The 144,179-nt window shown below is 36.5% G+C and overlaps 2 protein-coding genes across 12 annotated transcripts; one reads left to right on the top strand and one right to left on the bottom strand.

The window, feature by feature from the left end:
• The first annotated feature begins 24,607 nt into the window (after nucleotides 1-24,607).
• On the top strand, nucleotides 24,608-46,600 carry LOC129280679 (lactadherin-like). The gene is made up of 7 exons (XM_064112317.1): nucleotides 24,608-24,760; nucleotides 25,134-25,307; nucleotides 32,611-32,930; nucleotides 33,344-33,521; nucleotides 39,164-39,387; nucleotides 42,117-42,266; nucleotides 44,229-46,600. Exons 1-7 carry the CDS (start codon nucleotides 24,691-24,693, stop codon nucleotides 44,382-44,384), a joined length of 1,272 nt encoding a protein of 423 aa, XP_063968387.1. The 5' UTR covers nucleotides 24,608-24,690; the 3' UTR covers nucleotides 44,385-46,600.
• On the bottom strand, nucleotides 45,657-127,940 carry LOC129280146 (protein 4.1-like). 11 transcript variants are annotated; one of them, XM_064112306.1, is made up of 21 exons: nucleotides 127,664-127,940; nucleotides 116,023-116,093; nucleotides 115,104-115,265; nucleotides 113,463-113,567; nucleotides 109,439-109,481; nucleotides 88,753-88,828; nucleotides 85,431-85,655; nucleotides 84,758-84,845; nucleotides 81,684-81,836; nucleotides 80,925-81,022; nucleotides 79,830-80,002; nucleotides 78,528-78,670; nucleotides 72,653-72,733; nucleotides 69,850-70,002; nucleotides 68,994-69,038; nucleotides 67,972-68,085; nucleotides 63,189-63,635; nucleotides 61,429-61,713; nucleotides 60,542-60,622; nucleotides 56,077-56,103; nucleotides 45,657-49,241 (listed from the first exon to the last, which is right to left on the bottom strand). In XM_064112306.1, exons 2-21 carry the CDS (start codon nucleotides 116,077-116,079, stop codon nucleotides 49,101-49,103), a joined length of 2,697 nt encoding a protein of 898 aa, XP_063968376.1. In that variant the 5' UTR covers nucleotides 116,080-116,093; nucleotides 127,664-127,940; the 3' UTR covers nucleotides 45,657-49,100. The 11 variants fall into 11 exon arrangements, with proteins under 11 accessions (XP_063968376.1, XP_063968377.1, XP_063968382.1 ...); XM_064112307.1 differs by lacking the exon at nucleotides 72,653-72,733; XM_064112312.1 differs by lacking the exons at nucleotides 63,189-63,635; nucleotides 67,972-68,085 and having other exon boundaries at nucleotides 72,683-72,733.
• Between the last annotated feature and the right edge of the window lie 16,239 nt (nucleotides 127,941-144,179).

The following is a 144,179-nucleotide window of genomic DNA, read 5'->3' as shown; positions in this document are numbered from 1 at the left end:
GTATATATATATAGTCAATGATGTAAAAGCTAGTAAAATAATGTTCAACGAATCCATCGTCCAAACTTATTGAATTATTTAGCAATAAAATGATGATATGAGCTATGTCCTATTTATTGGCTTCCATTCGGTATGTTCCTGACACAGCGAATGTATTGTGTCTGGTTTGGCACACGTGTGAGCCGGGTAATACAAGGGGCGGATGTTAGGATAATTCTGTTAAGGAGAAGCTCAATGATTGAGCAGAGGAGATAGCGTGACTAAAGCCAACATACCACAAAACTACGTCATATCGAGATCTATCCGGACTTTGTCTAATCCAGACAAAGCCCTGGCCCTGGACACACTTTTTGACATCACATTATGTACATCCATGATAAAGTGGCTAGAAATGCTGCTGGTTTTCTTCTGCTTCTTCATTTCTGCCATGTTGTAAAACTGTCTAGTACCCTTTTGAGCCCCGACCACATTTTCTAGTTAGCAGCCGCAGTATATCTTCTCCATTTAGGCTACATCAATCGCCAAGGAATAAAGATAAATTGCCTGTTGGTCCACCTTATATCCACAAAATCTCCACCCATTTCGACGAGTTTTCTAAATTTTATTTCAATATCATATCCATATTTCCAATAACTTATTTTAAATTTTTAGGCCATTATTGTAATCAAGGTTGTGTTTTTTAATAAAAATAATGTTTTCAACCATTGTGATCTTACAACATGCTATCTGGTGATTCTGAAATCTGAGTAAACGAATCTGATCAGTAGCCCATTGGTGAAATCAAGAGTCAGGAAAATTAAACTAATTAGGATATTTATTTAGAAGTAGGCCTAGATAAAAAATGGTGGCCAGACGATTGAAAGACAGAGGCACTACACTGTAAAAACATATTGGGTAAAAATTTACCCAGCACGAGGGTAATTATGTGTGAAAGCAATTTGGGGCACTATTTTACCCAATGCGGGAAGCATACTGTCCAGTAATGTTAAAAATAGGCAGCAATTACTTTAGAATGGGCAACATTTTAATCACACTGGATATCAATAAAAATGCCCAAAATAAATACACAATGTTGGTTGGACACATAATTACCCTCATGGACCACTTTTTTTACCCAATATTTCTAATATCTGACCAATATAAATCATGGAAATTTTATTAATATGTAAATTTATGAGTTGATGTACTTGGCATTTTTCCAAATTGCACCCCCAAAAAATCTGATATAATCTTCAATATTCTTGATATTGAAAAATGTATAATTGACTAACATGATTACCTCTTAACATGCAAATTATGCTTAGCTGACACGTTCGTTTTTCGGCAACCAACCTAACCATGCTAAGACATATCTAAACCTTATATGCACTATAACCCCTTGAACACTTTCATGTGATGCGTTAACATATTAAGGACCCCATATATTTGGTGGATATTCAAATATAGCCTATTCAGAAGCCCTTTTAGGGTTGGTGGGAAATTGCGAAGGCGGTTTAGATCATATCTTAATTGATAGTCCGTTGCACTTCCAAGATTCGATTGCCAAATATAGTCCACTCACATACCTAGAAAATGGATGTTCGTTTGATTTTAAACTTGGCAAGAAATCTATTGATCTGTTTCAGTCATGCGAAACCATAGCTTGGTACTTACAGGATTTAAGAGGATCATCGTTGAAGAATACAACCATGTTTTTAAAACCATTCTATCATCGTAGTGTCCTTCTGTTGATTTTTAGAAAGAGTGTGATTTCATTTAAAAAGTAATTACTTTTCTTGAAGAAGATTAGTTTCAGAAAGATGTTTTGAAACGGGTGATATTGTGAAGTTTTTCACATGCAACGCAAAACACTTTAAGAAACATAGAAAATGTATTTCCAAATGCCCTTTATGACAAAGAATGACAGAAAGACAGAGAGAAAGAAAGAATGAATGAAATGGAGAAAGAAAGACAAAAAAGAAAGAAAGAAATTGAGAAATTGAGAAAGAAAGACAGAAAGAAAGAAAGAAAGAAAGAAATGGAGAAAGAGAGGGAGAATCGCGTACCATCTAATCCTCACATAGTTATGATTGTCATGAGGGTTGATGCAGAAGTATCTTTTGTTGTAAAAAGCACACAACATAGTGAACAACACAAATGGCCTCCCTAGGTTGCTATGTTACGGAGTACATACAGAAATACATAATTTAATGAAGATCATAAACCGTCTAGCGGTGATAAACTACAAATGCTAAATAAGAAATCTAGTCTTTTTAGTCTAAATAAATATTTTTTTTTCCAAAACAGAGTGTAGAAAGTAAAGGGGTTTTCTACAATTATCCTGCTACATCCAATATTTGGCACGAACCCAGGTCAATAACCTACTTTTACCATCTTTGCCCCGAATATCATGGAATATCATGTAAAATAACTTTTCCAAGCGGTTTTCAGCACAACTATCACGTGAGGAAACATACCTAACATTGCATCCAGCAGGCGAGAATTGAAAGGTAGGGTGGCACATGGGAATAAGCTCCTTTTTTGTTTTAACGTTCTGTATTGTTACTACCTGGTATGGTTGCGAACCCTTTGATGACAATATTATTGTCCCCTTTTTGCCCCCCTCCCCAGAAGTGAGGATGTAATTTATTTCATATTCCCAGTGATGTATATGCACAATATATTTATATTATTATAAAAAATTAATCTATTTAATTTCTCATTTTCGTTTTATTGTTTTTTTTTATTGACTTTTTTCAGAAGGGAAGTTGGGGAGCCATGTATTATGAATCCTAGATCCTCTCATGGCATTTTAAGTGCTGTTAAAAGGTGTCAGGGGCACCGTCTTACTTATGATTATATTTAACAACTCTGAAAGCTCAACATACATTCTTTTTAATGTCATATTTCTACCATACATTTTGTCTATTCATTATATTATTCGCTTGAAACCAACATAGTACTTCTGGCTATTCGATTTCTTCAAGCTCACTTTCTCAATATTATATCCCTAAGTGGACGAGAGTCATTAAAAGAAAAAAACACCCCAAACCAACACGTCACTTAATGCACTTTGATTCATCGTACTTTCTAGACGAAAACCGTTTTGTTTTGTCATCCAAAGATTTTGCAAAACAAGGGGGTTTAGACATGGGAATAAGACAAATTGTTTCATGTTCTTAGATGTGAATCACTTGGTAGTATATCCTTCCTACGTTTCCGCATCTTCACAATAGAAATACATCTGGTGATAACGATGCTATTGTTCTTTTAAAGGAAAGGTAAGCACTTCGTTAAAACATTATTGGTTAAATAGAGTGAGAATTAAAAGAACTTGCTATAGTTGGATGATTCAGCTTGGTTTAAATAGGCAGACACTATGCACACAATGTGAATATTATCGTATATATATGTGTATATATATATATATATATATACACACATGTGTGTATATATGTATGTGTGATGGTGTGTGTGGGGTGTATGTGTGTGAGTGGGTGTGTGAGGGTGAGTGTGTGTGTGTGTGTGTATAAGGGCGCGGGTGCGTGTGCGCGTGTGTGTGTATTCATATATATATGTGTATATATATATATATATATATGTATATAATATATATCAAATTTAAACAGCGATATACAATTTCTAACAGTTGCTTTTAGCATTTTTTAATATTTTGTAAAACATTTCTTTAAACTTCCTTGACAACATTCTAGTTTGTATAAAATATATTCATGTTTTTTATTTTGTTTTGCTACGTTCATAATTTATATCTTGTGTTACATATAAAGAAGAATTGTAAGAGAAATTATATTAATTCACTAAGTTATTTTTTCTCAAAGGATATTTATTGCCTATGATTGAGGAATATTCCAAATGTCTCAGTTAAATTTTGCTAGGTACGCATATTTAATGAGGCAGAGCAATGTCTGGTATTTTTTAATGTACAATGATCTTGGAAGACAATACAGACTGCTAGCGAGGAAAGGGACAATAGGATTAGCTATGTTGTTTACATTGCTCATTTCACTGAGGTCATTCAAGAGTCTTCGAGAACAAGTAGAATTGGACTATTCAAGAAAGAACCAGAATGATCTTTTTAAAGACAATACTAGAAGCTTCCAGTATAGTGTGAAATTATATATAAAGCTGGCAGTTTCTTCGATCAGATCAGAACTCAGAGTTTCAAGGTAGACTTCATGTCAGAGCACAGTTTATCTCCACCAGGAATACAACATTAACTTCTGTAGAATTATTTGCACACTATCAATGAACTGTTTGCAATTATTTTGAGAAAGGAATTCTCATTTCTCATCATGATCATCAACCTGTTCTAGAAAACATTCTTCAACCCATGGATTGTTAAAACCGTTTATCATCATCAACTTCGTGTTCACAGACATTTCAACTCATTACAGTGACTCTGATTATCCATCGCATTTTAACATCAATTTCATCTTCGCTAGCACAGGGACCTATCCACGGAGGGGTGCTGAGCATTTTCACAGCACCCCCAGTAAAAATAGATAATTGTCCGTGGCCAGGTCCATGCGCTAGCATTATGGATTTTGGTCTTAGGATTCTTCGGCAGCCAATTTTGATATCATTTGGATTATCATAATTTTGGCTTAACCTGAACTGTCTCTTCGTCTTCGTAAGATAACTTTTTATTTTGTTTACCTTGTGCTTTATTTTATGTTAATAAAACAAAGGAGGAAAATAATCTTTTTTTTATTTGTTCGATATTTGTTTAAAACCGTAGCACTTGAAAGCGCGTCACAACCTATATTATGAATTCCAGTCAAAGAAAAACATATGGGCTGGGGCTATCAGACGAGTTTGAAAGGAATCATAGCCAGGTGTATCGTCATTAATATATTTATGAATGTCATAGATAGGGGTTACCTGTACACGTCATATGCTAAGCCATTGATTTTAATACGTTCTCCAATCTCAAGTCTTGACTTCCAGTCAGTCGTCACAATGTCAAGTGATCTCAGACAATATCTCTACTACTATGCTCTGGGCAATACGTATCGACAGACATTGGCCATAACATTTTCTTCATCTGTCATTGTGGATGTGTTCTCCAGGTAGCCTACGGGTCTTCTGCTTGAGGATACGCCTTGGTGAACGGTGAAAGGCCGCTCATTTCCTGATAGGACTGGCTGTGGTTGTTCTTTATTTCCACTTCAGGGTTTGGTTGCGCCCCTGAGTCTATTTCGACTTTGAAGTCTGATCCATGTTGATAATGGATGGAATATTTTGAAGTCTGTAGGTCTTCATGAAATTCAAGTACATGTATATACAGTGATATTCAAGTATATAACATTTCAGTATATAGTATTAAAGTAAATAATATTCAAGTATATAATATTTAAGCCTGGAGGACTTCGTAATATTCCAGTATTCAATATTCATTATAAACCAACCCATTTACAATCAGGCTAATTTAGGCATTTATTTGTTCATTTTCTGTAATCCTTATAGCTATTACTTATTGTTATTATGGCTATTGATATTGTCATGATTATATTAGAATTAATTGAATGGTCAATTTTGCATTCACGGCGGATTTAGATTTACTACGCTTTGACCCGATTGGGGTGCGATCTTTTCGAGCACACTTGCCATGCTTACTACAATGAAGGTCCCTATGGTTTAAAAGCGAGTGGTCAATGGTTCCTCTTCATTTTTGTACGTATTTATAAAGAATTCTTTCTCTAGAGGTCTCCAAATTTAGATGGAAATTACATGACTTTGAATGAATTGCATCATTACTTGTACTTTTATACTATTGATTTAAAAGATTTCGAGCATCGTCGGTATGTCACACACTGTAAAAAAAATTGGGTAAAATTTTAACCAGCACGAGGGTTATTATGTGTCCAACCAATTTTTGACAGTATTTTACCCGATGCGGAAAATATATTGTCCAGTAAGATTAAAACTAAGCAGGAACTACTTTAGAATGGGCAAAATTTTCATCACACTGGATAAACAAAAATGACCAAAAGAAATGCCAAATGTTGGTAAGACAATTACCCTCATGGAGAATTTTTACCCAACATTTTTTTAGAGTGCACCTGAGTGATTAATTAATTCTTTTAGTTCTATAAGCTCCATAATATATCAGAACATAGGCATATTGGGAGATACTTTTTTTTTAATCCTTCTACATAAACCTGAATGGGAGATAATTGCATATTTGGTAGTACTCCATAAGGCATGTGAGAAAATGCTTTTGAGATCACCCTCCGTTAAAAGCTAAACCGAATAAAAACATAAGGTGTATTAAAGCACATAACCCTAGCTGTGCCGGAGCTGTCCTTCGAACCATTCTAGTCATGCCAGAGCATCCCTTTCCCTTCTCCCTTTTTATCCTTCCAAAGAGGTATTTTACATATGTTTTCCAATGTCATCATGTTATTTTTATTCATGCATGTTTTTCGGGTAGGGTCCACGAGGCCGAGTTTGTCAACGTCAAATGATTTTTCGCTTACCCTTTTTTTAATGTAACTGAAATATACAGTTTAGAATGCGCCATAGACATGTCAACCACGTACAAGTCAACTATGCACCTTCGGGATATGTTTTGAAACCGATAATATGGTGTACAAGAACATTTTCTCTATTTGCAAAAGCTTCGTTTTTAGTTTCTACTTGCTGTGATTTCTGCGGTTTGAATTCAAGATTTCAGAAATTTATCATTTTCAAACTTTCCTCTTGAGATCCATAATTTCGTCGAATCTTGAGCATTACTCACATCCTCGCCGTGAATCCCAAGGTTCAAGCTGGTTTATTATATTATCTGTCAAGAGGAAGAGGAATTAAATGATGGGACCTTTGAGATGATCTTTATCATTCTGGACATTAAAAAAATGAGTCCCTTAACCCATACCTTGCTTCTGCTTCTTCTGTGACGAAACTGTATCAGAATTCTCCATACACGAGAAACTAAGGCTATAAAGGAATAAACCTAAGGTTTGTTGGTGTGTTTGAAATTAAAACAATAATGTGGTTCTGTATAGATTCGCCAGACTTTATACAGCTGGATCTTCAATATGTCACACTTGACCAATTCGTAACTGTTTCTATGATTAAAAAAAAATGATACAACTCGTTTTCTTGATATCATCATGCAGGTAAATATTGCTTTACACGTTTAGAAAATTAGGTTCCGGTTTGCATCTTTACCACTGTTATACCTCAGTTACATTTTCCCTACGGCGAGTCGAAAACAGCCGTTTTAATACTTTTTTTACCTGCTACATATAGGTGGTTTGAATAAAAATGAATAAAACGGCTGTTTTCATCTCGCCGTAGAGGAAATGTGACTGAGGTTTTAATCTTAGGAGCACCGGTTACAACTGTGCATATATCTGGTCTTAAAAGTGCACAGTTGTACAAAGTAGAAGTTCTATCTTTGCGGCATTTGGGTTTTACCTTTAAAGGTAAAAAAGGGGATTGTGGTCATAACAAGACGAGACATAATGAATATATTAATTAAACATCGTATCATACTCATAATTTAATCAGATAATACAATGATACGATTTACTTAAAGATCATTTGATCTGGCTGCACATGAAATAAAGTTTGTGATAACTTTGATTGATTATTAATGAAATTTGATTTTAGTTTAAGTATCTACTTACTTCGGTTTCACATGAATCACGGCCTTTCACCGGTTTCTTGGTAAGATTTTTCTTTCGTAAAACTATGAGTCATAAGTACGTCTAGACTTTCCGAGCATAAAGGGCAATGCATTAAAAATATTGTTTACAATTGCTTTTCTTTAATCATGCAGATGATTACAAGAGAAATAAGGCCCAATCTGCATAGGAATATTATGGGTTTTTTCTATAGTAATTAACTCAATTCAACATGTTCAAGGGGCTGCCTACCTTATGGGGATAATGCACATGCACCATAGTGGGTCATGTAATACTAGAGTCATGTACGGTTGTTAGTCTTGATACATTTCGCTTTTGACACAACATTAGCAAGATGCTATACATTACGATTGCCATTTTTTTTATTAGGAAAAGGCATTCCTTAGTGGAATACTGTTATCATTCAGTGTTTTCTGGGTTTTTTGGTCTCTGGTTGACATAAATGTTGTTAAGTGTGAAGTTTTTATATATGTTTATATCCTAATGGATATATATTATAAGACTGCATGAGCAAAATGTTGCATGTATGGGCAAGGAACCAGGAACATGTGATGTAAAGGATATTTTGCTTTCAAATGTAACCGGGGCATATGGCCTGCAAATTTGATAAAATAGCGCGTGTCGCATTTTTTCCGTTTAAGATACACGTACACACGACCGAATCCCGCCACGCCTCTTGAAATGGTTCATGGCTTTAGAGTACTGTTTTCAGAACTACCCGACTATTCCAAAACACAGGGATAACAATAACGAAAATTTTACGTTACAGAAAAATTCTCACATTTATTCAGGGGACGACGACCACCTAAATTGCAATGTGTCATCTGTGATGATGTGATTATTTAAACGATATGATGATCATTGAACGATTTAATAGGCAGAGAAAGGGACTGTCGTTATTCATCTTAGCAATCAATTGTGTGAAAGAATTATTTGATGGGTGACCTCATTATGAAGTCATCTTTCCTGTAAAAAAAATACAAGCCCAATGCCATATCATAGGTCAGCTCTAGTTCCGCCCCCTTACCTTGATATACTCCTTCTTGGGCGGATTATTAAACATTTACAGGTGTACGGGAGGTGCTATAGATAACATTTCTTTTAATTGAAAGCAGAAATGTTACCCCTCCCGACTGACTCTTTCAATATTTCTTCAGACGAAGCTGAAACCACAGTCTGACAGTCTTCAGCAGTGCTCAATACGATGATTTCACATGCTCAATATATACTTTATATTTCTTGCAATATCACTTTTTTGGGGGGTGGTTCTCGATGAGTTAATTATGCTAGGGAGAAGTTATTTACTGAATCATTCAAACTAAATTGCAATAATGGCATGAAATGGTGATTCACCATGTCCAAGGCTGATTCAAACCACGTTTTAAATTGAAGCAGGAAAGATTGAAATATTCCATATTTTATATCAATAAAACTAACGTACAACGAAAATGTGACGTCAGCGGTTCCCTCATTTGCAAATTACCCGAGTGGTGCATTATTTTATATTTTTTTAGGAAAGCTTCTTTAATAATACAACTTTCCTCAGTTTCGACTTGGCGAAAATGTTGGCCATATACTGGGTTTTCGGCTCTTTATGACAAACAACATTTTATTCGAGGAGATGAACCTGTCAATCAGTGTCAGTTCGAAAAAAAGGTATTTGAATCATACTACCCAAATAAACTGAATTCCATGTCACGGGCAAGCTGGGAGCCGGTAGTTCTAAGTGGAATATGAACCATAATACCGCTCATTTGGATGAGGATTATGATACATGACATACATTTCCGTTGCCATTGTTTTGACATACTGAGCGAATGTCGCCTAGCATGCCTGGAGTGTAATCAGATACCATTTGCTCATCCGGGGAAAGGCGGGAAGGGGAATGGATGGGCTCAATCTCACCTTCTATGTTGAATTTCAAAAATGGTATGTGCATGGTCAAAATTAAGCCCATTAATGTTTTGCACGGTTGTAATAAATTTGAACTTGAGATCGTTATTAACTTGGTTAATGTTTATCATCATGATCAATGAAGACTTCTTGAGAGAGCGGGCCATGGTCCCCACCCCGATCATTTACACTCTAAAAGATAGTTTACCCAATATTGGGTAAAATGAGAATATGGATGTTTATTGGGTAAAAAGATACCAAACATCTTTTTAAATTCTCAGCAATGTTGCGTTGAAATTTATCTTTCAAACATGCATTTTGCCCAATATTTGGGGGGAAAATTACCCAGTAAACATGCATGTTCCCTTTTTACCCAATATTGGGTAAATTTTTACTCCCTGTTTTTTAGAATGTAGTGTAGGGGATAAATGCTCCGTGTCAGTGTTGATAAGCACATCTTATTTTGTTAATTGTTTTAACACCACCTCTCCTTCTTTACTGGCAATCCATGTGTCCTAACTGTACACACGATTCTGCTTATATTGTGAAGGGTACACTTGTTCGAATGTGCAATGGGTTAATAATAATGTCTGGTGTGTGCGTTTATGTGTCCTCTAACAAATATGAAATCATGCGATATTAAAAAATGCAAAATAAAGACAACAGCTATGAAATATATTCTAGAGTGACTTTTAGCACGAATGTCTTTAAAATTCTTCATGTAAAAAAGTCCATCGTTTTTCTTTCTTCCTATAACCCAGGATAATGCCTGACACTCCACATCTGAAGAATTTGCAGGCTTAAGGCGACCGCACACCTTACGACTGGTCTGCGACCCGATTTTGGAACAAATCGCATTTTGCTCATTTTCTGAAGATGTGAATGGAACATATCATTTTATTTGAGGTTAAAATTAATTGAAATAAAAATATTATAACCATTTTAAAAGATTGCAAGCCCTTATTATGGAGTATAGACCAAATTAGTTTCAAATCCTTGCCAATCGTACGACTGCTATGACGTCATTACGACTAGATATTACATTCGCTTTTATTCTTAGAAGGATGATAGCATAGTCACAAATTTGATCATATGTATTCGTACGATGATTTAGAACATTACAGAGTAAGATATTCCAAGTCTTAATATTAGCATCAAATTCTACTACATTTTATTCTGAAATCGGGTCGCAGACCAGTCGTAAGGTGTGCGGTCGCCATTAGACATGGGTGTTAAGACTGATGTCGAGACCTTCAATGTAATACCCCATTTTAGCTTCTTCTTTCTTCTTTCTTATTTCATTAATAGATATATGGGTTGGGAGTTGCCATCCTCCTTTCCTCAAAGGTGTCATCTTAAGGAAAATAGATCCTGTATACGCTTAGATAAGTTCCCTTATAGGCGTACATGTTGCAGAAGGATCTGGAGAGGTCATACTACAAGTCATGATCTTTTCCTTTTTATTGGGTTAAAGAGATTCTCCTTGATCGGACTGATTCAGGGAATCCAGGGTACCTGAAGAGCATTTAATGAAACAGCGAGTCAATGCGTTTTCCACTGGCTATTTGTTACAAGCTACTGAAATAATTATATCTGATTGGCGGAGAGCAAATTTGTTAGTGAAAATAACCGACATGATTCTTCATGAAAGACCCCCCAAATGAGATCATCAAGGCCAATAAGGCTATCTATCGCTTGGAGGCTACGGTCCGCAGTCCGGACAATTAGCATGCAGACGTTGGTCTGTTGGTCGCTCCGGCATGGCACCATTGCTATCACGATTTTATACAATTAAACATACTTTTCGGGGTAAATTTGTTATTTAGTCGAAAGAACACGGGGTGAGGCAATCAAATTTCATGTTTTATTATTTTGATTCAAACTAAAACTGAAACCAACATTTTCGATTTTACAATAGCAATCATGAAGAAGTTTATCAATATTACAGAATGGGGTCCCGTCTTTCAAAGAGTTACGATTGATCCAATCGAACACAACTGTGGAAAGCCAGCAAAGTCAACATATAGAATGCATGTTTATTTTTTGTTAATTCTAGATATGAATGTAAATCCACAAATTCATTGATTTATTGACAATTTGGTGTGATCTCCTCTGTTTACAAAGGACATTTGCAAATTTACTGTAGAAAAATTATGACAGTGATGGATTTCTATACAGTTACGATTGATTGGATCAATCGTAACTCTTTGTAAGACGGAGCCCAGAACTTAAATTGAAGTTCCGACAAACAAACCAAAGTGAGGAGTCTGTGGACATATACTATACATGAATAGTGAACAATACATGAACAATATTTGCCATGTTTGCAGTGTTGTTTTGCTTCTAAGGCATGTACTTGAGAATCGTGGTCCGGTAAGAAAAAGTTTTGTGATTGGTCTTGGGCCTGAATTCTACAATTGATTGCATCTGGGTTATTGCGTATGATCAATCGCAAAATAGGCCCCACGATCAATTGCTAATCCTTACGTCACGGCCCCCTGAGCATGACTTGACAAGATACATTATACATGTTATGAATTGGGCTAGGTCCCAGGGGAACGACGAACATCAGTCAAAAGATAAAAAGTGAAGATCGATACCTTCTGAGGTTTTACTACGAATCTTTGCTCACTTTACCACATCTCTGCCACCATAATACGTGCATGCACGGTCTATCGTGTCTATATGGAAACAGAAAGTTTCTGGGAGTTCTTTGGTTTGAGGTGCTGGAGTCTGCGACATGTAGGAAGCCACAGGTAATGATAGTTGCTGCTTGATCGGTACAGTGTAATGAGCCTCATCCTGCTCCTTTTAACTAATCCAACATCTCCAGGGTAGACACAGACTACACACCTTACCCACAGTCCTCAATGGTCAGAAGACTAACTAGGATCCAATAAACCACAACTATGGAAAGCCAGCAACGTCAACATCTAAAATTACATGTTTGCTCAAAATATTATCTAGATATGATGTTTATTTATATATTCATAGTTTTCTTAAAATTCAGTGTACTCTTCTGTGATTACATAGGACATTTGTACAAAATTATGATGTTGATGGATTTCCATATACTTGAGGTTGATCGAATCAATCATAACTCTTTGTACCCGGACGGAGACCAGACCTACCAAATCTATTTCCCCAACGGTGGTGTGTTGTGGCCTAGGTGAGTAGTCTCCTCTGGCTTTGAAACAGAGTGTCGTGGGTTCTAATTCAATATATCGGTAAATGCCCCCGCTTAACGCGATCAGAAATTCACTCAATATGATTGAACTTAATATCGTGCAGAAACCAATATGCATACATATAATGAACAAATTTAGACCTTTGAACCAACTCGCATAATGAGCTGTGACATTTGACCTGCGGACTCCGAATTCGAACTTAGCCTGTATATTGGTGTTATCTACCTTTTTTTCAAACATTATATTGAAGGAACGAAATGGAATAAAAACGGACCCATAAGATTCATAACAAAACCCTCTTCAAAAAGTGTTGGTCGCAAAAATCATTTTTATTATAACCCCTCGATGTCAGGGACGCAAAATATTTTTTCATTTCATATTTATTCTCCACGGGGAGGGGTCTATGAAAATCTCGTAATTGGTGAATGATATTTCAAATGCCTTGATCCCCCTATACCTCCAGTGCCAATAAATCTCATTATCGTGTCTAACCTAATAACATGAATAAGAAGCTGGTCTAATTATGATCTGCAGGTATATCCGACTTTTATTTCTTATATCGAAGCCTGACCCAGATATTCATGGTTGTGTTTTTACATCTGAGCAAGTAGTTACTGGTAACAGCTCCATCTTGCCTGTTGATGCAATAGAATCGAAGCCCTATCGCAAATCAACAGCCGAATACGTTGCCATGGAAACCATAGTTGAGTTAGAAACAGGACAGTAAAAACTCGGCGTTGTCATGGCGCTGAAATCCAGCGGTTCAAGGATTTGAGGCATACTTCCTTTTGCAGCTGCTCTTCAAATGCCTTCCTTCCAAAGGTATCTTGGTTGAAAAATGAAAAAAAAAATTGTTCCCAAGAGGAGATAATCACGATGAACGGGGATGATTGCTTACCTTTTTCATCCTTTTTTAATGTTTCCATTATCAGCCGATTCATAACAGTCATTTATCGAGAGACTGCGATCGTTATCATAGAAATCCACCATATACATACTCTGGGGATTATAGTTTGGACATTTCTAGCGGGGGGGGCTTCGAGTTAAAGTCTATAATGCTTCGTGATAAGAGTCTCCCTTCCTGTAAACTAAATTTATGCATGCATGAACGGAAAAACTCTAATTGTTTTTTATTTCAACAAATAAAAAAAAATATATAAAGGCACCGATTGTATTCATTATTCTACTTGAAAGATTTAAAGAAGCCCTCCCAGAAGCCTCCCTCATGATCAATAATGATTCGTGATCAAGAAGAGCCGCCCCTTCTGTTAATAAACATTAATGCAAATGTGCATGAACGAAACAATAAAAGTGTTTCTTTTATTATCTATTCCAACAAATAAAAACAAGAAAATAAAGGCAACGATATTGTTCTGTATTCTAGTTGAGGGTTTGAAAGAAGCCCTCCTAGCAGAATCCCCCTCCCTCACGCTCTTCTAGCACTATCCTTGGTCTTAAGACTTTGAAAAATTAGTTTAAATGAGCCTTAATGACATTTCGAAGATAAGATCACAATATCTCAGTATTGAGCGGGAGGAAGAGGCGTTGAGTTACACGTATATAATGAACGAAGGTAAGAAAGAAACTGTGGAAAGGCCAATACTGTTGACAGATGTGTCGACGACAATGCTGAACTCGGTCTTGAGTACGCAATTTCAAGATTAAAGGAACAAAATCGATGCACTTTATTTTTTGCATGAAACAAAATCCAAATAAGCTATGTATCACAGCCATTTTTATCGACAGGAAATTGTCCCACATTGTGCTGCGCTCGATCCAGGTGAGGCGAAGGGATAGGATTACTTTTTTGAACATGTTGAAGGGACAGGATTGATTCAATAGATGCATGAAGCACCTTTAAAAGCAACTGGAGCTAAAGGCAATGTGTAGTGCGCCACCAAATATACATGTAGATAAATTGGTGCTTTATAAATGCGATACATACTATTAGTATCTCCTGCATTTAGATTAAATCATGTAGATGAAAGCAGAATACATTCAATCCCCTTAATGAATTGAATATAACACTATCATGTAATTACATACACTTTTAAAATGTTGGGCAACATACTGTCCACACAACAATCGATTAAAAATTTATCCAACTATTTTTCAACCAATACTGTGTAGTTTTCACCCAAAGCACACATTGGTTTAAAACTACCTAGAATTTCATAAAGTTTTAATCAATTGTTGTGTGGACAGTATGTTGCCCAACATTTTGTAGAGTGTATGGTAAAATATAATAATAAAACTCAAATACAAACAGCTACATCCAACTAGTAAAATAATCAATATCAGGTCCTTCTTCCTTAACTTTATGTGACACAAAATATTCTGCGACGACAATGAAAGCACCTCGAAATACAAAAAAAATAATAATTTCGTAGAAGATAATTTAGGCCCGTCATTTTACAATGATAACAAGGACTTCTGCGAGCCATACATTTCTGCCTTTATGTTTTGAGGAGGAGAATATCATTGTATCAATTTATACAGTTTATTCCATTCTTCACGTCAATGTTTCTATGATATTTTTATTATCCAAATCCTGTGTTTACAAACAACGTTTTGTTTATATACACACTGTTGATTAGCTGAGCACAAATTTGTTTCGACAAAGGCATGAATGCGTTGAGTGATGTATCCTGTTTCGGATGACCGTTCCATACCGCAATATCATAGGCACCTGTCAGATTTCTTTATCAACTTTTGACTTCTTTGTCTCAATATTGACCAATCAATCAGTCAGGTTTAAAGAGGCTTTCCACGACAAAATCAAATTATAAAAACTGTAAGCATATAAGAATGACAGTGACGATTCAATCGAAATTTGATTAAACAAATTACAAAGTAGGAGTATTTTTTATGGATGAGTAGTTTAAAAAGGAAAAAAAAAACGATTAGGTCGTGTACCTATAAAAATAATACTACAGACTAACCAGCCAGGTTATTTTTATTGTAAACTTTTATATTCAAGAACAATACCTTTCTGCCCTCAAACAAAAATAAACTAGTTTTCCTTCCCAAAAACGTAGGACGTAATTTAAAACAATGGCTTTGCTGCTCGAAGAATATGTACCAAACATGTTTAAAATGATTGATGATGATGGTGATGATTTATTAGGCTTGGACCATACAGAAAAAAAAGAAATGTATAAGCTCTAGGAGGAAGGGGTTATGACAAATGCAAAAAAAATGCCACTCTATTTTTTTCTTTTTCTTTTTCTTTTTACCCCGAAGCACATTGTTTCGATATTACGAAATAGCCAGATAGCAGAGAGGGCGAGAAAATTTACGCTCTCTTTTCTTTTTTTGCGTCGCAGCTGTCAATTCCTCAACAAAATTTTATATCATATGCCTGCTCCATTACAGACAGTGTTTCTGTTCAAATTGATTTTTTTTTAAATAATCCTCCATTAACCATCGTTTTATACCATTATAGCATTGTACGAGTGAGAGCAAGATAATAACGTGAATGACTGACATGAAGGTGAACAGGATTTGAAAGAAAGAAATATAGACAGAATGATGACAAACAGAATGGGAAAATAAGGTATTGTGTGTGGGGAGCGAGTGTGTGCGTGCGTGTGTGGTTAAGGGAGTGGGTGTGTTTGGGTGTGTGCGAGAGAGAGATAGACAGAGAAAGGGACAAATATGAAAGCGATGGAGATATGAAACAAGACTTAGTGGGGAGGCAGAGAGAAATACAAGACGCCTAAAAGTAGAGAAATGAATGAATAATGAGGAATGGGGGAGAGAGAAAAAGAACAGAAGACAAGAGGATTATGGGAGAAGAAATGAAGGAGGGTGTACTTCATTTCCATAGGTGGTATGCACACTTACAAATACGTGAAGAGCCCAGACAACTATAAGATCATTATCATCAAAATTGTGGTGCTCTTTGGTCAGCTCATATATGCTGTATATTTGTTTTTATGTTGAATATATTTGCCCCTCAAAACATAATGAGTTCATCTTAATATCACATGAGCTATATAGCACAGGTCCTGAGTTGTAAGGGTATGTATTTTATTTATTTCTTCTTTTTTTATGTGTGTAATTACATACAAATAAGGTTATTGAACCCATTTAATTGTCTTTGATTTTAATATAGCAGAACAAGATTGTCGGGTTTCATATAAAGGTCTCTTCGGGTGTTAATGTTATCCACCTCCTCCCACCCCCCCCCCCCCCCTTGCCGACAACTTCGTAGAAATATATTATGCATTGACCGATTTGTCAACTATCAACTTTTAAGTCTGATAATTTGATTTAAAAACAAAACATGAGATGGCGCTTGAGAAGCACCTGCAATCAAATTACATTGAATGATCATGTTGAGAGTATAGGAACATGAATGATCAAAACTAAATCTCTTTTATATGGCCTACTATAGGTGGTCTGCATGTAAAGACACAAATGTGTACACGGGTAAATTCACCCACACGCACACACACACACAAACCCCTCGATTGTTTTTTGTTTCGTTTTGCTTGTTCCCCTATTTGATAATATCATTATAATTTAGGGACTTTTTTTCATACATACTCAACAAAAAAGTAAGTCCCCATTAAACAAACATCAATATCTTTTTAACCAAGGGAGTTTAAAGATCTTATTACATGTACGTGTATGCAATTTTATATCCCACCCTCTGAGTGAAATAATACTATTTTTATGAATATTTTGGGGGGATTTAGCTCCTTCAACATAAAAAAGTAACCGTCCTTAAAAAAGATGAAAAATATCTTTTTTTTCATTCAAAATTTACAATGGATAAACATCGGATATGATGTAAAATGTACTCTTCTAGCAATATTCATGTGTTTTATGTTCAATTTCCAATATTATACATGTTTAAATTGGCAAAAAAAAGGACCTTCGACTGAGGTTTTATTCCAAAAGGAGCTAAATCCACAAATATTGATCATGAATGCGAGATTTTTAAAAACATGATTTAATTAATCTAAGATGATAGAACTATCATATATATCAAAATAAAACAGCTGTTGATCAAGGAATGTGGTGAATTAAAAAAGAATGATTTTATACAAAAAAACACTAAAAGTGGATTTAACTCCTTATAGAATAAAACTCTTCATATGCAGTAAGCTTCTTGTTAATTTCATCAAGGCATATAAGGAGTTGGTTAGCAGTGAGGTGGCTGAAGTAGATATGAAAAAAGTAGATCAACCGTGACAAAAGTGAATTTTATTCTTTCAATTTAGTGACCGAGGGTAGCTAGCATGGTGATATCACTTGAATTTTTAATATCAATCAGGTTTCCCCCACTTATAATTCTGTGTTTGGTTGCCATGGTAACACCGGACTCAGTTTAGAGGTATTTTGTTGTTGTCAGTCCAAATTTGTTATGGCATTAAAAAGGTGGAAGGAAAGGAAACAAGTTCAAAGAGAGATTTCTCCATCACAACAACAGGCTACATCGAACGACAAAAACGAATAATCTGAGTGAAATCTGGAATGGAGGTAATAATCTTTGTTTTCATGATTTCATTTGAGCTCGTTGACGTTTGGGATGAATCTGAATATATGGGAAAAGGGGGCAGCAAGATTTGTAGAAAAGAATTTTGATTATACTCACAATGGTATTGACAATATTAAGCGATTGGAATGGCAGGTTTTAGAAGAAAAATAAAGTAATTAGTTCATTGCATGTATTATGTATGACTGCATCCCCGAAAATGCTCCATTACGTTTATGTAATACATTTCATATAGTTTTTGATAGGAATCCAATGAATACAAGATTTGCCAATTCGCTTGACGTTGCTATACCCAAACCGAACATTGAGTTTTTAAAGAATAGTTTAAGATATGCAGGAGGAAATGTATGGAATGGTTTAAATTCGGAACTCCAATATGCAAATTCAATTCATATTTTTAAAAGGAAATACAAGAAAACACACTTCTCTTAACACTCTCTTAATACCTTTGTCACTCAGTCTTTTTTTCTGTCTATATATCTGAATCTAAATTGTTTTATGCGTTTTTTCTGTATTTTGTTATATCTCTTATTATGTCAACAGGACCATGTTGGAAAACAGCGTATATATTATCCGGACATATCTATCCTGTATAAAGATTATTAAAAAAAAGAATATATATTTATATCAATAAAATTTATATTCTTCCACAGACATTCACTTGAATGCAAAAAAAAATTGCGGGGATACGCAACTATAATATTTCCTATAATTATGATGCAGTGAATTGCTCGATTTTTTTTAAAATAACAATTTCTTAATTGTTGTTTAACGCAATAGATACATGTCCATTGCGTTGTTGGCTCACTTTTCGATTGATTGAATTTATTTTTACCGTATCTCATCCAGTCCCCCTTCTCTCTCTCTCTCTCTCTCTCTCTCTCCCTCTCTCTCTTATTTCGTCCATATCCATCTCTGTTTCTATCTCTCTGACTCTCTCTCTAACTATATTTCTCATACACAAAAACAAACACTCACACACACTTTGCCATTATATTTTCTTGATTTTAAGTTTCAATGTTTCCTTTTCATCTTTTTTAACACTATGAGTCTTATTCATATCTGTCTAAAACTATTGGTTTTCTATTATCTTGCAGAAATACTCCCGAAAACGCCATTTCTTCATCTCCCATATTTTTCTACAAACAGGTAAATTCATTCAGAATACAACTGAACTAATAGATATCACTGAAGATCAAATGTTTATTACATTTATATATAATTGACAGTATACATATAATTATGATACAGAGAGTGTATTTAATTAAAGGAACCTATTTTGTGCAGTGACCAGTAGCTTGGCGTTAAATACATTGTTAATTTCTGTATTTACCTTTGCATTATGACGATGAAAGAGCTAGATTCCATAATGAAACAAACTGTAATATTATTTTAAATGTACAATTCCCTACTCCATTAACAATTAATTACTAAAACTCGGGCTGGGAGTAATTATTTTTTTCAAAGAAATTCCGGTAAACAGAAACCACGACAGACCTAACAAATAAAATCTATTCAACTGTGACTTCGTATAGGCCTACTATATAGATATCCATGAGTAGCAAATTTAGAACTATACTGTTATTAACTTTCGCAACCTATACTTCTAAGAAGAGTAATTTTACGCTACGAGTATAATACAGTATCAAAAGTTTCGTTCCAAAGGATCTATATAGATCCACATTATACGGAGGTAGGGGGATGTTGTCAGCTTTTTTTATTTTTTTATATAGTACATTTAGGGTTTCAAATGTGCCATGTTCCCTTTATCCACTTAGCTTCTTTTGATTTACTTGATGGGACGATTGTTTTTAATATATTAATATTTTTATTCTAACAATTTCATTTCAGTATTTTAAAAGATATTTTCATAGTTTTGATGTGCATGGATTTCTCCCTTTAGAATGGAACCTTTGTTATATGTCTTTAACACACGTTTAAACAACAGACATGTAACAGTCATGATTAATATTAATACTGATAGCAATGTACGTTTCACGTTTATTCCGAAGGTCATTTATTTAGATTTGTAAGGGAAAATGTGAGAATTTTGTTCTTTTATGGAAACGGAGATTATTTTTGTATGTTTCAATTCCAAACTGATCCATTATGAATTGGTGAAATTTAATCAATTTAATCACTATTTTGCATTGATAGTATTGATGTCGGCTATTTTAATTTAAAAAAGACCCCTTAATTGCCGCAGTGGATAGCTCATTTTGGAATGAAACTGTTTCCGATTTTAATTTTAGTTTCTTTTGGAATTAAATCCAACTATATAACAATTATTTTTGTCAATCTTGCTTTTTTTAAAGCTATTCTGGCAGCATTGATTACATGCGGTATAATATGTTCAACATGTTCCAGCGTGGCTTTGATTTCATGTCCAACACTGACTTTGGGAGATGGGGAAGAAGTTCAGTTCATTCCAGATGTTATACAAACCAGCGATTTATCTGGAAAATTACACCGGCTCCTCACAGTACCAGAAGATACTCATGGGGTGTACTGTGTCATACCTTGTGAGTTCCTGTCCTTTCCATGTGGACTAGTTATTAATCTTTGTAATGTGGCAGATATTTTCTAAGCCAGTAAAACTGCACTCTTTGAAGGTGATATTGATGACATATTTTGTTTAGAAAACGGATTTAATTTCATGTTAAATACTGCTCCACATCACTGCGATAACGATGCCAGGAAATTGGAATTTCGGAAATTTTGTTTTATTTTTTTCCAATTATAATCAGGTAGTTGTACAAGTGTTTCATATGGTTTTCATGAATGCAAAATAATCGAAAATCAGATATATGCAACAAGTTCACATCGATGAGTTTAATCAGTAAATCATTTAGCTTTCTATCTCAAATAAAGCCAAATCAATGAAACATATACATGAATATCTCTTAACAATAATCAGAATGACTAAAATACACTTTCATATTGATGAAATCCGTTTACAAGGCTTGTGTTCATTAAAATCATATGTGAGCCCATCTAAGGTGATCTGCTCTCATACAGTAAAGCCGTGATTGGTTGATATTCACTTAGTCCACAATCAGTTGGTCTACTATTCAGATGGTCTAATATAACATGGTTAAACCCTTATCATGCAGTCTACACTCTATAAAAGGGTTTACCCAATATTGGGTAAAATGGGAACACGTATGTTTGTTGGGTAAAAAGATAACAAATATTTTGTAAATTTTACGCAATGTTGCGTTGAAGTTTACCCTTCAAACATGCATTTTGCCCGATATTGAGGGACAAGATTACCCAGTAAACATGCATGTTCCCTTTCTACCCAATATTGGGTAAATTTTTACTATCTGTTTTTAGAGTGTATGTATTATAATACTCTCTTGTTCTAATATTCATATTTTTTCCCTAATGCCCATATATAGCCTGCTTTCCGTTTCGTCTTCTCATTGTCAAATGAGAATTTGGTTCATTAACAGTTCGACTAATCATATATAATATACCAAGTGGTTTTAAACCTAATCAATATTGAACATAATGTGTATATAGCCTGACTTGAGATTAGACTGATAAATTGGCTAAATAGCAATTGGGCCAAATGGTTAGTAGACGAACTGTTTGTATATGATTAGGCCTGATGGGATGAAGCAATGTAGACGAAGTGGGTGTAGAAAAGTGGCAAAAGAAATGATCAGATGATTGAGTGAAGTCATTTGTGTTTGTTCATGCGATTATTCAGTGTTTAGTTTCATCAGGGAGCTTTCGCATCCCAGACACACGGCGCCTTTAGGAACATAGAAAACGTATTATCAAGTGCCCTTTATAACAAGCAGCCTTTTTCAAGAGTTGGTGAATCAGAGCAGTAGTTTCGTCCTTGACTCTTTGCAATTTTTTCGTCAGCTCCGAAACCTACGACAAAACTGCTGTTCTGGTTCGTAAATTTTCGACAAAAACCTCCCAGCTGTTCATTGTCATATGACGGGTATTTTCAATGCATTTGCTGTTTTCTTGAGCCCGTCCCCGTCCCAGTTGCGAAAAATCCTTAGTGCGTTCGTAACGCTTCAAACTCGTTTTTCGCATTATAGCATGCCACTCGAATCCTTGTCTTCACGGAGGGAAGTGTACGGAGGCTGGGAGCGGATTTAAGTGTACCTGTTCAGATGGCTACCGTGGTGACAGATGTGAGAAGGATAAGGATGTTAAGGGAAAACGAAAACATTTAATGAGGATAAAGGAAAAGTATGAGAAGGATAAGGGGGAAATGTGAGGAGGGTAGGGAGGAAGGTGAGGGGGTAAGGGGAAATCTAAGAAGGATAAGGAAGAATGAAAAGGGAGAAATTTGACCAGGGTAAGAGAGAAATACGAGGACGTTAAGGGTACATGAGACGGCTTTAAAGCAAATCGAACCAATAGCGCCATCTCGAGTCCTCAACTACTCATACCTGGCCAGTTTCCTGACCCATAATGCTATTGTAGTCTAGTAATATAGACCCTCTTGAATGATAACATGCTAATTAACTACTCAATACACTTATACCGCAATAATCAGTTACCTAGTAGCAAAACGGTTACTTTTCCTTTCAAAACATTTTAGTTTCTCTATACAAATACAATTATAGGTCAATTTATTCTCTGTAGTATTAGTATATATCTGAAAACGTATACTTTAATACTATATATTCATAACACACAGTCAATGAGAGACCACACACAGTTCACTCCCCCCTTTAACCCTAATAAAACTCATAAGATTCAGCCCCCCGCCCCTCGACATTTTTCGGAACAAATCCGCCGCACAAATTTTTTTTGACCGCGTCGCTCGCTGACTTTTTACTTTCAAGTCTCGCGCAACTTTTGAGATAAAAATTGCGACCCCCGAGTACGCGGTTCCGAAATTACACAGCATTCCGTAAGTGCATGCATACCAAAAATTGCTCAAAAACGTGAATTGGTGTACAAATACAATGCAAATAGTGTTTTGGCCATAATTTAAAATGTATCATTATTCTTACTTTTACTGAATAAAATCAATTAATTTCATCTTGTTTATGGTAAAAAAAAAAGTCCCCGACAATTTTCATTGAAAAAAACAATATAAAAAATCTAAAAACACAGAAATACATTTAGAAATAAAAAAAAACAATAAAATACTAAAAAACTAAACGTAATGTTGATTTTTTAAGTACATTTGATCAGATTCCTATAATGAGTCTGTGAACCAAAAATTAGCATTTTAAGGGCATTACTTAGTTAATTAGAGTAAACTTTTGATTTTACGCATAAATTAGCATAATTAATTAGCAATTAGATTTTACGCAAAATTAAATCTTATTGTTTTGTAAAGTATTCCATGGGTAACGCGCGTGCAATTTTTGTCGCGATCGCGCGATCGACGGCCGAAATAATAAAAGGGCTGAATGAGCCCCCCCCCCCCCCCCGTTCGTCGAAATAGCCCAGTCTATTATAGGGTTCAGGAAGAACTGACAAGAGTACGATAAAAGTTGAGGAGCGAAAGCGAGAGACATCAACGGTGAGAGGCATGAAGAACGATGGAAAATGTTAAGGCTATTAAGGGAGAAGTGTGAAAATGGTACTCCAAAGGATAAGAAAATGATTTAATATTAATAATAATATTTGAAATTTATATAGCGCATAATAGTCAAAAGACTCTCTATGCGCTTTACAAAATATATTTAATTACTAAATTATACACGAAACCTTATCTGAATTATACAATAAACCTTAACCTTAATCCTGAAATACTTAATACAAATTAGAACAAATTAAATCAATACATTAAAGTTACATCACTAATGAAATAAAAACTTACAATATTTAACAACATAATATATTGAACATTACAAATATTATTTATGGTGTAGGTCGTGAAAAACTATCTACTACTATAGAGTACATCTATAAGGGTTCCCTATTCTCTGGAATTATGCAGTTTCATACTTGAACTCTGCCGTTAAAGTTCAAACTTTTTTCTTGCCATGGATGAATAATACAAATAAAAACAATTATAGCAAATCAATTAAATACCGTATACTGAAGGCTGTCTCGTTTGATATAATAAACGTGAAATACTCCGGATTTCTGAAAAAAAAAGTAAAACTTGATCCGCTTTGATTGCTCTGGTTGAAAAACGGTGCATTATGTATTACAGATATGTTCATCCGCGCCATTAAATTTCATGAGGGACTTGCCATGGATGAATAATACAAATAAAAACAATTATAGCAAATCAATTAAATACCGTATACTGAAGGCTGTCTCGTTTGATATAATAAACGTGAAATACTCCGGATTTCTGAATTAAAAAAATGTAAAACTTGATCCGCTTTGATTGCTCTGGTTGAAAAACGGTGCATTATGTATTACAGATATGTTCATCCGCGCCATTAAATTTCATGAGGGACGTTTCAGTGAAAGACTCCTGGCTTTTGTAACCAACTCAAATCCAACAAAATACATGCGCATTCACCAAGAAAATTGGACCAGCAACTCATTTCATCTTGCGTGTCAATATCTCGGTTTTGGAGGTATGTATGCCATTAACCTTGCAAAACCACCAATAAAAAATGTTCTCTACATACTAATGAAGCAAATTGTTGGTCTCGGTTGGTTTCGTCTGAGTATTGTATACGGTGACACGACATTTGCTCGTGCGACAGTTGCTCCGGACTTTATTTCTTCTCAGATGTATCGTTCAGGTTGCAATACTGTTTTATGTTGGGTTTAGGATGAGGTTCAGGATTTCGTTCCGCTGTAGGTAATCTCATAAATAATTGTTAGATAATGGTGAGATAATGCCTAACAATATTTGACTCATGATTGTTACATGAAGCCGGTCTGTAAGTTAGGTTCGTCTATCAGGTCTATATCATTAACAAGCATTATATTTCACCGACCTAGGTGTGTATGCTATCGTCGGGGGAGAGGAAAACGGAACTTCTTTCCTCGAAGGCGTGACTGACACTGCATCAGTGGTGTGTCCTCCCGATGCTACTGATATCTCCGACTGCTGGCAATCCGGAGGGCCAACACATGGCAGAGTGGAAGAAAGTGTGGCAGTTGTATGCTGTCCCGGTGAGCTCTTCATTTCCATCTTAATTATTTAGTCCCTAAGGAGATAGTAAAGTTTACTTCACAAATTTTTGAAAATGCCAATATAATGATTCTTCCTTGATGAGACTACTTTTAGATTTTCGTCCATTTTCCCCTAAGTAACACCATGTATGCATGCGGGATTGAATGAGAAACTATGATATGATGTCTTTGTAGAGGGTAGCTCGGAGAACGATGTAGTTCACTCCCAGTACCTTTTCTTTTTCTTCTTTTTTCTCACATACGTGAACTGTCTGTGCGGTACCCCGTTCCGTCTGTAGAATCTTCATGACACTCCTTAAAACTGCTCGTTCTGATTGATAGGACGAGGCTGTCTTCTATATAGAATTCACGTAATATTCCATAGAATGTCAATGGCTACGAATGTTGACTGGAAAAGACGAATGTCCATGTCACGAATGACGTCTAATATATCCGGGGACATCCCGATAGACCGCGGGTCCGATAGACCGCGGGTCCGATAGTCCGCAGTGTGTGTAAAATTATGATCAGATATATCAAATGTCATCGAGAGGTCCAAAGGTCGAATGATACAAGGCCATGGGGTTCTATCAGGTGCGGATCCATGGGGGGGGGGCCGAGTGGGAACTGCCTCACCCCCCAACCCCCAGCTCAAAAAAAGAGGGGGGGAAAAGGGAGAGAATAAAAAAGAAAGAGGAAGATGGGAAAAGAAGAGAATAGAAAAGGGAGTAAGAAGGAGAAAGGAAGAGAGCAAAAAGGGGAAAGGAAAGAAAAAGAAAATGGGAGAAGAAAAGGGGAAAGAAGAGAAAAAAGAGAGGAGGGAAAAGAGAGAGAAGAAAAGAAAGGAGAAAGGGAGAGAAGAAAAGAAAGGAGAAAGGAAAAGGAGGAAAAAGAAAAAAAAAGAGGAAGGAAGAGAAGAATATTTAAATAGATGAAGATGGGAAGAAAGATAAGAAAAAAAAGAGAGAGGAAGAGGGGAAAAGAAGAGAAGAAAGAGAGAGAGAGAGGAAGGGGGAGGGAGAGAAGAAGAAAAAAGATTAAAAGAAAAAAATGGGGGAAAGGAAAGAAAAAGAAAAAGGGAGAAGTAAAGGGGGAAAGATAAAAAAGTGGAAGAGGGAAAAGAAAGAAAAGAAAAGAACGGAGTAAGGAAAAGGGGGAAAAGAAGAAGAAAAGAAGAAGAAAAAAAGAGGAAGGAAGAGAATAATATTTAGAGAGAGAGGAAGATGGGAAAAGAGAAGAAAAAAAGAGTAAGGGGGAGAAAGAGAAGAAAAACGAGAAAAGAGAGAGGAAGAAGGAAAGAAAAGACAGAAAAAAGAGAAGAAAAGGGGGAAAGAAAAGATGGGGAAAAGGAGAAGAAAAGGGGGAAAGGAAGACAAGAAATGAGAGAAGAAAAGGGGAAAATAAAGAGAAGAAAAAGAGAGAGAGAGGAGGAAAAGAAGAGAAGAAGAAAAGAGGAGAGAAAGAGGGGGAAAGAAAGAGAAAGGAAGGAGGGGAATGAGGATATATAAGAGAAAGAACAAAAGAAAGAAAAGGAGATGGGAAACGGAAGAGGGATGTTGACCTGGACGTCGATTTGATGGCGCCTAAATGACGTTCGAACTATGGGGCGCCGAGCTGATGTTTGAACTGGGAGGGGGGGGCGCCAAATGATGTTCGAATTAGGGGAGCGCTAATTTGAATTTTGACCATAATGCGACAAATACATGTTTCAGAGAGGGGGAGGGAGGGCAAAGTTATATTTCACATGGGGGTGCCAAGTTTATGTTCAACCGAGGGCGCCAAATTGACCTTGAACTTTATAGGGGGCTTCATGCAAATTCATTTTCGACTGGGGGCGCAACATTGATCGTATTGCCTGTTTAAAGTGAAATATATGTCCTGCCCAAAAAACTTAAATTAATGCGGCTAAATTAAAATATCCCGTTTTTACGATAACAGACAAAAACAATGTTTTCGAGTTTAAAGTCTGTTTAGCGAGATAGATACCCTGTTGAGGGTCACAAAAAAGGGTTATTATCAAATTCAGCTCGCGCTACGCGCTCGCAATATTTGATTAATGAGGTATGCATCCTCTGCATCAATCCCACATGTAAGTGTTAGTGTTTTTCAAGTCAACATATATAGGCCGATCCAGGGGGCAAAGATTTTGCCCCCCCCCCCCCCCCCATGGTGGCGCAAAAAAGGGGTAAGAAACAGAAGAAAAAAAAGAAGAGAAAAAGGACAAGCATTTAGAATAGGAATTATACCTTAGTCCTTCTTAAGTCAGTATATAAAAAAATTGAGCTCGAGCTTCGCGCTGGCATAAATAAATTGTTTAGTTATACACGCATCCCGACCTTACAGTTTTTTTATGCGAACGAGAAGCACAAGCTGAAAATATTTGATATTCTAACCTGACAACTGAAAATGTATTTTTCATTTCATCATTATAAAAGTTTTCAGCTAGCGCTTCGCGGTCGCATTCATTTCTTAATAGATATGCATCGTGTTCATCATAACAACTACTAACATAGGCGGATCAAGGCGGCCCGAGGGCAACCCCCCCCCCCCCTATTGACAGAGCAAATAAAATGGGGAAAACGGGGAAATAAAAAAGGGGGAAAGAAAGGAGAAAAAAAGAAGACGAAACATAAAAGGAGGAAGACGAGTGAATGAAATAAGGTAAGGAGAAGACTTGGAAAACAATTTTTGAAAATATTTAATGTCACTATATTAATGTTTCGCTCGCGCATCGCGCTCGCATTGCCTGTTCGATGAGATACATATTATATCTTGCTCAATATGCTGATATGTAGTTCAAAATATCAAGTTTTGATATCAATATACAAAACATAATTCAGCTCGGACATCGATCTTTCATTATTTTGTTTTATTTACCAATTTATGTTTTTAATTTATTTTTTTTTTGCTCTGGAAAATGTCCGTTTTATAGTTATTTGTATTTCATATAAGATTCTCTAAATATACCTTTTCAGGTGTCTCGATTGTAAAAAAAAAAAATAAATGCCTATGAACTAGCGCTGTGCACTCGCATTTCGATTGGTGAGTTATGTATACCTATTTATTAATTCTATAACAATTAAACTACTTAAATCCCCCCTTTAAAAAATTCCAGATCGCGATTTGCGCTCGCATTATTTGCTAAAAATATATCAACCAATGAATCCTATTCATGATTACAAAAATACTTAAAATATCAGGTTTTCAGGCCTCATGCACTGTCAACAAATTTCACAAACTCATTAGGCTTAACAGATTAATAAATATGAAATAAAATTTGTATGAATTCATAAAAACTAAATTGTCAATTTTTTCAGAAATAAATATTGACAAGTTTTAGGAAAAGAAATAGAAGATAGTCATCATTCTTATATGATGACAAAATGTCCTTAGGCCTAAAATGTCTCGATCCTAGGTCAATTTAATAATAAAATATCAGCTCGCGCTTCGCGCTCGCATTATTTATATAGTGCTATCAAATTTCCCTATATACACAGTGCTGTAAACAGTGCTTAAATTGACCCTTTTCACATCGGAATTTCAAATATTATTTTCAGTTCGGGCTCTGCGCTCGCATTATTGATTTTTATGATGAAAATTGAAATGTATTCAGATTGCCAGGATTCTGTCTAACTCTAAAACACGCGCACGCATGTTTTTTGAGATACAAAGCTTGATCTTATTCAAAACGTGCTAAAATTATCCAGTTTCGGATCAGAATATCAAAAATTTTCTGCTCGCGCTTTGCGCTTGCATTATTATTGAAGGAAGATACCAAAAATTACCCATGCTTTTTCATAATTGACAAACATGAATCAAATGTCCCATTGGGGGATTTGAAATCTCATCTTTTTAGGTTGGAATATCAAAAATGTTCAGCTCGCACTTCGCGCTCGCATTATTTAATCGTTGAAATATGTATCGTCTTAATGGCTTACTGCAAAACATCCTTAACAGGTCCCTTTTCGACCAGGCCAGAACGAATATTTAACATTTCTGCTCGCGCTTCGCGCTCGTGGTAATTATCTAGTTACATACGCGTCCTGTTCAGGTTCACAAACATTGCCCAAAATGTTCAATGTTCAGGACAAAATACATGAAATTTCATTTTTAGATTACATAGGGCTTAAGAGATTATTACACATTTATGTTGCTTATAAAGTAAAGCTAGGAAATGACTGTTAGAACATGGGCGTTTTGCCCACCCCCCCCCCCCCCCAAAAAAAAAGAGAGAATCAAGACTAAGCAAAATAGAGAGAAAAGGAAAGGGATTAGGATGAAATATAATATTATTTTCCAAATATTATGTCAAAATCTATCACAACCTTGTATTTTTGTAATAAAAATGTCATAATATTTGCTTGCTCGCTTCGCTCACTGACAACTTCTTATTAATTTTATGCGATACACCATATCGAGCCCCCTCGAAATTGTTGGCTCATTACGGCACTGGGACAACCCCTTCAAAGAAACCAAAAAAAAATCAACTTTGAGCGGCCGATCGGGGAAAATATGGGTGAAAAAATGACCCCTCCCCCTATTGGCGGAAGCTGGGTCCGCCCCTGACTTAGGCTTTCAGGATATAATACATGAAAAATATATTTTAAAAAATCAGATCGCGCTTCGCGTTCTCATTATTTATTTAGGCCTTGTGAGATACCTCAATGTGTTTTTAAGAATGAAATCTCAGATTTTCTTTAACGTCTACCCCCCTCCCACTTCATTTTTTTTTTTTTAACTTGGTGCCGTCGCCACCCCCCACCCCCGTGCACCCATGCTGAATAAATACGCCGCTGATGAGGAGAATTTGTCGATTGCTTCGAGATTGCATTATTCCCAAGAGGTTATTTAGTATTCTAAAACAAAAATACAGAAACTACAGCTCCCGTTCACACAATATTCTAGTAGGGCCTACTCTGGTTACAAATTGAACCCCCCCAAAAAAAAAAAAAATAATAAATAAATAAAAAAATTGCTCGTGCTTCGCGCTCCCATTTATATTACATTATATAATCATGGATTTTTTTTTTCAAGAACAGATGAAAAAGTGGTCTTTGTTTTTTTTTTAATGTGATTATAAGATAATTCAAAATCCATTTAATGCACTTAAGTTAGCCTGACCGGGAGGGAGTGGGCGCCATTTTTCGAAAAGTACACATGGGCGCCAAAAAAGGTCGAATATCCCCCCCCCCCTCCCTCCCCACGAAATCCTGGATCCGCGCCTGGGTTCTATAACAATAACCCAATTAGGGCAATCACCCCCTGACAACTACTTCAAGGAAAATATTATCCCCATATTTTTACCGCCGGGGACTGTTACCCCCCCCCCCCCGGAAATTTACCCTCCAGACAATTACCCCGGATAATTACCCCTAGTACGGAGCCTTGAAAATGCCATCAACGTGACATGGCGTGGTACTTTATCTTGCCATGTCTTAATTAATCATTGGCGGCGGAAGAAAAAAAAATTAGGGGGGTCCACCTGAAATTTTGGGATGGACACAGGTAAAAATTTTGACAAGCAAACCAACCAAAATTTATAGGAGGGACCACCAAAAAATTTTGACAAGAAAAAAAAGGTTATCAACCAAAATTAGGGGGGGGACAAAAATATTTTAGTGGGGGTCCACCTCAATTTAGGGGGGACACGTAGAAAACAAATTGACAACCAAAAAAAGGGTTCTCAACTAAAAATCTAGGGGGGACCGTCCCCCATCTCAAATTTATGGGGGAAAGGTCCCCCCCCCCCCCCCCCGCTTCCACCGCCTATGTAATTAATACGCTTATTATTTCGACATAGCTATATATTCTATCTTGTCAAGTCGATATGTCCACATGGCGAGATATGAAGTGTACAAGTCCCGATATATCGCCATGTTGACATGTAACTTATTTAAGTCGACTTGGCAAGATAAAATATCTCGCCATGTTGACATATAACTTTTTATAAGTGGACTGACTTGGCAGGATAACGTATCGCGCCATGTGGACTTAATAAGCTTATTTAGTCGACAAGGCAAGGTAAAGTATCTCGCCATGTCGTCAAGTCGATGGCATTTTAGAGGCTCCGTATAGCGTCTAGAGGGTAAATTTCCGGGGGGGGTAACAATCCCTGACGATAAAAATATGGGGATAATATTTTCCTTGAAGTAGATGTCAGGGGGCGATTGTCCGTTGGGTCATCGTTATAGAACCCCATGGACTCGTATAATTGGCCTTTTGACCTCTTGATGACATTGGATCTCACTATATCCTGATAATAATTTTACACACACCGCGGACTATCGGACCCGCGGTCTATCGGACCCGCGGACTATCGGACCCGCGGTCTATCGGACCCGCGGTCTATCGGACCCGCGGACTATCGGACCCGCGGTCTGTCGGATCCGCGGTCTATCGGACCCGCGGTCTATCGGGCTGTAACCATATATCCGCATAGATTTTAAAGATAAATTCCAGTTGTGGGAACGATCTCAAAATGACTTTTTACAGAATGTAATATGATGATCACCAAAGTGTCTGTTTTAATGAATAAAAAATATGTGCCAAAGGATTCTGGAAGAAATTGTGTAATTGCTGAGAAATAAGCAAAATAAGCGCGGATTCGGTCACTTCCGTCGGGTCTTTATTCCAGCAATAATAATACACTGTCCCACGTGTGCCTATCTGTGTTGGCGATGTTCAGTGTGATCGTTTTTTAGCTAGATATTATGATTTCACAAAGTTCAGTTTATGTAACTGTACCAGATCTAGATCCACGATGATATATCAATACTTTACCTTGGTTTTACAGACTTTCTCACGAAATCAGTGTTTTACTGCAACTACGTTCATTTAGCTTTAAAACATGGAGAGGTCTTTTTGAGTACGTATTTATCAGGCATTCAAAGAGTTAAAAATGGTTTTATATCCCGTCTGAAAGGAGTATAGGCCTTCATCAGGGAACGCCGTGGAGTGCACCATGCGTGCACAATAGACTGTATGACAGTTCCAGGTTATAGATGTACCTATTTAATTAAAACGAGCTATTATTTCTCTCCCACATCAATGTAGCTTGATGTTGAATATCTAAATTTTATGAATTGAGTACTGCGATGTCAGCTATAGGCAATTCCGTCAGAATGTTAGTGTCTGCGTGTAGATGTTGGCACCAATCTGCACATTCTCATATTAGGTGCTCAGTTGGGATTTCATTCTGCTCCAGGCCATGGTGAATCTTATTAACCGTTTACTCTTTCTTTGATCCACAATAATTATTTGCAGATCCACATTAAAACGTTCATCCTTTGCTTCACAATAACAGTTTCCCGTTGCAATCCGCCTGGTAACCCTCTTGGACTGGAGAGTGGCGCAGTCCCCGACTCGGCAATTACCGCATCCAGTTGCTTTAGCCGCCGTGCCTGCAGCCACGATGCCCGTCTGAATGGAGAATCGGCCTGGCTTCCCGCCGGAAATGACGACTCATACCAATGGCTTGAAATTAAGTTTGAATCGATCTTCATCATCACCGCCATCGTTACACAAGGAAAGCCAAAAAGTACAAGACATGTGACGTCATTCACTTTAGCATCAAGTCGGGACAGTATCCACTGGGACTATTATAGGAACAACAATGATATTCAGGTATTCAAAAATATCATTGGCGAATGATTTTTTTTTTTACGGTTGAAAAAGATTGAACATAATGATGCCACGATATTCAAATAATAGGCCTAACGATTGTTGCTGCCCCCCCCCCCCCAAAAAAAAATGCAACAAGATTCTTGGAAGAAACATTTCACAAAATAAAGATTGTCACACTGGTTTGTTTTTGTATGCATGATGGTGGGGTTGACTTCTACTTTTTGGGTCTCCTTTCTTTCGTATTTCAACTTCTTCGGTTTTCAAATCGAAAAGCCAATGAAATCCAAAGCCATAATTTATTTAAATAGCTCCCACATACGAAATGTTTTATTAAAAAAAATGTCTGTTGAATCGTATCGGGAATATAGAAAGCAGACATCTCATATACATCAGTGATCTGTGTTTGTTTCCAGGCGTTTGCTGGGAATTACGATTCGGACAGCCCCGTGACCCACGTCTTCGAGATACCATTATTGGCGCGCTTGGTTCGCGTCCAACCCAGGACAGCATCCATTTACTTGACGAACAAGGTCATGATGGGGGCTCTCCGGGTAGAACTCCTAGGATTTGGACCTCTCTCAAACACAACAGGTATATACACAGGTCAATCTGACCAAGTCTGGACATGAATAATGCATGCTTTACATATTCTGGGGCCCGTTGCAGAGAGAGTTACGATCAAACACTACTCCAAAAATCAATTGCAACTTGACTTACGACCAATGGAATGCACGTATTTGGGATAGGATACGGATGAGATTGTGTGGAGGATCGCGATCGCAGACGCTTGATTTTCTGAGTTGCCTTTAAACCAACTATTTCTGCAACAAGCCCTAGGCCCGGGGGGGGGGCACTCAAATTATTTTTTTGATGGGGGTGTGCCTCACGAAACTCTGAAATGGGGGTCTAAGGAACTGACTAAAAGGGTAAATTAGGGGGTCTTGAGAACTAAATATTCCAAATATATACCAAGCGGTGTGAAAAACAGGGTCTACGCAACGGGATCGCGGCACTGCAAATACGTTGCACCATAGTGCTGTGCATGCACTCGCCATGCATAGACCGGCTACTAGTTAATATCATGTAGGGAGTTGCGAAGCCGTACGTGCATCTCTTGCATGCGGTGCTCGCGCTGGACAATTTCGGGAGGGCTGGGGAACTGAGATGTCTCGTAAAACCCTCATTCAATAGAGAACAAGACCGCTGAAAGACCTTTGAAAGACCATGAATTCTGGTAGATCTATCAGAGGTTTCTCAGTGAACCTACGATGGTCTTTGAGGCCTTATACGAGTCCTGACCAATCTTTCAGTGATCTTCGTGGTCTTCATGGGCTCCAAAACTTTTTGAAACGGGTCAAAACAGGAATTACAACGGTCATACAGGAAAATTGTCCTTCAGTGCGGGCTTCAGTGGTCTTTCGATGAACTTTCAAAGGTCTTAATAGTCTTTCAATGATATTTCGGCAGTCTCTCAAAATATTTGCGGAGATCACTGTAAGACTCATGAGAGATCATTGAAAGACCAGGCAAAGTCCATGGAAAGAATTCTGAAAGATCACTTGTTGCATAAAAGATCTCTCAAAGACCATTTCTTGAAGTATTTGGTACAACTTGGACGGCCGGGGATGTAAACCATAACCTCCCATTCATAAGACCACCGGGTCCCAAGGCATACCCGGTCTAAAATAAAAAGAAGTTGATATATATGCATATTTACTTTGTTGGTCTACTTTTCAAATAATCTCAAACCAAATTTACTAAATCCATTTGGTCTCATACATTTGATATAATTGCAATTTGGTCTACATAAGTTCCCACTTGGATCAATACCCAACCTTAGTATGTTGTTAAGTCTAATGCCCAGTTGGTCTCGGCTATGGCTACTTATTATATTGCACTTTGTCCAATGAACCTTTTGTTCATTGTGGAAGCGCCGTGGTGTAGCGGTTCTGACTCTCGCCTTGTAATCAGAGGGTCGTGTGTTCGAATCCCACCATGGCCTAGCGTCCTGTGGCAAGGCGTCAATCCACAATTTGCCACTCTCCACCCAGGTGTTAAATGGGTACCCGGTAGGATGCGAAAGCCTATGTAGTATGCCTAGCAATTGAGTCTTGGAACTCTTGTTGGAATGCTCCCCAGGGAGTGGAGAAGGTGCATACATTGTATGCGGGCATGCAAGGATCCGATGACCGGGGTAATAATATATCTGTAAAGCGCTTAGAGACGTCGTTCTGATGTGTTAAGCGCTATATAAATGCGGAATATTATTATTATTATTATTCATAAAGTGTGCATCCAATCGTATAGACTAACATAAATCAAGTGAATAATAGATGCAATGGGTATCCCTAAACTAGAAATTATACAAATTGGTTAATGGGCGAAATGGCATTTACATGAAATAATTAAAGGACAAGTCCACCCCAAAAAGTTGTTGATTTGAATAAAAAGAGAAAAATCCAACAAGCATAACACTGAAAATTTGATCAAAATCGGATGTAAAATAAGAAAGTTATGACATTTTGAAATTTCGCTAAATTTCACAAAACAGTTTTATGCACATTCTGGTCGGTATGCAAATGAGGAGACTGATGACGCCACCCACTCACTATTTCTTTTGTATATTCTAATTTTCTCCTCATTGTCATGTTAAACAAAATTTATTCCTCCCTGATTATGTAAAATCGGCATTATTTAATACTATATGGTTCAGTAAAGTTGGTCCTCATTGTCAAATCTGTAAAAACTCCTAGGATTTGGACCTCTCTCAAACACAACAGGTATATACACAGGTCAATCTGACCAAGTCTGGACATGAATAATGCATGCTTTACATATTCTGGGGCCCGTTGCAGAGAGAGTTACGATCAAACACTACTCCAAAAATCAATTGCAACTTGACTTACGACCAATGGAATGCACGTATTTGGGATAGGATACGGATGAGATTGTGTGGAGGATCGCGATCGCAGACGCTTGATTTTCTGAGTTGCCTTTAAACCAACTATTTCTGCAACAAGCCCTAGGCCCGGGGGGGGGGGGGGCACTCAAATTATTTTTTTGATGGGGGTGTGCCTCACGAAACTCTGAAATGGGGGTCTAAGGAACTGACTAAAAGGGTAAATTAGGGGGTCTTGAGAACTAAATATTCCAAATATATACCAAGCGGTGTGAAAAACAGGGTCTACGCAACGGGATCGCGGCACTGCAAATACGTTGCACCATAGTGCTGTGCATGCACTCGCCATGCATAGACCGGCTACTAGTTAATATCATGTAGGGAGTTGCGAAGCCGTACGTGCATCTCTTGCATGCGGTGCTCGCGCTGGACAATTTCGGGAGGGCTGGGGAACTGAGATGTCTCGTAAAACCCTCATTCAATAGAGAACAAGACCGCTGAAAGACCTTTGAAAGACCATGAATTCTGGTAGATCTATCAGAGGTTTCTCAGTGAACCTACGATGGTCTTTGAGGCCTTATACGAGTCCTGACCAATCTTTCAGTGATCTTCGTGGTCTTCATGGGCTCCAAAACTTTTTGAAACGGGTCAAAACAGGAATTACAACGGTCATACAGGAAAATTGTCCTTCAGTGCGGGCTTCAGTGGTCTTTCGATGAACTTTCAAAGGTCTTAATAGTCTTTCAATGATATTTCGGCAGTCTCTCAAAATATTTGCGGAGATCACTGTAAGACTCATGAGAGATCATTGAAAGACCAGGCAAAGTCCATGGAAAGAATTCTGAAAGATCACTTGTTGCATAAAAGATCTCTCAAAGACCATTGAAAGATCTATATATAGGACTAGTCTAAGACCAGTAAGACAAGAAATATCCATCAGTCTTTCAGAGTTCTTTGAGGGGTCTTTCTGAGCCATTCCATCACAGAGATGACAAATTTCAGTGATCTTGAAGACCGCTGTAAGACCTCACCAATTTTAAGTCTTTCAGTGGCCTTTCAATGCCCGGGGGGGGGGGGGCAGTCAAATATATTGCTGTACACACGCGTGACCAAGAAATTTTCAAACACCACCGAAACGAGTTTTTCTCTGTGTGCAAAATAACCCCCTAAACAAGTTTTTCGCGGGATTTATTTACACATTTTGGCCCCTAAAGAAGATGTCGCCAAAATATGACCTCGGGGAAAAAGCTTGGGGAAAACATACCCTAAACACGTTTGGCTAGTCTTAAAAAAAGCTTTGGGGAAAAAAACATACTCTAAATACGTTTGACCCCGCGATTGACCATTGACCAGTCTTTCAAAACCACCCTTTTTCTTGAAAATTGGTGTTTTTTATACCGTTAACGAGTCCACGCGCGGACCGCATCCAAAACACCCCTTTAAACGCGTTTTTTTGGTCACGCGTGTGTACAGTAATATATTTGACTGCCCCCCCCCCCCCCCCGGGTTTCAATGGTCTCCGGTCTGTGGAATGGGGGCCTTATGGGGGTCTTGCGAGCGGGGCTAGGCGGCTTCTGAACCGAACTTTTGTCATTCGGAGTATCTGGAGAACTGAAAATTAGGTCTGAAAAAGGGGGTCATCAAAGCGGCACGTCCCCGTACCACCAATATATGTGAGTGCCTCCCCCCCCCCCCCGGGGGCCCTAGGTCCAAGAAATAGCCTGGGAAGGTTGCTTCTGCTTAGAGGATTATTTGACTTAAGGAAGGTCGAATTTGGCAGACCTAACTGGAAGTCCGATCGAAATTGCATTCCTTTTTCGGCGTGAATTGACAATGAACATAAGTAGGCTTTATGCATGGTCCATAAAGGTAAAATTGTCATATTTCGTAAACGTTAGTTCATAAATGAAATGAAATAAAATTGGAAAACATTGTTATCTCGTCACACAACCCTTAAAGATGGTCCAAGTTCTATAGAATAGGCCTACATGGTCAGGTAAAAAGTAAGTCTTAATCTTGATGGATTATCGTTGGTGTTCACTTTGCTGTAAAGGATGGGCTAAACAAAGCAAGGATTAATCAAAATTATGAAGTTATGTCGACATTGATCGCATGACGCATGACTTAGATAAGAACTGTGTCCCTGGAACAGCAAAGTGATATGTGCTGGAATTCAAAATGAAATCAACAATATTCCTTCTTAAACGGGAATGTTTCTGTACGAGAGACAACCAAGGCACAAAAGCATTTGAAGATAACCTACGTCTTTAAAAAGTGTATATAGTGTTGAAGATACCCTTTTGGATGAAAGTATGACATCTGCTCTTTTGTTTGGCCATTCATGGCATCAATATTTTTTTTCTTTCTTTTAATCCTGGATAAATGCGCGTGTAGCCAGAAACTATTCAAGCCAAGGCCAGTTAAAAAAAACCCGAACCCCCAGGACTGACTGCGCGAGATCAAGGACTGACTGTGCACAACCAAGGACTGCCTACCAGAGACTAAGGACTGACTGCCTGAGACCTAAGACTGACTGTCTAAGACCAGGGACTGAGTGCCTGAGACCAGAGATTGATTGCTCAAGATCGAGAAAAGACTGGCACTGCCCAAGACCGAGGAATGACTACCAATTAGACCAAGGATTGCGACTAAGAACCGACTGCCCGAGAACTGACTGACCAAGACCAAGGACTACATGCCCCAGACCAAGGGCTGACTGGCTGAAACCAAAGACTGACTGTCCGACATAACGGAAAGACTGCCCGAGACAGAGGACTGACTGTCCGAGACCAATGACTGAATGTCCGAGACCAAGGACTGACTGCCCAAGAACAAGAATTGACTGTCCAAGACCAAGGACTGACTGCCCTAGACCAAGGATCGACTGTCCAAGACCAAGGACTGACAGAGACCAAAGACTGATTGCCTGATGTGAACGATTTCAGACCTCTGACACCAAGGCGAGGTTTGAAAAGTAAAGCACTAGAAAATCTTCATCATCACCGACCCCCTATTTTACCCTTTTAGTCAGTTCCTTAGACCCCCAATCACAATCCCCGGCCTCATCTGGCGTCCTAGGACAAGGCCACTATAACGATGCTCGAGGTCAAGACCATTCTCAAGGAGCATAACACCAATTGTGGAACCAGGCTGGTCACAATAGATACGCACCCCCTCCACTCTGTGAGAGCTGCTCATTGAACATACATAGCTTAATCTGATAAAATCATTGTCTTTGTCCCCTGTATTTTCAAATATGCTATTTGCATCCCTATTTTTCAAAATTCTGGTTCTGCCATGTCAATAACCTTGTCCCCTTAATCCAACATTATAGCATCCATGAATATCAAAGGTCAACTTGGTTGCAGAATTCTCAGAGGAGATGGTCTGGGTGTGGAAGATGGCCGGGTCCCCGATTCCAGTATGACTGCCTCCTATGTGTCTAAGCCAGGCGCAGAAGCTCATCGTGGAAGATTAAATCATATGGCAACAAACACTAGCTTAGGAGCATGGATGCCTGATGAAACGAAAATCGGGAAAGTAAATACATGGATTAAGGTAATAATAATATAATAATGTTGATAATGAATATTGATTTAATTGCCCAGTGTAGACGATTCAGTTATAAAACTGATCTACCAGCGGACCCTGCATAACATGTCATCATCACCCTTCATGGTCTAAATGTGGAGCGCCAAGCTGGAAGGAGGAGGGTTCCATTTCTTGAAGTATTTGGTACAACTTGGACGGCCGGGGATGTAAACCATAACCTCCCATTCATAAGACCACCGGGTCCCAAGGCATACCCGGTCTAAAATAAAAAGAAGTTGATATATATGCATATTTACTTTGTTGGTCTACTTTTCAAATAATCTCAAACCAAATTTACTAAATCCATTTGGTCTCATACATTTGATATAATTGCAATTTGGTCTACATAAGTTCCCACTTGGATCAATACCCAACCTTAGTATGTTGTTAAGTCTAATGCCCAGTTGGTCTCGGCTATGGCTACTTATTATATTGCACTTTGTCCAATGAACCTTTTGTTCATTGTGGAAGCGCCGTGGTGTAGCGGTTCTGACTCTCGCCTTGTAATCAGAGGGTCGTGTGTTCGAATCCCACCATGGCCTAGCGTCCTGTGGCAAGGCGTCAATCCACAATTTGCCACTCTCCACCCAGGTGTTAAATGGGTACCCGGTAGGATGCGAAAGCCTATGTAGTATGCCTAGCAATTGAGTCTTGGAACTCTTGTTGGAATGCTCCCCAGGGAGTGGAGAAGGTGCATACATTGTATGCGGGCATGCAAGGATCCGATGACCGGGGTAATAATATATCTGTAAAGCGCTTAGAGACGTCGTTCTGATGTGTTAAGCGCTATATAAATGCGGAATATTATTATTATTATTATTCATAAAGTGTGCATCCAATCGTATAGACTAACATAAATCAAGTGAATAATAGATGCAATGGGTATCCCTAAACTAGAAATTATACAAATTGGTTAATGGGCGAAATGGCATTTACATGAAATAATTAAAGGACAAGTCCACCCCAAAAAGTTGTTGATTTGAATAAAAAGAGAAAAATCCAACAAGCATAACACTGAAAATTTGATCAAAATCGGATGTAAAATAAGAAAGTTATGACATTTTGAAATTTCGCTAAATTTCACAAAACAGTTTTATGCACATTCTGGTCGGTATGCAAATGAGGAGACTGATGACGCCACCCACTCACTATTTCTTTTGTATATTCTAATTTTCTCCTCATTGTCATGTTAAACAAAATTTATTCCTCCCTGATTATGTAAAATCGGCATTATTTAATACTATATGGTTCAGTAAAGTTGGTCCTCATTGTCAAATCTGTAAAAAATGAAATATTGTATAATTCAAACAATAAAGAACAAAATGAATAATGAGTGATGGACATCATCGACTGTCTCATTTGCATGTCACTGAGTTGTGCATATAATTGCCTTGTGAAAAATAAGCGATAATTTAAAATGCTATAACTTTCTTATTTTACATCCGATTTCGATGAAATTTTCAGCATTGTGCTAGTTTGATTTTTCTCTGTTTAATCAAACCAACATTTTTCTGGGGTGGACTTGACCTTCAACAAATTGGTTGTAGACAAACTAGAGTTAGACCATGTGAGACGATACCAGGGGCCCGTGCATAAAACTTTTTACCTGAGAAAACTCAGGTTGTTTTTACCGGAGTTTTTGCCGTGTTAAAGTCCGCATACATTCGTAATTCCGAAGCTTCGTTATTCCGAAGGTTCGGATATTCCGAAGGTTCGTTATTCTGAAGGTTCGTATTTCCGAAGGTTCGTAATTCCGAAGATTCGTTAGTCCGAAAACGAAATGAGGTTCGTAATTCCGAAGGTTCGTTAGTCCGAAAACGAAGTGAGGTTCGTAATTCCGAAGGTTCGTTAATCCGAAAAAGAAATGAGGTTCGTAATTCCGAAGGTTCGTTAGTCCGAAAACTAAATGATTAACTAACCTTATTTCGCTTTCGGACTAACGAACCTTCGGAACAACGAACCTTATTTCGCTTTCGGATTAACGAACCTTCGGAACAACGAACCTTATTTCGTTTCCGGATTAACGAATCTTCGGAACATCGAACCTTATTTCGTTTTCGGATTATCGAACCTTCGGAATAACGCCACAAATGTTCGGATTAACGAACCCTTTTACGTTTTCGGATTAACGAACATCAAGGTATGGGCTATTTACGTGTTTCGGAATTACGAATCTTCGGAATAACGAATCTTCGGAATAAAGAACCTTCGGAATTACGAAGTGTAACCGTTAAAGTCAATGGCAGAAATCAGACTAACCTTAGTTTTCAGTTTTTACCAGAGTTTTCTCAGGTAAAAAGTTTTATGCAACAGGCCCCAGAAGGTCGACAGTCTAAGGCCTAATAAAATAAAGCCTAACATTTGATCACGGGACTTATTTTAACGATTGTTCATACACAATACCCAATGCAATCCAGGGGCGGATCTAGGATTTTCGAAAGAAAGGGGCACATTTTCCCGGAGGAAAATTTGACACGCAAAAATAAAGGTCCTCACTTACAAAATGGAGGGGCATACTTACATTAAAATGTTTTATTATGGCTCTCAAAAGGAAGGGGGAACAGGCCGAATGTGCCCTCCTGGATCCACCACTGATACAATCAGTCGTAGAAATCAGCCCTTGATCAATTGCTGGGCTACAGGGCCTAGGGGTACACCAAGTGGCAATTAATGTGCTAGCTGATCTTACATTTCAGGTTGATATTGGAGAAGTAATGCTAGTGACTGGCGTTGTCACGCAGGGTCAGGCTCAACTGGATCATTTTGTCATATCTTATGACATCTCCTACTCACTGGACAATGTAAAATGGTTTTACCCATCGGAGGAAGAATGTGGCTGCTCTAAGGTTGGTTGAATTTTAATGAGGGTCCACGAGGCCGAGCATTACGTACATTCGTCCACATCAAAGTATTTTCCTCTAATCAGACTGATCGTCAATGTAAAATGAAATATACACTCTAGAAAACACCGTACTCATTCAAACCACGTTAAAGTCAACTATGCGAATGATTATTCGGGCGTGTTTTGGCACCAAAAGTAAGGTTTATAAAGTTAGGCTATAATAATTTTGATGTAGAAAAATTGAATCCTCAGCCTTGTGGACCCTGGGCCTTGGTAGGAGACCCACTGAGAATTTCACCTGTAACTCGGATGATTTGAATGAGAAAGCTCATTATGGAGGTTTGAATGTTAATTCAGCAGTGCTGAAGCGGCAGGAACAAAGGGGAACGATCGCGACAGCTTGATTTTTGTCTCACCTGCATAGCAGAGTGAGACTATAGGCGCCGCTTTTCCGACGGCGACGGCGGCGGCGACGGCGGCGGCGACGGCGACGGCGGCGGCGGCGTCAACACCAAATCTTAACCTGAGGTTAAGTTTTTGAAATGACAGCATAACTTAGAAAGTATATGGACCTAGTTCATGAAACTTGGCCATAAGGTTAATCAAGTATTACTGAACATCCTGCCTGAGTTTCATGTCACATGACCAAGGTCAAAGGTCATTTAGGGTCAATGAACTTAGACCATGTTGGGGGAATCAACATCAAAATCTTAACCTAAGGTTAAGTTTTTGAAATGTCATCATAACTTAGAAAATATATGGACCTAGTTCATGAAACTTATACATAAGATTAATCAAGTATCACTGAACATCCTGCATGAGTTTCACGTCACATGACCAAGGTCAAAGGTCATTTAGGGTCAATGAACTTTGCGAATTGGGGGTATCTGTTGATTTACCATCATAACTTTGAAAGTTTATGGATCTGATTCATGAAACTTGGACATAATAGTTATAAAGTATTACTGAACATCCTGTGCAAGTTTCAGGTCACATGATCAAGGTCAAAGGTCATTTAGGGTCAATGAACTTTGGCCAAATTGGGGTATTTGTTGAATTACAGCCATAAATTTGAAAGTGTGTTGGTCTAGTTCATAAAACTTGGACATAATAGTAATCAAGTATCACTGAACATCCTGTGCGAGTTTCAGGTCACATGATCAAGGTCAAAGGTCATGTAAGGTCAACGAACTTTGGCCACGTTGGGGGTATTTGTTGAATTGCCATCATATCTCTATAAGTGTATTGGTCTAGTTCATAAAACGTGGAAATAAGAGTAACCAAGTATCACTGAACATCTTGTGCGAGTTATAGTAGTTTTCAAAATCAGCACTGCTGCTATATTGAATCGCGTGATGCAGGTGAGACGGCCAGAGGCATTCCACTTGTTTAAAAAGTTACATCGATCTTTCTATTTTTACTTTTATTTGAATCAGATATATATGTTTTATCCTGACATGCAATAACGACGGCTGGGCTTCATTCACCTTTAAACTTTTCATTTGGCTGTCACAAATCTCAGTATATAAGTTTATGTTTACACTTTTAGACTACATCATAAGCTTCAGTCTCTGAAACAATTGGTTGTTCTGAACTATGTTGGCTACTGAGGATGAAAGTAAAACATCAGACATTTTTTTTTAATCCCATGAAAGACGGTTGGTTATTCGTGTCCTATCATTTAGACCTGTCCAACATGGTTATGGTCTTTACAAACCATTTCATTTCTGGGGACCGCTTCATAAACTGTTGTTACTTTGCCATTATGGCAACTACCATGGAAACCTTGATTATGATTGACTTCTGAGCCCTGTTACCATGGTAGTTGCCATAATGGCAAAGTTACAATAGTTGCAAGTCCTTTATGAAATGGGCCCCTAATTTTCTTACTCATTTGCGTTACATAATACTACCGTTCCCCTTCGTTCTCCCTTTCACACTTGTACTTTTATGGTATCAATTACAGCCTTATAATGGTAATTATGATAACATCACTCTGTCAACCACGCTCTTTCAACGACCATTCAAAGCTCGCTACGTAAGGTTTCATCCATTCCAATATCACACGGCCATGGCAATGAGGATTGAGGTCCTGGGGATGTCGGAACACGAAAGCGATTAATTCATACAGTATAAGTGACAGAACGTAATTGTAAAGAATCGCCTGGCGGCCGTTTCATAAAGCTGTTCATAGTTAAAAGCAACATTAAAAACGACTGGTGATCCTTTCTTACTTGCTAAACCATCGCCAATTATAACATTTACCACAAGAAAGGTTCACCAGTTGTTCTCACGAACAGCTTTATGAAACACCCACCTGGGGTCCGCTTCATAAAGGACTTGCAACTGTTGTAACTTTGGCATTATGGCAACCACTGTACCATGGTTACCTGGATTGTGATTGGCTGCTGAGCCCTGTTACCATGGCAGTTGCCATTATGGCAAAGTTAAAACAGTTGCAAGCCCTTTATGAAACAGGCCCCAGAGGTGTGAGTTGTTCCATGACATTTGTTCCAGGGACAACAACGACACATAAATGGAATGATCAACTTAAACCCTGGATTTAACACTATACCCTTTCTTAAACCTAACATAAACCCTATTGCAACCCTAACCCTATATCTTAGAAAAATAAAGGCGGAGAAATTGTCGCCAAGCAAATGTTGTGTCACCGTGTGAGCAATGGTTTCACGATTAAATTCTGCGCATAAGCAGCATGATGTCATCGACTCCCTATTCCTTTTATATTTCATTATAAGGGATATAATTTTTTTCTCTCTCATTCCTAAGAGAGATTTGTAGCTTTCCAATTTCGATTTAAATAAGGATATCTTCATAATTGACAATGAGAAATTTGAAAACAGGTGAAATCTCTAATACTTGTTTAGTACCTAAGCGATTTTGAGCATATGCAATTGTGCATGCCAGTTCATGATATGAACAATATTTGGCTACCCATATGTAAACCACTCAGCAGTCCACTGACAAAAGGAAGGAATTATGTGTATGTGGAATTACTTTCTTCATAAATGAGGAAAACGTGTCATTATTTTTGGTGGAAGTAAATTTATATTTTAATTGCTTTGAAATTTATACTTTAGAATTTGGGAGTTATGTCACTCCACTTCCTTTAGCAACATAATACAGTAAACATCCCAAATCAAGAAAAAAGGTCAAATTTTGAAAAATTCCTTTTGTCATGGGACAGGTCAAGGGCCTTTCACAATTGGTCAAGCTACTAGTTATAATGTTGTGATTATGTGCAACATTGATTGCAACCAAAGGATCACAAACGGTCGCACAACTAAATGTAAAAGGAACTCCTTTTGAATAACTGTCAACTAATCTACATTTTTTTTACAATGAATTCCAAAAGAATACCAAATCGATTAAATTTGTGTGGGGCAACAATTAGATGTTTTATTTGTCAGTAAATAGGAACTTGGAACGATTTGTCTCACAACCACCATTCACAAAAAAGTGTTGTGTTTGTCTTAATGAGCGTTTTACATACTCAATACATTACAAAAACAGGATATATCTTAGCTCCATTAAACAATCATTCTTACCAAAACAAATCAAAGAACTTCAAATAATGTGGAAATGTAATCAACCTAAGCATGGATTCTTCAAAAAGTCAGAAGACTAGGATAAAAGAAAGAAAATTTCAAAAAATGAAAGTTGAGTATATATATATATGAAATTGCCTGGAAAGCACTCCGTTGTAAAAGATGTGTAAAAATCAAACAGATCTGTACAAGTGTGTCTGTTGTGATTGTTCAACGCTAGAATCAGTCGAAATGAAAATGGCTAAGAAAAGTTGCAAAACAAAACACCGCTATAAACTGACAATGCTACTTACTTAATTCATGGCAAGATCACCGTAATCTACATTTTCATTACAATTAAAATTTAAGGATATGCTTTATTCTATGTACTATTTGTTTTGCAGCTAATCATTTATTTATGTAGTTATGATACATGTTATATTGAAAAGAATATTCCCTTGAATAAAACGAGTGATAGTTGCTAAAATACACACATGTTTACACAGTTTGCGAGTATTATCTGTACAATTCAAACACCTATGATAACTAAACAGCAATCTAACCAGGCTTGAAAATTGCCTTGTTGCCTGCCACCCACAACAACACTACAACTATCACAACTAGCAACTTCTTTGCACCGACAATCTCATCCACCACTTGGGAGAAGATAATCCCTTCTGGCCAATAATATCTCATAATTTTCTCTTCGAAGAGTAGAATGCATTTACATTATCTGCTGAAGCAAATTATACAGAATTATTTCATAATAGCAATTGTGGGCAAAACCACACTGATCAAAAAAAAAAAAAAAAAACATGATAAGATATGGCAGAAAATATTTGTCATTCATTAAAGCAAGAGTTTACAGACTATATCTAAATTTACAATATCTAAACATTTCTTTGTCAACTTAAATAACAGCTATCCAATATGCAGGCTTCATGTTCATAATATGAGGAGACAAATAAAAAGACCTGATATATAAACAACTTGCCCATCACTACATCAATAATCTTCAATGTAAATCTCTTCAACAAGCATTCATTCAATCTTCCATTAGTTGAAATAAGAAATGTTCGTTATGATCCACTTTGAATAGTACATTTTCTCCATGACAAAAATTCTCAATTTCCACACATGAGAACAAACAATTATTAATTTTTCACTACTATACAAATGCCATCACTTTTTCACCCTAACATCTTGCAATGATTTTCAAGATGGGAAATAATTTATGTTGATAGTCGGCAGTACATGCAAACTGTCCATGGTCGCCTCGAGCCCACTCTTCACAAGACAACTAGTACTGATTCATTGCATTCAGGGATTAATTAAAAAAGTTGAGATCATAAAGATTAATTTATTGGATGTGTTGTGGATGCATATGGGGCTGTCATAGTTCAGACCCACTACTAAATTCTTCACTATCTGGTTATAACATCCTACATGAACAAATATCATTTAGGCTCAAGTATGATATGAAAAAAAATATTACCAGACTATCCAATTTGAAAAAGTAAACAAATTAAAATCATACACAAGTATCAACAGAAAACAAAATACATTTACTTAAGGATAAATTTCAGTCAAATCATGTACATGTACAGTATATTATTTTAGATTTTTGGTACATTTCATGCAAGTTATTCACAAAGCCATGGAACTTGATCAAGGTTAACCCATAAATTATTTTTAAAAAATCTCCTTTTTTAAAACATTTTGACTTGGCACTAGGCTTCTTGTCTGCTGGTAGACACCTATACAATCTGTGCCAGACATAAATCACACTAAAATGATATTGTCTTACTATTAACCTCTCATAATCAGCCTAAAAATACCACTATATCCGTTCTTTTAATTTCACTCGGGCATCGTCATTATTAATCAGATTTTCCAGGATCATTTGCCTACAACACCCTTGTAAGAAGAAAAAGAATACAAAAGAGTATAAGCTTAGATATATATATTTTCTTTCTACTTTTATATCTGTGAATGAATGAATGAATATCACAAAATGGCAGAAATTGTGCTTTATATACAGGCATATGTGAAGTAACATGGAGTAGCCAAGTTCACTTTTTTTTTTCCAACAAAGAGTCATTCAAACAATTGACAATAGTGACGAAGATAACATGACTGCCCACTCCTTTTGTGCTTCTTACCCATTACAACCTAATGTCATTTTTACAATCATGAATTACGTTCACACCACTTCGCCATAACAAGTTGAAACGTCAGTTATCCTCAATCGGCAATTCATTTTTGATTGATGGGCTTGTTAAGGTCGATAGTCAAATCTATCACTCCACAGAAACCCCATTTGAAATCAAGAAATCGGCTGTACATATACAAATATTAACTTAACCTACAAGAATGACAGTGATGACGCTAATATATTAAAAGTTTCTTTTCAACTTTACATTAGAATTTCCACTTCACCTTCCGCCAAATTCCCTTTCCCAGAATACAATATTTTTCTCGTTTTGTGACAGTGTTTCTTTATAAATCTTTATTTCATCAATTACTTGTACAAATAAAATTCTTAGTTAGATGCTATTTAGTAATAAACCTTTTTGCTGCTCCTATTTCAGTTCTAAGCATTGCAACAGAGACTACAGAGCAAGAATGCATTTTTTACTTGTTAAAGACCTTTGGCTCAAAAGTAAAAGGAGAATGTTTTGTAAGAAAAGCTAAACTATTTTCACATCTTATGAAGATCTGATAAATTCCAACATCTGAAGGCGAGTCTAGAAACAACTGCCCAATCTTGCTATTCAGGAAGCCTACAAATTTTGATATATAATTCATTACTACATGTATCATTTAAAATTGTTTGGTCATAAATCTAAATTTTGATATAATATTTTGTCGAAAAATTCAACTGTATTTGTTGGGCCAGTCAGAATTGACAGATTCTTGGACAAAACAAAACAAAAAGCAATTTCTTAATGAGAAAATCGAGTTAATCTATATCATGTCATTAGTCTAAATGCAAAGACATTATATTTTCTCTTCATTTTATACAGTGTAGATTCTGGTTGTCTCCTTACAAATAAACCTAGGCACTGTAACTTAAACCTCAGTGTTTGATATTGGGCTGATTTATACAATTGATCATACACAATAATCAATGCAACCCATCATAGAAATCATCCCAATAATCAATCACTAAGCTTCATGTTACATACCCCGATGGTGACCTTGGGTCGAAATCAAGTACTATAGGAAGCTGTGGCCATGTAAAAATTCCAGAGAATAGATTAACAGAGATTAGATTAGTGCGGATTAGCTTAATCCTGAGCTGATTGAGCCTCCCCCTCCTCTCCTTCCACATCTCCGTTAATCTCTTCCCCCTCTTTCTGGATGACGATGCGGGTGACCTGGAAGTCAGGATTCTGGAGCTGCTCCTCGGCTAAAGTCTCCGCTAACAGCTGATAGACAGAGAGAAAAATGAGATAATCATAATACTAATTATAATAATAATAAAAGTTACATTTATATAGCGATTAATACATTATGTTATCGGATCCTGGCATGTCTGCGCACAATGTACATGTATGCACTCTCTACACTCCCTGAGGAGCATTCCAACAAGAGTTCAAGACTGGATAGATAAATAAAGACACTATTAGAAAGAGCTTTTTGGGGTTATGTTCCAACAAGAGCTCTAACTATAAATACATCAAAATTTATTCATTCTTCATCGTCATTGATTTGGTTTCTATCCATTTGGTCTACAAGCAGACCTGCCAACCTCTAGGAATAAAAAATTGTATCGCGGCGCTCAAGCTGCATGCAAGCTAAAATGCGCACTGCTCTTGCAGATGAAAAAAAAAACATTAAAACATGTGTATATCTTCACACTGGTTTTAACAAAATGATTGAAAAAAAAAGTTACCTGAAATTACATTGATCTATTAACCATATTTGTGTACGTTTTATGAAATAGAGACATATAGAGATTATTTTTCTCAATGAATTACGATTTAGTAAAAAAAAAAAAAAAACGTATTTTTCAAAGAAAAAACGTACTGCCGTATTTTGGTTGCAAAAACGTACTAAATACGGCTAAAACGTACTGGTTGGCAGGTCTGTACAAGTAGATGGCCTTATTCTCAGACCGTCTCGCTAATCTTCATCATTGCTAATCCCACTTGGTTTGCCATCAATTTGGTTTAATTTCTGTTTCTCACTTGGTCTAAATGTCATTCAAGCTAATGCACAGATCGTTTCAATTCCCCTTGTCTACTTATCATTTTGCACTTTGCCAAATCAAATTTGGTGCATAAACAGTTCATCTACATGTAATCGTATAGACTTAAATTGTGTGAGACCCGGAGAATATTGGATCAAAGTGGTAAAGCCTATAAACTTGAAATTAGACAAAGTGGCAAATGGGATGTATGGCAATTAGACCAAATGGTATTAAAGTAGATGAACTCAAACTAGGATCAGATATTGTGGAATAACACCAAATGGAATCAAAGTAGACAAATAGGGTGTAGGGGCCTGATTCATATAAATTGTTATAATAATGAATTTGCAATAGCAGTGAAAAGCTGCTGAAATCCTTCAATCTGACTGGCGGTTAGTAAATCTGTTATAGAAATTTGGCAATTTTAATAAAGCAAGTCTTTGTGAAATGGAACCCAGGATCTGGGCATCAACCACATTATTATGCCAAAAGATATTCCACCATCAGAACATAATTCATTGTTCACTTGTATGCTTAGTTAGTTTTATCAGGTACGTGGAAAAGATGAATGAATCCCTTGTTCACAGGACTCTGTAGCTTCACCTTTTCAAGGATGGGAAAAAACACATTGTTTTCTCCAAACCATTCCTAATGTCACCTTGGAGATTGAAACATGGTTTTGCTGTGAAATGAAACATACTTCCCTCCACGATAACCTACTTTATATTTGGGTTTGTGACACAGCCAAAACCATTGAAAATGGAAGCAAGATGGCAACTTTTCTTTTTAAATACACACACATGCTACAGGCAAAACATAACAAGACAGATTATGCAAACAAAATCAATGTCATCCTTCATTCTGAGAGGACTTCACGCAAGGCAACCTACATGTAGAAGCTAGCGAAAGCAGCGGTAGCACATAACAAATAACCAGAGGAAATCACTAATTGTTTCATGAATTGCTCCCCAGTAAGCAGATTCATTACAGCAACTTGCTATGTGTGTAATCCTTAATAATTATTTAACTCCAAAAAGGATGAAACTATGACATATTTCGCTTATGATATAGTCCCATCACATAATGTAACGTTATTGTTATCACAACGATTCAAATTTAAAGAATTATGAAGAAGAATTTCAAACAAAATCTTAACATTCACAACAATCAGTATATTAATATTACAAATTCCATGTCACAACAAAGTGTTCCTACATCAATCTTAACGTCATTGGAAGTTTCAATCAGAGAGATTCATGCAAAAACACACTTCATGAATTTCCCCAAGTTTCAAATCTTCCCTTCGACACATGTACAGTCACATTTGAGACTAAGAGAAAAAATTTTAGAAGGAAAATCAACTCGAACATGCACTTTCCTCTTTACATATAATGGCTGGGCTGACAAAACCTCGCAACTCAAAATTCAAAAGTTTTGAGGGCAGCTTTATAGAAAAGGCTGTATTTTAAAACTATAGCAATGGTGGCAGTCTTATAGGCCCGAATTCACAAATTTTAATATGAAATCTGCATAAACCATGGGTCCAACCGATGGTTTTCAAAACCACCTTTGTGAATTGAGGCCATTTTGTCTGAAAACAGTCTCCTGATACTTGCGAAGAATTCTTTTGAGGCAAAAGAAGGTTGCTACCCATGATATAACTCTAAAATCTAACTTTTTCTGAGCTGTCGTCAAAATATTTAAACTCTGAGATTCAAGGTTTCATCCGCCCAGCCACGATATGTCTTCATATTCAGCCCAAATGTATTCCTTCCGAAGTTCATGTGTACAGTACTGTCAATGAATATTTTCCAAAAGAGCTACATTATAAACAATAGTTGTTCACAAAAACACTAAATCTTTTTTTATTTTTTTTTATTTTGTAGATACCATTTGCATCTGAGGACAGGAACTGGTCCTTTGTATCAAGTGTTCCTTTAATAAACCTTCAACAATACTAAAATGTGGAATTGCTCAAACACATTTTTTTTGGGGGGGAGGTTGATTTAAGCATTATGTGCATTTGCATTTCAATGATATCTCTAAAGTGGCTGAAGCCGCTCAAAAGAACCAATAGAAATGTGTATATGTAGATGCAAATTAATATCCATTTGTTTGTTATGCAGGTGTGTATTCCACAAAGACTGTATGGGAGTTCAATGCTTTATTAAAATAGATAGGCAAGCCAGAGAATTTATCCAACTTACAAGTCGTTATTACAATGAATTTCCACATCCAACAATATCAACAACTTGTCGGGGTTTATTCTAAAGTACTTCCGTTCTAATCACGTATACCAATAGCAATGAACAAAGAGATTATTAGTAACTTTATTGGAAAGTTGGCATAGAAATAACATATTCATCACACAGAAGTTAATACCATTGATTCACAAATTAAGATTGGATTATGAAGACTGTGCATTTCTGTAATGCGATTGCAGGCATCTATAATTCTCGTCATTATCATCTTATACCACATCCTGTATGAGAACTTAAAAGGGAATGAGTGATTTCAAGTTCAGTGTTGACCTTTTGGTGTTGGTGTTTTTTACACGATTATAACACCAAACATAAAATGAAGATGGTCCCGAAAAGTCACTCACTAGTTGTTGAGATGTCAATAATGTGATCTGGATCAGTTTTGAGTACTCTGAATAAGTTTTGGAGCTAGGGGAAGCAATCCAAATTTCAACACCAAGGCCAACACCGGACTTGAAATCACCCATTGTACATTTATATTTTGTAATTTCCACAATGCAACCACAGGCATCTAAGTCTCATTCATTTTCAATTCTCTATCAATGGCCTGTATTCTGAAGCCCACTTCATTCATCTTAACCCATGGTCAAATGCTTAGGCTTATGTTAACCTGTTGATTACTGAATTCTGTTATTCCCATAGGCTTTCTACAGGGAGCGGCCAGTTCCAGGAGGCGATGGGTTAACCTTTTTACTACTGGATTCTGTGATTCCCATAGGCTTTTTCCAGTGATTACCCAGTTCCAGTAGGCAATGGGTTAAACTGTTTACTACATTCCCATAGGCTTTTACATGGATCGCCCAGTTCCAGTTACATGTAGCAATGGTTTAAAATGCCATGACTTTGTCCACATTGTATGTTCCTGACATTCAACAGATTTTTATATTTGTCTTGTGTTACTTTTAAAATGTAATATGAAGGCTTACTTTCTGCTTTAACCCAGCTTTACTTTGATGAAGAGGTCGCAGGGAAAACAGGTTGTAACTTAGTTTTTCTTTTCAGTTTGTTTGTTTGCTTGTTTTCTTTCTTTTTTTTGCTTCACTTTGCTTTGCTTTGAAAGAGTCTATTGTAAGAATACATTTAGTATAAATAATTTATTAACTGTCTCCTGGTTATCTACTTGTCTCTCATTGTCTCTCATTGTCTCTTTGCCTCTTTTATTGTGCGAGGTAAGAATCGGCTCATATGCTGTTTAAAAGCCAAACACAGCTGTCTGATAGCACAGCATGAATTTGGAAATTACTATAGGAAGAGAGCTAATCATTATTACATGGAGATGTACTACATGTACCATGAACATTAACATTGTTTTGACGTAGATATCAGAATTCTAAAACCGGCAATTTAGACCAAAGTTTTAGCTAAAATGGAGTTCGGAAGACAGGCCATTGTCCAAACGTAAGTCACTATCAAATGCACGCAGGCAGAGTACGTATCCAGGCAATGTACACTATAAACTCATGTCAGGCTTTTACTACCTTCTAGCACTCGGGTCGCCACCAAGAGGTCATCTAGACCTCTGAATCTGAGGGAGCCTGCGTTTGAACACACGTTATACAATGGTCAATTACAAATTACACTACAGTAATGTTGTCCAGGTACGGTTAAAAACTGTGTATAAAGACAATAAAGTGGTTTCTAAGAGCAGGTGATCTTTATAGGCAGGTTCCAGCAAATGGAGAATATTATAACGGGAATCCAAAACCGTTGGGTGTTTCATTACGCTGTTCATGAAGTTACGCACGAATTTAAGAACGACTGGAACATGTTCTTGGGTCCTAAGTCAGCTACATAGGGATATATTATTTAGCACAAGAAAGGGTCACCGGTCGGGTGTAACTTACCAAAAGCTTTATGATACCGTTTTCAGTAACTCATGATTTTTTGGTCCGCACCAAGCCCGCACTAACATAGTCCGCACCACAAGCATTCAGTATAAACTGTAGCAGATCCGCGCTCCTTTTTATGCTACTTTTATGAAGGCGCTGGTCTGGAGCTGATAAAAGCAGCACCAAAATAGCCTGGGCATGGCGCGGGCTATTTTTGCCCACATCATTCGTAAACTCTAAATTTTACGACTTACCCCAGGCCTGGTCTGGATCAGCGAGTTAATGAAAGCGGTATAAAACACCCACCCGGGCTCCACTTCATAAAAAGTTGCTATGATAGCAACTCTTGCCGGAATGTCAACTTTCATTGGAAGAACCAATCAGGAAGCAGAATTTTCACTGTTGTCATGGTAGTTGACATTCCAGCAAGAGTTGCTATCATACACTGTAGTAACTTTTTTTATGAAATGGGGGCCCTGGAGACTTTACATCTTTCTACACAGATGGTCACTAAAGCAGGGTTGACTGTGTATGTACATCTAATCTACTAACAATAGTAAAATGGAAATCACCACAGAATGCAATACCCCCCCCCCTCCGGTTTTAAAAATGTACCAAAATGTGACTTTGTATATGAGTTGATACTGTACAGTATTCATTTACCGGTAGACATCCCTGTATTAAAACATGGATGGTAATTTAAATTTTGTGTATGCATGTTTATGGGCCTACATTAACATCTGTCTTTATGTTCACCAAATCATGATCATATAGATACATGTAAATGTTAATACAGCACTTGCGAGTAATATGGGATGCTCTATATGTTACATATACATGTATTTAATAGCATTTTTGCTTTAGGGTTATTTTGGGATATTGGGAGCTCTATTTCCCAGCACCTACTGTATGCATTTTGAGCATATATTCTTTTTTTAAGTATCAAGCAATTTTAGAAGTATGATAAAATACTTGTATGGAGGCCTGAAAATACCATCAGGCATGAAGCATGAAATTGGAGATGAAATTAAATAATTCCAATTAATGGAATTGATGATACAGGGTTCAATGCAGGTTTTCCTTCTGAAATTGAAAAAAAGGAGAATTTTCTTCACCATGTTCCTTCTTTTCCATTAGCTACATGTAAGATATTGCCTTAAACTCAAAATAGTTGGCATGTAATGTACAGCAGGTACATTTCAGCTTTTGACCTCTTCACCTCCACTATCCTTATATTCAACCGCCAAACAACCTATATCATGGCGGGTGTTTCATACAGCTGTTCATATTAAAGTTAAAACCGACTTTAAGAACAACCGGTGATCCTTTCTTGGGTAAATGGTATACACCAAAATGTTTGTTTACCGCGTAAGTAAGGTTCACCAGTCGTTCTCAAAGTCGCTCTTGATTTACGAACAGCTTTATGAAATGGACCCCGCCTATCCTGTCATAGCATTCGGAAAGAAGATAGTGCAAGAGACACTTTCATATGAGAACTTTCACTCATAGTTGCAAGAAGTATATCAGCAATCGATTAAAATTTTGCAATTGACTGCAAGATTTATGATTGATTTTTGGGACCCAAATAGATTTGGAATTGATTGCAAGTTTCTTATAATGCCCCATTTGACCATGGATTGATAGTGCCGGATCCAGACGGGGACGCAAGAGGTGCGCGTCCCCCTCGATAATTTGAATATTGCCCATTGAACATACATACTGATAAAGTTAAATCGAAGAAAATTGGCATCTTGTGCAGATTCTTTTTGTCAAATTTGCTGTTTGCACCCCCTCTATTTCAAAATCCTGGATCCGCCACTGATTAAAGTTAAACCCCACTTCAGAATACAGGCTCTTTGAGGACCTAGATGGAGGGTTAAGGAACGGGGGGCAAGATGAGGAATGGTATGGGGGTTGGAATGATCGGGGATGCATTGCAACGAGTAAAGCCTAGAATGTAGATGATTAATGTATGACTTACAGCTCGTACTTGGGCATCGGCCGCCTCCTGGGAAAGAAGCAAAAACATCTCAACTCAAGAAGAAAACTCATCTTTACTCGCGAAGCTCGACTATCAACAAGGCACCTTACCGAAAGGTCGGAGCCGCATCTCTCACAATTAATCCTGCAAGCGGTTTTCATCGCTCACATTTCATTAGCCAAAACATTAGGGAATGCGTGGAAACTGACTGTAAAGAGATGCGAAAGGACCTTCCTGGCAGGATTCCTTTTGAAAGGTGCAGCCACACTTTTGTTAAGGTGCCTTAGATTACTGAAGAGGGATGAGGGCAAGGGCTTTCATTGTAATTGCTAATAATTCTTTTTTATCTTTAGATATCAGACATTCTTCGTTGTGTACATGTACACTTGCTATTCATACATAATTCTTTCACTTTAGACACTCAATAATGACTGGATAATCATTATACCATAATCACTTAACAAGCATGAGAATGCAAAGCCCAGTGGTTTTGTATGTTTTAAAAGCTGCTGTTTTACGACTTTGGTACATCCAAAATGCTATTGAATAAATTTTGAATTGTGGAAATGATATGAACACAATCCTCAAAAAAAAAATGAGGAAGGCAAGATGCAATGGCTGATTACGATGGAACGTTCACATAATTTCTCCGAATGAAAAAAAAATTAAAAATCACATGGAAGTGGAATTGATGTTATCATTCCACATTTTTTTCCCCTTCTTTTTTGAGGGCCTTGTAATCTCTGTATGGATGAATTGTAAAATAAAAAATAATTTCACTTGATAAATGACCTGGTTTGAAAAGGTCTTTTTTTTTTGGTTGGTACATGTAAATTCAATGACTTACAATGCATGGATTGAACGACACATAATTCAATCATTATAAATAACAAGAATCTACATCAGTATGATACCCATCATTTTGCTCAGGCACTAGAATAACCAATCACACACATTCAGTACCTTTGAATTCCCTAAACGATGTGTAATATTTGGATAACGTTTCTCCACTACAGTTTCTCAGTTTTTTTTTATGCCAAGCCATTACAGCCTTGTGGCGAAGCTGCCTATGTGATAGACACGATGACACTCTATACAAAGGGGTGTATGCTTGACACTGCTGATCTATGCAAGGATAAGATTATTACATGATCCAGGGGGAACAAAAAAATTACATGGGGGCTCGGGCAATTTTCCCAACAAAATGATCAAAATAAAAAGAGCCCCAGAAAATCTCAATTCACTGCAATGTCAAAGCATATTCAATTTGGAAATTAAGGCAGTCAGTTGTGAAAAGTAGCCCCTGAAAAACAAAGAAAAAATATTTTTAGCTAGTCATGGTCCATATTGACCTAATACCTACAACACATTCAGAAACATTGACTGATTTTCAATTATAATGTACTTCTCTCTGAAAGACTTGTAACACTTTCTAAGATCCATTCACTGACATTCTACAGTTTTGAAGCCGAAGCGAAAGTCACGGTGGATCAAACCAACTGCTAATGCTGGCCAAACTAACAGCCATTGTTGGCTAAATCTAGGTACATGTATATCATTCATCATTAAATGCATCATACACAAAAATTCACATCAGTTAATATTTTTATCTCCCAATAACCACTCTACTGTACATTATAATGCCTATACATGTATAAGCGCACAGGGGGCTGTTTCACAAAGCTGTTCGTAAGAGCGACTTTAAGAATGACTGGTGATCCTTTTCTGTGGTAAATGATATTCACCATTAATGTTCATTGGTGATTATTTAGCACATAAGAAAGGATCACCAGTCATTCTTCAAGTCTCTCTTAACTTATATGTACCAGCAGCTTTATAAAACATCCACCTGGGGCCCGTTTCATAAACAGTGACAATTGTAACTTTGCCATCATGGCAGCTACCATGGCAACCTTGATTTTGATTGGCTGCTGAGCCCTGTTGCCATGGTAGTTGCCACAATGGCAAAGTTATAACGGTTGTAACTATTTCTGAAAAGGGGCCCCAGGTCCTTTTAAGGCAGCTCAAAACAAGTCTTGACAATCAGATTTTCCATCTCCTTGGCCACATGCATGATTTACAGGGGCTTTCTCAACCAAAAAATAATTCATTGTCTATCCTGAAATGAGGGGATAAGGAAAAAAGAAGCAATGCTGAGCGGAATTCCTGCTAAAAGGTGTGGCAAACGATGGCTCAGATTTTCGTTTTGTTACCTACGAGGTCATTCCTCCTTTAGAAACTTTGACAAAAACTTTTAAGTTAAATACGAAAAGCACCATACATGTCAGCCATTGTATACACGTACATACTATTACTATGCATGTGTATGTTGAAGCAACTGACATACACATAAAGCCAGGCATGAATGTTTTTATACTGGACAATACATACACACATAGGCCTGTATTTCAAGTGCAGCATGGTAAAAAATCATGGACGATGCAGATTTCCTGTATTACCAGGCATGAATTGAGCGCCCTTTGCCAGAATTGTGTATTTATAATTGGAATTTTCTTAGCATACACGATGAAATAAGCATCATCACATCTACAGAGCTGCCAAGTTGCATTTTGCATTTTCAGTATTCTTATCCCCCCAAATCAGTATTTTGACAAAAAATCAGTATTTTTAGCGTGTGAGATAAATATTTAGTATTTTTCCCAAAAAAAGTGTATTTCATAATAAAATGCTTGGTGCACTCGCCCATCACCGCGCTCAAGCTGCATGCAAGCTAAAATGCGCACTGCTATGGCAGATGAAAAAAAAAAACCATTGAAACTTGTGTATATCTCACCCTGGTTTTTACAAAATGATTGGAAAAAAAAAAGTTACCTGAAATTACATTGATCTAATAACCATATTTGTGTATGTTTTATGAAATAGAGACATATAGAGATGATTTTTCTCAATAAATTACGATTTTGTATTAAAAAAAACGTACTAAATATGGCTAAAACGTACTGGTTGGCAGGTCTGCATCTACAAAATCTGCATAGTCCATGGTTTCACACCATGGTACAAATGAAACCATTTTTTAGAATATGGGCCATAGCATTCTGTGGGGCTGTGTTACACGTATCTACTGAAAGGAAGCCCTTAGACAATATCATTACGGGATATCCTCCAGAAACTTGCAATTAATTGCAAAATAAATTGTACATGTAGGTCCCGAATGTCAATCACAACACAGGTCATTGGTGTGTAGACCTAAGATGGGAAAATTTTCTGGGTAACGAGTTTTTAAAGCTAAAATTTCAAAATGTTATGTCCTAATGAATTTGCATTTGCCATAAATCCATAAAGATCAACAATGCAGATTACTATTTAAGCGAAACAGAACAGAATTTATAGCCATGCCATGAATGCTGGTAGCCATTCTTTGCTAAAAAATTAAAAATGAGATAAAATGAAAAATCTAGGCATTAATGACAACAGCCATGTTACAGCCATACTGCGCAAAAGTTGTGGGGAAAAAATAACAGACATAAAAAATAGTTATGACTTGTATGACATAAAGTTACATTTACATCAAATTCATTGTCCTATATTGTAGCATTTTTGTAAAAAAAAAAAAAAATTAGAAAGACACAGTAGGGATACATATTGTGATAAAGAATGATATGAAAGTGTAACAAGGGTTATTCAAAAACATGATATGAAGTATTGATATTTGATCAGTGCAGTTTCATGGTGGTTACAGCTAAAAGTAAAGATTGTTGAGCAAAGAAATATAACAAAACTTGATTACCACTTAAAATTCCAATTTCAATTCACCCATACCTCTGATAAAATCAGACAAATATTTCAAAGGGTTGTTTAATACAAATGCAGAATAACGGATAGATTCTTGCAAAGCACACAATGACATTTTCTGCAATGATTTTTGTTTTAAATTCTTGGTAAAGCCAGTTTACAAGTCAATTTCAAGCTGCACAAATGAAGAATGACCATTGCTCCTTTACACAATCTATTAAAGTCACTGAGTGCTCTACATTGGGTGATTTCAAGTCCGGTGTTGGCCTTGGTGTTGGTGTTGAAATTTGGATTGCTTCCCCTAGCTCTAAAACTTATTCAGAGTTTGTAAAACTGATCCAGATCACATTATTGACATATCCACAACTAAGTGAGTGACTTTTCGGGACCATCTTCATTCTATGTTTGGTGTTATAAGCGTGTAAAAATTGACCTAACACCAACACCAAAAGGTCAACACTGAACTTGAAATCACCCTGTATGTAAAGCCCGGTGGGTGTTTCATCAAGCTGTTTGTAAGTTACGAGCGACTTCACGAACAACCGGTGACCCTTTGTTAGGAAGTAAATCTACACTAATGACAATCTTGTGGGTTTCATTTACCAGAGGAAGGGATCACCAGTCATTTGTAAAATTACTCGCATCTATAGACAAAGTGATTTCAAGTTACTATACATGTACATGCATACAAATAAAGAATGGGTTTTTATACCTTATCATGATCTAAGTCACCGTCTGCCTGGATAACAATCTTCTTCTCAACCCTCGTCTCGGTCAGCTCGCCCTTAACCGTCTGATGATGGAGAGGGGAGAAAAAATCATGGTCATAATTCATTCATATGATACTAAAGATACATTATCATCATAATTATTATGAACAATAACAAATATCATTTGTATGCTACTGTTATTCATAAACATTCTTCTATTACAAATATATGTACTTGTTTGTCATTAATGTCAATTGGTAAAAGGTAAAATTGTAAATGAAATGACAATTTTATTTTTTATTAATGTATGTATGAAATTGTATCAATCATGAAAAAAAGGATTTTCTTTTTCTTCATAATAGTCTGCTTAATTACCTACATGTATAAAAAAAATCATAACTTCAATTTTATGAGTTACCTGGAAATAGGAAGGATTTACTACCAAGAATAAAATTTAGAATAAAACCACTGCCCCAGAGCCCCCACATTCGCCCTCACCACCATCACCATCATTAAATCACAAAAATCTGTACTAGTTTCATGAGTGGTAATTGTCACAAGTTGGGAAGTGCCGTGGCCGAGTGGTCTAAGGCGCCTGGCTATACATGGAAAGTCCGGAGTTCGATCCCCGGCTGCGGCACCTATGCCCGTGAGCAAGGCATTTAATCTACAATGCTCTTTTATCCTGCTTTCAAATAAATGGAAATGCTATATGCATTATTGGTAACTAGGTGTGCACTTGTTATTAAAAAAAAAAAAAAAAAAAAGTCTCAGTCTGCATACTGCTAAGTGTGCTGCTATTCCTTTCCCTATTTTCATCATCACCACCATAATTGTCAACATCATCATCAACATAATCCTCATCGTAAGACCCCCACATCCCTCTGACCTTGGTAATGTGAGTGGTGGTCGTCATCGACCTCGTCTCACTGGTCATGGTCTGCGCGCTGATCAGCGTCCCCGGATCCTCCTCCCCATCGACCGCATCCTCGGGGTCCTTCTCGTAGGTGATGGTGGTGTTCTCCGTCTTGACGTAGGGGACGTCCCTGGTCAGCTTGGAGTCATCTTCACTGCTCTGCTGCTGCTGGACCAGCATGGCCGTCTTGACGAATGGTGAGGCCTCGTCCTCCTGTTCCGGCTGGGCAGCGGCCATCATCTCCTCCTCCTCTTCGTCCTGTAGAGAATAAACACAAAACTGTGTCAGCATCATACCCAAGGGGGGGTTAAACAAGGGCTCAGGGAAACTTTGCCCAGAATATGCTAAAATGAGCCCTAGAATATCAAATAAGGGCACTGGAATGCATTGTAGAAAGATTTGCGATCAAACGCAATCACTTTCAACTAATGAAATATACACATTAGAGCCTTGTGCTTACTTTTTAAAGTTCTGATGAAACGTAACTCTTTTAGCAATGGGCCCCAGGAAAAACTCCTGTTCAATGCAATGATAAAGCTTAATAACTGATGTTGCAGATTGAGCAAGATTGCGAAAAGTAGCCCCCCAAAATTAAATAGTTTAATAGTCATCATTTCACTTTGTGTTTTGCCTTAATTTCATCTCTTTTTCTTTTTTAATAAGCTAAGTTTAACATCTTCAAATTTTATTACTCTTCAATTCATCGCAAAATCAAGATTATCCTGAAATAAATGTACCCTTTTAAATTAATCATCATACATCTATTCTAAAATAATAAAAAAATTACTCTTTTAGAGGAGTGTTTATTAATGTTAGCTTTGGAGGGTTTTAACACAACAACAAAAGATGTCGAAGTCAACAGACATACTTACAAAGAAGTAAAATTCAAAATATTCTGTCAAAACAGCATCACAGATCATTCAAACCTCAGATTGACATTGTAAATAACAATGAATACTACATGTACACTCATGATCATGAAAGATATGAAGACAATGGTAGAAGGATGAATGAGGTTGAAAAATGTTCCAGACGGTCCCCTCATTAATATACCAAAATTCATATCCTCTTCATATCGAATACATGAATAGTAAATTGACATGACAATTTAATGAATATTCATTCGCTAAATGTTTCAGATAGTCCCCTTATTAATTAGATATCACAGTTCATATCTTCTTCAGATCTATCCATGAATAGTTACGACAAAATTGACAACGATTCATGAATATTCATTCACTATTCTAAAGCACCACATTCACCTCAACTTCCATTCATATTAGGCTCTTTTAGGGTGAAGCGAGGGAAAAACTTTCAAAACCTGAATTCATAAACTACACACCGCACACAAAGGAAACACCTTTCAATGAAACTTGTCATAATATGAATCTGTAGATCTAAAGATGGCCAAGTTATCTGTTAAAGTAAATACACAAGGAACCCGTACAGAAAATATGAGATGAATTACATGTATGATTCAATGTCAGCCTTGCATTAAATTGATTACTGCTCTGGGATGGATGGAGATACTGCAAATAATTATCATTAGTATTGTCATTAAGTTTCAGTTTTATCTTGGTTGGATGGATTTCACCTCGGAACCCTGTGACAAGATGAAGAATAAGCAAAATGGAAGTGAAAATGAAAAATAAGATGCAGTTAGAAAACCCCAAATACAGACACACACAATGGAGACAATGAGACCATGCGTGAGGTTTGTAAGCATCTCAAACCTGGTCTTCTTCTTCATCCTGCTTCTCAACATCCAAGCGAATTACCATGGCAACATTCCCGCCAAAACGTGCATCAAGGTCAGGGGTGGATTCAACCCCAGTGACTTGCTCTTTCGCTACCTCTTCCTCGACCACCAGTTCCTGCTGATTGACTGGTTCGGGCTGGTCAGAACCGGACTGGGCTGGTTCTGGCTGGTATGTACGGGGTAGGAGTGGTGGGTCGGGAGAATCGTCCCTGTCAGATCTGGCTTCTTCAGGGGTCAAATCGGCTTCGGGTTCTCCCGGTTCCTCCTCGTCAACGTCCGTCTCCTTGACCAATTCAAGTTGGTCGGAAAGGACCAGGACCGGTTCTGACAGGTCGGCGGTGACCCTGTCAGGGGCCAATACTTCCTCATGGATCACTTCTTGAGGAGACTGGTCTGGAATGACCTGATCAGCTTCGGGCTGCTGTAAAGGTCAATGAGATAGTGACCAGTTAGAATGACCGATAGCAAAGTTGGAGCCATGGTGAACCTCTTCCAAGACCAATACCAATATCATGGATCTTCAATCTTCAAGGTTTTTAAGTTTATTCTAATGGCTTGATTATCCATCATTGTCATTTTTTTTCTGGTGGGAGGGAGGGGACTGCTTCTCAGCTTCTGCTAAAGAACAATAACTGATGAAAGTGACCAGTCAGTTCTGGCAAGTTCAGACCCTGATGATTATAAAAGGTGCATGTTTTTTTTCTTATATTCTTTCTTTCTTTTTTTTTTGGGGGGGGGGGGAAGGAGTGGTACATGTCAGACTTGAAACAAAGCAAACAGAATATTTGTCTTTGAGGCAGAGCTGCCAAGTTGTATTTTGCATTTTCAGTATTCTTATCCCCCAAAATCAGTATTTTGACCAAAAAATCAAAAGCTGCATGCAAGCTTAAATGTGCACTGCTCTTGCAGATGAAAAAAAAAAAAGAAACTTGTGTATACAGTATCTCACCCTGGTTTTTACAAAATGATTGAAAAAAAAACAAGTTACCTGAAATTACATTGATCTAATAACCATATTTGTGTACGTTTTATGAAATAGAGACATATAGAGATGATTTTTCTCAATAAATTTCGATTTTGTAAAATTTTGTTTAAAGAAAAAACGTACTGCCGTATTTTGGTTGCAAAAACGTACTAAATACGGAAAAATCGTACTACTTGGCAGCTCCGTCGAGGTACATCCTGAATGGGTGCATAATGCAATAACATTGGAAAGGGCGTGACTGGCTCCAACTTTACTTTGAACCAACATATATATATATATAAATGCTGTTAATGAATTGAGATTAACCCATGTTGCCCAACTTATTACCTTGAAATTAGAGCAAGTTCAATCAAGTTAAAAACATCCAACCACATACCGTATACATGTATTCCATTAAGAATCTTTTGAAGAAATAAACATAACACAAATGGTACGTTACCCCCTAAATTAACAACATACATCACTTTTGAAGTTTTTGAGCAATGCTAATCAGTCAGAATATTACTACACAGTTACTTTCTTTGTGTGAAAATGAAATTGATCCATCCAGTCATATACAAACGAGCACAAAAGAGTAATTTTAAGGTTTTAAATTAATTTGGTGGGTTTTTTTCCCCTGGTGAATAATGTTGAAGTGTTGAGCTAACTAAATATCTATTGCTTGACACAATCACACATGTCCTGACACTTTTTAGAGGAATATCAGGTATTCAGCTTTCGTGATTTTTGAATTGTTAAATCAATCCAGATCATTTTTAAATAAAAAAAAATCAAAATGAAATTTTGCTACCAAATAGTTTTCTCAATTCTTTCATTTCGATACCCAACAGCTTATTTTAATAACAAGGTTGGGTAAGCATGCTGATAAACGGTAGGAAGCACTAACATTCCTTCTCCTTGGGTATAAATTACATTTTATGTGAACACTGAAATGTGGAAATTTTGCTTTTACTAGGAAAACTTGTGCATGACATGCCGGATCCATTTCCCCCCATACAAAAGTCAGTGAATAAAAGAAGGTACACCTTTCCAAGTTAACTTTAGTAGTCAAACACCTTTAAAACAGTTATGCAAATTTTTAGGGGCGACTCTCCTTTTGCATTGTGTTTAGTTCTGCTAAAGACCAAAAATTCATTTCAAATTGTAGCAAAAACCATGTTAAATGAATAAAATGTCCAGTAATTCATCATTGCTTTTATACATCATCTTTAAATAAAGAGTTAGTATCCTAGATATTTTAGAAATTGATATTAAGGTTTATACAGAATTATACAGAATATATAGAGATAGATAACATTACAAAATGACTGATTATAAATTTTGTGAATTATATACAATGTAATAATAGATATAGAAGATCAGATAAATACACCATTATAAGCTGAAATTATGGGCAAAAGTGAGATTATATGTAATATTGATATGCTACAATGATGCGCTGAACATTTAAAACTATACAGACACAAGAAAATGGCACCAAGATCTTATCATGGAAAGCTGCTTAAAGAAATGAAGCAAAAAAAATAGGATAAGGAAAAAAGGAAAGTTATTGAATGAAGTCCTGTTATCCCAACAAAACAAGGTATAGACCTTCAATAGAATGATTGAGAATGAGCTCCACATAATATAGAAATGAAAATGTAAAAATAAGGAGAGAGTGAGAGTTGAAATGCTTGAAATATCATGAATACGAAATCTAGTTGACTACATAAATATGTACAATTCTAATTTGAGTAATTTATTGTACGAGCGCCAGAAGAAAAACAACTTATAGCCATAAATGATGTTTCAAACATATTCAATACAGTACAGCATTACGAATAGAAGGACAAATTTCTTTGAAAGAACAAATGTCAATCAACTCTAATACAAGAACATGTACTATGTACATACCGTACAAGAGAAGGCTATTCTAAACAGCAACAGCACTATATTGCACCGAGTTGCTTGCAGGGTAAGATTTCTACAATACAATAACAATATCTGGGCTTTCCTTTACTTTTCAATTTTGTTGTTTCTTTGGGTTTTTCATTTAGTAGGCAAAACAATTTCGAAGGTGAAAACTGCAATTTACTATTCTACGTGTATATGCTATACACTACATGAAAGTTGCCCATTTGAGAAAGTGGTTAGCCAAATATTCTTAATCAAGAAACTCTGATCACATTTATTTCATTGCTCGGCTATCACAACCTCCATCCTCATTAAAAAAAATATCTCAGAAAAGTTGGATTTTAGAGATACAGTACATGTGTATGTCGTAAGTGGCAACCTTCATTTGCCTAAAAAGAGTTCTCTACAGGGGGGGGCATTTCCACAACATTATTCATCCAATTGTTTTTCAGATCTGTCAACTTTTCTTGATTTTGATTGGCTGAGAAGCACAGTTCCTATGCAAAACTTCAGATAAAACATCTGACAATTCTTCAGTGAAACGACCCCAAGGAATCAGAAGACAGTCTTCGGAAATATGAGATTGCCATACAGGTATGTCTAAAATACAATTTATTGTAAAGCTGCCTGCTCATTTTTCAATATAAAGATATTTGTTAAGAAATCACTACTTTTTCATTAATGCTAAGTCACATTTTCCCTTAAGGCGGCTGTACAGCAAGTCAAAAATAGCCGTTTTATTCATTTTCATTCAAACCAATTATATGTTGCTGGTACAAAAAATGTTATAACGGCTGTTTTTGACTCACTGTACGGCCGCCGTAGGGGAAATGTGACTGCACCATTACATTCATTGGCAACTACTAATTGCATATTAACAAACAATGGTGATTTGTTTTGGACCCTATTGATGAAAACAATGACACAGTACAATGTGTAGTGAAACATGATTTCACAAGAACATAAGACAAAACAAAATAAAACTACATGAATTACACTACATTAAAATGCACAAAAGTAACATCTTGATTTCTTAAAATATATGTATATATATATACATACATATATATTGTTTTCCAATAAATTTTGGTATTTTTTTTGTTTGAGAAAAAACATTAGAACTAAAACAGACCATTTCCTTACACTAAAAATCCTCTATTGATGAATTTGTCTTTAAACATTTCTTTCCCCAAATATTATATTGAAATACATGTATATCAACATATTGTTAAATTATCAGCGTTAGTTGTTGAAATTCAGGATTTAAATGGGGCGGCTAGTAGACTGCACACAGCTTTTCATTACATCAGAAAAAAAAATATTAAATTTTGTATACATTGAGGAGCATTGAAGAACAGCATCTCCTTTGCAATATCTTTGTACACAAATGATTAGCATTAGGAAATTATAAACACATATCCTATGACCTTTTTCCTTGATGATTTTGTTAATAGAAAAAAAGGATTATATCATCTTTTAAGAATAGAAGAGCATTCACTATATGATCTACTTTCAGAGGGAAGTTTATAACAAGGGGTAACCCCTTTTCTTCTTCAAACTGGCAACTAATTGTTCACCGCAACCCTCACTGGAAAAAAAATGGAAACCATGAGTGAGGAATAATTGTCATATACTCTTCTGCCCTTTAAAAGGTGATATGACATAACTATTGCATGATTTAAGAGTAGTTATTATGAAATATAAAATACAGGAAGTGTATTAAGATATATGAATATATATATATATATATGTGTCACAGTGTGTATAGAAGAAAAATAAAAAGGGTAGTAGTCGGAGAGTATGTGTATGAAAAAGAAAGCTCTAGGGCTTATTTGATGAGATTTCTACTTGTGTTTTGATGATGATGATGTCATAATACCTCATTTGCATAATCATCAGTGATGAATGTTTTGACGGTAGTGGTAGTAATAACCTCCGGTTCCTCGTGGATGTGAAGCCGTGTCGGCTCACCTTCCAACAATAACACTGGTTGCTATGGAAACAAAACCGAGGATGCATGCTTTTTACATATTTTACTGAACATTCATTGAGATCACGACAAGGCGACGCCCAGAAATTCTTTGGGCTGTTACTGTTTCGATACATCATCTCCTAATTCTCCAGGATCAGCACTCTCCTGTTCTTTCTATTTTACCCTTCCTGTTCAAGTCTGTCAAAGTCTGTCTAATGGGGCGTTGCAAGAAACTTGCGATCAATTGCAAGTCTATTTTCATTCCCAAAATCAAGCATATGCCATGCAATTAATTGCAAATTTGCGATTGACTGCTAATCTGCTCCATGAAACAAGGAGTGTAATCTGATTTGCTATAGTTAAATGTGATCAATCAATTGTAAAATTGGAACAGAATATTTGCAATTGAACGCAAATATTTTTTTGCAACACCCCCTGTCTCTCTCTCTCTCTCTCTTTCTCTCTCCCCATCCCTCCCTCCCCACCCTCCCCTCCCGTCACCATTCCCCTTCCCCTCTTCCACCTGTTCTCATCCCAACTATGCAAACAAGCACACAATTGTACCAATAGACTCTGTCAACATTACACTTACGCACATCACCATCTTCCTTTGTAACAAAACATTATTAAAAGAGCATGAAAAGAAAAAAAATGTAATTGTCAGATGAAAAATAACACTTTATGAAAAACCAAAAAAAAAAAAAAAAACGAAATTTGCAGCTGTGTGCCTTTCTCAATCCAACACCACAAACAAAAATTGCATACTGAATCATCAACTAAACGAAACAAAAATGATGAGAAATAACTCTGAAAGTGGGCTTTCGCGTAAACGTAAATATGAGGGAAATGAGGGAGAAAACTGATGGTAAAAGATGGTTAATTGTTAGATGATGTAATGAATAGAAGCATAGTTAGTGTTTGATGATTACCTCATCCTCTTCTCCAAACGTTGTCTCCTTAACCGGCTCAGCGTTCTACAGAAAATAGATCCACAAGATACAACACTTAACATATAAAGATCTTAAAAGATGAAGGAGATAAGCACTTGGCTACTAAGAAAATAGGAAGAAAGAACTAGGTTAATCTCTATACATGGATACAAAACAGACGATATATCATACATGTACAAATTAAGACTTTTAAGTTGAATATGTTACAACTTGTTCTCAAATCATTTTTGAGCTCCAAACAAGTGCATGTACAGTAAAAACGGACATTTAATTCTTTTTAAAAACTAACCAGTTGACTTGTAAATTATTACTCCCCACTTCACACAAAATGTATAATAGGTACAGTGACTTTAATACTAAGAAGACACTGGACAGATACCAAGAGATACCAAACATAAAAAGACACATCTACATGCACCTAAACAGTTGTATCCCATTTGCACATACATGTATCCTCTAAGGCTACTCTCCCACCATACTCTAATAGGGCATAGGTTATAAAAAATATTTTTGGTTGTTACAAGTATTTCAGATTTTCTAGATAATGAAAGATGTATTTAGATGAGCAGGGTCTCATTGCATTAAAACATTCTATTTAAAACATTCTATTGAGGTACCTGGCAATTGTGGTAACTGTCACGAGCAAAGTGGCTCAGTACCCGGTCAAATTCAAGTTTTCAAACAACATACTCTATCAAAAATCCACACTTCTTCACACCAAAATCAACAAAAAATATCAGCCACTATCCCTCTCATTTACCACTGAAAATTGGGTGTTTGCATCAAAATCTGCCAAGAATTAAAACAAAAGAAAAAAACACCTCTTATTATTTACCTGATCCCCTGTTCTCTCAACTGTATACGTGGTTGTCTTGGTAGTGGTTACTGTGGTAACTTCTTTCTGGAAGGTAGGCCCGCCCTCTTCAGGGTTCTCTCCCTCGCCTACCCCTCCCTCTGGCTGGCTGGTTGCCATGTTATCAGCTGACCTCTGAATGGATAAAACAAATTTATTGTAGGGTTAGACTTACTAGTTCATTAAATAAAATACATCCCAACGCCCATCGCAGAAATGCAATGGGCGTGGGTCTACTTTTTTTTTTTTTTTTTGGCAGGCCTAAAATATACAAATGCAATGTTTTTATGAGGATCCATTGGATTTGGGCCAAGAGTTTGCTCAAATTTGTATTCAGTGGCTCGGAAAAACACCCCAATTTAATATGAATTTTTATTAATTAGATATTGACTGTTGACTGTATAAGTAAATCATCCCATCCTTGATCTTCTTTGTGCAGCGCAGCAGTGAAGGTATTAAAAAAACAACCGACTGACCCAACTTTCCGTTTGGAGGCTTATGACAGAAACAACATATTTTTAGGCCCCATCTAAATACCAACGCTAGGAATTCACTAGGAGTAAACTACATGCATTTCATTCTTTAGAGTCAATTTCTGCTAAAGACTCTGTTAAAGTTTATTAACAAGAAAACAACAAAATAATGGGTGTAAACACAACATATCATATATTTGACATGCTAGAATTGGAATACTGTACACCAGGAATACATGCTTATTTCAAATAATTGCAAAGTATGTAATAGAAGAGATCAGAATATAATGCAGTCAGGGGTAACAATTTTTTTCACTATAAATACAGTTGGGGTGAAGCATATTCACTGAAAACATGACACAAATGTCACTGCAATACAAAACTAGTATACTAAAATCAACCACAGTGACCCTACATGAAAGAAAATTCAGGTTGAGAGCAATCTCATTTACTTTCAGATCAATCTTAGTCAAGAAAGCTAAGAAATGGGAATGATATGAAAATACAATGCATACAATAAAAGCCATATAGAACTGATGCATTGACGTCACGGCGCCGCCATCTTAGAGGCTGATGCCATTGTCTTGCATGCGTTGATGATCTGCAGCTGGCGCATTTCTGACAACTCTCTGTTTACAGATATTGGTATAGCCTCTGACGAAAGGCGCTATGAGAATATGACGTCACATGCATAAGGTCTATTAGTCATCTTTTCAACTAACATCAACAAACGAGGGAAATGGTTTACAAAAAATTGACATTGGATATGTCAAGGCATAGGGCAGACAAGATATACATTTGTAAGTCACAATAGCTATAATTTTACTAACATCTCCAACAAATAAGGGAAAGGCTAAATAATTTGACATGATCAGACTTTATCAAGGCAAAATCATAATCTTTAAATTGGCAAAACATCAACAGAGATCATCCATGCAACTGTCATGCCGACCGGAACCCCAAGTGATAAAGGAATTAACAAAAGGACAAGAGGATACATTGACGATTTTACTAGAGGATGCAAAACATATAGAGTTCATGGATAAAACAATAGGAATGATGGTCAGATGGGGGAGGAGGAGGAGGAGGGTCGATAGAAAACTGGAAGAACAAAAATCTGTACAGCTAATATTCTGTACTCTCATTTGTCTTAAATCTTCGTTTAAATCTTTTATTTGAATCTTTATTCAAACCATATAAAATTACATGTAGTCACCTAAAAATGACATCTCTATCTTTTCCTGGAAATATTCCTTACATTATCAAGACTTCCGTTATTGTTTTGTGTCAATGAACCAAAAAGAATTCTTAATTCCAAAAAAATAGTATCATGTTAAGTACTAACTACATGTATAATGGCATAACAAGAGCTTTAATTAATACTTCTTGTACTGTATATCATCTGACTACCAGAATTGAAATAAATTAATAAATAAACCAAGGTTCAAGTAAAAACAAGAGCTTGGAATACTAGTATTTGCCTTCAAGTGACACAAACTTCGGGAGAACTACAACACGTGTAAATACCAGGTTTACAAAATGTGTACATATACATTTGCAAGATGGGTTTCTAGTACACATATATCACTGATAGAAAAAGAGGAATTGGTGAGAAGTTCACGTAAGCTTTGGTACCGATTATCAATAAGGTTTATAACGTGGCTAAGTCTAGCCCATGAATTGGATCTCCCTAAAATTAACAATCACATACAGAAACAGACATGGATCACATGAAGCACAAATTTGTGTTTTTGGATCTGGATTACTACAATAGAACAAATATTTGTCTATCCTCCATTGAAGTGATGAAATAAATAAACATTTAAGAAATGTACAATCTAATTTTTCTGACAAAGAAACGTGCTAAAGATGAAATACATGTTACGCTCAAAGCCAGGTGAAATCATAAGAATTGTAAATACTGTATGCAATTCTTGTCACTCTGTCACGATTGGCGAGTATGTCACTATTTATATACTGTACTTTTTCCGCTTGCTCAAAAGCTGATGATAATACACGTATAATACAAGTGAGACCACAATAATTACTTTAGAAAATAATAAAGACAGTGAGATAGAAAAAGACAAGACCACATTGTACGTTTGAAGAAGAAGAGACGGAGGAAGATAAGACAGACGGACAGAGAGATGGGAACTGTGAAAGGGATTAGAAGGATTGACCTGGAGGGGGGTTGGAATGGGGGGTAGAATGGGGTTAGGGAATGGAACAAAAATGGGACTTCAAAATCAAAATCTGAAAGACTGAATTCAGAGCGTGTGTTAGCCATGAACGATGCAAGTTAATCAACAGACCGAGAAATAAGAGAGCTTGATGTTGCGCACTTGTTGGGTTTCTGCGTCGTAATCTCCCTCATCGGAGGTCAAGTCCAAATCCTGCCATTACAATGGAATAGCCCAAGCAGACCATTACATTATGTTCATGGGGGTGTTTTAAAAAAAAAAAACGAGAGGGGATCAAATGGGAAGCAAGAAAAGAGTGGTAAAGATTAAATACATATATATTTCTTGGAAAAACAGACTGGAACATTTTAATAGCAGCATGAAAATTAAACTTGCTTATTTTATTTTCGAGAGAAGAGTTGGGTTCGACTGGGTGAATTTCCCAATTCTAGAATAAAACTAAGGACCTGAAGTATCGAAAATGAAAGGAAGTGGGAAATTTCTGTTTATCCCAAATTTATCATGACATTATAAGAATCTAATTTCTCCAGTGGAATAAACAAACTTATCTCAGGCTATCAAAATATACTTTAAATGCAGTATTGCTTTTCTCTTTCAGTTATTACTTTTAATGAGATGCCATCTAATATTTTTTTCTCAAACTCAATTAACTGAAATGTATATGATTTTGAATAAATGAAATACTGGATATAGAAAACTCGCACAACAATTGAAATATGATTGGAAAAGGCATTCTTTTGAGAGAAAATTATCTTTAAACTTAAAAAAGCAAATGCATCAAAGGCAAATTAGATTAAATAGAAAAAGAAGCACATCTGAAGATATTTCTAATAAATGAATGAAAAGAAAGGGTTGAACAAACTTAAAGGACAAGTCCACCCAAACAAAAAGTTGATTTGAATAAAAAGAGAAAAATCCAACAAGCATAACACTGAAAATTTCATCAAAATCGGATGTAAAATAAGAAAGTTATGACATTTTAAAGTTTCGCTAAATTTCACAAAACTTTTATATGCACATCCTGGCTGGTATGCAAATGAGGAGACTATGAAATCATCCACTCACTATTTCTTTTGTATTTTATTATATGAAATATGAATTATTCTAATTTTCTCCTCATTGTCAAGTGATATAACGATTAACTCCTCCCAGAACATGTGGAATTAGCATTGTTTAATACTATATGGTTCAGTCAAGTTGGTCCTTATTGTCAAATCTATAAAAAATGAAATATTGTATAATTCAAACAACAACAAAAAAGAAAAAGTGAGTGATGGACATCATTGACTGACTCACCTAGTTGTGCATATCACTGCTTTGTGAAAAATAAGTGAAACTTTTAAATGTCATAACATTCTTATTTTTCATCTGATTTTGATGAAATTTTCAGCACTATGCTAGTTTGATTTTCTCTATTTATTCAAGTCGGCATTTTCCTGGGGTGGACATGACCTTTAAGGTAATTTCCATTTTCGTTACAATTGGTTCTAGATATCAATTGTTCACTATGAATCATTGGCTGTAAAAACTATAATTCAACCAATTACCCCTTTACAAAAGGGAAAATATTAATTTTCAAGAGGTAGACAAAATTGTTTGGCAATTACATGTACCCAAATATATTGATCTACTTTTAGATTCTTAAATTTGATAAACACTTAAATCTATATCCCTCAAATGGTATTTTGCACAATAATATATTTGCTTACAATTGTATATCTTCATGGCCATATAGCTGAAATCTGCCTATTTTTAATCAAAAGAGATACATCTTCTTTTCCATTTGACCTTCTCATTCTATAGTTTTGCAAAGTGCATGTACATGTATATTTTAGCATAATAATCACGGTGATTGTAAAAAACATTCTTCCTAATTTGCAAAGCTCCCTAGTGAGATGTATTCACCAATTTTTCCTCCTTTTTTAATTGACTACCTATGTATATAGTAGTGGCAGTTGAAGATTTTTTTTTAGTCGAGAGTCATTTATGCTGTGAAAGGACTCAGAATGCATCACTTTTAATGACAGAAAGCATTCACTTTGTGACATCTCAAAGTTATTTACAACGATATCATTACATCAAGGTTGAAATTAATTAGTGTGCATTACAGTATGTTAAAAAAAAAAACGTAGACGAATCCAGAATAGATTTTTTGTTTCAAAAGCAATAGAAGACAACTGAAATGAAATTCACTTGTAATAAATAATTGTGTTAATCAATTAGCACTGCAATCACTGTGAGAAAAGAAACACACAAAACTCATGCTTCGATTGATGGAAAAGAAATCATGTACAGGATGAATTGCCTCTCAAGAGACGAGATTAAATCATAAACTGAGAACAACTTGAAGAAAAAAATGATCAGCGGATTGTCCATGCATCGACGGATTGGAAACGTGTATTAAAACAGAAGCCCATGTGTTGTGATTTTGAAGAATATATTCCTATCAATTTGCATGAAACATTTATCCGCAGAACAAGTACCGGCAATGCGGGATCTTTATGAAATGCCATCTTTTTACTCTGCTATGCTATGATTTAAATCCTCACTGTAATAGCATAAAAATCCAAACTGTCTTTGATTGTTCATAACAGACAACAATAGAATACAGATATTGGGTTTATACAGTATCCAAGATGTCAAGTTTTTGGGGGAGGGGGCTGGAAGTCAAGAAGAAGAATGTGTGTATTTTACAGCTATCTCAAAGAATTTAGATACATTTCACATACCAAATGAGATATGTAAATTGCATTTTTTTAAATAGAAACTTTAAATCGGTTTTAATCGCGAGACTGACTTTCCCTGAAAATATTCGAGACAAAACATGGGCTCTGAGTCAATGCAACACAGATCGTTGTTCCCTAGCACATACCGCATCGCGACTGCTGTCCTCGGAATCGAGTCGCTGTGATTTCTCCACGAGTGAATTGCAATGGTGAGGGGGGGGGGAGGAATGATGTGTTTGTGAGAGTGGTGGCGATGGAGAGAGCAAAAGAGAGAAGGGAGAGGAGGAGATAAGTGAAAGGAGGAAAAGAATAGTTGGCCAGGGATGTTTTGAAATTGATTGAGAGAAGAAGAAAACATTGCTCATTTGCCTAATCTACCCAATCACTGGCAGACTAATGCTATATAATATACAGGGTGTGACAAATTTTCAGAATCCATCCTACGCCAAAAAAAAATTCATAATCTACAGATATTCACTCATTTCTTTCTTTTTTTAAGTAGAGTATTAGTCTAATTGACCATTCAAATATCATTCCACAGCAAGATGCAATATTTGTCTAAGTATCCACTTCTCCATTCCAACAAGTTATATTTATGAACTGGAGCAGCAAACAGCATGCAAAAATTCTTGCTTGTACTTATGTTGTATCTACTGTACATGTATGCTACTTTTGGAAGTCACTAAACAGGCAATATTATTCTCAATCAGAAAATATTCCAAAATGCAGAAGGTAAAGTGAACTGTTAAGCTTAACAAAAGTTATAACTACAAATATCTACATCCTAGGTTTTTGTACTTTAATGAACGATACGAAAGTGGCTACTTAAGAGCTCCAATTAATACTGTCGGAAAACTGAATTTTTTCAAAATGCTTCATTGTTAACTACAGGTATTCAATTGCAAAAAAAATCTTGAAATTGTCAGGCTTAAAAATATTTTCCTCCGTAACGGACTGATTTCTTTTTCTAAATTATTGAAAAATCTGCTGGTTGCAGAGTATTTTCACAATATTTACTAAATAATTTTTATCCCATTGTTTTTTTCAATTTCATTCTATTCCTGGTGATTTTTTTAATATTTTTTATATATTCATTGTGTTTTCATTTGTTCTGGATTATGATTTTTTTTAACTGTGCATATCAATATCTGTATTTCTTTTCATCCATTAAGTATAAATCACAAAAGACACAGGATATATATTTGTCACACCCTATTTGACGACTTCATGCCATGGTGTACACACATAATAAGATGTGATTATAACATGCACCTTCAAGTGAACATTCAATCAATATGCCTGAGTAATACCAATAATGTCACTAAAGACGCAATAGTGAGGGAGCTGATTAAGTTTCTCTGTAGCATACATTGCCTATCAGTGATTTTTTTTTCCTAATGGACTATTTTTGGGGTTCACCAGCCCAATTTTGCTTCATTGTATTGCAGTGCACAATGGACCTTACAGGAATTTCAGGGGCTCTTACATGTATATTAGTTTTCCAAGGCTCTCTAGGATACTTTTTTTTTTTTGGGGGGGTGAATTTGAGCTGAGCCCCCCCCCCCAAAATAATATTTTCCCTGGTGCCTATATAAATCATGTATACACTGTATAAACAAAACAAGGAATAGAAGCTTACGTGACAATACAGGAGTGATTCATGATGAAGCATCTGTTTGGTATTTTCTCTCACCAATCTGGTCTGAACCAATCAGATGCGGGGACTTGGGTAGCTTATAAGGATACTCGTTGAAACTCAATGACTACTTGTTTTGTGAAAACTCTCTCTTTTCTCTTCTATAAAAGGGGCCCTAGCGGAGCATTTCTTAAATATCTTGATACTTCTTTGGATGTGTGTTCCATTAATCTTAATTGCCCCAATTTTAATTTTCCCAAGGAGTATCTTACCAACAAAGATTTTTGTTTCCTTTTTAGTGTTGTAGCTTTATCAGATTCATATTTTTTTGGGAACAATTGCCTTAGGTAGTATCTTACTGGTTTGTTGTTTTTCTTAAGAGAGAGATTTGTTTGTATTCAAAATAATACCATAAAGCGTAACATAAGGTTGGGAGGAAGACCTGGGGTATTTATGTATATCATAAAAAAGAATTTCTAATGCTACAACTCAGGAATATTGAATTACTTTCCCATAACACAATCCTATTTCTGTCTGAAATATACAATTCATTCATCAATATACTTGAATATATATACGCATGCTGGATGCATGGGATATATAGTCTAATAAAAGCTGACCAGCGGCCGTACTAAACTTGCAAGATTACATCGCTTTTTGATACAGTACTATAGGCAATACAAGGTGCACTGTTTGATTACTGAAGAAGCAATGATACGATTCACCATCTGACAACAGCATCAAATTCATCAAAAGTATGTGTTTAAACCAACCAGAATTATTCATTCTTATTCTATAATTCATTACCCTAGCATACCTTAAATATCAATATCTTTGAGGGAAATGTCACTTTATTATTTTATTATTTTTTATGAGAGTAAAAGTATGATTTTTGTTCAAGGGCAAAAGGGAGCATTGAACTATTGGTTTGTAAGCAATTTCACTGACTAAATCACTCTCAGCCAATAAGATGCAAGGATTTCAGTAGCTTATAACATATATAGATTTCATGAAAAGCTCCCCACGCTTGCCAAGATCAATGAAATAGGCATTAATTTGAATGAAAAGTGCATCATCAGCAGTGATCACTAGGTGTGATATAAGCCCAATCCTATTTTACTTGGTCAATTTAGCAGCCAATGGCATCAAACTGCTTATATCACTTTTAAAAAGTGGATGGGGAAAGTTCAGGCAAAATTACAAAGTTGTGGGAATGATCAACTACCATCCTTTTCCCCCATCTTATTTATTTTTATTGTTTTATATAATGTGCTCCTACTGATAAGGAAAATACAATATCATCAGCATTAAACAAATTCACACAGCGGCAAGATTGTTGACTTTGTATTTGGTAAAAAATAAAGGAACCTGAATTGAGACTACAATCTGAGGTTATCTTCTTCGAATTCCTATCCTTATGTTATTTATTTTTATCAAAGTTGCATTTATACTTAATACAAATATCTCATGCTAATGCTTAAAGATAATCACTTTTATTCTACATTACATATATCACCAGTGCATAGTAATTACTATCAACTGCTAAATAACCTGTTGATACTATTATCTATAGTCTACTCTTATGGCTAAGATCTACCAACACTGACTTTCTTGTGATATCTACCTTTTTCTCCTCCTCGTTTGTGTCAACGTATGGAACATGTGCCTCGTATCCACTCTGAGGGCGTGCTTCGAGCGTCCTGGCCTTGTCTGGGGTGACGACCTCATCTGCCCTATCGGGGTCACGAGGCGTCGGCGATCCGTAACCTTGAAAAGAAACACATTTCGGTATTTGTTTGAAGTGACATGAATTCTTTACCTGTCTAAACTGTATGACACTGTCAATATGGAATTGCATAATTGGAAGAAAGATACATATTGACAAAAATAATGTTAATATGGTATTTAATAAGTGATAATGTAAGGTTATAAAGTAATATTTCCCATTTACCGATGGATGATAACATCCCAGCCAAAAAAAAAATTATTAAAAAAATGATTACAAAATTTCAACAGCAGGCCTTGGAAGAAGACTAAATTAGAGGCCTTATTATTGCTAATGTTGAAAAAAAAATTGTCATATAAAAATAATTCAATGTTCAGACGGGTAAAAATAAAGAGCACGGCTGCAACATAACTTATATGATGGGACAGTCTTAATTTGCTACTGATCCATGTATTTATTGTTTGCAAAAGAGAGATTAAAAAAAAAAGATTTTTAAAGGACAATAGATTTCCTAGTTATTTCAATTAAGTGTTTGTCAAACTAGCAAATTATCGATTATAAGAGACTATATCAAAACAATGTGAGATTAGACCAATTAGAAATTCACCCAGGGGATAATTTCATCAACATTTTTGTCTGACAAGTTTTCAGATCTGATATCTTTCCTCGATTCTGATTGGATGAGAGGCACTGTTACTACGGTTAACTATCGGATAAAATGGGACTTGTCAGATAAAACGTCTGACATGTCCTTTCATGAAACACTGCCCAGAAGCTGTATCATATAATCCCTCTCCCCTTTCTTCACTATACAGAGTTTTCGAATTAACTTCAGAGACACTCTCTACAACGAATTGATTACTTTGAAAATGCAATTAAAATCACAATGGAGTGCTGAGAGGCTTTTGTCGAAAGTTGGCGCACTGGGACCGCAGATCGTCTGAAGATTCGCAACGGACGTACAATTGCAAATATGTCGTTGTCCAGAGTCAAGAGATTCCGATGCTGTCACAGTCCACCAACTTTCGACAAGAGCCCCTCAGCTCTCCATTGTGATTTGACATGCATTTTCAAAGGAATGGGTGCGTTGTAGCGAGTTTCCCCGTAGAAAATACGAAAAGTCCAGAATACCATACTGACCAACATAAAGGGGTGCATTGCTCTACAACTTCATTTCTTCTTAGCCCATATCATATTTACCACCATCTAAACTCCTAGTATGCCTCTCGCTCTTCCCTCTTTCCACGGTCGGGCTGTCCCTGTCAATGAGGGCGCTAGCTTGTCTCGTCTGGAACTGCGTTCGTCCGCTGTAACGATACTTCGATCCCAGCCAGAAGATAGGCCTCTTCTTTGGAGGTTCTGCATGCACAAGGCTACGGACACACGCACGTACAAAGGTTAAGATGGATTACAATAATCTACAATAAATGGACCATTCGCGAGTTAGAAATCTGCCTTCATCCAAGCAATTTTGCAATTTTGCAGAATGTGTTCTCTTCTTTCGTTTTATATCTTTTCTATTAAAGTCAAACAGATATTTGTAGTCCCAGTAGATTTGACTGAGGCAAGGTTACCTGTACAACACATTATCAAGGGCATTACGAAGAATTACAAACACAAGAAACCTTTAGAACAGTTCTAACATGCCCAAGGCATAGCTAAGGGCATTTGGACCACAGTAAAGTAAAATACATGTACTATCAACAAGATACATGACGAAGCCTTGGTAGCATGCACAATAATATTTTTTAATAGCAGCATAAAATCTAATCATAATTTTATTCAATAAATGAATTCCCATAATTTTCCCTACCAAATCAATTCAATCAGATCTTCTTGTTGCTTTAATATTAAAGCCCACGCTAGAAAGCAAGAGTTTACAATGGATTTTTTCTGGACAATGCATCATGCAAAATTAACTAAAGGCTGTTGCCATTAAAGCTGCATTAAAGAACAGTAGTTGAGGTAATTTCATGAGAAAATCTTAAAATCAACTTGGAGGCTAATTGTCACTACTATATCATGGTAGATCAAAATGGTTTACAAATCTTCCTTTGAAATCTACTGAAGCTCAATAACACATGTATAAGCTCACGTAGGACAGTTTAATGACATTGCTTGGAAAGAGACACAACATCTGGCTGTAATGCCTTGTTTTTGTCAATTTTTAAGCAATTACACATTTTCTACCAGAATATTTTGACAAAGATTTTTCATTTCTTTAATTGGATTCTTTTATAACTCATTTTCTGATCATAAATAGATAGAGTGAATACTCAATACAGAATCACTCACCGGAAGAATGTATGGTGCTCTACACATACTTTCCACAACCGCTTAGCTGCTCTGTGATTAGCAAGCTTGAATCCAATAGTACTTTCAAATTGTTCAAACTAAAAATAAAAAATGGGGAGAAAATGGGGTTATGAGAATTGGGTTTAAAAAATGAACTATGAAAAATATCTTAAAAATCACACAAAGGCAAAGCAAAATCCAAAAAAAAAAACTGTTTATAAGAGGATAATCTGTTGATCAAGCCTGATTGCAGTGTTTGGAATGCGATTGCCAAGCTTTACCGTAAATATCTGCTTTGCCTGTATCATGAAAACCTAAGTTTCTCTTAACTTATTCACCATAATCACAATTACCTCCTCATATATTTTGTACATGTCCCTTATCAACACAGAACTAGATGTTTGAGGGCACTGAAGAACACATAACAAGAAAACGGAAAATTAGGGACTTGACCCTATCCTGGGGGCCGTTTCATAAAGCTGTTTGTAAGTTAAGAGTGACTTTAAGAACGACTGGTGATCCTTTCTTACGCGCTAAACCATCGCCAATGGTGTGTACCATTTACCACAAGAAAGGAACACCAGTCGTTCTTAAAGTCGCTCTTAACTTACGAACAGCTTTATGAAACACCCACCAGGTGGTATGAATGACCATATATGAAAATAACTGGAAAAAAAAAGCTCCTATATTTCTGTATAGACAGAGTATGCAAAAGCCTGAAAGTGCTGAAATCGGTTTAAAGAGCTGAACTTGACTTACTTCTCCTGGTCTAATTTTGATGTAGAAGTTGTTTCTTTTATACGATATCTTGAGGATCTTGGGCCAGGCAAAACGGTTTATTCTTAGTCTATCTCTGTAGATAAGAAGCCCATTGGCACATACACCCAGCATGATATCGACTCCCTCAGAATCCTGACAAATACAAAACAAAAGAAAACAAATAAGCATACGCGTGTAAACATACTTGGTGGGCGTGGCATTAACCTGTTCATTCAAAAAGGGAAGCATGAATTCAAAATGAATGAAACATGAAGGTCCGAATTCACAAAGGTGGTTTTTAAAACCATAGGTTGAACCCATGGTTTATGCAGATTTCCTGTAAAGTGGACTCATTAATTCAAAACAGTAGACTCATGAATAAAAAAGCGTACTTAATCATGGCAACAGCCGTCAATTTGGCACACTGTGACAACAGCGCGCATCAGCATTGCACATTTTTTAATATACGCGTAAATAAGCATAATTTATACAGGAAAATCTGCATAAACCATGAATTCCACCAATGGTTTTAAAAACCACCTCCGTGAATTCGGGAAAAAGTCATATGAGATGCTGAAACATTTTCATGTGGCTGATTTCATAAAAAACTAATGTAAATTTGCAATTATTCTAAGTACAGTGTAAACCTTGAACATAATTGGCTGCTGAGCTCTGGTTATGGTAGTTGACATAATGGCAAAGTTATCATAGTTGCAAACTCTTTATGAAGCTAAACTTGACCCTGATGTTTCAACAAGATCAGAGTGTTTTTACACTAATTCCAACTATAGAGTGGTATGTTTTTGTGAAATGTTAAAAAAACAAAGTAATCTACAAGGGATCATATTTCAACTAATTTTGCTATTGATGAGTTTACACACAAATTTAAATGAAGTACCTGGGACAGGTTTCATAAAACTTGTTATAATAACAAGTTTGCAATAACAGTTAAAAGCTACTGAAATCCTTCTTTCTGATTGGCTGATGATAAATTTGTTACAGAAATTCTGCATTTGTTACTATAACAAGTCTATATGAAACAAGAACCTAAGACAATATAATCACAATTTTTTTCATCAATAATTGAGAAATCATACAATTTGGGGGAAAGATGTATTGCCAACGAACTACCAATTTCTTTCTTTTTTTCAAAGTAAAATATGTGTAAGCAGACAATTTTGTGCAAAATGAAAAACTTTGGATCCCTGTATTGATCTCAGCATTGAATGCGAATGTATAAATTGACTACACATGTAGGCTAGAAAAGCATGATCATGAGCATCCACACATACACGTAGTCCAGTTAAATGTAGATATTCCCAGAGCGGAAAGAATGTTGTGCATATGCCATCTCTAGGGGAAATGTACAAATGTTAGGAATGCAACATAGTTCCATGGGTTTTCACGAGCAGGGGTTTATTTTGGCCCCTGGCCAAGAGGGGAATGTTCCTGGTTTATGGGATCACCAATAGCCTGCAAGAAGGGCCTTGAGGTGAGCGACAGAATGGATGTCTCCACTTGATCTGATGGTATACTGCCACTTGGTCCTATCTCAATTGGTCTGATCCCATATTGCCTTATTCTCATTTGTTGAATCCCACTTTGTCTAAATCTGTTATCCATTATTGCTATATGATATCTTGTTTTATCTACAAGGAATTTTACATGGTCTAATCCCGCTAGGTCCAATCGAATTGGTCTAATCCACTTGACCTAAGACCACTTTCGTCTCCTCCAACTTGGCCTAATCTAATCTTGTCTGATCCCACTTGATCTAATCACAATTGGTCTAATCCTACTTTGTCTAAGCCCACACGACCTAATATCATTTCATTTAAACCAAACGGGTTTATTATCATTGTCTCTCATAAGCTTGGTATTATGCAAAATGCTTGAATCCAAATTGATCTTCAACCATATAATTGCCAATTGTTCTGATGCATTATTTTATAAAACACAAAGAAAATTAGACTAAGTGATAATTACTGGACCAAATGGATTTCAAGTAATGTTGATGATTCCCCCAAAAAATCATTGAAATATTCCACCTGTCATTTTATACTACACAAGCAAATGTACATGGTACCAGAAATAAGTGGCTTTCAGATGAAAAGTATTTTTTTGCTGCGAGTGCGCAAGTTATTTGGAGGTGATGACAGATGCTCACAGATGAGAAGTCATTGTGTGAATGACTACATTGGACCCTGTATTTTGCAGCGTTGGATATTTTCCTTTTTAACAATCAGGTGTGAAAATTCACAAATACATGATGTATAATAGTTTGGAGTATGACTGGCTATCTTTTACATCCCCCTTTCTTTTTCTGTCTCTTTCTTTTTCTGTCTCTATCTCTCTCTCTGTCTCCCTCTTTATATCTGTCTTTCTCTCCTCCTCCTCTTCTCTCTCACACCTTTCTCTTTCCCTCTTCAACTACCGTTAATGATTTATGAATACACTATTTCCCGACACCCCCACCGCCGCCCCGTCCTATTGTCAATACTTCCAAAATACCAAATCATGGTATACTCTCATAATTAGTGGTTCAAATCCAATTTTTTTAATGGGTATTTTTACAATGTATGTGAGGATTGTGTATTTTCATGTCATTATTTGGGGAAGGAGGGGGGGGGGGGTAACTCGGTAACTATTACGGCAGTCCCTTGGTATTTCATGTATTGCTATTTCAGAATTAGACATTAAACCACATTGAGGGAGACAACACTTATTTGGAAATAAGATTAGCGCCCAGAGGGTATTCATAAAGCACTTTGTTATTCATGGACAACTTTAGGCATGACCGGTGACCCTTTCTTGCGCGACATGATATATCTCTATGTAGCTGACTTAGGACCCAAGAACATGTTCCAGTCGTGCATGAAGTTGTGCGTTACTTCACAAACAGCTTTATGAAACACCCACCTGGGTCCCGTAACACAAAGGGTTAGCGATTAATCGTACGCTTCATTTTCATGAATGATTGTACATTGTAGTCAATGCAATCAATCGTGACAGATGTTTTACGATCATTGCGAAGCTTTGCGTTACGGGCCCGTGGATTTCGGTTTCATACTCACCCTCGCATGGTGAAGATCAACACCATACATAGCAAGCTTTTTTGCGTTATCAAGGAAATGAAGATCGGCCTCTGCAGGTGTCTGCCCTCTAAAAAAAAAAGACAAATGAACAAGAGATTTCAGAAATTAAAAAAACAAACATTTACAAAGTTCTATGACTTATGAAATAAACCTGTATATGAATTTGCTTTATTCTTTTTTCCCCATCTCTCATGCTCCTCCCCCCCCAAAAAAAAAATTAAAATGAATGAATGATTGAATGAATAAATAAAATTAAAATATTCTCTTTACCTTTTTCTCAGCTGCATAATTCAAGTTTGGATAAATGGAAACTCTAATATCTTCTTAATCCTCGTCCCTCACTTAGAACGCTTTAAAATACTACACTTATCTTTCTTTCCCCCCCTGGCCGGTGGTTAGTTCAGTGTACTTTAATACGACAGAGCATGTTAAAAAAAAAATTAACACTCCCAGATGAACAAAGAAAATGAATGTTCAGTTTTACCCCTCCAATGAGATTGAAAAGGCTCATCGGACAGCTTGTAAGAATGTAGGCTTTTTGGCACCTAGCCTGGTCAGCCCTCTGTTTATCGCCATGCAAATGGTGATGTCCATCCACCCCTTCCCTCTCCACCTCCTCAAAAACAATTTCAATAAAAATCCTGTCTCAAACCTGTGTGTCTTATGCAGCTCCATGACTTTATCGTCCAGTTCCTTCTTCCTCTCCGGTGCGAAGCGGAACTGACCGAGATACGCTGTGTCGATGCCATGCTTGTCGGCGTCGAAATCCCCGAGCTCACTCTGTACCACGTATGAACCCAAGAGGGCGTGTGTCACCAACGAGCAGGGCAGTCTCCCCCGGAGAATGTCATCCCGGATTTGTAAACAAAGGAAGTACCTGTATGTAGCACGGAAAAGAGTGGTATACATGTAGAATAAGGAGTTTGTATTTGAATACATGTATTCAAAAGCTATCGGGAGGTGATTCATAAAACTGTTTGCAAGACAAATCAATGAAATAAAACTTTGAAAACAAGCAGCAAAAGTTTCTGTGAACCAAACTTTTTTTTATGGAGTATTTGTCATCCCATCCCCTACATAATGACTCTTGATCTTTTTTTTTTAGACTGAGATGGCTTGAATGCTGAAGTATAATGAGCCTAGGCGCATACTTATAAATAATCTTTGTTACACGAAACAGGTACATTTGTCTAGCCCCCCCAAAAAAAAAAAAAAATAAAAAAATTATTATTTCCATTTGACTTCAATCAATACCTGCTAAATTTATTTCTGCTGGTATTTCTTCATTTCTTTTTTTTTACCTTTAATCTTTTGCATCCTTTCTTTCCATGTTTTCCTAATTGTTCAGTTGAAACATCATCTAAAATTGAAGTCCACCCCCCCCCCCTTTCTCCTACCTAAATTAACTTTTTATCACAACATTCAGTCAAAAATTAGATTAATTGATGTTATCCGTTAAGTTATTTATGGAGTAGATGGAGTAGTTTGATTGAAGTTTTTCGACTTGAATCAAATCAGTAAGAGTGAATGGGTCACTCTTTACCTTTGGCCTCATTCCAATAGGAATGTTCACACAAAACCCTCTGCTCATCACTCCATTAGGAATGTTCACACAAAACCCTCTGCTCATTCCAATAGGAATGTTCACACAAAACCCTTTTTTATTTACATAAAACCCTAACTATCATAACTTCAGCTACATGTAGTGAAACGTTCTGAGAGACTCGGAGCTACAAATGGGCCAATAACTGATTTTATTTGTAGCACTGATTCTGGGGAAAAGACAGACTTTTTTAATACACATTAACAGTTTACAATGTGGTGTACCATGGGTACGCCACAATGTGACTAGATTGGCCATGAAAACCATGAAAATCTATACAAAATACTTATACATGCTTGATGACAACACACACTATTTCTTTGTATTTCATTTATTTCCTACCAAAAATTGCCTAATCATTCCAAAAAGTGATGTTTAGAAATGTGATCTATAACTTTAATAATTAAGCTGACATAACCGACAAAATAAATAAAGGATAGTTTGGGGAAAAGGCTGTATGGACAAATGTAGACAAGCTATTGGAACAAGTTCAAACAGATATGAGAATGCGGTGCATATCACCAACTGTCCCATCAATACAAGTAAATGGTTTCACAGGGTATCTCTGTACTACTGCATTGATTTATGGACACGGAGATGGCATGTTTATTCTGCTAAAATAAACCCCAGTCCCTACTCGTCTTGTTAGTCTGAAAAAAGACCTCAGTGCTTGGATACACAACCCTCTCTAGCAGAAAGGAACATGTAGCATTTCATGCAAGTGATCACTTGTTATTAAATTTGTCTTGATATTAAAAATGAAAAATACCCATTTGAGGGACAGAAACCATGTTTATTTTATATGGAATTGAATTTATATTCAAGATCTTTGCCAAAAAGATACCTATTCCTTAACATGTGAGTGCACAATTTGTTTTACACGTAGTGATTTGTTTGGACGGATCGCAAACAACAGCACAAAGAAAAGCAATGCACATGTAAGGGCAAAAATTACGATAACATAATATCAAACAATAATAAGCTAATATAAAAGTATTCCAAAATAATTTTTCGAGTCTGACTGAATCTTTTGTCAAATTAGTAAGAACTGTTGGGTTTTCTTACACTATTTTGTTTGAATTGCTGGAGATAAGCTTTTTTCAATTCATGTACACTTGTGAACAGTTTGACCCTTTTGATTTATGCATAAAGTGAAACTACCTGCATTTACAATGTAATCATTCTACACAATACAATGTCTTTTTAGTGTTTTTTTTTTCTTGTGTATTTTTTTTCTTCAAAGAGAACATATCATAAATCAATAATTTACACACAAAAAACGAACAAAGATAGATATAAGTTCCTGAGTGTATAGAACCTTAAATTCAGTCAGCGTAATTTCATTCTCAATGTCTCTTGATCCCTTCTGCACCCAACTGGTCAACAAAGTTTCAGCTGTCCAGCGAACCCTGCAAAAATGCATTGAGTTTTTCAAGCTGGTGTCATAGGGCACTTAGGCCTGGTTCTCTGTCTCCCTTCTTCCAATCCATATAAACTTGATATCAGATCATTATTCAAGTCACTTTCCATCTACTGTCAGCCATGACCAGCGTGGAATGAAAAATATTTGGATGATTTGTCACCCTCAATTGACTGGAAAAAAATGTCAGTCAAAATTGTCCCGAGTACGTTTCTTGAGTCTTTTTTGTGTGCGGGTGCTTGTGTCTCTCTTTTTTTAATTACAGTGAATCAGAGCTATTTTTGTACAGCATGGAGCTTTAACCCTGTGGGTAAAAAAGTATGTATGGAAATACTATTTCCATCCATACATGATCTTATACAGACCAGTGACTAAATCGTCCATTCCTTGTCATAAATATTCTTTTGGTCTAAATATGAATTGGTCTAAGTTTCGTATTATCCAATACCACCGCAATAAAAACCCAATCGGTATGCCATCAATATGATGTAAAGGAGGCTTAGCATAACATTCTAGATGAAATGTCCATCAGGCCAACATGCTATAGACAACATCAGGGTAGTCTGCTGTGCAAACCCTTGACTCGAGTTAAGGGTCTGAATGTGCAGCCTACTCATGCCTGAATTGAAACAGCAAGTTTTGTATGTGCTAGTCTTTGCGTGGAGACACACTTGTTGATCAAAGTTTCAATCAGGGCCCCCATAACAAAAAGAGTTATGATTGAGCTTATCAACCGTGCAATTATTAAAAGACAACAACGCCAAGATCTACGTCTGTTTAAAACGTTTTATAGAAATTCTTATATTTATTCATGCATGCATTATTTTCTTGACATTCTGGACATTGTGCAAATATCCTCTATGAAAAATTATGACGTTGATGGATTTTCACGCAGTTGAGGTTGATTGGATCAATCGCAACTCAATGTGAAACACCCCCAGGTAACCATACCTTGTGATGTCTTCTTTGAGTTGAGCTGGATCTGGTGGATAGAACTTGACATTGAAGTAGAAAAACCAAGGTCCATCTGAAAGAAAGATAAAAAAAGATAAAGATACAGAGAATCGTTAAGTTTTACAAATGAAACATACAGCAAAGCTGTGAATAAAACTTGACAGTGAAGTAGAAAAAGCAAGGTCCATCTGAAACACAGACATAAAAGAAAAATAAAGACAGCAAATCTGTGGATCCATAGAACTTGAAATTCAAGTAGAAATTCCAAGGCCCATCTGCATCAAGACAAAAACAAGACAAGATACAGAGAATCGTTAACTTTAACTGAAAAATACAGCAAAGCTGGTGGATAGAACTTGACAGTGAATCAAGCTACAAACAATAGCAGCAAAGACAAAAAGGATTTATGGAATATGAATAGAGCAATTCTAAAGATGGCTTCATACATGTAAGTGACGCCTGGCTGCAGAACGGCGGTAGCTTGCGCGTGTGCAGTGATTTTCAATATCTGCACGACTGACATAAGGGCACTAGCTCAGGCACGCACTTCAAGAAATGAATAGTATACACTAGAGATTAGGCCCTGAATTCTAACGGACCAACATGAATGGGAATTGATTTACACATAAGATCCTAATGTCCTTCTGCCAGCCAAGCAATGATTTAGAATAAAAGAACATCTAAAAGAGACCCATTAAAAATTTTAAAAAAACATGAAACTGCCAACTTTCGAGAAAGGACTTACTTTTTTAAACAGTCCACATTTTTCCCCTTCAATGCCTGAGAGGAAACTTTTAATTCAATTTCATGGGGGAGGAGACTGCTTTAAAGGTAAATGCTAGTTTTGGTAACGATACCAAAATGAGTTCGTACAGAATCCAATGAAATGACCACCAAAGTGTCTGTTTGCATAAATAAAACGCATGTGCCAACGGATACTGGAAGAAATTGTGTAATTGCTGAGAAATCAGCAAATAAGCACAGGATTCGGGTAGAGCGTCGGGCCCGACGCTCAAAGCAATAATTATACACAGTCCCACGTGCGGTTATCTGTGTTGGGGAAGTTCAGTCTGAACATTTTTCAGCGTAGATTTCAAGATTTCACAAAGTTCAGTTTATGTAACTGTACCAGATCTAGATCCTCGATGATATACTGACAATTAAGCCTGGTTTTACAGACTTTCTCATGAAATCAGTGTTTACTGCAACTACTGGAATTTCTCTTTAAAGTTGATTGATCAAGTCATGAACGATGTCATGTTGCTGGTACCATGACAGTAATTGATGCCAACCAAGTACAGTCAAGATGAGAACGGCTGTCACATGACGCATAATGGTGCTCGACATGAATACACAATACTGTACAACACGCACGTAAAGTTTAAAATGATGCATCCTTCTTGCAGAAACCCTAATTATATCACTCAAACTGTATTCAATATACATACATTCACAAACTACTATTCTGAATGTTATTCAATTGATATCATATAACTTGAAAAGTACAAATAAAGATATAAACTGAAAATGATAATTCATGATAGGCATTAATAACACGTCTTTGAAAGCAAAAAGATGGTATCAGATTATCAAATTTATTGGTATATATTCAACCACATGCTTGCCACTCTTCCTTTGAGCGGCGGTATGAAGTGTCTATATTCTAAAAACCCATAGTTAAATATGAATGTTTTCTATTAACGTTTTTATTCAAGTATATATCAAAGTGCAAAACAGTACGTGATTACCAGGAGTACCCTCCAGACAAACTTGAATTTACAAGGAGTCAAGTATGCTATTTAAATTAGAGAATCTGAAGTAGCACAGAATAAGATACTACCTGTATGTTTAAGTCTCTTTTGTTTTCTGTATCAGACACATCAACTTAATAATTTCTTTAAGACATCCCCCCCCCCCCCCGCAAGAGTGATTGGTTTCACACAATGTAAATACTGCATCATTTCAAATACAACACTTTCTGCACACAATAATATATGTAATAGTAGGAGCTACTTTTAACCAGGGGAGTATTTCATGAACCATCTTGTTAGACATTTTCTCTCAGCCAATCAGATGCAAGTATTTCAGTAGTTTTTAACAAATAGTTAGTGGAAATCATTAACAATTTGTTTCATGACATACACCCTATGTTTTTTATTCTTTTGTTTTGTAAAGGAGAAGAATATGAAGTTCTATACGTATCAAACTCTTGAAGAAGAAAGAGAAGTGGGAGTTGTTTATTCATGAAGGATTATGGGAAATTAAAGTTCCATCTTGATTGACTTCTTTATCATTCCCGGACAGATATTCATATTATGACACACTTGTCCTTGTTTTGACCATGACAATTCCCCCCCCCCCCTGTCATCTCATATCCCCCTCCTCTTCACCAACACCCCCCCCCCCTCCCCCTCTTCACCAACACCAGTACACAAAGTCATTTTTAACTTATAGTTTTATGAAACACCCACTAGACAGCGATATTGCCCTGCAATAATAAATTGTGAATATCCTTCAAGATTTCCTGCATTAATCTGATTGAGTTTCAAAGACAGCATGAGATGATCAACTATTTCCTTGCTTCAAAATTACCATGTACCTACATACTCCCAAGTTACATCATGATCTGCATGTCCCAAAATATGATTTCCAGAACTTTCATCTACATATGTAAAAATTAACCAAAATATTTTTAGTTTTTTTTTTTTACAAGGCAATTTTTAAAATTTGGTATTAATACAAGCTTTATAATAGAACTCTTGATAAGAAAAATATCTTGTCCTGGCCCCCAAAATTAACACATTTATTAATAAAATTGCATGTAGCTTTTATGCATTCACTCATAGACCAATATTCAAAAAGTACTTTTAAAAATATGGCAGATTCTGTGTAATTCCAGTTGTCAAAGGAAAATGATATGTTACACAGAATACACTCCACAAAGACATCATATTGAAATAGATTAATTAAACATTAGTTCGAGTTTTTATAATGCATGTGAATATATATCTCAGAGGGATATTTCATTTTATAGGTAACTCAATATACTGGGAAGTGGGAACCTTTGTTTGATTTTTAAATGTGGAGGCCTATGTAAATATCTCCCCTCTAGGAAAGAAATATCTATTAGTAGGATCAGATGCCAATAAAAACATTTTGAGAACATTGTGATAGTCTTCTATTTCTTTCCAAATATTGCTCATAGTATGCAGTATCCTGTTTCACAATACCTCATGTTTGGAATGCTATGATACAAATCTACACCACTTCCCGAAATAGCCAACCAAAGCAAATAATAATACAGCAAAAATATTGGAATATTCCTGTTTCAGTATTCATTCACATGATAGATATTGTGTTTGGATGACCTGCATAAAGCCTATTGTTATTTTGTCCCTTTCCACCCACCCCCCCCCCCCACCTTGAATACCATGTTAATATCAATCTGTATTCACATGTAATTAATGGAGTATTTGCATAGCCTGCATATATGGAAGCCAATTGTTATTTATTCCACCACATCCCGCTACTATTTTTATGTACGCATGGAAATTCAATCCAAATAACTAACTTTCATACCTGGGTTGAAAAAAAAAATGAAATCCACCCAATTTAATCATAAATAGAGATAACTAATGTAACCTGATATTCAGGGTAATGAAATATTACTGCGAACCTAATATTCAGAGTAATGATATATTATATTGAAACTTCCTCATCTGTGTAAATGCCAAATACAACAAATTTTTTAAATCAATCAATGTGGTTGTAACTAACGTGGTGTTTATTTGCTGGTATCATAAAACAAGGTTAACACCGGGCCCCGTCTTTTAAAGAGTTACGATTGATCCAATCAATGGTAACTCTATGGAAATCCATCAGTGTCATAAATTTTTCTACAGGAAATTTCCAAAATGTCTTATGTAAAACAAAGGAGAACACACCAAATTGTCAAGAAATCAATGAATTTATGGATATACATTCATATACAAACATGCATTTTAGATGTTGACTTTGCTGGCTTTCCATAGTTGCGATTGATTGGATCAATCACAACTCTTTGAAAGACGGGGTCCAGATCTCACTGAGCAGTCATGAGTTTATGTTTTAGTATATTGTTTGTGATTATTCAAAGGGGGAGAAGTTTATATAGTCCTACATGTATCTAGCCATTGTTTTCAATCGTTATAGTCTTCATTTTCACCAATGTTTTTTGTATTTATTGACAATGTCGGAGAGAGGTATATCAAATTTATGTACTGTAAAATCATAAAGTGTGGGTTAATGAGGACATACATTAATATTTCACCAGCCAGAGTAAGCTCCAAACATCTGGAGAAAAAAAATATTTTTCTATTTGGTCTGGATTTAGATCTTGTTATCTTTCTAAATGTTTAAAACCATAATATTTACATGTGCTATGATTATCAACACTTTATGATCTGGTTTTTTGAAAGTTTGTTTTCTTTCCACATGTTTAATACCATAATATTCTTACATGTATGTGCAATGATAATCAAATCTTATGATTGCGGGAACCAACAGGAAGATGAGCCAATATGTTTCCTAACATTGTGAATATCATTTTCCAAACAAACCAAACAAATTTCATACATGGATTTTTTGTTTGTTTTTTCTTTAGATAGGTTGTTTATTTTTACTTTTGTTTCCAGGGAATAATTTTCCTGATATCGCATTGCAATTTGCTCCACATTTTTTTAAAGACTGCTACACATAAAGTATTTTGTATAGCATATTTTTACATAGGATTGTACATTAATAGTTGAGAGCTTTTCTCTTTTGACCAAAAATGCAATTCAAATTTGTAGAGCAAAATTATTCCCTGGTTTCTATACATGCGGAATTGCCAATATTAAAAAAAAAAAAAAAAGCTACACAAAGGGCTCAATAGAAGCATTTTTTGCAGTATTTTCAATGCCATATGTTAGATGTATGAAACACTGGAATAGTTATACCGGTACATTACAATTGCCTGTCATATATATATGCAAATTGAAATGGAAATAATGATATTCATAACTTTTCTTCATGGTTTCACTTGATTACCATGTCATATGGAAGCTTAACCTTGTCTTACTGATGCATGCAGTGTGCAGCAGCATCCAAAGCTACTACTGGCAGTTCATTGATTCATTCACACTGTACACATTTATAGTATACATGTAATTGTAAGAAATTCAGTGTCTTTCCTGCTATGTTGAATGCTTTTCTTGCAATCACGATACTTTTTTATTACATATTTAAACCATGCACATTCTATTTCAAACAAACTTCAAAGGCAGCATAAAACTGAGCAGATCTCCTTGAAACAAAGCTAACACATAGAATAGGCTAGATAAGGTATAAAGTTTTGATCACTGTGTTCAATTAATCATACAAATGAACTGAAAAATGAATAACTATAGCAATTTATTTCCAGGGTGCCTCGCCATGCTTGTATTTACATGTAAGTCAACCCAATAACAATATGGACAAATGGGGAACTGGTATGAAACGTACATGATGAAAATCTGAGACAACTTGTTTAGATCATCAGGTAATAAAAATAATGAATAAAATATTTATTTGTGCAGGATCTTCTGATTAGTATAATTATTATTTTTTTACTATACATACTTGTTTGAAAACATCCTATAATTCTTTCACTTTCTTCGAGTGTGAACAGCCCACTAATGTATGAAGATGGATGGGAGAGATTTACAGTGTGAGAGGTCTTCATCAGGTCTAAATCCTTCCAATAACAATCACCTGGACCCATTCCCACTTGAGAGCTAATCTACCTGAACCACAGTTCAAAGTCATGATGGGAGAGCTATGTCTCATCCATTCTAAAACATGGGTCCTTTCACACCTGAAATCTAGACCACTGCAACCTCATAGAAAATGTGAAAACTGCCATAATTATGTATGTTTGGTATCAAACATTTGTTTTCTCTAGATGGGTTAAAAGTTACAGATACCTTTCAAATATAAGACAATCGCCATAAATTGTTGTTAGAATGGCAGTTGTAACATTTGGTAAGTAAAGTGAATGAAAGAGATTTCGACGAATCAGGCAATTTCTTTATCTTTCCAGATGCAGTTTTTCTCAACTTTTATACTAACTTCATCTGCAACATTGGATACATGTACATTTAGGCTTTCCCTTCAAATTGAATGGTTATTTTCAAGAATTTTTTTTTCTAGTACTCTTTGGATGTTTTTTTTTTTTTTTTTGGGGGGGGCAAAATTGCATCGAGCCCCCATATATTTTTATAGAGAACTGCTCAACATTTTGACAGGCAAAGAAGTCTCCAGTCAGTCCAGTGGATACAGTATATTTGTAGTTCCAGGTTATGACTCAGACACTTAATGAAAAAATACAACCATCGACTGGTTTCAAGATATTTTAATGCAGCTTCACTACAGCGAAAGACCATGAATGTGAAGGCTTAAATTACAGCATCTTTACAGTCCAGCATGGAATGGGCATTGAGAATATGTTGAGGGCACTTGACCTCAATACATGAATGAATAATGACTTCTGCTTTTGAAAGTACCGTACTTCTAATTCTTGCCATGGGCAGGTGCATATTCAACAAGGAGTAAAGTAGGAAATTATGGGGCTGACGGAAGAGTCTGCCTAGCACTGCATTCATACTGGATTTCAAATTTGCTGCGAGGCTGCTGCTGCAGTGGCATGTCCAGCAAAAAAAGTGCATCAAACGCATACATTTACAGTGGGCACCTGCCTCACCGGTGCATCAAATCGCCATGCATAATTTATACTGGATCCCGTCATTTCAACACAAAAACCTGCATCTTTCACAAAACTTCATGACCTTGATGAAGATTTCGACTAATTTAGATGTTATGAATGGCAAGATCCAGTCCTCTCGCAAGGTTTCTAACATTTTTCAAAAAATTACCAGATAGCTTGCACTGAAATATCCATTGAACTCTGTTCAAATTCTGCTTCTCTCTTCAAAACAAAAGAGCCCCTTTAAAGAATGGAGATTGATGAGTTAGAAATCGGTGGGAAACATCTACTTTCCCAGGCCTCTGTCTTTACACGAATCATCATCTTCAGCCATCAGCTACATAAAGGTCATGTCAAAAAGTCAAGGAGGTCAACACAAATGGCCGTAGGGGGTAACTTGACAGGAGAAGATATGGTTGAACTTGAAATAGTAGGATAGCACGTCTTTCATTGTTTCTTATTGACAGAATCTATGCCTAAAATGGTCACATACACACTTGAACTTTTAGCTTGAAAAGCTCGCTCCGAATCCAAATATTCAAATCAAAGGGCAAATTTATACCTCTACAGGTAGTAGGATAATTTACTTGTGTGTACAGTAGGACTCCATTATAACCATCTGATTAAAATTCAATTGGTTGTATGGGGTCCACATTGCTGCTACACTGTATAAGGGTGCGTTTAACCGCCACTTTTTTACCCTAGAATCATGATCTGAATCATGATTCAAATCATGATTCAAATCATGATTCTGCAGAATCACGATTGCGTTTAGTCGAAATTGAATATAATCATGATTAGAATCACAAACATGAAACACAAAAAAAGGGGCGTTTGGAAAGACGTTTCTGCAGAATCACGTACGAAAATGTTCGAATAAACGATATCGTGATTACAATCATGATTCTATGACGTCATTGTGTCGGGCTACTTTAGGTTTGACTCTTGCCAAGCTCAAGACGCGCTGTGCTCAGTGTATTTATACATAATATGATATGCATGCATTCTGTGTTGGGCATCGCATCGTCCACTTCTTTTCATCTTTTTTTTGGTCATGTCTTCAACTTCAAGTGAACTAGTAAATGAACTAACTGAACAGACAATGATATCAATTGTTGTTGAGTTAACAAGTGTCAATATGAAATTGGATCTACGCTAAAATTTACATCCGAACACAATTTTCGATAAACCGACAAGAAGAATAATAAGTAAACAAATTGTGGTATAATAGACTGAATTCGGAAGGTACAGGATTGATTTTTCGAGAGCCAAAACACGTGCGAAAAAAGTTGACCTAACTTCCTCTGTCAAACTGCGCACTGTGATGCGCACTGGATCGGTCCGAATCCGAGGAAAAACAGCTTTAAAATGAAGGTCGTTTGAACGCTGATTCTGTGGTATTGTGATTCATGTTTGTGTTTTGAATCATGATTCTGGCTTGAGGTCGCATAAACGCAGCCAATGAAAGTATTAATTTTAAAATTTCATTTAAATGATTGTTTATCATGATGATTACTCAATGTTACAGGATATATTTAATTCAAAGTCTTGGTGTGCAAAAGGGCTAATTTCGGTTATAAATAGGGTGTGTGCAGCCCAGTGTTCTAAAAGAATTCAGGTTGGTAACAAAATACACAAGAAGTTCTTCTTTACGAATCAAAACTAAACATCTTGAATTAATTAAAAAAAAGGTTATGAATAGGATGAATTAAAGTAGGTGCCACTATTCAAGCCACAAGCAATGCATGAATCAAATGATCAAGCCTTGAACTTAACCTCATGTTCCTATAATATGCTATTAAACCCTATCCTCAAAATACAAGAAAGTAGTTGTGCAGCAAACATTATATCATGAGAAAGTCTTTTAAAATTAAGATTAATTGTCACACTATCATACATCTAGATCTAGTACATTATTAAACATAAACTGATCTAAAATGAAATCTTACATGTAGCTCAAATTTGATCATTTTGACGATCACTAACACAGAAAAGCATATGAGGGACAGTGTATGAATATTTCTTGGGAAAATACCCGACATTTGATGGAATTCCGTGCTTATTTTGCTATTTCTCAATTATTACACATTTTCTTCCAGAGCCATTTGGCACATATTTTTCGTTTATACAAACACTTGGGTGGTAATTTTATTGGATTCTGTTAGAACTCATTTTGAGATCATTACCAGAAATGGAATTTATCTTTAAAACATAGTTAGTTTCACACAGACAAGTACTATAACTGTTCCATCCTCAAGAGGTCAACTAAACCTGGATTACTCTTTTAATTAAAGTACCCTATTAGGATTCTATTTCAATCATATCACCTTGTAACCTACACCCACTCATATAAGCAAACACTTAACTTCCTAAACCACTTAACAAGGAACAAAGTCAACAACACATTTTTCATTTCCATCCCTATTGTAAGATGGCAATAGTGGTGTGTATGAATGGGATGATCATTTGAAGTTGGGTAGTATCCTTGGTTTAAAGGTCAAGTCCACTCCAGAAAAATGTTGATTTGAATAAACAGAGAAAAATCAAACTAGCATAACGCTGAAAATTTCATCAAAATCGGATGTAAAATAAGACAGTTTAATATGACATTTTAAAATTGCGCTTATTTTTCACAAAACGGTGATATGCACAACTCGGTGAAATGCACACGAGACAATTGATGATGTCCCTCACTCATTATTTCTTTTGTTTTTTGTTTGAATTGAACAATATTTCATTTTTTACAGATCTGACAATAAGGACCAACTTGACTGAACCATATAGTATTAAACAATGCTAATTCCACATGTTCAGGGAGGAATTAATCGTTTTTTCATTTGACAATGAGGAGAAAATTAGAATATTTCATTTAAAAAAAATATTGAGTGGATGACATCATCAGTCTCCTCATTTGCATACCCACCAGGATGTGCATATTTAACTGTTTTGTGAAATTAAGCCAAACTTTAAAATCTCATTACTTTCTTATTTTAAAACCGATTTTGTTGAAATTTTCAGCGTTATGCTTGTTGGATTTTTCTCTTTTTATTCAAATAAACTTTTTGTTTGGGTGGACCTTTCCTTTAAGGATTAGGAGATCTCAATACAAGATGTTTTTCAAGTGCAGTGTCAGGTTGTTTTGATGGAGGATGCTGTACTTGTGAGTCTTTTATTACTAGATATTGACAATCATGACTGTTTCTTGAACTTTAAAGGCAGTTTGTATTTGTAGTTGCATTTTTTTTTCTCAGGACAATGTCCAAGTTAGTGGAGTAATGGTGTCAAAAGTTGTCTCTTTTGATCTTTAATGGCATGGAATACCACCAAGATTCATCACAGTATTACAATGTAAAACATAGATGGGTCTTATTTTCTGTGTTTTGATCAACAAAGTCCTTCAAAATGTTGGTCAGAAAAAAAACTTTGAAGGAACAGTTAAAATGTGATGTGATGGTGAAATACACTATCTTTACAAGTATAAATATGACCACAATATACAGGTCTGATTTTTATGTACCTCATGGTTATCCCTATGCTGTTTTGACCATTGTAGTTTCTTAATCCCAGACTATCCTTCAAAAAAATTGTATTGGCCAACTTCAACACACAGTGTGAGTTGATATTTGAGGCTGGCCTGCTTGTCTATTAAAAATTTTGCCATTGCCAATATTTCGAGACATGACACCAAATGAGATTTTCAGACAGGTGCAGATCACCACTTCTCTAATCCATCCGATTTATTGACCTGTTAACACCACAGGATAGGTGGCTAATAGAGTGACAATGCAATCATCTGATCCACTAGCTTATGGGTGACAGCAGCTCTTTATCACTTCATTGAGCTTGGTCTTGGTGGTACAATAATGATTGTATTGCTACAGTGACACTAAACGAAAGTGACCCCAAACTGACCAATGGTATGACATAAGAAATAACGTAGTAGCATTGATCGGTCTGCATGGAGTCGGTTTCGTTGGTGTGATATAGCATAAAACTCCCTTTGGTCAATTATGTGCCAAGATTTGTCAGTATCTGATGACTGAGGTCATCAATCAAGGGCACAAAACTTGACCATTTTTTATCAGAGGGGTGGGGAGTTGTTTCAGTCAGAAATTGTACCCTTTGGGGTTTCTATGATAAAACCAACTTTTTATCAAAAGGCTAAACTACACCTACAATGAACAATACAACTTCAAAATCACACCCCATGTGTAGCGATTACCCCTATGAATAAATTATTTTCATGCATAATATTGCTATTTTAGGGTTAAATCCATCTTACAAAATGTAAGGGTATTTTTGTTGGAAGGGGGGGTGGAATTGAGCTGAAGTTAATCATGGGAAGAATAGTATAAATATAGTATAGACCAGGGAAGATTGAGTTTAAACCATTAATACACACTGTAATATGCAAAATTCTGCAAATGTAGCCAGACATGGGTAATTGACCATTAGCTTCATCTAGTCCAGTAATGGCAGAGTAGCTTTGGAACGCTCTTATCGTCCTCTGAGATTATCCCATAGGTATAGAATAGGTATATATGTGTGTATGTCTTTACCAGATTGTAGCTTGCCATAGTATCATAGCACACTGTGAGACTGAAGGTGTTGGGGCTCTGAATATTTCATGACTTGTAAGACACCCAAAGGCATAACCAGTTTGGATAGCTTTAGAATTGGATTCATCATTCTGATGTAAGCTCATTAGATTCATCTCCATCGGGCCGAGAGAGGGCTTGGGATCGCAGACCAAGGGCCCATTTCATAAAGGGCTTGCAACTGTTGTAACTTTGCCATTATGGCAACTACCATGGTAACAGGGCTCAGCAGCCAATCAGAATCAAGGTTACCATGGTAGTTGGCATAATGGCAAAGTTACAACTATTGTAACAAGAGAAGTTTGATGTGTAAACCCTACACTTCAGGAAAGTGGTCGGAATAAATGTAGCCTAAAGTCCATGGCAGTGACTTGTGTGCGAAGGTAAAACAAGTGTGTGTGTGTGTGTGTAAAACACGGTAAAACAAGTTGTATATATGTGCTAGTCTTGTGTGAAGAAACACTCGTTGAATAATGTTTCAAAAGGGTCTGTGCCTGCAGACTAGACCAGGGGTGCCTTCATGGTTCTTTTGCAAAGGCAGAATGAACGTTTTTTAAATGCTGGTCATAAATACTCACTGTAAATGCGCTTCCTCCAAGGTTTTTTTTTTGTGATCTCCAATTCAAATGAATTTTGGGATAGTTCTATCCTACTATTTCTCAGGATCAAAATATTTCAAGATCTACAGTGTATGTGGGATAATAGCAACGAGCCATCTGTGTTTAACAAAGTCACACACTCCCTCTTTCATACTCGAATTGCCTCAGGGATACACTTGAAATCTACAATGAAAGGATCCTCATGAAAGGAAGTGGAAAAATAGATGGTCATTACTTAGTCAGTTCAAACTCAAAGAGTTTCAAAGCGATGATTGCTCTCTCTAAATATAATAAATGCAAAGATTGTGAAGTTATGTGAAAATACACTGTAACTTTCAACCTTTATGCATAAAGCCCGGAGAAGAGTACCCCCTTTTTTTGTCATTTTCCAAACACTTGTCTTTTTTTAATGCAACTGTCAAAGTGTTTTTGCAGTGTGAGCTTGAAACTCCCATTGAATAAGCATTCTCTGAATCTATTGGAGGAGTGAATTATCAAACGCACCCCTAAATAAACAATAATGCCATTCAATTATTTTCTTATGTTTTTATTATCAATTAAGAATCCGAATATACACAATAGACTGGTATGATAACAATGTACAAACCAAAAGCTTCAAAGGTGCATACCATACAAGTCCACTTTCATCAGGTTTTACAAGTAGTTCAATTTTTTTTTTCGCTAGCATATTGGATTCAAATTGATAGGCCTACATTTTATACATGAATACAGAAGAACTGATCCTGAAAAGTGGGCTTGTGTAAAGCAGACTAAGAGGCCGTTCTCATTACGCTTTCTAAAACTAGTTTACTGGAAACCGATTCAGGAAACCAGTTTGGAAGATCGCTTTGCTAGCGTTCCCACTTGATCACACGAAAGTGGTTTTCAAAATCACTTCACTTAAAGCGCTCTTGTTGCTATGGAAACGCTCTCAGTGGGGTGACACGTTTCGACGCGAAATTCGAAACCGCAGCATAGGCATTCTACACCTGTCGTGTGGAGTAGCGCGCTCAAAATGTGCGAAGATCGCTTCCCGAAGAACGGTTGTGTCTTCACTTACGCTAAAACCAGTTTAACGAGGCAAAGCGATCTTGAAAACTACATCGCGAGGTGGTTTTCCAAACTGGTTTGGAAGATCACTTCCAAGACCGCTTCGACCATTCTCACTACGCGTTAAACTAGTTTCCACTAAACTAGTTTCCAGTAAACTAGTTTTAGGAACGTAGTGAGAACAGCCTCTTATATCATACCTACATGTAGGACCACATTTGAGTGCAGCCACGATGGTTGCTCACCAAATATATGATTCATTTGTTTGATATTCGTGTGCCTTGTCATGATGTCGATCAAGTACCCATTACATGTTACGTAGGATGTATAAATTGAATGGGATCAATATTAGTGAATAAACAAGTCCCACTTATCTCTGTCTCGCCCTATATTATATATACCAGGGGTTCTCAAACTTTTTCTTTGAAGGGCCAGATGAGACTCGAAATAAACCTGAAAGGGCCGGGTGAAGTGGATACTTAGACCAAAAAAATGTGCGCGAAGCGCGAAGACCCTTGTGCCCGGGTTCTAGATGCTCTCTGGTGCAATCTGGCCCTTATTTTGGGAGAATTTAATCAGACTAATTTTTAAAAGATTTCAAAATACAGCGAGAGCATAGTAATGCAACAAAATTGCAGTACTTTGTTAAAACGAATGTATATTGTACCTGTCAATCTTAACACATACTTGGAATTGAAGCGACCGATAATGTTTTGTAGTAGGCCTATCAATATTTTTTGTAGTCAAAGTAGACTGGCCAAAACATTGGCCTTGTGCTCGATTGCGGCAAAATGAATGCATATTTGTCTGTCCATTCTTCATGGAAAACACGATTTCCAGCATCAACCTTTCTTTTCTTTGCAGAATTTGATGCCATCATTACCTGGCTAACAATTAGTGATGACTAATGTACCCCTGCGAAGATCCGCAAAACTGAACCAGCAATAAGTTAATGTTTTAATGCAACGTGTTATCAACGTTTGACGTGAAACTACTTTTTTTTTCAATGTAGCGCCGCGCTTGTCATCAAATATGAAAGTAGAACAGACAGAAAAGACTCCACTAAACTTTGTTTAAAAGTCAAATTAATTTGACTGCCATTACTTTTATTACGGTTTCATGGATCCACAATGTAATCATGCATATTGAGCTATGTTTCATATTGTGACTTAAAAGTGATTAAAAAAAAAACAGCAGAGTCTCGCGGGCCGGATAGAGAAGCTCTGCGGGCCGGATCCGACCCGCGGGCCGTAGTTTGAGAACCCCTGATATATACCTTTAAGACTAGAAAAAGGTTTCCTTAACCCTTGGAAATAGGTTTAGTCCCACCATTTTGACAGGGTTAACCATAGCCCACTTCGGTTTCAGGCTTCATTTTACTAAATCCTGCTATCTCTGTCTTGCCCTTTATCACATTTATCAGACTACATGTACAAAAGTTTCCCTTAGCCACAGGAAACATTTTGGGCAGGAGGTGGGGGTCTTAGCCCCACCAATTTAGGTTAATGTTAGCCCAATTCGGTACAATCTGGCTATGTTAAAAAGCAGGGTTTGCTGGCTTATTGGGGTGCTATCCATGTGGTTTCCTGACATTTGCTCTGGGGACAATTGCTCCGCAGCAAATTCCACACATAATGGAAAGACCAACTTAAACACTGGATTTAATACTATACCCTATCCTAAACCTAACCCTAAACCCTACTACAACCCTAATCCTAATTCTATATCTTAGACGAAATAAAGCCCGGAGCAATTGTCGCCAGAGCAAATGTCATGTCACCATCTGAGTAACTGGGTGCTGATAAGAGCTGTAGAGAAATAGTCTGCTGCCAATGGTAAGTACATTTGTATGTATATACGCGAAGCTCCATGTACATTATGACACTGTTCTCACTACCTTCTTAAAACTAGTTTAGTGGAGCGCGTAGTGAGAACGATTGAAGTGGTCTTGGAAGCGATCTTCCAAACCAGTTCGGAAAACCACCTCGCGATGTAGTTTTCAAGATCACTTCGCCTCGGTAAACTTGTTTTAGCGCAAGTGAAGACAGAAGCGATCTTCGCACATTTTGAGGGCGCTACTCCACACGACAGGTGTAGAATGCCTACGCTGCGGTTTTGAATTTCGCGCGAAACGTGTCACCCCACTGAGAGCGTTTCCATAGCAACAAGATCGCTTTACGTGAAGTGATTTTGAAAACCACTTTCGTGTGATCAAGTGGGAACGCTAGCAAAGTGATCTTCCAAACTGGTTTCCTGAATCGGTTTCAAGTAAACTAGTTTTAGAAATCGTAATGAGAATGGCCTCCAAGATAAACGACCTACTTTCTCCATTTCATATCATGCATGATGTACATTATGGGAACATTGCATGATATTAAAGAGCAAATATCCTGGCACGCACAAGCTGTAGACAGTGTATAACGCGAGGGGGATAAAGTAGGATATTAGTCAAGCAGTTTGTAAGCCGGCTGTAATTTCATGCTGGAATTGCCCAGCAATTCATATCTAGGACTCCACATGACCTTCAAACCCATAGAGAAAAACAAGTAGAGATACAGATAGATTAATTACAAAGATGTGCTTGCGGTTTATTCTTGGGCTCTATTTTCTTTTTAATAACCTCATCAATGTCAATCACCCAATTTGGGTACTACATAGTCCACATTTCTTTTCAAATTGTCTGTCCCTCTCCCAATGCAATTCAATATTTTTCCAAATTCAAATTTATTTCCACAAATTAAAAAACAAAATACACACAAACATCATTATATCAGTTACAATATATTAGATACTGTAGTAAAAGAAATTAAAAAAACGACAAAAGGGGATTTTTTTTCCTCTTGCTAGACCACTTTCTGACATATCATCTTTAATCTCTCATTAATACCTGTATCCTCAAACAATATTGATTACTTCTGTATTGTTGGAGCAAGATCTCTATTTTTTTTTTACATTCTGAATCTGGGGAGCTGTTCCTTTCCTAATTGTATCGTAAGGTGGTTTCAAACCACCTCGATCATAAGAATCCCTAGGAATAAATTACGAGAACTTTTTTAGGCCTAAAAATACTCATTAATTATTCCTGCATTCACATCGCCCCAAAACATACCCTTCGGGATATATTCCTGAAGTTACGAGCATGCGCAGTATGGTCTGATAAGTAAGCAAGGCGCGAGATTCAAATTCACTAGCTCAGCAGCCACCCACAACGCCCGCGCCCAACTACACGCTGGGCTAAAAGTTCCGTAAATTGCTTTCACACTGCCAAATACCTGCGACCGTGGAAAAATAACCCGCGAAAGTTCTCGTAATTTTGACAAGTACCTACTATTTAGTAGGTATTTTCTTTCAGGGAAATTACGCATAATTTGCTTTCACCAATATTACCTGGTATTTTCTGATCGGGATAAATTTCCCGTTCAGAAAATACCTGGAACTGACGAACTTTGAGGCGGTCTGAAACCACCTTCTTTGTGTTGCCATAAAATTTTACAAACTATATTTCTCCATACATCTACTATGTTGTAGTAAAGACTCGTGGAACAACAAATGTCACACTCTGATGGTGATGACAAATGGGTCCTAGTCTGCAGGCACAGACCTTTGGTTTTTGTTCAGTGCATAGTACAGAGTCTGAAGTGGTGAGACTAGATTCACTCTTGTACTGTGGCTGACAGTTTAGATTCTATTGCAGTCTTTACACTAGATATGGTATAATTTCACATTGAGTGTGAGCAGACCAAAATAAATCCTGCGTTTACTAGCATCAAGTCTCAAGGGGGTATGTTTGTTAGACTGTCCCATATTGTTGTTTCAACCCTCTCAAGTTGTAACCAAACCTCACGTCCAAGAATAAAATCCTGCACTTCACTCCACTGCAGCCAAACAACCATCATAAAAATGTGCATACATGTAGTATGATCTATGGTTAGTTTATTTGTGGAGTGGTAGACATCATCATACGCTGTATTCAGAGACAGAAGGGCGCACAGTATTTATGCCGTGCTTGATTTGAATCGTCCTTGTGGCCCTGTCAGGTTGATACCTTCTTTCCCATCTAATAAAATTTTGCTGGTCATGATGGAAAGACGGATTGCCTTCTAAGGTCATGCCACTGTCAATGCTCTTTGGAATAATACAACTCAATATCAGGAGTCGGTTCCTCATCAGCCTTTTTAATGTTGTAGTCAGCTCGATTGAGAGATTCTAGACCGAACTGCCCTCCTTGAAATGATGTATGAGATTCTAGAAACCATGCCTTCATTAGCAAGAGTTGGGTTACTGACGATGATGATCATGATGATGATCAGAATGATTCTCATGATGTCGATCATCATGATCACGATGATGATCATGATGATCGAGAATGATATAGAGGATGATCATGATGATCACCATGATGATGCTGATCATAATAATATTCACCTGATATGGATTGAGACCCTATTTGAATAGTAATAGGGGCTGAATTCACATAATGCACTTATAATTCTTATCGTTATCCTTATCATCATCATTTCTCAAGCTTATCCTGATCAGCATAGCTTGCCAAATCAGGAATAGACGTGTAAATTTGGTAACTTGGGCTAATGGTTACAAGCCTAAAGAGGGGGCCTTTCAGCTTGTGTCAAGTCAAGGAAAATACCAAAGAATTGGAAATTGGATAGTACATCATGCGTTCTTGATTGGTAGGACTGGGGAGGTTTAGGGTAGCTATATATGGAAGTGTGCTCAGAGGCAAGGGGTTGGGTTCTTTTTCAATTCATGTTGGTTTCTTCAAGATCACCAATATCTGAATATGAATACGAATGGTGATCAGTAAGAATCCCATTTCCATTCAATATAGAGGGGATAGCTTGTGAGAAGGGAACGCTATTGTCCTTTTGGATGACTAGATAGATGTCTAGAAACAACACCTCCACAAAAAGTAATACTTGTATGAATGTATCCCCAATATCAATAATATTTCTGTGTGGCTATTATGAAGCAGTACAATTTATCATTGGGAGAAAAATGTTCAGGAGAATACACATGTAGGCATATATATTTTTTTCCAGACATTTGTCAAAATTTGAACCATGGTTGACGGTAGTGATAAAAAGGAATTGCTGGCTTGATTGGTTTGAAAAGGCAAGCTTGAAAGATGCATGTATGTCTATCTCCATAGAGAAAGCAAGTATGCAGGGTAATGCCAATTTGTGAATGATTAACCAGCATTAAGATAAGCACAGTTTTTTATACTCTGAGATACGTGTAGCTTTAATTGGTACCAAGGATTGATGAAAACTAGTTAAAGGCTGTCAGTTGGTCCAGCTTTGCTTTGAATCTAGGTCACCTATTGAAGAGGTCACAGCATCCAGTGGCAAAAATGAGCACAAGTTTTAAAAGGAGCTGAGACTTTTGATTTATAGTAAATGATTTCTGAAATATTGCAAATTGGTGATCTAACAACAAATCCAACACAAGACCCTAATTCCCTTGATTTTTCTTTCCTTTTCTTTATTCATTTTTTTGTTTTTTTGTTTGGAGATAATATCCAGCAAGCCCCCTCCACCCTTTCCCATGCCACATTATGTGATTGCATCATCACCTCATCACCTCCAATCATATTGTTAAGAATTTTTTTATATATTTTCATGTACATGTACTTCCATTCTTGAATTTTCAGTATCCCTTTCTTATGAGAAATATTGATTTGCAAACTAAGAAACAGAAGTTTAAAGCTGTTTCATTGATAAAATGTGTTGCCAAATTTTGTTCTCTTTGCCTGAGGCTTTCACCATGAAGTGTCACATGAATCAAATGAGTGCAATTCATAAAAGTCACACTACAGTGATAAGTGCTAACTCATATATTCCACGCACCATCAAGGACTGGAATTACATGTACATGTATCTACCCCCCCCCCCCCCACATCCAAGATTTTTTAGAGGGAATGCATCGCAAGCAAAGCAGAAGAAACTAGGTGATAGGAGACTGGTGTAATTCAAATACAGTCAAGTGTGCGTGACTCATCTCATCTTCACAAGAACTGGGAAGCTTTTCATGAACCATGTTGTTATAAGCTACTGAAATCCTCACACCTGATTGGCTCAGAGCAAATTTGCTTCATGAAACACTCCTCTGATATCAGCACACCTGCTAGCTCATGTATCTTTTTTCATTTCCTTAATTGCATCTCAACCAACATATTACCAGTATTTATCTTCTTCTAGGCTTCGATAAAATGCATTTATGTAGGTCTATAAACCATTTCAATTTCCATTTTGCTGCAAAATTGTCAGTAACCATACTTTGGTGAAAATGTACAGCACTATGATTTCATCTCAAATAATATTCTGAAAGCAACATTTTTAGGACTATGGTTTTTTTTTAAGTATTCCATACATAAATATGGAGGTTATTTTCTAATTCTCCCCAATTTATGATGTGAAATTAAAAATGGGAAACTTTTAACTTTCCTAAATCTTTAACTATGAATGTATATAACATTTGGTGTTTAGATCGAGGGAAAACTTTTCGGGGGGTGGGAATAAACCATGACACGTCTACAAAACCTTAGGCAATACTGTCCAACAAATGAAAATAAGAATTGTCAAAGAGCAAAGCTTCAATATGCATGACCTTGAGGAAAATTTAGAGATCCTTGTAGGAGGTTAGCTTTCCCTATGAAGTGAAGTGGATAAGTGGCGAGGTGGCGATGCTTGCTCGTCTTCAGTCAGGCCATACACTACTCACGCAGGGCGCTGTCGGTGTTAGTATGGTTGAATGACTACAGTGGACATATAATGCATAATATTAAAGAATCCACTGACAGGCCTACGTGTACAGTAAATAGCATGGGCAATTTTCGTACAACTTCTATCCTTGAAAATACATGTAAAGGCTATTGCAGTACATTACTATGTACAAAGATATGCTCACCAATTGCTTTTAATAATCAGTTAGAGAAATTGAAGGGAAAAGGGGAGTGGTCAGTCAATGCAAGGGAATAATTTTACTTCTCAAATTCGATAGCATTTCTGGCTGTTGGAGAAATGCTCTTAACTATGTTCGGTAGTCATTTAAAAAAAGAAAAAGCTGCACAAAGGATTTTTTGTAGCAGTCGTAAATAAAATATGGAGCAAATAGCGATGCAATACCAGGAAAATTATACCCTGAATGTTTTATCTCCATCTGGAGTAAGAATATTATTCTTGAAATGCTAGATGCCACGCCTTTCTCATGAACACTTTATAAGAAATACATTAATGTATTCAAAGAAAATATGAAATGAAAACTGCTTCCAGAGATTTCCTACATGAGAGCAGCAAGAAAGAAGTCAGGGGCCCCTAACACAAAGCTTAGCAATGATCGTAGAACATTTTTCTACGATTGATTCCATTGACTACGATGTACAATCAATCGTTAAAATCAAGCGTACGATTAATCACTTAACTTTGTGTTACGGGACCCAGGAGTCTGTTTCATAAAACTTGTTTAACAGTTGCAATATCAGTTTTAAGCTACTGAAATCAGTCAATTTGATTGGCTAATAGTGAACTTGCTATAGAAATTGTACATAATTATTATAACAAGTCTTTGTGAAACTGGACCCTAGAGTATAAATAAGGACATGAAAATCAACGTACAAAGTAGTCATACAGTTTGGAACTAAGTATGGTACATGTACTTACTTTTCATTTGTCTTTTCAGCTCTTTTATTGGGTCAACCCAATGCTGCAAAAATAAACAAGAAAAGAATGAACCTTTAATAGCCTTATCATAAAGAATACTTTCCTGCCTTTATAATGCATGCAGATCCACCAGACATACTGAATTTAGTATTCATTGAATCAAAACAAAAATTAGGACCTATAAAATATATTATGATTTCATTGAATATCATTTCATTTCATGAATGAAATAACTGGCATATGCATGTACATGTATGCAACTGTCATACATGTATAAGAGCTCAATAGCTCATCCAAATACACTACAATAAAGTACTACATGTAGATTCTTGTAAAGTACACATTGCATTGATGAGTCAGATATAACATCTACATGTAGTTACCAAGCCATCTAAATGAGATTGGGATCTATACTACAACACAAACAATGCCATGTGCTATCACACTTTATCCTAATGACAAATATTCTAATCTGGATAAGAATGCTGTGACATTTTGAAAGTGACAAACAATAAATATATTCACAGACAGGTCAACTTTAGCATACATCTGCAACACTAATAAAAAATGGCTGATAAGTTGGAAACTATAGAGTCAATGTTTAAATCATAGGATCAATGCATTATACAATGTACATTAAAAGGCCATGGCCATAAATGCCATGTGGACTGACATTGATCTCAACTCCACCCCCCCCCCCCCTCCATTTGCCTTTTAGTATGTGTTGTCTTTTTCTTTTGATTTTCCCCAAGTGTTGCAGTGCGTCATACAGATATACATGTATGTGGTCTTGCCCTAAAAATATCAGAATATGAACCGTCCATCCAGAGTGTGTCCTTTTTCTAAACAAGCGAGGTGTTATCTATAGCTGGAGAGCAGCTGAATGAAGTAGGAATTCCTACTTTGACACCCCTGGCAACTATACATGTTTTACTATGAAACATAGCTATATTTAAGTATTTTTCCTTTATATAAAAGAATGAATGACCCAAAACAAATCTCCCAGTTAGTATTGTGAAATGCATTTTGGAATTAGTTTTGTAGAGTGAAAAATATGTTCAGCTTGTGAATAAATGTACTGCAAGTATTGGCATCTGGAAATGCTTACTACTAGTTTATTAGTAATAAAGACATGTCCACTAGCATGAATTTGCAGTGAACCTCTGGGTGTAAATCAAGAGATGACAGCTGAAGGAAGCAGCCCGAACAAGCCATGCTCCTACTTCCGTCATGGCCAATTTGCAGTTCTCAGGGTTACTGGAATTATGCTGATAGCTTCAATTTTCGGGACTAAGTAAGAGAGGTGACATTCTGAGACTGCGAGACTGCGTCTCAATAATTGGAAAGCTCCAAGAGCTGATAGTCGGTTTCATATCAGTTCATCCACATTCCCTGAATCCTCTTCCTTCCTTCCTTATATCATATTTCCTTCCTTCTGTCATTCCTCATACTCCTATCATTAATCAGGGCATCCTTTTCTATTGGGAAATGCCATGTTCTGATTTCTGCTCCTTGGATTGCATGCATCTGTCTTGTTGACCTGCACTGCTCAGGTATGAAGTTCTCCATTCCCAAATTAATCACTTTGTTTTCACACTGTCAATACCACTGTGTTCTTGTGTACTAAACGAGAGCTTGGAAATTGATTCATTTTCCTGCAATACGAGTGTTTGTTGTCACTTGTTACAAGTACTTTCCAAAATTTTCTTTGAAACGAACAGAGTTGTTTGATACATGTAGGCTGAACAATTGCATGTAACTCACATCTCAGCAAAGATCTTCCCATAATTTAAGTTTGTTCTAGAACAAATGTAATTGCTCTAGAGCGATGACGTAAATATTTCAACTTGTGCCAAGAAAAATTATAATGATGGACCAATATTAATATAATACTTTGTGTGTATGTACATGTACATGTCGAAGGTGCTCAAGACAAACAGAAGTGGGAGAGATGAGTGTCATCATGCAACAAGAAGCAGTAACTGCTCATAAGAGGGAATGCGCTGACGGAAATAAATGATGATACAGGACATTTATAGGCATGCAACACAAGTACGTTTATACCTTAGTCATATTTGCTCTACGGCTGTACGGTGAGTCGAAAACGGCTGTTTCATTCATTTTTTTACAAACCACCTGAATGGAACTGATACTAGGGAATCCAACCCAAATAAAAACTTGTTTTTATAAGAAAAAGAACAAGTGGAATGCCTCTGGCCGTCTCACCTGCATCACGCGATTTAATATAGCAGCAGTGCTGATTTTGAAAACTACTATAACTCGCACAAGATGTTCAGTGATACTTGGTTACTCTTATTTCCACGTGTTATGAACTAGACCAATACACTTATAGAGATAGGCAATTCAACAAATACCCCCAACGTGGCCAAAGTTCTTTGACCTTACATGACCTTTGACCTTGATCATGTGACCTCAAACTCGCACAGGATGTTCAGTGATACTTGATTAGTCTTATGTCCAAGTTTCAAGAGTCAGATCCATCAACTTTCAAAGTTATGATGGTAATTCAACAGATACCCCCATTATGGCCAAAGTTCATTGACCTTTGACCTTGGTCATGTGACCTAAAATGTGCACAGGATGTTCAGTGATACTTGATTACTCTTATGTCCAAGTTTAATGAACTAGACCAACACACTTTCAAATTTATGGCTGTAATTCAACAAATACCCCAATTTGGCCAAAGTTCATTGACCCTAAATGACCTTTGACCTTGATCATGTGACCTGAAACTTGCACAGGATGTTCAGTAATACTTGATTACTGTTATGTCCAAGTTTCATGAATCAGATCCATAAACTTTCAAAGTTATGATGGTAATTCAACAGATACCCCCAATTCAGCCAAAGTTCATTGACCCTAAATTACCTTTGACCTTGGTCATGTGACGTGAAACTCATGCAGGATGTTCAGTGATACTTGATTAATCTTATGTATAAGTTTCATGAACTAGGTCCATATATTTTCTAAGTTATGATGACATTTCAAAAACTTAACCTTAGGTTAAGATTTTGATGTTGATTCCCCCAACATGGTCTAAGTTCATTGACCCTAAATGACCTTTGACCTTGGACATGTGACATGAAACTCAGGCAGGATGTTCAGTAATACTTGATTAACCTTATGGCCAAGTTTAATGAACTAGGTCCATATGCTTTCTAAGTTATGCTGCCATTTCAAAAACTTAACCTCAGGTTAAGATTTGGTGTTGACGCCGCCGTCGGAAAAGCGGCGCCTATAGTCTCACTCTGCTATGCAGGTGAGACAAAAATCAGACAAGTTGATAGGTGAAAGTTTGAACAATATTGGACAAACAACAAGAAAGTTATGATTTTTTTTAAGTTGTAAATATTGGTAATCACTATACTCATGGAGACTTCAAATTGGCCGCATATGGGATGTCATAGTGATGTAAGGCAAGGACTACTCTTCCATGTACTCCAATACATATTATGGCTAAAATGTCATTTTTCCAAAAAGTTTTATTTCAAATTATATTTTTCTTTCATGAGGACATAAAACAATATACTACCTGGGTTATATTTAGATTACTGCCCTAGGGGAATGGGTACTTAGGAGAAAACCCCAAATCCCTGATAATAAAGTACATGGCCTATGGGAAAGTTGTCCTTGCCCCTTGTCATAATTTACTTTCCCAGTTGCCAATTTGAAATCTACATACTATTAGTGATCTCAATTTTAAAGCAGCTATAACTTTCTTATTGCTTGTCCGATTTCTTTCAAACTCTCACTATTCTGTTTGGTTTATTTTTCTCCTTCCCAACACAACATTTTATGGCCAAAGCTGGATTCCCCTTTAAACGGCTGTTTTCGACTTGCCGTACGGCCGCCATAGGGCAAATATCACTGGGGTATAATGACCTTAACATGGCCGTCAAAGAGCTGCATTATTACTCTCACAATTTACAGACCACATTGACATTCAATGGATTTCGGCCACTGTATCATTGCTGGTTACAGCAGTCAAAATATTCATACTTACCCTACAATCTTGTGAGTCTCTATACGTAAGGCCAAAGTAATCTCTTTCCACAATGTCCAAGTGATCACATACCACGTCTACTAGTTGTTCCCCTTTGGCACGTTTCTATATAAAATGGGGAGAATATATTAATATGATAATAAAAATCATCTTTTATGCATATTGCCGCCAGGCTGGTAGAAGAGTTCCATGACATTTGCTCACGTGAAAATTGCTATTACTGACACTGCACACATTAAAACCAAACATAAACCTGAGCTTCAAACTTGACCTTATTACTCTAAATCAAAAACCCTATCACAACCCTAGCTCTTTATATCTTAAAAACAATTAGCAGAGGAGCAATTGTCGTATTACAGAACAAATGTCGGCTTCCAGCAGAAGGGCAGTAGGTTGAAGGTGCGCTGCAATTTTCAATTCCTGTGTGACTAGCATAAGGGCATTAGCTCAATTAAGCGTGCACTACGCGTGAGAATTAACGCCCTTTTGCCCGACTGACAGGAAAAGAGTTTGACGAACACATTCGTATATCCTTACATCCTTTTGCCAGTCAGGTGACAATATGAATACAGCACATAGCACAAGAAATGTACAATACTGTGTTCATATCTTCTATAGATTACATGTAAGGTGAGAAAAAGCAGTGAGAAAGCGGCGCCTAAAGCCTCCCACTGCTATGCACGTATTATTAAAGAAAACATGCATTAATTACTACTTTTGTAATAAAGTTCAATGGTACCCGCGTGCCCTTTACCAAATCTAAACACCTGCTCTAAAGACACGTCTGAAAGCCCTCAATAACAGCCAAAATACCAATCATGTCTTGTAGCTTCTGAAGTGATCGAGCTGCCATCTGCCTTTTCCCTTTCATCTCACCAATACAGATGGTACATCTCCTGTACCTTAATCTCAAATGTGCCTCAGACTCAAATACATACTGTGCTAAATATATCTTTACTACTGGAGGTAGCATATAGCCGAGAGATGACAGATACATACATGCACAGGTGTATACTGCATACATGTATCACATCTAATAACAGAAGAAGCTTTAGGAATAGGAATCAGCTCTATATACATGTACACGTATTACTTTGTATTTTTGTTTTGGACAAAATATTGGCGAATGCCAGTGATATTTTAATAACAAATTTAATTCAATTCATGTACTGTACATGTAGCAAGAACACTACATGACCGTTGTTGTTCATTACAAAATGTTTTAATGAACTATATTTTATCCCATTAAAGTGGGGTTTCATAAAAGGCCATTAGTTTGAATTTAGCATGATAATTTTTCATAATCTTTTCAACATGGATCAAGATGGATTGCTGGATGAGTGAGTGAATTGATCTATGTACATGTATACAATAAATAAATGATGAACATACACCTAAATAATATTGAAATAGATGAATGTACATTTAAAAATGAATGGATAAAAAGGGAAATATTAAAAAGGGATGGATGGATGATCGGTCAGACAGATGGATGGATGGATAGATGGATGAATGAATAAATGAATCAATCAATCAACAAATGAACCACAAATGACCAACTGAACGGACGAACAAACAAACAGAGAAACAAAAGAATGGGTCAAAAGAAAAAAGTAGGAAGATTTTAAATAGCAAACTCACCTCAATATCACAGTAAAATTCAGTTTCATCCAATAATACAATAGTAACTTTTTGTAGCTTTCCTTTCTGTGTAGCTGGTTTCCTAGGTGAGTTGGTAGAGGTGGCGTTCCTGGGAGGGGCAGAACGGTTACTAGGCATGGGCTCTGGTATCCTCTCATCATCCTAAAAAATAAAAATAAAGGTAACGTTACCTACAGTATGAAATCAGATCTATTGGGGCCAATACAGGAAAGCTGTTTGACTTCACAGAAGACATTGTGGAGCGTTGTGGCCCAGTGGATTAGTCTCCGGACTTTGAAACAAGAGGGTCGTGGGTTCAAATCCCAGCCATGGCGTAGTTTCCTTCAGCAAGAAATTTATCTGCATTGTGCTGCACTCAACCCAGGTGAGGTGAATGGGTACCCGGCAGAATTAATTCCTTGAATGCACTGAGCGCTGAAAGGCAGCTCGAGCTAAAGCCAGGGTAATAATAATAAACAATGCGCCTCGGAATAGAATATTTCTAGATAGATGGCGCTATATAAATGCCTATTATTATTATTATTATTATCATTAAAAATTAGGTACATGTAAAAAAATTGGGTAAAAAAGCATTATATCATTAATCTCAATGCATGTAAATGTGTACAAGTACATGTATGTATGCCAAGAACACTTTGAGTCTACACTGTACACACTGTACATTAATTTTCCGGTCCCTCAGAGAGGATGTTTTGGCCATTTGTCCTCAAATGCTTTAATATCTTGCCCAAAGATTGGATACGTTTCTTTAATAGTAGCAGCCAGTTTTAGATCAAACAGCCCAATTTACTTGTGTTTTAATACATACATGTATGCAAAGGGTGTGAAAGCTTTGGTTTGGGGGGAGGGGAAAGAGGCCCCCTATAGATTAAAATCATGCAAATGAAATGTTTCTCACCCTTACTTCTCCGGGATCGGGCTCCCTGTATCCTTCTTCTCTAGCTGGTTCACTCATTATGAGTTAGATATCTGGACATCAAAAAAAAAAAACAATGAGTAAAGGTTGATGTACACAAAGATTAAGAAAGTTATTAGCATTTCAAGTTTTGGATTTGTGACGTCATCCATTTCAATTTTCAATGGTTCTTGATGACTTATTTTTGTTTTCTTTTTATCAATGGAAAATGATTTGTCTATTGATATAATAAAGGTACAGTAAAAGCCTTGTCATTGATTTTTTTACCATACGATACATGTACATGTATGTACTGTAGGAAAACTCCTCACATATGACGTAGAAAATCAAATAATTAAATTCTACAAACTTTTTTATTCTTTGATGGATTTTTCTCAAACCTTCAGCAATATTTTTTTATTATTCTTTCTGGTATTTTTACAATAAACTTTTTGTCAGGGTGAACTTCCCCTTCAATACACTTGAGCACCCAGCCGCACTCTACATACATGTACCTGTACGAGTATGTACAGTGTACTATAAGCAATGCAATGCATGCTATCATGTTCTTTGTGAGTCAATAGAATGACCACAATCAATTAAGGACCTTAATAAGAAAAGAAACTCTTAAACCTTGTTGACAATAAGCAAGGTGCTTGATGACTAGTGATTATCACACCACTGAGTGAAAGTACAATAGATGGATTACATCATCAATGACCACAAGTCAACTCATCTCTCAAGTGATTGACTGTCTTTGAGGCTGTTCTCACTATGTTCCTAAAACTAGTTTACTGGAAACTAGTTTAGTGGAAACTAGTTTAACGCGTAGTGAGAACAGTCAAAGCGGTCTTGGAAGCGATCTTCCAAACCAGTTTGGGAAACCACCTCGCGATGTAGTTTTCAAGATCGCTTTGCCTCGTTAAACTGGTTTTAGCGTAAGTGAGGACACAACCGTTCTTCGGGAAGCAATCTTCGCACATTTTGAGCGCGCTATTCCACACGACAGGTGTAGAATGCCTATGCTGCGGTTTTGAATTTCGCGCGAAACGTGTCACCCCACTGAGAGCATTTCCATAGCAACAAGAGCGCTTTACGTGAAGTGATTTTGAAAACCACTTTCGTGTGATCAAGTGGGAACGCTAGCAAAGCGATCTTCCAAAGTGGTTTCCTGAATCGGTTTCCAGTAAACTAGTTTTAGAAAGCACAATGAGAACGGCCTCTTTGGAACTCACGGAGAGAAACCTTCAGTTTTAATAAATACTGTCATGAGATTCAACTAGACTGCCTCAAAGAATTCAATTCAATATTTATTTCATATTGCAACCATGTGTGCATTTCGCATTAAAATGGTCGTCAATTGTACAGGCCTAAATTTTACATTTACATGTACATACATGTAGTTAGTTATTACAAGAATAGTACAATTATTGAGGGCAAGATACATGAATGTATTTTCACTACCATGGACAGTATTTTCAATTTCAGGAAAGCACACAGATTATAATAAAACAGGATTATAGGCTTTTATAAAATTTCATATATATATAGGCCTACATGTAAATTACCCATGGCATTCAAATTCCTATACATCTCAGTACGTTTGTTTGCCTGAATGCAAAGAAAACTTTACCCCCTAATCCTATTCTCATAAATTAATGAAACATTTCCACATCATTTGTTTGTTTTGCAAAGGTGTTTAACAGCATTCCTTAAATATTTATACGAGTATGTCAATAAATTTTATGTGATGAATACATGGTACAGACATCTAGAACTCCCAGTTCCCTGGTGCAGAATAAACATAATCAGCACATGACACTGGCACCGGTCCGATAGTCCCAGACCGGTAAAAATTGCTGTCAGACCAGTAACTTTTAAAAAATTGCCAGATTTACTGGTCCAACATGACCATTAAAAATATATCAAACTGATACAATTGATACTTTATTCTCTTTCATAAATCATTAAAATGGCTCTGGCATCTCAAAAAATGGCTTTCTAAAATTGGGAATGGTTCTCATGAATTACATGTAAAGTATGTTGTGTGTGTGTGTGTACTTTAATAAATGCAGCCCTGTTTTGTATTTTTTTTTTTTACTTGACAGCAAAATAAACTCAGTCTCTTTTCATATAATTCTTCTTCTTTTTTTTTTACCAGTAAATTTTACGTTCAGACCAGTAAAAAATGGAAAAACTGGGTATCTCCTGGTCCGAAATTAAAGGGATGGTCCAGGCTGGAGAAATTTATATCTCAATAAATAAGAGTAAAATTCACAAAGCAAAATGCTGAAAATTTGATCAAAATTGGATAACAAATAACAAAGTTATTGAATTTTAAAGATTTGCATTATTCCAGTGAAAGTTCTAGGCATGTCTTTATGAATATTCATTAGGTGGGCTGATGATGTCATATCCCCACTTGTTCTTTTGTATTTTATTCTATGAAATTAGGTTTATTCAAAAATTTTCTACCAAGATGAAGAACTAAAACAATTGGATTGACAACTGATTAAGTGCATTATTTATGGCTGCAACTTATTTCATCATAATGGAGACACATCATTTACATGATACATAATGAAACATTTATGATTTCATGTATAAATAACATAAGGAAAAAGGAAAGTGGGGATGTGGCATCATCAGCCCACCTAATGAATATTCATGACGATGTGCATATAACTGTTTTCACAAAATATTGATAAACTTTCAAATTCAATAACTTCGTCATTTTCAGCATTTTGCTCTGTGAATTTCACTCTATTTATTTACATGTAGATATGAATATTTTCAGTCCGAACCATCTTAAACAGGTTTAGACCAGAAGGAAAAATGGGTTAGTGTGGAGCCCCGACATAATCAAAGCACACTTGGTTGGACAGAGCCACAGAGGGAATGCTGCTCAGTCACAGCTATGGTGATAAATCTTTGATTTGGTAAAGTACATAATTTGAAGAGGTTACCCACCCTTGTATACCCAAAACAAATGTTTGTGGGGTGACTCATAGCGTCTCTTTCATACGGACATCACGTTGATGATACCAGATGATAAAGCATCAATACAGACAGAGTATATGAAGCCAAACTTGATTGATTGATCAACATATTGTGTAATTTCTACATGTAGATTAATTGATTGAGTGATTTTTAAATGGCTATGACCAATTCAGTCACATACATGTATATGTAAAAGTAAAGTGGTCAACAATACAACCCAACGTGACGAGGGACAAATATAAAGCTTCCAGCTTTATGTCTCTACATCCAAGTAAATCCAAGTAAAGTATTAGTAAGTAATACATATGTGTGATCTGACAGTCTGATTTTTACAATAGCAGATAAGAAAGCAACAGTACAGATAAGACTATGACCCCAAAATATAGAGATAGTGAATGATTGTGGGTCTAATTTCTACAATTGTTTGCACTGATTGCCCAATGATACCCCCATGATTGCCAACACCCCTCCCCCCATTGATTTTGCCCCATAATCCATGTCAATATTATGACTATCAATTTGAAACCATGATTGATTGATTGATCAACTGATCGTGCAAATGACTGATTGATTTAAACAAATTAATCATTCACTCAGTCAGTCATTATTCATTGCTCATTTGATCAATATTAAAGTCAATATAATGATTCTCAATAACCAACTGATTCACGCCAATCATGTGTGACTTGGAAGGGACTGATTTCTTATATCATTTGATCTCACAGTCTGACCATATACCTCCCCATAGGTGCTTATTCATGTTGGTTAAATTTTATCACATCTGCAGGCCTGATAGTTCATTATATTTGTTTCATAAAAATACTGTTGATGACAACTTATTTTGATTTTAAAGACTTCCTCTATAAACACTCTCTGTAACTAGTACATGAACATGTACACTGTAGATTTCAAACTTCCACTTCAGAGCTCTTTACCAAGACGCCTTTCGAATGCAAAGCTATTTTTTTCTGCTACAATGTCAAAATTGGGACATCTGTTTCACAATTGTAACAGACAGCAGGGGTGCAGACATAATACCACACAGTTCAAGGGGGGAAAAAACAATACAGCTGCAACAAGTCCATAGAACTGTGCTTTAAAAAAATTTGTCTGCACGATTTGCACGATTACCTCTACACAAAACCTCTACACACATGTCCCCAACCGCAATGCTTCATACAATGCCTATGTTGTACACAATGTTGAGCATGCATGTTCTACTAAAATGCTCAAGAACAAATAGCAAGGAAACCTCAATGTCGAGATACATGTACATGTAGATCACTTTTGTGTGGTTTTATTTTTTCCCCATTTTTACACAGAGGCCTGCTGAGCATGAAATAGGAGAGAAACCTTGGGAAAACAATACAAAATCAATGCCATGGCAACAACACACTCTTTTCATAAAAACACATAGTCTACATAACTCAGACCTTTCATCAATTATCAGAGACATTCTGATTTTTTTTTACTTTCAACAGCCTGAATTAATGACATACATGTATTCATAATTACCTTCAAACAAAAAAAGTCACTTGGTGCTGGAACAGATTAGATTTGTAAAAAATGGTGCAATACATGAGAAAAATATTTCATTGGGACACTTGTTTTAGGCTGCCGTCATCTCAAGCGAGCATTTCCACACATGCTTGCTGTTTAACAAAACATTAAAAAACACTTCACTTTCCCTATAAAACAATTCTTTGTTTGAAATATGTTGATAGAGCATTCTTTTCAACACCATACATGTACATGAAACACCATATTTTATTAACTGTGAAAATATTTCGTGAATTGCCCTATTGAAAGGAAAATATGTGATCATAATTTATCTGCAGTGATACAGTACTTGTGCATGAATCATTATATTAGCTGCATTCTGTACTTAAAACACCAAATATCAAACTTACAGAAATGTTTTTTTTTTCTTTTGTTAGTAATTCTAATGACTTTTTGTATACTTGTTTATGTTGAACATGAGAGCAAGAGCGTCTAATGCACACATGTAGCTGGCATTTTGCAATGAAAAGCTAGACCTCAGCCCAATACGTACATGTATGTAGTATGCATTTCTTTTTACTGATAATCCATAATGAATATGGACGTGAGTAATCACGTAGCCCTGGGCTGTGCAGGAGACTACAGCAGCATGCATCCATGTGTTGTATGAGTCATAGTATTTCATTGACTGGGCTCGCTTTCACCACTCTCTGCGTTCCCACACTTGAGTCGCTTTCAAGGGAAATCAGAGCAGTAAGTTGCTAATTGATAGGTATCTCTTTAGCTCCCAGATTGGGTATGGAAAAGGTCTGATGCAGTAGAGAAGGTTGTGGCAAGGCTATTGCGGTATTATGCATCACATGTCCTTGTGTGGTTTGTGTGTGAAACGATGAGAGCAGCTAAACAAAGCCTATCTGTATGAAAATGATGCCCTGGATAAACTGTATTGGGCATTGTCAGCATGCAAGCCTGTGTACAGTGAATATTGTCTGCATTTATTTTTTTAATACACTGTAGACTGTGTTTTGAAATATCCATGGTCTATGATATCACTTGAACATTAATACATACTTGTAGATCTACATGTAGCTTGGTTTAATGAATAAGAGAAAGATTGAAAAAATATATAAAAACATCATGGAAATTATTGATTATTTACTTTGTTAATGTATGCTTTGTATACTTTTTTTTCCAATAATCTTTTTGGTGTCTCCCCCTCTCCCTCCTTCGTTTCCAATTCACTGACTCACTTCCAATACCCACTACATGTACATGTAGGCCTACCAATGAAAGTGAAATAGCAGCAGCCCCTTTGTCACATGTCTGACACCTCGCCAACCTCAAAATCAGGTCAACTATTTGCTAATTCCCAAAGACACCTGATACACCTCTTAACACCCTATTCGCACTGCCAGACAAGTCACACAAATTTGAGGGTTTCTGGACTTAAAGCTGTGCATCTTTTATTTTATCGAAAGCAGGTCAAGTAAAAGTGCACAAAGTAGGCCTATTTATTATTTTAACAAACAGAGTACAATAGGTTCCAAGACATTTGCTCAAGCAACAATTGTTCCACTCTACATGTAAATTCCATACACTACATGTAATCAAATGACCGACTTCTCAACCTGGGTTCAACACTATACCCTACCCTAACCCTGGACGAAATTAAGCCTGGAGCAATTGTCGCAGGAGAAAATATTGTGCCACCACAATGTAGACCTAGTCTGGCCCACATGAGTGCACTACATGTAGATCTCCCCCACCCCCCCCCCCCCCGATACCTTCTATTCAGACGTGCACTCTATTCAAACAGCATGCAAAGAAGAGCACATACATGTACGTGTAAATATGAAGGCTTGTTTGGGCTTTCTTTGTTTTTTTTTCAGATTTTGTCTTTCCCTAAAATTAGACATATCAACTGCATTTGTCTTTGGATGCTTCCCACTGTGTGAAATGGAAATCCCTCTCACTCTAACGAGGGCTTCGTGAAACAATTGAAATACAGAGAGATACCTGCACACATGCAAAAAACCTTTATTGAATATATGAGAGTTGAGACATAATGCTTCAATATCAATTGGCTTTCACGATGCTCTCTGTGGGACGATATTACCTTTAGACTTCATATCCTACATGTACATTCAACACCAGTGGGAGATGGAACTCTTATGGGCGATTCCATGCTGTACAACGTTAAAATTCATACAAAGCAAATACTAAAAAGCATCTTCTCTCTCCGCGCCATCAACATCAGCGCAGTTCCTGCTCGGTTGGCTCCCTCTGTGGGATGTTGGGGAGTATACCCAAATAGGAAGACAAGACATTTTTACTGTTTTACATCTTTTTGACTTGAAAATAAAAGAATATTTTCTTGATTAATGGTGATCCTCGCGTAGCACCAGAAGAGGAACAAGAAGCAAGAGTTACTTGACTCAATTTAATATCCTTTGGGGCCTTTACAACCGTGTCGTACATGTACGAGATAAAAAAAATTAACAGAAAAAACAAAGAGAAAAACAAGAAAAACATGGAATCAATATTTGATCATAATTCACAGCTTTAAAATGCATGTTCACATTGGCACATTTGGAGTGTCCTGTCTGTCACAAAGCATACAGGCATAAAGCCATCTGTATGGCAGTGTGAACACACGTAGGCAGTCATGCCATGTGTGTGAGGTATTAATGAGATTGGACCTCATCTCGCCAGAAGGCTGGATGATTGTATTATTAGAAGGATGTGTGATACGCTATTACCCTGATAACATTACTGCCATGAGGGAGATTGAAACCAGTTAGGATTCTTTAAACTTAAAAGCAACATGTACATCTTTTGCTGTTTACAACTTTTGATGCATATACATGTACATCTCAATGACAGTATGTGTACGTAAACAACAGTACAATTACTACAAAGTAAACCGATTTATTCAGAGAATGAAATGAAACATACATGTATACACATACATAGGCCAACAGGATACAATGCAAGCTACCAACCATCAATCTCTGACACATTCCTATCAATACCAGAATTACAAGTACTGTACATGTAATGTTGACAGGTACAGTTTTCTGAAACTATTTTGCAGTGCTTTTAGAATGATTTACCATGTGAGTCAAAGAATGCTGGCTGGTACATGTAGCTGGGACAGTACAGCAACATGCCAATCAAAATCTGTTCTGGAAAACAGAATTTCTTCTTTCAATATACAATGTATGGACAACATTTTATCTGTGATTATGGTATCCCATATTAAAGGAGAAAGCTCCTTGCATCATTCAGTGTTCATTGCATGGACTGCTTACATTCCATTGCAGCTCTAGTGCATAGGTCAATTAAACATCACATGCTATAAACCCTCCACACTACAGCCCTCATTCAATAATACGTGTATACCGCTGAACTTGAAGATAGGGCAATGTAGACAAATCATACCTAATTGTTGAGCAAAGCCTCTATACATGTATCTAAATGTACATGTACTGTAGGACTACAGGCAAAATGTATGGACTGTTATTATTACCCTGGTTACCCAGGGTAATTGGCTGGGTTGGCAATTTCCAGGAAAATTTCCCACCACATGGGAAATACTGGGGAAAAACCTGTAAATGATGGGAAGTACGATAAGATGTACATTGTACAGGGAGGTATTAAAAGGGAAATGCTACAATATGCTTGAGAAACACCTGGACAATACCAAAAAATATTCAAGAAGTAGATTCCCTAGATTTTGTAGTAATGTCCCTTCAATTCCACTTAGTATTTCCCATTTTCCTAAAAAAATATTATCCAGGCAGTATTTACCAGTTACCACCAATATTTACCACTCTGGCCCACCTGGTGTGCATGAATATATATTTGTTGAAATTCATCAAAACATATACATTACATACTTAATAAAAAATAAAAAAAAGAATCTGGAAGGGGGCAATGAACATGTCCACCATCATTTTGAGGTTCATAGTCTCATTGAATATCGTAAGGCTGCAAGCATGCAACATTGCAACATCCGTGTGCACAGTGCAAAAATCCCATTCAATGTTGTTTTCACATGCATTCCTATGCTATTCAAATCCTATTGTGTCTGAGCTACTTAAATTGGAGTCTTTGGACGTCCTCGATAAATGGAGAAATACTGCGAAGCATGCTGAATGCCCTGCAGAGGTCCACACTGGCCCACCTCCTTGATTCATTAAAAGAGATTTCAAAAATATCTGTCGTGTTTTGTAGTTTCACACCTTCCCAATCACAAACATATGAATTATGGGAAGTCGATCTAGCATCAAAATATCATGCCTAAAAACTAACAGTGATTAATTTTCATCTAGTTATGAGCAAGCAACAACAAAAACTAAACACTCGCGAATGTGCATTCTTCTTGCCTCAAATCCTGGTGGCTCTGGACAAATCCCTGTAAAAACCTCTTCATCTATAATATCGTCTGAAATTACATGCAGATTTCATAATAATCAGACACACAGGCACAATGAAAACAATCCAAATATCAAAAAGCAAACCATCTTTTTTTTTATCTGAAAGGGGGTTTTATTTCATACTGTTTGTTTCATTTCTCCATTTACCATACATACATGAAGGGCTGTAATATATATTGGTTTGCAAGTGTGACTGGGTACTGTACATGTAAAGCAGTGACTTACTCCAACATATTGGCCTGTATTCTTAAGTCGGGTTTAACTTAAACTCAGGTTTAAAGTTGTGGTTTAAGTATGGATAACCAATTGTTACATAAATCACTAACAGTAGAGATATGTTTCAGCTCATTTGGCTCTCAAATCATTCATAATTGTGTAGGAATTATAAATAGATCATTGCCTTCACCATCGATGAATCAGGAAAGAGCACAGTAAGCATAAGAAACATACAAAGAAACATAACCCTAAATTTTGGTAACTTTTGCTTCCCATAATTTTAGCACAGAGTTAGACCATGGTCTAAGTTAAACCTGACTTCAGAATACGGGCCATTGAAACTTTATACCAAGCTAAGAATGTGAACCGTCCACTGGCAAGCGTCAAGAGAGGAGTCCCACTGAGACATGGTAGGTAGGGTTCAAGATACTTCTATTGTATTAGAGTTTTGTACTTTCAAACCTGAACTTGACCCGAAACAGGACGCAGACTGTGTTCACCTCAATCACCAAAATAGTTTCAAAGGATCTCTTTAACACATGGTGTACAATACATGTATACATACAGCTCATTAATAATTGTAATACTCTATGCAGCAAAGCATTCTTCCTCTGGGTTTTTTTTGGGGGGCAGGTTTTTTTTGGGGGGGCAGGGGTTTTTTTTATGAGAGAATAATGTATATAATAGAGAATTTTATACAGCTCATGTCTTCCACAAGAAATATAAAGATTGCATTAAAAATAAAGTACTGTATAAATGTTGCATACATGTACATGTATTATTATAAGTATTTACATGGCCTTTGGCATGAAACATACATGTACATGTGCAGAAAAGCAAAGGCACAATTTACAAATGATACATATTACATTCAGGACAACTTCTGAATGTAATCTAAGGATGTAGATCTATATACAAAGAAAAATAAAAGATAAAGGTCATTTGTAATTGAACAATGGAATGTCAGATAAGAGGAAATTGTCCGCGTCTAAAGAGGTGTATCCTATTTCCTATGGACATCCTGAGTTCCTGACCTACATAATATATACAATGTATCTATAGTTAAAGGTAAAAGAAAGACAATTATTTCATGAGAAAGTCTTTAACATAAATGCTAGCATATTATCATAGATCAAGTTCCGGTATATATTGAAATAGAGTCTTAACTTATCTTTGTGAAATCATGAAATCTTCTTAGCTAAAAAAACGATAATTCTGATGACCACTAACACACAAAATAATATGTGGGAAAGTGTATAAGTATTGTTTGGAAAAATACCCAAAATATCATGGAATAAAAATAACATGCTTTTTTGCTAATTTCTCAGCAATTACACTTTTTTTTCCAGAGCCATTCAGCAAATATTTTTTATTTACATGTATACCTGTACATACAAACACGTGGGTGGTCATTTTATTGTATTCTGTTCGAACTCATTTTGAGATTGTTACTACAACTGGTATTTATCTTTAACAGGAAAATTCCTACTCTTGGAGAGGTGAAAATGATTAGGCCTACTGTTTTTTTGTCAAGTCATTTTAGAAGCAAACAGGTGAATTCAGGAAGAATATTGTGGCAAAAAGTAAAATCTGCAAGATCTTTCCAGTTAGATTCCCAGAACATTTAAACAAAAAAGACATGCAACAGCGACAAACTTCATATCTGGAATGCAGAGACAGATATTCATTATAAAAAGAAATGAACAAATGGTGAAAATAATGAATTTAAGGAATTTCATATACATGTAAAGGCCTCAAAATGCAGACTTTCTCTTTAAAATCCTGGAATCATGTGTGAAATGAACAGGTGCACACTTACAGTGCAGTTGAAAATATGTGACAATATTGACCGAAAGTGAAAACTTTACTTGATTAAAAAGTTAAATCTAGACCTTTATTTATTAAGTGCAATTTAAAATAAATTTTCGGTGCGCAGACATGGGGGGGGGCCCATTCATGATTTGTGAAGTCCTTGGCAGACAAATAAAATTATCACCAGGAAAGTGATCAGAAACTGCATCAATCAACTGGATGTCAGTAGGAGGGGGCATGGACATGGTAAACAAATGTTTGGCAACGCAACGGCAGATCTTGGATTGGGCGATGGGCACTGCACTGGCACACCACTCATGCCGGTCGCTGCATTCTGACTTCTGCTACACTAATAATGGCGTGCCGTGGTACCGACTACCGGTACGAGTAAAAAACAAAACCCCGGGAACAACACTCGCCGCTACTAGTAGCGGTCAACTGCTACACATCAACATGCTGTTCAAAATTACCGCTATAATTCTTTATTATTCATGAATTGAGACCATCAATTGTCTTTTTAAGCCGATCCGAATGTATTGAAAGGAGGAGGCACTAGACTGTGCGATGACTACCACACGCATGGATTTCCCATTGGGCATTGACTTCTTTGCGATCACAAAAAAATGATAGCGAGATCACGAGATGCACGACTCGAAATTCGCCAAATTATTACTCACGTTCAGTTCTAAAAGACCTGACTGATAATCAAAATATGAATTCCTGCGGTGATGAACTGCTTTTCAGAGATATATCCGGTATAATCCACAAATTGGGCAAATTCATGTCTCAGAAGCTGTGACTTCTAACGTGAGCTAAGCTATGGAACTACTCGCAACATGCATACAGCATGCAATTCACACATGCACGTACTACACATACACACGACGAATTAAAGGCGCGCCATATGATGTGTAGCGCGCGAGCCAGGCCATGAGAGTAATGTCAACAAACTATTCTGACCGCACCTGTCTTGCCAGGGGCCAGGCAATCGCACACATTTCGTGGCGAGCAAACTCCTCCCACCGTTGAAAAATATAAATACCCTACCATTTTCACAAAACCATATTAATTCTTGTGAATCTAGATCAAATAAAAATAAATTTCAAACCTCCCACGACTATCCTATCATGACAAGCAAGTAGGACTCTCGAGAAAAAATGAAATATGTAGACCTATATTATTATTTTGCTGTGATAAGGTGCGTCGTTCTTTCTCACCCAGATGAAGTCTTCGGTGATTTTTCTTTCCATAAATTGCCTTAGTTTACGATACGCCAATATTTTTGTCTGATTCATGTTTCTCACCAATCTTGTGATTTCCCAAAGGTGCATCCACCCGATCTATTCCTCAATAATTCCTTCACCCCAGATCCAGAAACCAATCGAATACATTCGTTTTATTCTTTTATGACGTAGAAATGGAAGTTAATTGACTGACCGTTTATGGATGACCTACATGTACATCGGGGTTTGTTTACATTATGTGAGAACGTCGCGGGTTCGTGCACATTTCGCGTCGCGCACAATAACTTATAAGCGCACAATTACGATGTACGATGTTCGTTCTCGGAACTCCCGTCAAATGTCGTTGACCCCGAATGACCCAAATTAAATAAAATATTGCAGCCCGTCTGAAAGACCCGTAATTGAACTAAACAAAGTCCTAAAGGAATATTCATTCAGAATATTAAGGGGCCATTCCACAGAGAGCAAGACCGCTGAAAGACCTTTCAAAGACCATGAATTTTGGTTGATCTTTCAGAGGTCTCTCAATGAACCTACAATGGTCTTTGAGGTCTTACACGGGTCCTGACCAATCTTTCAGTGGTCTTCGTAGTCTTCAGGGGCTCCAATACTTTTTGAAACGGTTCAAAACAGTCTTACAATGGTCTTACAGGAAAATGGTCTTTCAGCAGTCTTTCAGCGGCCTTTCGATGAACTTACAAAGGTCTTTATAGTCTTTCAATGATCTTTCGGCAGTCTCTCAAGATTTTTGCGGAGATCACTGCAAGACTCATGAGAGATCATTGAAAGATCATTCAAAGATCATTGAAAGACCAGGCAAAGTCCATGGAAAGAATTCTGAAAGATCACTTGTCGCATGAAAGACCTCACCAATTTTAAGTCTTTCAGTGGTCTTTCAATGGTCTCCGTTCTGTGGAATGGGGGCCTTAGTAGTATACACTACTTTATGGGGCCATTCCACAGAGAGCAGGACCGCTGAAAAACTTTCAAAGACCATGAATTTTTGGTTGATCTTTCAGAGGTCTCTCAATGAACCTACAATGGTCTTTGAGGTCTTACACGGGTCCTGACCAATCTTTCAGTGGTCTTCGTGGTCTTCATGGGCTCCAAAACTTTTTGAAACGGTTCAAAACAGTCTTACAACAGTCTTACAGGAAAATGGTCTTTCAGTGGTCTTTCAGCAGTCTTTCAGTGGTCTTTCGATGAACTTTCAAAGGTCCTAATAGTCTTTCAATGATCTTTCGGCAGTCTCTCAAGATTTTTGCGGAGATCACTGCAAGACTCATGAGAGATCATTCAAAGATCATTCAAAGATCATTGAAAGACTAGGCAAAGACCATGGAAAGATTTCTGAAAGATCACTTGTCGCATGAAAGATCTCTGAAAGACCATTGAAAGATCTCTATAGGACTAGTCTAAGACCAGTAAGACAAGAAATATCCATCAGTCTTTCAGAGTTCTTTGAGGGATCTTTCTGAGCCATTCCACAGAGATGACAAATTTCAGTGATCTTTCAGTGGTCTCTCAATGGTCTCCGTTCTGTGGAATGGGGGCCTTAGCAAAAATAAACTTGAAGGTCCAATCCTATAGAGCTTATAATTAAATATTTGTGAAAATCCAAGCATGCAAATATTAATCATATCATTAAATATCTCCCAAGAGACAATTCATGGTGGCAATTTAACTCCAGAAATAAAAATAAAAGCAAAATGCACTGGATTTTATGGCAATGTCTTTGAAGAAACACCTTTTTCAACACCTGAAAAAATATTTCTTCCAACTTTGGACAACATTTTTAAAATTAAATCTTGTTGATATATTACTAGTAACCCTTCCCATATACTTTTGTTTTATATGCATGTATCTACGTTATAAAGGACCCCATGAAAGAAAAGTGGTATTTTGCAAATACCGCTAAAATAGGCCATCCTACATATTTCATATGATTTTTAACATTTGAACAATGAACATGTACATTTTATTCTTTTTATATAAAAATGAATACATACGAACAAATGATATACTCTTTCCTTTCATCAGCCAAATAATTCAAAATGTCAAAATCTGGAGATTCACAAGAGAAGACTCAAGACTTGATGCAATTAATCTTCAAGAAATCATGATCAATAGATAGTCTAGATTTACATTTGGTTATGAATGATTTCAGAATAATCTCATTAATGCATTCGGGGCTACTGTTGTTTAATTGGAACTATGAAATATATTTTCATTTTTATATTTTTAATTCATATACCTATATTGATCAATCTATTAATTCCTGTTTAACTTTTTCTGAACATAACTTTATATATTTATGTTTTTATTATAAATCAAGAATCACAATATTGACAATAAAATTGACATGAAATTATGAAATCAATATAAAAAACCAGAAAAGTGACTGGTGACCCTTTCTTAGGAGCTAATTCACATAATTCACCACAAGAAATGATCACCAGTCATTCATGAAGTTGCTCATAATTTACAAACAGCTTTATGAAACACCAACCTGTATAATGTTGCAGGTCACTGCTCCTGTCAAGTGACAGATCCGGGGGGGGGGGGGGGACATTTCCGGCCCGTGCCCCCCCCCCCCCTCATAAAGTCATAGTTAACATTTTTAATGTAAACATGTCATTCATACACAAATGTGGGCCCCTTTTGAGAGTCACCCCAAATATTATTGGGAATACGTTTTTCTTTTTTTTTTGCTTGTCTAATTTTCCTTGGCAAAATGTACCCCCCCCCCCCTTTAGGAAATCCTGGATTCGCCCCTGCACATACTCTGAACTTTGAAGTCCACTCCGGCTTAAAGTTTCGGGTCATTCCATTAAAATAATTTAAAATTATTTTTTATGTTAACTCACCCCTTCACCCAATTACTTTGTTTTGGCTACATAAGAAATTCATTGTTTATAGTACTTACTATTACAAGTACTTGTAAATCATACCCTTCTCTTTCTTCATGTATGCCTATGCGTAATTCACACTCAAGTCATCCTACAGTATAGGCCTACTCCACTGCATGGAATCCTAAACCTTCCTGCCATCTAGATCCCAAACATCTCACAATGGTATTGATGCTGAAAGAGACTCCTAGCAACCATTGCTATGATGACACAACAATTCACAACAAGAGATGGATGAAGATTTGGATGATAAATCGGGCAAGGCTGAGGGGCTGATCATTATCACAGACTTTCTTGATCCATGCATGTATATTAGTGAGGGGGTTTGGGGGTTATTTTCTTCTCTTTTTTTGTGTCTTTTTTTTGTTGGAAAACTCAACCAAACTTTTTCAAAAATATAAACAGAGATTAAAATAATCCATTCTTTTTTTTGTGTCCTTTTTTTTTGTTGGAAGACTCAATCAAACTTTTTATAAAATATATACAGGAATTAAAATAATAAATTCTTCTCTCTTTTTTGTCTTTTTTTGTTGGAAGACTCAATCAAACTTTTTTGAAAAATATATACAAGGATTGAAATAATCCATGGCCATAGCTGTGTATGTCCTTCTGTTTGGCCTCAATGCCCTACCCATTGGCTCTTTAATGTCCTTCTTTTTCTCACTCATGACTTAATGTAGAGCAGTGTCCCAAAGAAAGGTGGCGGGCCCTTAAAATCTGTATATATGATGACTGATATAGAATAGGAGACTGGAAAGTCATATCCAGTCTTGATACATTCCATATGTGGCACACGTGCATATGGTAGCACTATTAAGTTTTTATTATCACAATATACCACCATAAAGTGTGTGATTAACCTTCATCAAAAGATCAATTAGTATCACATCAGGAACCCATTAATCATGATTAGATGGCTTTGTGTATACCAGCATTATTATCTCAGATATTCCATAACCAGATTGGGTTTCAAGATTGCATACACTTTTTTTACTGTTTGAAATTGTTACCCACCCTCACCATTGATGGTCATATAGGTCAAATAATCAAATATTTCCTACATTTACACATGACTTTATGCAAGACTGGAATAAGTGTAAAAAAGGTGTCTTGATGTTTTTCATGATCAAGTACAAAATGAATAAGGACTACTAGTGGATGTGTCGTGGTTCACTTGACTGAACCAAGGGTAGAGGGTTTAAATCCCATCCGGCACTATAATGTCCTTTGGCAAGGCACTTTTCTATGTTTGTCAATCTACACCCAGGGATTAAATGGGTACCCGGGGGCCGTTTCATAAAGCTGTTCGTAAGTTAAGAGCGACTTCAAGAACGACTGGTGAACCCTTCTTACGCGCTAAACCATCGCCTATTCAATATACCATTTACCACAAGAAAGGATCACCAGTCGTTCTTAAGGTCGCTCTTAACTTACGAACAGCTTTATGAAACACCCACCAGGTTGTAGCATGTAAACGTCAATGTGATTAGACTGGCACGTGTGCATCGATAAAGTATAAACGGTTGCCTGGCCCTCAGAAACATGAAATTTCATGAAGGAAAACGTCAGATTTTTTTTTTTCACTGATGGATGTTATATGTATTATATATATATATATATATATATATAAGCTACTGAAATATGATTTTTTTTTTTGGAAAGAGCACTATCACCCACACTGACAAGACGCTTCTCCCAAATCAAGTTTCATTATGATGCCCTTTCAAATACTTTAAAGTGTATCCAGGTGGATGTATCTTCTACGATTCAAGAGGCAGCTGACTATTTTTTCTGAAAATTAACAAAACCTTGTGGGGTGTTGCAAGAAACTTGCGATCAATTGCAAGTCTATTTTTGGTCCCTAAATCATTCATATGTCTTGTAGTTAATTGCAAATTAGTGATTGATTGCTAATCTGCTCCTTAAAACTAGAAGTTTAATCTGATTTGCTACAGCTAACATCGATCTATTAATCATAAAATTGCAACAGAATATTTGCAATTGATCGCAATTATTTTCTTGCAACACCCCCTTGATGAATGACTGTGTCTGTTATATACTTGTGTGAAAGCTCAGAGACTGAGCCTGGTTTGAGTACTGGTCCCTTTCAGACAAGGCCCCGTGACTGCTACAACATTCATATCAGAAACTGAGTGGTATATAAAGAGACTAATCGCCCAAACCCAGGTGAAAGAGAAAGTGTGGACAGATACTATTGCCAGCTAATCTCGTCTCAGTCCCTGCATGGCATAGAAAACTAACCTAGAAAATCACAAGGTCTTTGGAAGAGGCTAGGCTGGAGTGACTGGCTTTCCACTGCGCTCAAAATAGATGGTGACCTTAGCGATTCCACCTGGGTAACATCAGCTACACGCCTGAGGTAGTATGCTACTAGTTTTCGAACAGTAACCCTTCTAGGATGCACGCATCCATGACATTGTTATGGTAAAATAACAGTCAAACCTGTGTATAAAGGCCACTAAAATGGAAAGAGAAAATGTGGCCACTGTAGTCGGGTGTCTTTTATGACTCCTTTTTATGGAATGTTCTTTGCCACATAATTCCTTTCAAATGGGAGACAATTTTGGCGGCCACCAAACACAGGTTTCCAGTATAGGGGCATTTTCATGGTAACCGACGTTACATGGCACAATTTTACACACCTTTCATTGTGTGTATGATTATCTCTAAAACAACAAATGATGGGAGGTTGCTTTTAAGCAAACTGCCATCATTTTTTGTTTTAGAGATAATCATACACACAATGACAGGTGTGTAAAATTGTGCCGTGTAACGTCAGTTACCATGAAAATGCCCATAGCCAGGTTTGACTGTATGCAGATGAACACCTATATGTTTTGAAGTTTAAAACCAGACTTCAAGCTGAAACCTAACCCTAAAGCCTATTATGGGTTGTTTTTTTTTAAACAAAGGCAGGACCACTTGTCGGAGGACCTGTGGAGCATCTTATGGAACAAATAATCAGTGAATATTTTTATAAGCTACTGAAATCCTAGCATCCGATTGGCTCAAAGCAAACTTGTAAGTTTAAAATCACTGAAAAGATGTTTCATGAAAATGCCATGTCACTGCACTCATTGTGTAAACTAAGGGTGTGTTCAATGTTGATTTTCAAATTTAAACAGCAACATTCAACTTTATTGAAAACTCAATTACAAAACGCAGAACACAAACACGATCAGCGGTGCACTGTTCAGTGTGGAAAATATATTTTCGATTGTGTTTAAATTTCCCGCTTTTGTTAGCGCAGCTTTAGTGCGCAGTTTGACCCATCACAGGAAAGGTCAATTCTGGAATCTGCCTGTGGAGGCTTCCGCTGCAAGAGCAATTTTAAAGACATATCAAAACTCAATCGTGCTCAATGTCGCATTCGCGATGCTGCAGCTGAAGGTCGTAAAATCTGAGCTGATCGCGTATACAAACGCACCTTTTTCTAAATTCAAAACTAGAGTCTCTACAATGAGACTAGCCACTGACTGGAAGTGAAATGCTCGCATCAAGGGGGATGCACTTTTCATTGCACTCAGATGGAAGCCCTTGTGCACTGTACCTGTAACTAATTCAGAAGGACTCAAAATTAAACTAAACCAATTTAATCATAACAGTCGGTTGTATCATTGGAGAGATATGCTAATTTATTTATTATGAGGCTTGTCTGGAATTCGCTAAATATGTCTGGCATTTCGTATGAATGCGGGGATCACAGCTCCTCATGTCAAAATGAGGAATGGGATCCAATGAATGGGAAAGATAGATGTATACCAGGGAAGGAATAATTTTTATTTTTTTAGGGCTATCTATTGTTTTTTTCCACATTGGGGAGATTGCAGAATTTTTAAAGGCTATTTCTTTCATTTTAAGGGCTACTTTTTACGGGTAGCAAGCAGTTATGCAATAAAAGCAAATATCATTTTTCTGCTATAGTTCGAATATATTGAATTTTAATAATCTTTAATATGTTTTGTGACAGATCTTGGGGCAATTCTAAAAAGAATAGTCCCCCAGCGGCCACAAAGCATGCATTTTGGGGGGAATTTTGGGAGCTACTTGGGCTGTCATGAGGGCAAAATGGGTATAACCTTTAACCAGAAATTAGACAAAATGGTAAAAGGGCTAAACAGCAATTAGACCAAATGGTTTATACAGATAAACTGGTTGGAATGAACTAGGATCATACCACCTGGGATAAGATCAAGAGACTATTAAAAATTTTATAGAAAAATCTTGGTGAACATCATGGTTATCATTATCAATCGTGCTTAATATCGATGTGCTTCTTTAAACACACCCTGATGTGTGGATAGCATATTCTGGAGCCGTATTGTGAGCTCTGGCACCTGTAATAATAATAATTTTTTAAGATAAATTCCAGTTGTGGGGACGATCTCAAAATGACTTTTTACAGAATTTAATATAATGATAACCAAAGTGTCTGTTTGTATGAATAAAAAATATGTGCCAAAGGATTCTGGAAGAAATTGTGTAATTGCTGAGAAATAAGCAAAATAAGCGCGGATTCTGTCACTTCCGTCGGGTCTTTATTCCAGCAATAATAATACACTGTCCCACGTGTGCCTATCTGTGTTGGCGATCTTCAGTGTGAACATTTTTCAGCGTAGATTTCAAGATTTCACAAAGTTCAGTTTATGTAACTGTACCAGATCTAGGTCCTCGATGATATACTGACAATTAAGCCTGGTTTTACAGACTTTCTCATGAAATCAGTGTTTACTGCAACTACTGACATTTCTCTTTAAGGCCCTATGGATGTATATATCTGGATAGCAAGAACCCAAAGAATATTCTCTATGTACATTTGTAATCATCTCATTTAAAAACATTACAGTTTAAATCAGAAATTCTGCCATTTACAATTAATAGATGTATCAGAAATATACATACTGTACTAGCACGGTCCTGTATATTTCTTCTTTATTAGATTTTCCACTGTATTTGCTTTTTTGTATAAAATCAAACTATTAGTATAATCATTCATTTGGTTCAGAAGGGTATAATGGGTTAATAATACAACAGTTTATGCATGAAGAAGTTGTGTTGATACACCAATTTCGCGCCTGTTTTGATTCAAATTTGAATATGAGGGGTTAGAGCCGCGCTTGTTAAACAAACTCTGGGGCCCACGATCAATCAAGTTACATGTACATTGCGAGTCATGAACTAGTGCAAACATCCTTCTCTTTCTGATCAAATATCACACAACAAATAATTGCCTGGACGCTATGAAAACCATCCATCATGCCGGGTCTATTTGGAGAAGGCTATAAACCGTTTCTCTGGGCTGCATTCTGGCGCAACATTGATGTACATGTACCTACCGTTCAGCACATGATATACATGAGACTGGTGATTTCACCCGCACGACGACAGCCAAAATCGCCCTTAAAATGTGCAAAATTGCATGGTTTGGGGGCGACGGGCGATTTCACCCTCATGGCAGCCAAAACCGCCCCTAAAATTTGCGAAATTGCATGGTTCGGGCAACCATCTTCAAGAGTTTCCCTGAGATTCAAGCAGAATAGAGTACATTATACCAGTAATCGTATATAGAGCAAAAAAGGTAACCCTTAAAATTAAAGAAATGGCCCCAAAACGCAATTTTCCCAATGTAAAAGAAAAAATAGCCCCTACAACTACATCCTACCCAATCAGCTAATATATAAAAGAAGTTCCTATGAATAGCAGCAATATTTATGTTCTATGTTGGTGCTGACGATGCTAGTACAGTCACATCAACTAAACCGAATCCAAACCGACTGATGGTACGCAAGTGAAGACAGCGTAATCCTTATATCGGTTTTGAGTCAGATTCGCCAGTGTGACTGTATCATTGCATTTCATTAACAAGTTCATTCATACGGTATGTACAGCCTTACAGTCCAAGGCGTGAGAAACCTAATTGTGAATCTTTTTGTGAAGAAATGTTTGGTTGGCTCATTATCCACCTTTAGTACAGCGAGACAAGATGCAAACATTTTGTCACCTCTTATTATACATCTCGCCCACTCACCAGACAAGGTAGACAAAGCTATTGAATCAGAGTTTCTCATGCCGCCCGCCCGCTCTAGCCAGGCCCATGTTTGTCGCGGGCCCACCTTTGAACCCAACCGTTACAAAGTCCTTGATCATTCTCAATTAGAAACAGAACAATTTATCTTACAAACGATAACAGTTAAAGAGCCAAAGGTAATATAGTTCAAACTGAAGTTGGTTTCAAGTATTAAAAGGATAGCATGGATATACCACCTGTGTTTGCACAATCGAATGAAAAAAAAAATAGAAGGCTCAGAAAATTATGTTCAAATGGTAATTGTATGATCATTAAAATTTCAAGTACATTTCATCATTTAAAATTGAATGAACATGTAATATGAAGTTGAATTATTGAACTGAATTAATGAATTGTTGTTTTGCTGAATGTTTATTGAATTTAAGTATTTTTAATCAATTTGGTGAATTCATTATTGTTTATGTGTTGAATTTTTGTTTTAGTGGCTCAAACATGGAATAGAGTGTAGTGTGCGCAGCACACTGTAACTGAAAGGGAAAAGATGGGATTAGATTGGATTGGAAGTTCAATACTTCAATTTATAATCAATCATAATAAGAACGTACCTACATCTGGGGAGCATTTCATGAAAGGATTTGTCGGACGTTTTATCCGAAAAGTCCTATTTTATCCGACAGTTACTATAGTAACAGTGCTTCTCAACCAATCAGAATCCAGGAAAGTTGTCAGATCTGACAACTTGTCGGACGAAAATATTGATGAAACGCCCCCCAGATGTCAAGTAGATTAGAATGAAAATAATTCATTACTGGCAGGACAAAATGCAATAGCTATGAAGTGATCTAACAAATACTAAAAATTAAAGCAAAATTAACCCAGCATTCAAGCACGAGTTTTGTAAGATGTAAAGCAGATTAAAATGAAAACATTTCATGACTAGCAAGACGAACTGCAATAGCTTAGAACTAAAAGTGATCTGACAAATACTATTAAATAAAAGCAAAATTCACCCAGCATGCGAGCATGAGTTTTGGATGACTTTCAATGTCAGATTGTTTTCCAAAAACATGGAAAAAGGGGGGCATGATAAATTCGCATTTGTAGCATGAGTTTTGGATGACTTTCAATGTCAGATTGTTTTCCAAAAATATGGAAAAAGGGGGGCATGATAAATTTGCATTTGTAGCACAGACTGACACTTCAAATTGAAATGCTTTTGCTTTGCTATGTCTGGTCCACGACCCACGTAAAGATACAAGAGATCGGTCATTGTAAAACTGTAATGACTTCATGAACAGGTGGGCAACCTGCAAAATAACAAGAGGGCTATTTTGGGTTTTAAAAAGAAATACCATTTGAAAATTTCATCAAGAGATTTTTAGAGCCCTTGTGGGATATCCAAAACAGAGTTAAATAAAAGTGCAGTGACTTTCATGATTACCTACATGTATGTATTGCTCTGTTAAATAATCTTTCTCTTTCTTAGGATTACCTACATGGTTTGGGTTTCACTAGAAAATTATTAACAAAGACTAGAGTTAATGGTAAGCTTGAGATTGGGTTTAAGGTTACATTTCAGGTTTGATTTGACTGTCCATACAAAGAAGGTTTTTATATGCATGAGCAAGTCATGCAGGGACCCGTTTCATTATGATTATGGTAACATTGGCATTATGGCAACAGTAGCCAATCAAAATCAAGGTCTTGTAGAACAATTGTAAATCTTCATGGAATGGCATCTGGAACTACATTTTACAAACTATTTTCTAATCTTGAAGGACTCTCTAGTCTAAGAAAATCCTACTGTATTTTTGGTACTTAAAGGTCAAGTCCACCCCAAACAAATGTTGATTTGAATAAATAGAGAAAAATCAAACTAGCAAAACACTGAAAATTTCATCAAAATTGGATTAAGAATAAGAAAGTTATGACATTTTACAGTTTTGCTTATTTTTCACAAAACAGTGATATGCACAACTGAAATGAGACAGTCGATTATGTCCATCACTCACTATTTCTTTTGTTTTTTATTGTTTGAATTATATTTAATTTTTTATAGATTTGACAATAAGGACCAACTTGACTGAATCACATAGCATAAACCAATGCCTATTCCACATGTTCAGGGAGGAATTAATCGTTGTTTCACTTGACAATGAGGAGAAAAATAGAATATTCCCTATTTCATATAATAAAATATAAAAGAAATAGTGAGTGGATGACGACATCAATCTCCTCATTTGCATACCCACCATGATGTGCATATAACTGTTTTGTGAAATTAAGCAAAACTTTAAATTGTCATAACTTTCTTATTTTACATCCGATTTTGATGAAATAATTTTCAGTGTTATGTTTTTGGATTTTTCTCTTTTAATTCAAATCAACTTTTTGTTGGGGTGGACTTGTCCTTTAGTGTACATGTAGCCATATCAGTATTATTAGAATTAACATAAAATTTAATGAGGGTTAATAATAACGAATGAGTCTGAATGTGGGACTACTGATAATTCATCTGGAAAATAACTGTAAAAAGTATGGGGAAATCACTGCCCTAAATGGCAATGCAAACCTTATTTCAAAATAGAACTTCTTTTGCGATGCAAATTGAAAACAAAATTGTTTTTTTCTGTGCAAATCTAATTTGGTGATTGTGTTAGGATGTACAGTACATAAACAGACATGATCTGTTTGAACTGAGTGGGTGAAAATAATTGGTAAATGTGGTTTAAAAACATCATCACCACAACATGTTTGTATCATTTACCACAAAGAATATAAAACAATAAAAGCTGTATGTTGTATGCCTGGCTAACATGGCAAAATCATGTGATGGTCTGAATTTTGCCCAGGGCCCCGGAACATAGAGCATTTAAATCATTTGTGGGGGTGATTTTTAGGTTCCATGTCATTTGCTCCAGTGACAATTGCTCCGCTCTAAACTCCACACACTAATCGAATGACCAACTTCAACCCTGGGTTTAACACTATACCCTACCCTAGGCTAAACCTAACATAAAACCCTTACCCTACATTGATCTTTAAAAAATTAAGTCCAGAGCAATTGTCACGGGAGCAAATGTTGTGTCACTGATTTTTATGACTGATCATAAACAATATTCAAAGCAATCAATCACAGAAATAAATTTTGACTAAAAGTTCACTTTTAATCGTCTTTAGTTGTATCTTTGCAGCCATTCATTATTGTGACAAACCTGTATGTAAAACACAAAATTTGTGTTTTAAAGAGGAGAAAGTTTGACCTCTAACGTGAAATTTTATTTTGGTCGGTGCTACATATTTCTTCTTTTTGTTTTGATTTAAAACCAGTTTTAAGCAACATAATATGCTGAAAATTTCTGAATATAAATCTGTGGCTTTCTAGTTTATCTACAAGTAATCATTAAATTAAAAAAAATAAATGCTCAAAGGGGCCCTCAAAGAGAACAACCATTAATAAATGTACAGTGGATATGGAGCATTTATGAATGTAGCAAGAAGAGAGGAGTATATATGCGAGTGATGTGTTTCAGGAGTAATTAGGATTCATTAAAATACGCCTAACCTGTCCTTCACTTGCATTCCGCCTCCTTTCATTCCACCGACAGATATGTAGATACCACTTTCCACATATTGCAATTAGCCATTATTGGATGAACAGTATGTATCAATGCATGTACAATTAACAACAAAAAATATTCTGACGTTGTATACTGTACAGTAGCACATCAATATAGTACGTATATCAAGGATTATCACAAATTGGTCTTATTTCTAGCAAGAGCACATCTACATGTATGAATTTGAGCTTTCCATGTCTTTTATTTTGTTGTGGTTTTCTCTCTGTTGGCCATTGTTTTTTATTTTATATGTAATTTATTACTGGTACATGCATCTATAACTATTATCATGCGATGGGTCCACGACATTACAAGCCCAGCTTCTCAGTGGACCTCTCCACTTCCAGAGAAACATTAATAATCTGTCAATATAGTTTTTGGATTGCAATGAGTACTGTCAATTTTGGTTTCAAATTTATAATTCATAATTGAAATTCTATATTTCATGCATTGTTTTACTTTAATAAATTGTTGAATTTATTGATACTGTACATGTATGTGTATGAATTGTATATGTTTGTTGGAAATTAGAAAAAATAAAAACTGAAACTGAATCAAAGATATCAAGATCATATAATGTACAAGGTAAAGGCAAGTGTTACTATGTTGATCATCCTACTTGGATTGAGATCACTGTATTTTCAATCTATATCAAAAGAAAATTGATTTTGATTAAGATTTAATACCAGTAAATCACTTTCAAAGATTCATATATCTGTATTTAATGAATTAATTTTTTATCATGTTATTAGTACTATTATCAGATTATGCTGTTTGTTCAGTTCATTTTCAGGGACAACATGAGCTTTAAATACTAACCATCTGTTTGTGAGGAAATATTCCTGACTTATTTTGTATTTTCATATTAGTATCCAAGTACATAAATGTGTATGTTGTAGGCTACATTTTGTACACACACTTTTGTACAAGTACATATACACATTTTGTACAAAAATACATATCTGTAAAGCGCTTAAAGACGTTGTTTCAATGTATTTAAGCGCTATTTAAAAGTGGATTATTATTATTATTAAGTTACCAAAAACTCATGTTCCCATTCTAATGTTAAAATACTGTAAAATAGGGGTATATCCACTTTCACTCTCTCTCTCTCTCTCTCTCTCTCTCTCTTTGTCTAACATATATATGTAGAAGATCAAAGATCATAAGGAGATTATTTCTTGGTTTGCCTTCGTAAGCCCTTTGATCATGACATGAATTCCGAATCCGATATAATACAGAATTATGTGCCTAATCTTGAGATTTATAGCACTGTCTGGAAAAGTGCAAATAACCTGAAGCATTATCAGCCTTTCAAATGTTGAAGAAAAATCAAAGAGGTGCATGAGACTGGAATATAAAGGGATTTATTATTTTGACGCTCTGTCAAATCATTATTCATTTTTTTATTTTCTTGAACTAGAATCTCACACAGGTACAGTATATAAAGAATGCATAACATGTACAAGTAGTGCATGGATCCACATGGTTTCTGCGCAAGTGTGTACAGCTTATGTACATGTATGTACCAAAGTCTGGGAGAAGAACTCCTGAGAGTGTAAAAGCAAAATTACACATCTCTCGACCAGCCCCCCCCCCCCTGCATTTCTAACATTTTGACAAAATGAGTAAACAAATTACTATTCAAAGGGGTGAACAGATATGATGATAAATGATGATGTAATGATAATAATGATAACAATGATCAGTTCTGATTTTTTTCTTTCTTTCATGCACTACGTATTTATTGTTTATGTCACAGTCAGTGCACTCATCACAAGCTGTGCTTTCTGAGTTGCTATCTCCATTGTTTTGTTCAAGATAAACAAATGTATTGATGCTTTTATCGTTGGAAATAAATGTACTTCATTCATTCATTCATTCCATGTGTACAGTACGCAGTGTATACTTTCATATTATTACAACTGAATATCCGAGAAAAAATCAAGATATTTCTACAAGTCACAGTCCATCAAAATTAATAATTTTTCATGCAAGAATCATGTCCAACTTGCAAGAGAATTCAAAAATTTTGCATACAAATTTGAAGTGTGCAATTTTACATTATTAAAAAGATATTATAAACGAGGGTTCCTCTGCATACTGGACATGTACATGACATTTTACAATTTTAGAATCGGGGACCCACCCACTCAGAGTCTACAGGTATAAAAGACAAATAACCTGTGCTAATCAATAGGTAGTGTGGTCGTGTTTGTTTAGAAATTCAATTTGCAACCCTCTTATCTTGGAAACCTCCATCCAGCTTTCCTCCTCATCTAATGTCAAACATTTGTTGGCATGTAATAGATCACAATCATCGTTCCTTTCAGCCTCTCAAGATACCGTCCAACCCACACCAGTTCAAATTTCACATACATGTACCATCTTACATTTGAGTCAGGTGATTAGATTGGATATAATTTGTTTTCCTTTTTTCTTTATTGTCCTTATTAAGGCCTATATGTATGTACATGTATGTTCCTTGCTAGTCAACCTCTTAAAGACAAATCTCTGCCTTTTATTATAGTTGAGAACCCTTTCTTTATATTTATAAATCAACTACAATTTTATATACTGTATGCAATTTTAGTCATGTTGTTCAGATAATTCCAATATTTGGTACAGAATTGCTATTGGCTTTGGTTCCAGCATAATAGGCCTACATGTACATGTGATAGCTTAGTTATTCTAGGCAAAGTCCAATTACATGTATACAGTATCTTTGTTGTCATGAGAATCAGATACTAAAAAGATGTATTTTGCTCTTATTACCCCCTCCGCCCCCCCCCCCCAAGAAAAAAATAATAATAATAATGAAATTACAAGTATATACACCATGTAGGGCCCATTAAAATGTACAATCAATGACTGAATGACCCCTGTTACACTGGAATTCCTTAGACTCGGGCAGGTTTCTAATCTGGTGTAAACGCACAAACCTACCCGAGACCCCTACTGAGCAAACCTGCATGTATCTCGGAACACATCGTGAGGTGGTCTTGGAGACTGCTTTGGATGCAGTGCAAACGCAAACCTGCCCGAGACTGGTCCGAGACAGGTTCGCTTGATGCGCAACACGTGGAATGGTAATCCAAACAACAAACACAGCGCACGCTTTAATAGCGCCCTGCCAAACTTATCTCGAACAGCTTTGGTATTAAAGTCGGTGTAAACGCACAGAAAGCTGTCAGGGGCGCCCCGAGACTCGTTACGAGTCCAGTGTAATAGGGGCTCAAAAATTTAGGTCAACTTTTTGGAAACCCGTCTCGGGGCGCCCAGAGACTGGTCTCGGGTCGGAAATCCGGTGAAACAGTGGTCTACATGAATGTGTGCAAATTAATAAACCTACAAACTTGTAGCATTGAACT

The sequence above is a fragment of the Lytechinus pictus genome, chromosome 17 (assembly GCF_037042905.1).
Source record: "Lytechinus pictus isolate F3 Inbred chromosome 17, Lp3.0, whole genome shotgun sequence".
NCBI lineage: Eukaryota > Metazoa > Echinodermata > Echinoidea > Temnopleuroida > Toxopneustidae > Lytechinus > Lytechinus pictus.
Note: the sequence above shows the minus strand (reverse complement) of the source record. Positions and strands in the feature narration are given on the sequence as shown.

Excerpts from the sequence above, each read along its gene's own strand:
- LOC129280679 (XM_064112317.1), top strand. The coding sequence starts at position 24,691 with ATGCGCATTCACCAAGAAAATTGGACCAGCAACTCATTTCATCTTGCG. Across the intron at positions 24,761-25,133 it reads TCAATATCTCGGTTTTGGAG|GTGTGTATGCTATCGTCGGG; the intron begins GTATGTATGCCA and ends TCACCGACCTAG. Across the intron at positions 42,267-44,228 it reads AAGAATGTGGCTGCTCTAAG|CCTTATAATGGTAATTATGA; the intron begins GTTGGTTGAATT and ends TATCAATTACAG.
- LOC129280146 (XM_064112306.1), bottom strand. The coding sequence starts at position 116,079 with ATGAGTGAACCAGCTAGAGAAGAAGGATACAGGGAGCCCGATCCCGGA. Across the intron at positions 81,837-84,757 it reads TTGATCTTCACCATGCGAGG|GATTCTGAGGGAGTCGATAT; the intron begins GTGAGTATGAAA and ends TGTATTTGTCAG. Across the intron at positions 63,636-67,971 it reads CTGATGATTATGCAAATGAG|CAGCCCGAAGCTGATCAGGT; the intron begins GTATTATGACAT and ends TGACCTTTACAG.